This window comes from Rhamphochromis sp. 'chilingali' (genome assembly GCF_963969265.1).
Source record: "Rhamphochromis sp. 'chilingali' genome assembly, chromosome: 10".
Classification (NCBI taxonomy): domain Eukaryota; kingdom Metazoa; phylum Chordata; class Actinopteri; order Cichliformes; family Cichlidae; genus Rhamphochromis; species Rhamphochromis sp. 'chilingali'.
In genome coordinates this window covers 9,501,035-9,645,213 of record NC_137937.1, presented here as the reverse complement: position 1 = coordinate 9,645,213, position 144,179 = coordinate 9,501,035, and the positions used below count along the sequence as shown (strand labels likewise).

The 144,179-nt window shown below is 39.9% G+C and overlaps 2 protein-coding genes and 3 long non-coding RNA genes across 9 annotated transcripts in view; 2 read left to right on the top strand and 3 right to left on the bottom strand.

Moving 5' to 3' along the window:
- The window catches only part of LOC308403568 (dual specificity testis-specific protein kinase 1), a 31,913-nt gene extending 29,221 nt beyond the window's left edge, over window positions 1-2,692 (top strand). For both annotated transcript variants that reach the window (XM_080893113.1, XM_080893114.1), the window contains 2 exons: window positions 397-483; window positions 1,484-2,692. In XM_080893113.1, coding sequence (XP_080749239.1) covers window positions 397-483; window positions 1,484-1,588 — 192 coding nt within the window. In that variant the 3' untranslated portion in view covers window positions 1,589-2,692. The remainder of the gene's footprint in view (window positions 1-396; window positions 484-1,483) is intronic.
- A 4,622-nt stretch (window positions 2,693-7,314) lies between these two features.
- On the top strand, window positions 7,315-10,466 carry LOC308404140. The gene is made up of 2 exons (XR_013973070.1): window positions 7,315-8,182; window positions 9,912-10,466. It is a non-coding gene; the product is annotated as an uncharacterized lncRNA (long non-coding RNA).
- A 3,522-nt stretch (window positions 10,467-13,988) lies between these two features.
- On the bottom strand, window positions 13,989-18,317 carry LOC308404049. 3 transcript variants are annotated; one of them, XR_013973053.1, is made up of 6 exons: window positions 17,965-18,317; window positions 17,771-17,842; window positions 16,826-16,970; window positions 15,569-15,621; window positions 15,011-15,165; window positions 13,989-14,167 (listed from the first exon to the last, which is right to left on the bottom strand). It is a non-coding gene; the product is annotated as an uncharacterized lncRNA (long non-coding RNA). The 3 variants fall into 3 exon arrangements; XR_013973054.1 differs by having other exon boundaries at window positions 14,136-15,165; XR_013973055.1 differs by lacking the exon at window positions 15,569-15,621 and having other exon boundaries at window positions 14,136-15,165.
- Window positions 18,318-37,929: 19,612 nt separating this feature from the next.
- On the bottom strand, window positions 37,930-112,346 carry nsmfb (NMDA receptor synaptonuclear signaling and neuronal migration factor b). The gene is made up of 14 exons (XM_080893543.1): window positions 111,608-112,346; window positions 89,733-89,794; window positions 81,944-82,708; window positions 81,709-81,781; window positions 72,436-72,488; window positions 71,120-71,209; window positions 70,439-70,566; window positions 70,260-70,343; window positions 64,556-64,589; window positions 64,310-64,380; window positions 63,508-63,587; window positions 61,791-61,893; window positions 48,463-48,538; window positions 37,930-44,276 (listed from the first exon to the last, which is right to left on the bottom strand). The coding sequence occupies exons 1-14, from the start codon at window positions 111,676-111,678 to the stop codon at window positions 44,179-44,181; spliced, it is 1,788 nt and encodes a 595-aa protein (XP_080749669.1). The 5' UTR covers window positions 111,679-112,346; the 3' UTR covers window positions 37,930-44,178.
- On the bottom strand, window positions 106,407-109,372 carry LOC308403795. Of its 2 annotated transcripts, XR_013972969.1 has the most exons (5): window positions 108,888-109,372; window positions 108,414-108,471; window positions 108,126-108,291; window positions 107,791-107,886; window positions 106,407-107,439 (listed from the first exon to the last, which is right to left on the bottom strand). It is a non-coding gene; the product is annotated as an uncharacterized lncRNA (long non-coding RNA). The 2 variants fall into 2 exon arrangements; XR_013972970.1 differs by lacking the exon at window positions 108,414-108,471 and having other exon boundaries at window positions 106,408-107,439; window positions 108,888-109,348.
- Window positions 112,347-144,179: the final 31,833 nt, after the last annotated feature.

The window sequence follows — 144,179 nt, the reverse complement described above, 5'->3', positions numbered from 1 at the left end:
GTAGAAGAATGGAATGTCTCCAATTTAAAATGTGGATGGAGTGGATGTGTGGCTATCTGCTCACTGCTAACCATGGAGCTAATGTATTTAAAAAGAGTGTGTTAAATTAAATCGATGCGTTTAAGTTAGCTCAAACATGGTCCATGACGCGTTGACTCGTGGGCTTACCGACTTTATAGATATGTGACTGGAAGTGTGGTTGTGACAGTGACGTCTTTTAAAGCTGATGATTGGCTGAGCAGTGTAGTGCTTGGGGTTTGTGATTAACTCAAGCCAAGCTGTGAAAGATACAAACTGATGTAATTTTAGCACAACTTAGCTGACAGAACATTTTTGTATGCGCAGTGAAATATTTCTTGTTATGACACATGGACTGTTGATGTTGATGTGTTTCAGGACTACGGGCTGGATGTGAAAGCTTTCAGGGAACTGGTGACAGACTGCCCACAGCGCCTCCTGGAGTTGGCAGCCAGCTGTTGTATGGTATGTGGATCAGAGGAGATGGAAGACCTGAAAATGCTTGAAGTAAAAGTCATGATATACATTTATACTTTGAAATATTTCGTATGTTTTTCAAGTCATAAAAGGACGTCTTGCTTAGGGAGACTTTGCTTTATTTTGACTCAAAATAAATTCAAATTGAGGAGCTGATGAAAAATTGTGGATTTTCTCTTCCTGTTGTTTCCCTGTGTGCTATATTTCCATTTATTCCACAAGTTTGGAGCATTTTGCGGCACTTCAGTTTTCTGCTGTTTCTAGTGGGGACTGAGTTTCCAGCAGGTAGAATGTACTTTGGCAGGCTGCGTGATCCTCCACACTTCGGGAGTTCAGCTGCTGCCAGCAAGCTTAGTTCCAGCTATTCTGTCTTATGCTTTTGTCTCAGGAGCCAGGTTGCTGTGCTCTCTATCATTTCGCTGGCAAGCTTGATTTTGTTAGCAGGCTTTTACAACTCTCACTGGTTTGGGAATGAGATTATTCCTGTTGATCAATTTGTTGTCAGTGTGGACAGCCAGGTGCTCATACTCCTCCACCACATCAACTTCCTGCCCCAGCACAGACACCACTCATTCAGCCATCCTCTTTCTTTTGAAGCCGGCGATTCCTCCCTGACCACTCCAAAAAGTCATCCTTTTTGTACTGAGGCTGTGGTGTGTGGTGCTAGAGGCAGCAGAGGGCTGAAACTCGACATGTTAAAGAAACTTTCAGCTCATTTGCTGCCTCCAGGCTGCACCCTGGCTGTCTGTAACCAGTGATTTCTTCAGTCCACTTATTTTGCTCTGCTCGAGTTTGCCCTCCAGTCTCTTCTTTTAGGAAACCTTGTGATCGCTACAACAATCACATCAGCAAAAAGCCTCCAAGTGTCAGACATGACAGTTCTTAATACTAAGCTGTGAATATTAGGGCCTCTGTACTTTCCACCAAGGTTTTCTTATAAGTTGTGAAACTCACCTGTTTTTCTTAATTTCCTCTCTCCCAATCTAAGGTGGAGTCCTTCCGACGGCCAGCATTCACAGAGCTGTTGGATGATTTAGGAGAGGTTGCTGAGACCCTGGAACTTCCTCCCAAATCTGACGTGGATACGAGCTGAGCAGCGGATCAGGGAAGCCCAGCATTAGGACCGCAGACTGTGGGATTACTATTGCTCACTGTCTGGACAGGAAGCAGGACAGATGTGAATTAAAAAAATAAAAATTAAAAAAAAATATGGAAGTTTTTGTGGCATCAACTCTTCTCCTCTGAGGTGCTGCAGACATTCAGATCTAGATGTTTTTTCAGGGCAGTGGATGTTCCCGACTTGCCATGGACACTTTCATTTGACCCAGCAGTGTTCACATGATTATTAGTTCAACTTGTACTGTTATTGGTCTTGACTAAAAGGGCCCTCTCCTCCCACTCGACTCTGGTGTTTGTGATTTGTTTGTAACCGACGGCGCAGACCAAATCAGGCCTGTTGATATATTTTCCTCTTGTCTACTCTGCCTTTGTCGTTCCAGTAGGAAATGAGAAAGCTCTGCTCTCTATTAGGCTTTCAATAGTGACATAACTTCATACACAACGAGGATCAAAAATAGCCGTGGAAACATGATTTTAGGTTTGATTTTGAGAGTTGGTTTCATGTTAACAATTTATAGGCACGCTTACGAGTCAGTATGAGTCTAAGATATTTATTTTCATGAAAAAGTTCTTTTTATCGTATACCGAAAACTTCAAACATATCCCCTTTTTCTAGCAACAAGACTTTTTTTAAGCTTCTGGATTGTCAGGTGATTTTACAAAACAAAAAATTCCTATTTTGTTGTTATTTTGTGCAGTTACTCTGAGCTGAATGTGTGTATGTAAATAGTCAAGCTTTTCTCATTTTATTTTTTAAATCTGGCACCTTTTATGGGGTTTGACAGGGTCCATAATCTTTTCAGTTTAATCTGTTCTGGTTTTGTGTGTGGTCTCAAAAACTTTTAGGCAGCTACACTACCAACTCTTTTGGTTTCTTATCCTTTAAAAAATATATTTTCTGCCTTTTTTTTGATGAAAAATAAAACTTTTATTTCTTGTTTAGCAGTATAGCTTTCTAGATTTGAAAGTATAAATATTCATCTGCTTTCAGAAGTTTCTGATTGATCCTTCCAGTATGGGAAACAAATGGAACCATTTTCATTTGAACTACTTAAATAAACATGGAAAATAAACTTTACTTGTGTCTTGTGGTCCCTCTCATTTGCTCCGCCTCTCCGTGTATGTACATGAAGCAATGCCTTTATTGAAGGGAGATTCTGTCATACTCTATAAGGAAGGATGATGAGGCTGATCTAGCAGAGCTGTTTCACTTTCCTTTAATGAAAAGTGTGAAGAGGTTGGCTGCAGTTCTGATGGGGATGCAGCAGAGGGTGCACATGAGCTAGAACTCAATGAATGGACCTAAAATCAGCTCAGTTTAGAAGAAAAAGCCCACATTTGATTTTAGCCGTCTTAAGTACAGAATTCTAATAAAGCTCAAGGTGCTGTGACATCCCAATTATTGCCTGATTCAGTCCTGGACTGGTATTTGTAGTTGTTTAGTCCTGTGAAAAGCTAAACACGCCCTGTATCGATAGATTGTAGAATAACAAAATTCACAAGAGTTCCCACCCTCTAGAGTTGGAAGTCACCATACTCTGACACCACTGCCAACAACAGTCCTATAACTTACAAAACATTACTCTAGAAGCTGATCTGAGGTCAGTTTGCTGGGACATCCACTCCTGGGATGAATGTGTGTCAACACACAGCTGAATAGTCCAAACCAAACCGTCAAAACAAAACTGCTTTCACAGAGGTGCTCACACTTGCTCACGTTCAATTCATCAAGTGCATTTGATTAGAAGGACCTGGCTGCTACTTACCCACTTAATTTCCATGGAAACAAAGGCTGTTCTTAGTTTCACATAGAGATATATAAGCAATTCTGTGTGACTGTGTGTTTTGCATGTATCCTTGTGCATCTTTGTTTTCCCTGTTGTTGAAGATAGACTTTTTAATACTTTATAGGCAAAGAAAAACAATAGGAAAAAAGAAACAAACTCTTCCTCTAATGCCCTGTGTTGCTATGCATCTGTGATGTGCGGTGTATTCTTGGACTAACTTTCTGATAAATGTCTTCTGATGGCCACTGTCACATGCTGAGAACAGCCTGTAGTTTATTTGTTGAACAGAGGAGCCTGGTACGAGGATAGACTGATAAATGCAACACCGATGAGTCAGCTGGAACAGGAACCAGAGGGGAGCCTTTAATGGGAATATGATGTAAAACAGTATCCGTCTAGCCTTGAAAAGTGGAATGAAGTCACTGTCCAAGTTTCCCCTGGCTGTTGCAAAGCCTCAATGGTTTTCCCCCATTAATGTTCCTTTGCAGATTACACTGTCAGAGTGCAGCAAGTACAGGAGCAGTGAAGTCGAGGCAAAAGGGTTCTAAGTTTGAAGGCCTTAAGATAAGAGATAAGATAAGATAAGATAGAACTTTATTAATCCCTCGGGTGGGTTCCTCTGGGAAATTCGACTTCCAAAAAAAGCACAGCAACGACCGAAGTTACAGTTACAGAATTGTTATATATATACACACACACACACACACACACACACACACACACACACACACACACACACACACACACACACACACACACACACACACACACACATATAAATACAGAGACAAATATAAATAAAATATACAAAGGGGATAAATAGAATAAATAGGAATAAAAAATAAAAATACAAGTGAATTGCACATTTCAAGTATTGAGTCTATTGCACTGTTGACTATTTACAAAAAGTATTGCACAAGGTATTGTACAGTGAGGTGAAGAGGCACTACAGCTTAGTTGTTCCCCCCTCCTTTGTCCTCCTGTTTCCCCTCCCTCTCCCCTCCAGAGAGGAGTTAAACAGTCTGATGGCGTGTGGGACAAAGGAGTTTTTAAGTCTGTTAGTTCTTGTCTTGGGGAGAAGCAACCTGTCACTGAACAGACTCTTCTGATTGTTTATGGCCGTGTGCAGAGGATGCCCAGCATTGTTCATAATGTCCATCAGTTTCTTTAATGTCCTTTTCTCTGCCACTGTCACCAGAGTGTCCAGCTTCATGCCGACCACAGAGCTAGCCCTCCTGATCAGTTTCTCCAGCCTGGATGAGTCCCTCTTTGCTGTGCTGCTCCCCCAGCACACCACAGCATAGAAAAGTACTCCAGCAACCACTGACTGGTAAAACATCCTCAGGAGCTTCCTGCAGATGTTAAAAGACCTCAGCCTCCTGAGGAAGTACAGTCGGCTTTGGGCTTTTTTATACAGGTGCTCTGTGTTGCATGACCAGTCCAGTTTATTGTCCACCCACAGCCCGAGGTACTTGTACTTGTTGACCACCTCCACCTCCTCCCCCTCTATCTGAACCGGCAGTGGACCTTCTCTGGACCTCCCGAAGTCCACAACCAGTTCCTTAGTCTTTGAGGTGTTGAGTTGCAGGTGGTTTGTGTGACTCCATGCGACAAAGTTCCTCACCAGACTTCTGTACTCCTCTTCCTGATCATCCCAGATACACCCCATGATGGCTGTGTCGTCTGCAAACTTCTGAATGTGGCATAATTCAGAGTTGTAGCAGAAGTCAGAGGTGTACAGGGTGAAGAGAAGAGGGGACAGCACAGTTCCCTGTGGTGCTCCTGTGCTGCTGACCACAGTGTCAGACATGATATCCTTCAGCCTGACGTACTGTGGTCTGTCGGTGAGGTAGTCGGAGATCCAAGCCACCAGGCAGGGGTCCACCTCCATCCTGTTCAGTTTTTCCTGAAGCATACAGGGCCGGATGGTATTAAAGGCACTGGAAAAGTCAAGAAACAGGATCCTGACCTTGCCTTTTCCCCCATCCAGGTGTGAGTGGGCTCTGTGTAGGAGGTACAGGATGGCATCCTCCACTCCGACACCCGCCTTGTATGCAAACTGTAGTGGGTCCTGGGCATGTTGTACCTGTGGTCGGAGGAGGTTGAGGAAGAGCCGCTCTAGAGTCTTCATAAGATGTGACGTCAGTGCCACCGGTCGGAAGTCATTCAGCTCATTGGGCCGGTTCTTTTTGGGGACCGGGACGATGCAGGATGTCTTCCAGGGGGCGGGCACTCTCCCCAGTCGCAGACTGAGGTTGAAGACTCGTTGTAGCGGCTCCCCAAGTTCAGCAGCACACGCCTTAAGCATCCTAGGACACACCTTGTCTGGGCCTGCTGCCTTTCTGGGGCGAAGCTTCCTCAGTTGCCTCCTGACCTGATCCACTGTGACACTGGGAGATGTTTGGGAGGAGGGGAGGGGGGGAGATGTCTTGCTGCTGAGAGAGGGATTGGAGGAGGGGGGTGTCATGGTGTCAGGAAGGGGGGGAAGCGAGGGAGGCAGGAGAGTGGGGAGAGGACTCTGTAGTGAAGGTGAGGGTGAGGGTGGGGGGGGGGTTGTGGGCTGGTCAAACCTGTTGAAGAAGTTGTTGAGTTCGTTTGCCTTCTCCACAGTCCCCCCCACTGTGCTTTTCTTGGTGTTGTGGCCTGTGATGGTTTTCACACCATTCCAGACCTCCCTCATATTGTTCCTCTCCAACTTCTGCTCCACCTTCCTCCTGTAGGTGTCCTTTGCTTCCCTCAGGCAGCGTTTCACCTCCCGCTGTGCTGCTTTCATCTCCTCCTTCACTTTGCTCCCGAAAGCCTTCTTCTTCATGTTGAGGACAGCTTTGACTTCCTGTGTTACCCACGGTTTGTTATTAGGATAACACCGTACCGTCTTAGCAGGGGCGACTGTGTCCACACAAAAGTTGAGGTAGTCTGTAAGACAGTGTGTCGCCCCCTCTATGTCCTCACCATGTGGGCTCAGGAGCACATCCCAGTCTGTGGTGTCATAACAGTCCCTCAGAGCATCCTCCTTTTCTGGGGTCCATCTCCGGATGGAGCGCGTTGTGACAGGCTGCCTTTGGACGAGGGGTGTGTATTGTGTATTGCCTTGTAGGCAAACCAGACACAAGTTATAAAACGTGATGAATTACTTATTAGCTGAATATAAATGATTGTCACACAGACCTCACCTGAACCTGAAAAGGCATTCACAAAACAGCAGGGAAAATGTATCCTCTACAAATAATACATGTTTGTGTTGGGACATACCCTGCTCTGGAGGAGGTTATTTTCCAGACTTCAAAATAGGAGTTAACCCTGAAGTTACATGGATAAGATCAAATCCTACTTTGTACCTTAAGGGGTTACAATAAAGGTTATCGTCTAGTCATAATGTGTCCTTAAAAACACGATTTGTTCATGTTGATAATCTAGTGGTTGTGATTATTAACAGTACAGAATATAGATAAAAGTTGGATATAGCGTGTCTGTAAGGCTCCAATTGGTCTCATTGTAAAGCATGGTGCTTTTGAACTCTTGCCATCTTGGTGTTTTGAAACTAGATGTTATGAACGAGCAGATCAGGTGGGGAATTCACATCCACATTCAGCAACACTTGACAGTTCTTTTTTCTGAAACTTGGAATGACCAAAATTTACTAAATTTCAATAGCAGTAGTGAATCTTGCCCTCACTGTTCATTTCTGCCATTTATGACTGACATGCAAAGACATACAGTATGGGTCATTTTATTTCTGCTTTGAAGCTCTCGATTACATAAACCAGAATCTTAACTCATACTCCTCTTTAATTCTTTCCAAGTGAAGATCTAACAAACACGCTGCTTTTATGTTGATTGCTCGAGCACTTTCTACCATCCTGTGAGCTCTTGACCATGTTAATTGTGAGTGTTTGAAGCGAGGCTTTCCAGCATAATCAGTGTTGAAACATAATACAAATAATTCCAATTAATGGACCAAAGCAAAGCTTCCCTTTGAGGTGTTGTGAAAGACACGCTTGTTTTCTCCTGCCTCTCAGGACTGCATAGTCATTCATTGGCTTTATTTTTAGTGCTAAGCTGATATGAACACACCGTGCAAACACATCAAAAGATCATGAAAGATTGAGTGGCTCCTTTCAGGGTTTTAAAAACACGCTCCATCTGCCCTCACCTTCGCTCCCCAACATCAGAATATAAACAAAAGGCTTGATGAGAATGAATTATGTATCACTGATCTGTTTTCTACGGTGGCTGGGAAGTGCAAATCGCAACAAATTAAAAAACCGCAACAAATAAAAAACAAACCACAACAAAATACAAAAAGCCCACAACAAAATACAAAAAGCCCACAACAAATTACAAAAAGCCCACAACAAATTACAAAAAGCCCACAACAAATTAAAAATCCTTGACGGAAAGGGATTGTCTGAAATACCGGAAGTGACACAAGCGTGATGTCACGAGAGGGGGCGTGGTCAGGGTTTCTGGTTGAGGCGCCACATTTCTGGGCCGAACAAAGCGCTAGCGAAAGAGCGAAAGTACACGGATAACACCAGCTATGGTTCGTACTTGCTGTGCGGTCGGTTGTAAAGTTAGATCGCACGACCGGCAAGGGAATAAGGTTGAAAATGGTTTATCTTTTCATTCTTTCCCCACCTGGAAGCAACATGAGGCAGCTCATGTATCGGATGTTACCAAACGAATGCGTCTAGTCTGGATAGCAGCTGTGAGATGAGCTGATATCCAGTTCTCTTCCATCTCCAAATATCTGTTGGTGTGCTCCAGACATTTTCATTCCCGTAAGTTATAGATATGTTCATATCACTCTTTATCCGGTCTTTAAGTCTGACGTCACTAGCATGGGCTCAAACGCTGCTGCAGGTCCATAAATCACAGGATCACTGTGGCATCACTGAGAGTTGAAAAACTGTCTAAAGTCTTTCATCTGTAATAAAATGATCAGCGTTCTGCTCTACCATGTGTAACAATTGAGTTTAACATCCAGGCATCCATGAAAACGAAACGGAATATATGACATTTAACAGAGTTAGAAATTAGCAGGAAGTTAGCTCGCTAGCTTCCATCTAAATGAGGGATTTTGGAAACAAATTCAAACGTACAACTCTGCTATCACTTCCAACATAAATGAAGACAGAAAACTAAACAGCAGTGACGTTTGTAGGGCACTGTGAGTAAAATGCGTTTGATTTCCTCCCGAACATTCAAATTAGTGCAATCATAAATTCATTCATGAGGTGCAAATTAGAGTGAGAACACGTGGAGGCTCTGGCTACGTTCACACTGCACGCGAAAACGCATCAAATCCGACTTTTTTGACCGTATGCGACCCATATCCAATCATGGTATGACGGTGTAAAAACAGCACAAATCCGATATTTTCAAATCCGATCTGGGTCACTTTCGTATGTGGTACTTAATCCGATACATATCTGATGTTTTAGAAAGCAACTGCTGTTTGAATGGTCATGTCGCATTAAATCCGTCTTTTATTTCACTGACACAAAACATATGCCAATTATCAGCGCTGGAGAAGACATTGAGAACACATGAGCGCTTCGTGTGCATCCCGTGCAGATGTTAGTGAAACTGTTGGGAAGATAACGTGAACATTTTATTTGTACTGTATAATCTGCAGATTCTGACATAAATCTGCAACTATCCTTTGAAGCACCGCTCCTCTCTAAAACAACAATAAGGATCATTATTAGGCCATATGTAAATAACAAAATAAAGCAAAATTGGACAACGTAAAGTCTGAAACAAGTCTTTATATTAAGGGCCATCAGTCAAACAATACTGTTTGGTCTAAACAGAGCGCGTTGTGTGTGACGTCTTCTTTTGCGCATGCGGGCCACTTTGAGGGTTCACAAAGGACTGCGTTTGCTGTCACATTTTATTTGTAGTGTGAACAAGCAGACACAAAATCAGATTTAAATTAAAAAAAAAAAATCGGAATTGAGCATTAAGACCTGCAGTGTGAACGTAGCCATAGTGAGTTCAGTGCATTGATGTGACATTGTCCTGAAGGATTTAGTTATTCTCAATGGTTAAAGAAATTGCAATTATTTATTCATATTTATTATAAATAATCCTAATTATATATCTTGCTTCCATGTTTGTGTCCTGTGTCACAAAAAATATTTTTTTTACTATAATACATTGATTAATGACCTGCAGAATCTCCTTATCATATTACGTGTCCATAATTGTCACCTAAAGTCAAACTTTATGCTTTCTCCATCTTGAAAGTGATGACATCCTTGCATTACATACTTTAGGTTCATTTTCTGAAGGCAGGTTTCTGAAAGAGAACAGGCAGATTTGGAATATAACATGCAGCGTTCTATAGATGGATACATAAAAAAATGGAAAATTACATGTATGTGCTAACTTTCTAAATACTTTGTTACATTTATGATAAAATGGATTTGAAAGTAGATAAAACAAATTTATGTCGGCCTTGGCTCATTAGAGTCCTTGTCTTTAAATTAACTTTGTATGTTTCAGGTACTGCACTCTCAAAGACTGAATGAACCAGCATTGGGTCATTGTGAGCATCACAAGGAAGGTTGAAGCCGCCCACTGCACCTGTATGGCCGGAGTCCTGGAGACCTGCATCCATGGCGCTGCTCTTCTGTTTAATGTAGAAGCAACAGTGCAGATCTGTGGCACAAGGACTGTTACAGATGAACCTGCATACTGGGGTTTTCTGGGTAATATGACCAAGATACAGCCAGAGGTTGGCCATAAGATAGACTTCTCCTCTTCAGCTGCCCAAAAACTGCTCTCAATCAAAACATAAACAGACCATCCGTATTGACAGGTAAAAGGAGCCGTCCTCAAAAAAGAAAAATCCCACCTGCTACTGTGGAGGAGTTGTCACTGCTATTGGAATCTTTGCTGGAACACAGTAAAGCTGTGGGTTGTGGGAATGACCCATAATGTTTTATATAAGGGTCTAGATTTATGCCTGAAGTGCACTGCCGTGTAAATAATTTGCATTTACTGAATATGTACTGACTGAGTACCACTGTTCAAAAGTTGAATAAAGAAACAAACTAAGTTTTGCTCTTTTTTTTTTATTAAAACCACCTTACAGAACATCACATCAGTTACAATGTAGAATCCATGTCATAGTTTATAAAGGACAAAATGTTTACACAAAATCATGACAGCATTTACACGATATCACCCACTACTAACGTTACTTTATTTACTATCAATTACTTCAATTTATGTTCTGAAAAATTACCGCTATTTATACAGCACAAGACTAAAGAATATTTAACAGGAGCAAGTTTCATTTTCCCCTGGTTTTACTACCACACTGTTCACCAAAACGGCAGCAAACCTTCACCATCTTATCCAGAAGGGTCACCTCTTCACCCTCACATGGAAGAAGTAATCTGATTGGCATGGTGGTATGTTTGAAGCAGGTCCCTTGAGTAGCGCTAGAACTCAGTCACGATGTTTCATCCATTTCATGGGCTGGTTTGCTGTAATAATGCCAAATAATTAGTAACTCTATAAATAGAAGGTAGTTCTGCAAAATGACTCAGTAGGATGTTTTTTTCTAATTTTCTATGACCTCAGAGTGCATCGAAAATAAAACTAATAGGCTATAAAGATATGAACATATCTATAACTTACCGGAATGAAAATGTCTGGAGCACCAACAGATATTTGGAGATGGAAGAGAACTGGATATCAGCTCATCTCACAGCTGCTATCCAGGCTAGACGCCTTCGTTTGGTAACATCCGATACATGAGCTGCCTCATGTTGCTTCCAGGTGGGGAAAGAATGAAAAGATAAACCATTTTCAACCTTATTCCCTTGCCGGTTGTGCGATCTAACTTTACAACCGACCGCACAGCAAGTACGAACCATAGCTGGTGTTATCCGTGTACTTTCGCTCTTTCGCTAGCGCTTTGTTCGGCCCAGAAATGTGGCGCCTCAACCAAAAACCCTGACCACGCCCCCTCTCGTGACATCACGCTTGTGTCACTTCCGGTATTTCAGACAATCCCTTTCCGTCAAGGATTTTTAATTTGTTGTGGGCTTTTTGTATTTTGTTGTGGGCTTTTTGTAATTTGTTGTGGGCTTTTTGTAATTTGTTGTGGGCTTTTTGTAATTTGTTGTGGGCTTTTTGTATTTTGTTGTGGGCTTTTTGTAATTTGTTGTGGGCTTTTTGTATTTTGTTGTGGGCTTTTTGTAATTTGTTGTGGGCTTTTTGTAATTTGTTGTGGGCTTTTTGTATTTTGTTGTGGGCTTTTTGTAATTTGTTGTGGGCTTTTTGTATTTTGTTGTGGGCTTTTTGTATTTTGTTGTGGGCTTTTTGTAATTTGTTGTGGGCTTTTTGTAATTTGTTGTGGGCTTTTTGTATTTTGTTGTGGGCTTTTTGTAATTTGTTGTGGGCTTTTTGTATTTTGTTGTGGTTTGTTTTTGATTTGTTGCGGTTTTTTAATTTGTTGCGATTTTCACTTCCCAGCCACCGTAGTTTTCTTTGTATGGGTGTGTTTAATTTGAGGAGAATGATTGGCTATGTAAGGTCAGACAGAAGAAGCGTGCTAGACGGTGGGTTTCATAATGTAATCTAACTACTTTTTCATGGCTTATACATACACACACACACACACACACACACACACACACACACACACACACACACACACACACACACACACTTGTTAAATGGACTGGTTCTTATATAGTGCTTTTCTACTCTATCTGAGCACTCAAAGCACTTCATACAACTTATTAATTCACCCAATCACACCAGCACTGTTTCTAAGCTGTTAGTGCCTATCTAACATTCATACATGCATCCACACTTCAATAGATGCATCGGAGAGCAACATGGAGTTAGTATCTTGCCCAATGATGTTTGGCATGCAGACCAGGGGGAAGCCAGGAATCAAACCACCAACTTTCCAATCAGTGGATGACCTGCTCTACTGCCTGAGCTACAGCCACTATACACTATATTTATTTCTAAATAAATATATAGTAACATATTTAACCTCATACAACTAATAAAGTGCCAATGTCCACAGTCCTAGAAGAGAAAGCTGAGCCTTTAATTTGGAAATAAAGCCCATGAGGCTCAATCTGTGACCTGTGAAGAGATGGTGAAGGGTGTGGATGTGCCCTTAAGGTTCTAACTTTCCACTCTGGTTACTAGCTTCAGACAGTGGAAGGTCAATGGAAAACACCCTCCACTGAATGCCACAGACAATAAAAAAGAAAAGCATTTTAAGAGCTTATAGTGGTAAAAATGCCGTCTGTTAGGTTTAAGTGGGAACCTCTGTTGCCAAAAATGAAGCTAACATGTAACAACACTTTAACAGTCACATGAGGCTGTCTTCAAAAGTAAAGCAATCCCCATCATCTTGTTAAGTGATGATGTAACAATCCCATTTCTGGAATCAAACATCTGTTATGTTGGATGAAGCTCTCGCCTTCTTAATGCACTCGTTGGTCTCTCTAGGACATGAGCCCCAGAATCAGTTGTTATTTTAGGCCTCAGCACTATTCAAATATGTATGAATAGTGTATGGACACCAAATATTTTCTGCAAATTAAAGTGTAATGTCATTTGTCCATCTTTTATATATAGTCTATGGTTAGGTGCATAATTTACCTTTTACTTTCCCTTTTATTTGGGATAAGATTGCATGTATAATGTAAATGTGGTTAATTAGTTCGTAATGACCTGATGAGAATTAGCATTAAACTTCTGTTTAATGTCTGCTGCCAAAAGCCATGCACAGTACACAGATGCTGGTGTGCTGTTGGTGTGAACTACCCAGGCTGTCCACAGGGTGGAAGTGTTTGCTAAAGCAACAAATACTGACATTTGTTAAGTGGAAACAGTATTGTTTTAAGGAAACAAACAAACAAAGAAATATGTAGTGTACAGCAATGGGTTTGTTAAGATGACTTCAGTTTCATTTGCTCCACTAGGTTCATAATCACAGCTCAGGGGTCAAGAGTTTCAAGTCTGTCACTTGCACACTGATTGGACCTCACAGCAGTGTCTCTCAGTTATTTCTCCACCATTCTTTAATACATCCAGATTAATTATCACTCCTTGCAAGGTATATTTATATAGTGAGCAAGCCTTTGACTCTGGCTTTAATTAGGATAAAGACATTTTATGATGAAACCTTACCTTTTAAAACAGCAGGTCTCTTTTGTCTAAAGCAGCACATAAAGTTGACTTTGCCCTGAAGAGGAACATGTGGCTGCGCTGTTTTTCCATGAGGATTAAATTGCCCTCTAGTATGAAACAAAATTTTAAAATGAGCCAATTTTCTATCGTTAAGTTAAGAATATGTCTCAGGGCTGACGTGCTAGACAATTCTTTTCTCTAACAGCATTGAAATGTGCTAAAACACTGAAGCAGCTCAACACCTTACTAAGATATTTTTTGCCAGTTTCTCAGAATTCTCTGGAGAAGAAATATGGTTTGGAGATGGGCAAGGAAATATGGGCAAGGGATGAAAAATCAAGTCAATGTGCAAGTGCCAGAAGCTGCATTTCCTCTAACGGCAAAAGCAAATCAATCTCCACAGACTCCCACGTTAAAAAAAGCAATGACATTACCATGCTTATTGGCTGCTGCAAAAACCAGTTTGGTCTCTAAAGCCAATTCCCCCTTTCCTATAAACTGTGCTAATGATACAAAAAAACACTCATTCATTATTAGTTTTATTCAGAAGGTAAAGTGGTTGAGATCTCCTCAGTGTGCCACCGTAAGCTCTGCAAAGAAAAGATGCATTCATGAGTTGAAGTGATTCTCCTGGACTTCTCTTCTCTCTTCACATCTGGCCACTGATAAGGACTTTTTTTTGTACCTCTATCTATGAATTGATTAATGTTTGTATCTGTTGAAGTGTAACAGAACTGGGAATTATTCTCTGGGTATCCCCTTTGGGGTGGCGTCAGGAAGGACACCTGACGTAAAACTCTGCAAAATCAACCTCCTGTGTTAAGAGAGCAGCTGAAAGTAGCTTTAATTATTCTCTGGGTGAAATTTCCACGGTGCTGTTATCTTTTAGGTCTTTACCTCCAGGTTAGTGCTAATACTGCATAAGACTTTTGATGAACAGAAACCTTTGAACATGCCTCCTGGTTCATGCCTTTTCTCTGTGATGAGCCCACACCTGGTGACATAATGAGCTTTTGGACTCGTGGGCGAGACTATAAAGATTAATCTCCCTTCTGTCTCATATGCAAAACACTATAAAGACCCTTAATGTTTCATCTGTGTGCATACGCAGTGTATGAGCCTGTCTGTGAGCATTTGTGTGTAGGTTAGTGCACTAATGCCTGAATGTGTGCTTTCGAATACCTCATTGCATGTCTTTATATACATATTCTATATCTGTGTGTGTATGTGTTACGGTTCATAAGAGTCTGATTGCCATGTAAAGACACTCTTAAGTTTTTTTTATGAGCCTTCTGGCTCTGGGACATTATCAGCTCAGTAATCATTGCAGCTCAGACAGAATGACTTCCAGTTTAATGTTGTGTGTAGAATGGAGGTGATAACGGGAGTCTGGAAGGGGAGGTGATGATGATGAGGAGTGAGGTACTTCTGACCTTCAGCTTTCAGCTTGAAAACCCACACTGCACCGCTTGCTTTGCAGAAGGTTTGCATGCAGCCTGAATAACTTATATGGCTGAATTATACAAGCTCTTGATGCACTGATGATCTCTGAGAAACATTTTTCTGTTGATGAGCTTCTGGGGAGGATCTGTGAAAGGTGAATGATGCAGAAGAAACTGAGTTACTGTAAGAAATTAGGTTAAGACAGGAAATCATAGAATGAGATAACATATAATGCAAGGATGTGGGAAATATTCTGGTTTACACTCTGCTGGTCAGTAATCAGATCTCTCCCATAGTACCATTTACTGTACAATGTTTCATATAACCATGACTGGCCCATTTGCAGTGTTGGGTTAATCAGAATGGGGAAGAAAGGTGAGTTAATTGATTTTGAACATGTCATGGTTGTTCGTGTCAGATAGGCTATTCTGAGCATTTCAGAAACTGCTGATCTGCTGGGATTTTTCCCCAAACAACCATCTCTAAGGTCTGACAAGAAATCAACTAGTGAATGGCAATTTTCTGGGTGAAAATCAAAAATATCTAACCTTTAAGATGGGCTTTAACAGCAGAAGACCACTCTGGGTAACACTCCTGTCAGCTAAAAACAGGGAACTGAAACTTCAATTTGCACAAACTCATGAAAGTTAGACAATAAAGACTAGAAAAATGTTGCCTGGTCTGATGAGTCTCTATTTCTGCTGCAACAGTCAAATGGTAAGGTCAGAATTTGCTGTAAACAACGTGAAGGCAGGGATCCATTGTCAGGGCTAGACGGGCCAGTGTGTTTGTGGAAGCAGCAGTCACATGACAGGTACACTGGACGTGATTAGCAGCAATACTCAAAATGTCTGCAGTGTTTGAACAATGCTCAGCTGGTACAATACTCAAATCATCTCAGACTGGTTTCTTGAACATGGCAATGAGTTTACTGTACTCTACACTCTACTGAAAAAAGAATTTAAAGAGCATAGCAGTTAAAAATAGACTACTATCTAGTACAAGATATAATAACTTTTATACATTAACCTAAGTGCTAAGGCCATGAGAGGTTGTGTGTACAAAACCCGCGGAAGCAATTTTACCCTACAAATTATAGTAATTGACCTGATAATTGATAAAGCAATTCTTTAATGTTTTTTATAAAAAAAAGTCAAGAAAGCCCTTATCTGTCAGAGTACATTAAACAGAGTACAACATTACAAAGCAGTTAGCACCTAACCAGTTATCTAATTAAATGTTAGCAGCTAAAGATATCACGCATTACTGGAAACCAAAAAAGGCCAGCAATGTCACTTAAAAAAAATGTTATGCTACATACTTGCTAACCACTAGCATATAATGTCAATACTGTGTTTGCTCTGCCGAAGTGTCTCTTTAAGATGATTAAAAAAAAAAAAAAAAACAAATACAAAAAACCCTTAAAACACAATCCAGATGTTTATCCATTGGACAAAAGTCAGGAAAGATTCATGTTAGCAAGGCCGCTTGATATATAAATATAAAAATAATTGGTCAGTTCTATTAATCACATAAATATGAGGACTTTCACAGTGATTTACCTGATCTTTACATAAAACTCTTAGTATTACCAGCCCTCTGGACAAAAGGTGGGCTTAGGCTCATTTAACCTACTAGCTATCTTTAGCACTACTTTTGTACCTTAGTGACAAAGCTCAAGGCTAGGCTAGTAAAACAGCTGCTTTACTGCACTATTCACAAATATTTTAGTATAAGCCTCAAAACAAAGTAGCACGTTGGAAAAATAACATTCCTTAACTCACGTATTTGAATAATCTTTTTACCTCTGCATGTGTTTGGCTCTTTCAACATGCTATGGAACACACACAGCCTTTGACTGATGAATAGGTTGGAAATGTCACGCCACAGGCATGGAAAAAACAGGCCAGAGGGATACAGCGCGATTCTGCATGGCATCAGGTCCATTCCCTGTAGATTCACAATGAATGGCCTGAATGAGTCAGTAAGATGGGCCACTGGTGAAACAGCGTGTGAAGGTGTGTTGCAATGTGGGTCAGCTTTTTTGATCAATGACTGGAGGTAAAAAAAAAAAAAAGGGCTGGTGACATGTGTATTAAAATAGAACATCTGGTGACATAAGTCTGTATGGATTTCTCATGTTTTTATGCGGTGAAGTGGTTCGTTTTAAGGTCAAAGTCGAGAATCATGGATTGGTTGTGTAAGTGTGTTTGTGTGCGTGTGTGCTTATGTTTAAATAGGCCAGGAGAGGACTCCCTGGTCCACAGAGAGGAGGCCAGTGAAGGTGACCTAATATCAAAGAATGAAGCACAAATTGATTTTAGAGAATGGATTTCTGGAAGGACATTTGTGTCAGACTGAGGCAGATGGATGAGAAACCAGCCACCTAAAACAGCAGGTGCCAAGTGAAAATGCAAACCAGGCTTTTTAAACCTGGCTGGAATTTTTCTAAAATTTTAAATATGTCCTTTCTAAACCCTTTAGGGGATAGAAAAAACAAAAAATAAAAAACCAAATAACTGGGGCAGCAGGTTGGTGTAGTTATCAGTACCACATGCTTGCAGGCTGAGGGTTGGGGCTTTTCTGTGTAAAGTTTGCATGTTCTGCCTATGACCCCCCCCCCAAAAAAAAAATCTATCCATTGACTCCAAACTGTACATAACTCAGCTGCCAGGCTTTTAACTAAAACCGAATAGAATTGACAACTTCACCGTGTGTGTTAGAATGCATTGTAAGATTTTATTGATTACCTTCAGCGATCTTGCTCCCAGCTACATCTCTTATCTTGTAGTGGAGTACATGCTGGTACATACTTTGAGGTCCTAAAAAAGGGGACAGAGTAGTGCAGTAAGAATGAACTGTAATGCTGCGTCAGAAAAAATCAGAGAAAAAGTTATAGACTTCACACCCGCTGTCAATTTATTCATCAATTAGCCAAATGTACCTATTGTCTGGACTGCTGGAGGAAGCTGGTGTAATCCCAGGCAGGTACAGAGAGAACATGCAAACTCCACTCCAGCCACGGTCTAAACCTTTTTGCAGGGTATCACTACCAACCGCTGCACCACTGTGCCTCCTCTCACACCTCCAAATAGCTTGCACTTTCCATTTTGGGGAAAAAAAATGGCTTCAGCATTTCTCATCTGTGGTGTCCAAAAAGTAAGATTTTTCAATGATCTGACCAGCATACACAGGCAGAGTCATTGATGTGGAGCTCCTTCGCACATCACCCATTCAATGAATGGCTCAGGGGCCTCAGTTTGGGGCTGTGTTATTCATTTGACTTCCTGCAGTTCACTGACCCTTAAAGTGCTGACAGAGCTGGAAGGAAGAGCAAACGTGCCTGGCCGCAAATACGTGCCGTTGATGAATAGCTGGAAGGAGAGATCTATAAAGGGCATGGTATTACGAAGGAGGGGACAGAGGAAATATGGCCAATCCCAGAGGTTGTACAGTACAGATGACACCCCCCTAGTCCCCACTTCCAACACTTCCCCCCACCAAAGAAACATCATTAGTATTCTTGTAAAGCTTTCCATCAGCATCCAGTGCATACAAAAGAAACTGTACATTACTAGTGTTTTCTGTGAGTGGGGTGCAGCTGCTCTCAGAGGATTTAGTGGTATGCCACAGCAGAGGATGGAAGGTAGATCAGGGTTGGCGGAACTGCAGCAGAGCAGTTTGTTATTTGCTGAAAGCCACTCCGAGCTCTGCAAACGGTGATGAAGTGCAAGCAAGAAGGGATTTAAAGTGACTGCAGTAGGAGAAGGGGGAGGGAGTTCTGAGACACAATAGGGTTGAATTTCCCAAGGTGTTAATAAAAAGAAGACTGAGGCCTAACCTCTTTACATCTGCCCGGTCAGAGCAACATGTCTTGGGTTAATACTGGGTTTTGTTTGAAGCCTTGATTATGCTTACTGTGCCCGTGAGTCTTTTGCTATCAGCTATGGTGTCTCCAGCTGCCTGTATTTGTGTCAGCAACAGTGTCAAATCAAAGCTTTGGCTAATTCCAAATATACAAAGTTTCAGAAACTAGAGGATGTTACATTTCATCTAAATGTAGGGCATTTAGAGCCATAATACTTTATATATATTTGGCAGTGACAAACTGCAAAAATCACATGATGTCAACAAGTAACTGTAACCCTTGGTGTGAGGTCTACCCCATCACTGGCTGAACCTAACCCAATGCTTTCATATGTCATATCTCAGCCAAACGCAACTCTGTATCTGGTCCAGTGAATAAGAGGATGAGTTGTGGTCAGTGTTGGGGTTGCTACTTAGGAAAAGTAATGTATTACACAGGTACACGAGGTACAGAACCATTCCCAGATAGAGTGTTTTGCATTAGGGAAAGGTAATGTGGCATGCAAAGTAGGAAAAGAAACCAGCTGTTATGAGTTTCTTAAATGTGAACACTGTGTTTATCCTAGTAAAGGAGAGTAAACTCAACATGTCCATTTTGACTGACAGATCACCACACATGTGGGGTGTTAGGTGGTGTTAAATATGCATTCATTAAGGTAGTAGTATCCATCCTTCATAATGATGTGAGACCCAATGACAAAAGCATGCAACAGTGCTTCACACCGGTGGTGAGAGGTACCAAGACACTCGAGTTCATTTCTCACTTTCAGCACAAAGAGAAAGGCTGTATGCTAGACCTTCTGGAGAACCTCGTTCAAATTCAAGAATGAACAATTTAACCTAGTGTAACAGATCTCAGACATCAGCATATGTCAGCTGAACAGCTAAGTAGGGGAAGAGGGGATAAACTAGTGTCTTTTTAATTTAAAACCAAACCAATAGGCAAAACAACCCTCCCGTTTTTAGTTGTTGTGAGATAATGATGATCGGTGTAATGCTCCCTACACATATTCAGTTTAGAGGGCACTTCTGTGTTATGTTGTTGAGATGCTGGCATGTGACAACACGTTTAATGCTCTAATGTGGAAACAAGGACAACAGAGATGAGGTTATACATCTCACTTTAACTTTAAATTGAAAATCTTTCCTGAAATGTTAAATATAAGCTTTAAATAACTGTTTAATAAATGTATACAGTCTAACTGTAATTAACAGAAAATATGTGGACAAAAGAAAACTGGATTAATTACTGCTACAGCTGTGAGAAAATGTGTCAGGTCAGCCCAAAGGAATGTCAGGAAGAGGATGCAGAAGAAGTTCAGTCTCTTGGCAGCACGTCTATGTGCATTTACAATGCAAAGGCAGAAGGCTGAAAAGGCTGAAAAGGTTAACTCTGTTTCCTAAAAGCTATTTTTAAATGCTGCTCATTCGCATGAATAAATATAAGGACATGCTTCAGCTGAATACCAGGGAAAGTTATTTGATCCATTAGTCATGTAGAGGAAATAACACGCATCAGTGAGAATAGTCAACATGCCTAGCTTTTATTATTTATTTACAGCCCACCCTTAAGGCCAAGCTGTGGCTTACGGTTTTACAGAAACACAACCCCATCTACACAAAAATTTCTTTGCTTATGCTTAATCTCTACATTTCATGAAATTCATCCTGGTAGTTTTTGTGTAATCTTTACAAACTGACAAAAAACTGACTAAATAGTACTGTAAAAAAGCCTTAGCAAAGCATCCACCTTAGTTAAGGAATTAACTTTTCCCTTAAATAATAAACTCAGCTGCACATTAATGTCTTAACTTCAAGACATAAGGTCATTAGTGACTTCTGAGTGTGAGGGTTAGGTTCAAATCCGGCTCTACATGGGAATTCACCAATGTGGTGTCTAAAAATGAAGAACTGTGACTCTGAAACACACGTATGAGACTTGATCTGAAAGATTTTCTAGACTCTTAGACTATGCTACTGTAGTATGTGGAGAAAATGCAACCTGTTCTGGTAGCTGTTATACCTCAGTCACAGGTCTAGAGTTGCTAAGGAAAAATGCATATTCTCCAATCGATCGCAAGTGTCATGTAAGATGCTGTGGATTGGACGCAAAATGCAGGACTCACAGACACAGATGGTTGAACTTAAAGAGGTACTGGGCAAAAAAACACTCAAAAAATAAACTCACAAAAAACAAACCTTAACTAGAAAACTGGGAAACCAGGAGCAAGGAAAACCCACAACACAGAGAACACACACATGCATGGGACGACGCAACAAAAGGAAGAGGAAAACACAGGGCTTAAATACATGAGACATAACAAAGGAAGTACACACAGGCAGGAAACACAGCTGGGACTAATAGACAGAATGACACGGGGGAAATAAAACACACCAGAGTTTGATAAAGTTTTCTTTCAGCTACACTAGCTACAATAGGCAAATATTCAGAAAATAGAACATGATATCTCATCCCAACTGGCCAGATGGCAGATGACACCACCCACCCTGAGCCTATGTCTACTGGAGGTTTCTTCCTGTTAAAGATTTTTTTTTCTTCCCACTGTCGCCAAAGATCTTGGCAACAGTGGGGAGGAACTGTTGGGGTTGTCTGTTTTCTTTGTATTATCACAGGGTCTTTAAATTGCAATGCAAAGTGCCTTAAGACAACTGTTGTTGTGATTTGGCACTATATATATATATAATAACATTAAAATTAAAATAGATGAAAATGAATTAAATTGATATCTTTTAAATGAAATCTAATACATTCATTCTGGCATTTGAGGTTTTCTATTAAAAGCTTTTCCATTAAGATATTTCAAACAGACCAGAGACTAATATAAAATGAGGTGGATATCACATTAACCAAGTGCAACAGGCTGACATTGAATCAGAATACCCTTTGAGGCAGGATCAAAGCAAGATCAATGATCAAACAGAAAATGCATTCACTGTATTATAAACAGACATTTTTTTTTTCTGCTGCTACATGTCATCAAAAAGAGAATCAAGATATGCCAGGTATATGAAAGTTAAGTGCCATTTGATTCTCATGTGGTAGGTGTATTGTTACTTTGCATTAAATGTTCTCTTTTTATACTTTACTTTGAGTGTGGTGAAGAAAAAAGATAAAAATAAATACATTGTTTTTTTCTGGGTAACTTCAACATGGGAAACCAGAGTATCACATATACATCTGCCCTGGAAAACTGACTGGTAAAATGTAACTACGACAGAGTAGACAGGTGATCCTTGAAGAGTAAATGAGTGAAATCCAGTATGCAGCATAACTTATAGCAGGTCAGTCCTTTAGTTCAGTCTCTGGAATTACCCTGCACTTCACACTGTGCAGTAGATTTATAGTTGTGTGGCTGAAAGGTCAAATGCTCTTAATGTAAAATTATAAAATGTGTATCTGAAATATTAATTAGGTCCCTGACCAAGCAAAAGGCCACCTCTTCTGTTGCTGATGAATATGATGCTACAAGAACGCCAACAAGAAGATAAATAAGCAAGTGTCCTTTAAAGTGTTCTCTCTTCTAAGTGGATTTGAATTTATTTGGGCAAGTATTTTATGTGTTTTACATCCTTTCCTGAACTACACCATTAGGAAGCATTCAAAAATTAAATGTTTGAAAATTAAAAACTTTGTTCAAGGAGAGTCAGAAGGATGCAGAAGAATGTGAGTCGAGCTCAAGAGAGGTGTTTAGTTCAGTAAGCAGTTGTGGTCCTCGCTGATATATGTCAATGTGTATACGCATACACAAGACTGGGTTTCACATCTTTATTATTTGCACTATTTGCAAGTTATTCCACATAGAAGTCAGGTGCAATGTTACCTATTGTGAAATGTAATTGGCCTCGCTAGAAGTCTGACTAGCTATCCAAACAGCTAAACATGAACCCAGGAACTCCAGACAATAGATGAGATCTTATGAAGTTTACTGGTTCTTTCATTTTGTGAAACTGTAACAATAAAGCATATGTGGAAATGTACATTACTCATCTGTACTGTTAACAACAACGTGTGCCTTAAACCAATGACCTAACAATGCATTTGAGAAGCTAGCATGACAATTAGCACCGCTAATTAGCATATGAATAGCACATTGAAAGCTTGTTAACTGTGATCCATCATACATAAAGACAACACTTGGAATGTCTCATTGCTTTTTACCATTAAATACTTACTGACAATGCTTTAACAAACACCCAAAGAAAGACATGAATGTGGAGCGGCCATCTTGAAACAGCATAGCAAGAAAACATGAACTTCCTGTCTAACTCGTCTTCTACTGTCACAAAATATCGACTTAAAGGGGCCACAGGGCAACTAAGCAGTAACATAACATGAAATGAAGAAACAGAAACTCATCAGAGAAATAAAGGGAAGCATATATGTTTTAGGTACGTATCAACAGGTATCAACTCTGTGGAGTTACCATGATGATGATGAAAGCTAATAAAATGTATAACTCACCAATTTATTAAAGTGTGAATGGCAAACTTAACCCTGTCCCACTTTCATGATATCCCTGTGTTACTCATTCACTTCAACTCAAAGTTGTTGCAGATCCTCTGCCGGCTCCTGGAGAGAATCACTCCAGACACAGTTAACTGCCTCGTTAACAGAATCGATAGAAATACTATTTTAGCCTTTTATAACAATGAAGTTAGGGGTGAAGCGGCTCTGATTTGCAGGTTTACTGACACAGACAGGTTTAGCCAATTATTTTTCGGTCTCTCTTGTAATTGAAATCACCAAAGTGGATGTCTTATGGAATATTTTTGAATGGAAGTATCTGAAGTTTCCTATTACTCTTACTTAGCAGTAATTAAAAGTCTATACAGTTTATAGATCCAGCTTGCCAATCAATCTAGCTAGTGCCGCCTGGTAACATGTTCTCTCAGGTAGTATGACCTACCTTCTGTTCTAAATATGCTAATTTCTAACCAACATGTTGGTGGCCAATTGGAGATAAAGTATCTGAATTTCAGGAGGCCGTCCACACCTCCAAACACGCCCCTTCCGGTTCTTATCTGTATATGATTCCCCAGTTTTACAAGCTGTTCGCTCGTGCCCCACCCACGCTTGTCTTTTTCAATTTTTTTCACTTCTTTACTTCTCATTAGTACATGGGGATCTGCCAGGCCCAGAAGCTGCTGCCAGTCCCCTCCGAGGCCTTCCCCAAACCACAGCTCAATTCACGTTTAAGCCATGTCAAACCTGAAATGACGACGTGGGCCCAGCTATTTAATTGCTAACTTTGAGGCTTTAAAAATAATGGATGACTTCATAGCTAAATTAAGTTTTTTGTATCTAGACAGTGTTAAGTTAAGCTACCAACGATAAGTTAGCTAAATTAGATAAGGTAGCTTAACACTGTCCTCGACCTTAAACACTCATTGTACTTTCATAGCATTCATGAATCAAATACAAACTGATTACATGAGTTTTAGAACACTTCTAACTAAACAATATGACCTTGATAGATTGCCTTACATTGTTGTCATTACTTCATCTCTAGCCCCACAAAGTCTATAAGACGCATTCACATAGCTCTTTATTATCTTCCTGTATGTGCTTTCTATCATGCACACACACACACACGATTGACTCAGGGACAATCTGGGTTTCAGAGTCATGCTCAAGGACGTTTTCTGGGGGGACTGAACCACTGACCTTGTTGTTATTGGATGACCCACACCATCTCCTGAACTACACAGATTTTTGTTTAGTTAAATGACCTTCTGGGGTCAGATGGTTAATTAGATCAGTGTAATAATAACATGAAAAATGCAAAGGTGTTTCATGAAACAGAAAAGAACTTCAGAGTCAGCCATGCTTCTCTATCAAACAGCTCCTTTCACATACAAATTTCCATCATTTATATAAAAGTTTTGTCTTTCAGGTCCAAAGCAGATACCACAGAAGCAAAAAATAAAAGTCCTGCAATACATTATGTTGCAAATATTGATATTGATGCTCTACAAAATGTGCTTTATATATAAACCTGCAAATTCAACTGTGACAACACAAAGGTGTTCACTAATTTTTGGGGGAGCTTTAATTGTCCTGAAGATGGTGCTCAATTTTTTGTCACACTGACAAACACCACATCAGCTGCAACACCCCAACAACAAAGAACGAGGTCTGACTTTTCATTCTATCCCTCGGTTTCACTGTAATTTCCAGACACAACAGATGAACCCATAACATTGATTTATATGGATAAATGTATGCAAATAAACGGGATTACTTGCCCTGCTTTTTATTTACATACCACAGATCCCTAATGGTTCACCGTTAGAAATGAGAAGCTGTTACAAAGTCATTTTCTGACTTCAACTGCTATCAGAAAGGAGCCATTTCACTGATACATTACTCAGCTGAGTTTACAAGAACAGCATTTCTGTTTAGAAACTCCAAAGCAAACAGTGAATTCAGACAGCGATAATAGTAGTAGTAGTAGTAGTAGTAGTAGAAGAAGAAGAAGAAGCCCAGAAAGGCAGTTGAGCACCGTGTGCTGTGAAAAGTCTGCACCTCCCACTGCTTCTTTCTCAACAGTCACGACTATCTCATAGTCCAAGCCACCTTAGTTAAAGGTCATTCTGTTTGTCAGCCTGAGTGGGAGAAAGAAGGGAAAAAGAGATGGGAAGCAGGGAAACAGCAGGACATATGTGTGGAGTACAAAAAAAAGCCCAAATTGCAAAGACAAACGAACCTTTAGTGCCAACTGATTGATGTAATTTGCTGCAAAAAGTGGAGCTGGTTTAGGCAGTAAAATTCACTCCCATGCCGGGTCAGACAACACAATATTTTAGTCTGTTACAACAGTCACTGTGTCGGATTGTCGATCGTGCCTTTTCATGACTGAGAGATATGATGGACTACATGTCATACACCGATCAATTGCACTCGCCTTCTTTCAACAATGAAGAAAGGAGGTGATGGCCCACAATTTCTGGGAAAAGTAAAAACATTGATGGCAATTGAAGTGGTTTATATGATACTGGCTGTCTTGTCTTACTTCTTTTCACAGGTTTACTGTTACACTGGCACCATTATTGCCATTTTCCTGGTGTTCCTGTTGATCAACCTTACAGAAGTGACATAACAGCAGTGAAAGAACTAAAAAAAATTAAATCCCCCCATGCCCGTCTTTCTGCCACAATTTGTTGAGGTGCTACACTTCATCAAAGCCAGTGTGCTTCATTATCTTATACAATAACTACTGAAAATAATGCCAGTTTTTGGTCCTCAACCCAAATGTTGCTGAAATGTCACGGTTCTGGGTCGGTTCTGTCATGAATCGCTGTGTGGCAGGCAGGAGATGTGGACCCAAAATGCAAGCGCTCAGACTCAAGGTGTTAACTCAAAGTCACAGCTTTATTGGCTGGCAGGAAAAAACCATCTAAACTAAACTGGGAAACAACAACCTAAAACTCACAGCAAGACACAGGGCAATCCACACAGCATGAGAGACGACGCAACACTGACTCAGCGAAACACAGGGTTTAAATACAATGGGAAGTAATGAGGGGAATGAGACACAGAAGGAGAGCACAGCTGGGAGAAATCAGAACTGACGAGACAAGCAAAGCAGGACGCATTCACATAAGACACGGACCATCAAAGTAAAACAGGAATTAGCACAGATGCAAACTAGACTAGGGGAGACAGAGCAAATAAGAAATACAGAGAGCTACTAAATACTCAGAGAACTAAACAGAATACAAGAACACCAAACTAAGACACTACACTAAAGAACAAGCTGGGACAACAAAGAGAACTAAGAACATAATACAGAAAACTCAGAGGCACAAGAAACTCAAAACACTGGGTCACTGACCCAGGACCGTGACAGGTTCGACCCAGCATTTTTGAGTTTATTATGTTTTGGGTTTATTTTTGCATTATGGAGTTCGGGTTCTCTGGTGTTTTGATTATTTACGATAGATTTTATTACTGTGGTTCTGGTTTCAGGGTTTTGTTCACAGGGTTTGTGTTCTCATGTTTTGTGTGGGTTTAGTTCTGTGTCTGGTCTGCGTCCTTGTGTAGTGTTCTTGTTTCCCGTTTTATTGTGAAGGTCTGCGTCTAAAGTGAATGTGTTCAGTTTCACCTCTGTCTTTTCTTGTTGATTACTCCCAGCTGTGTCCCCCACCTGTGTGTGTGTGTGTGTGTGTGTAAGTGTAATCTCCCTGTGTTTCTCTGTGTATTTAAGTCGCGTCCTCTGTCTTTGTAGTTGCTGGTCCGTCTGTGTATTTACTCTGCTTCATCTGTGTGTTTCCCTGCCGCTAACCGTCAACCGTCAACCACCAACCACCAACCACTCGCTCTCATTCATGTTCAGGTTCGTGTTCTGTAGTCAGTTTGTTCCCAGTATAGTTTAGTCTTTGCTCCGTTCGCCATTTGTCGATTTTTATTTTGTGTTTAATAAACCACCCTCACACCTTTACAAGTGCCTGGGTTGGGATCCTCCTTTATTTCTCCACACGGCTCATCTCACTCGCCGTGACATGAACCTGCCTATTCATTGAGCATTCATGGTGAGGCACTCTCCTAAAAACAGGAGCACAGTAAAAGTCTACAATGATGTACGACCTAGAGTAAGTTATTGGCATAAAGTACACCTTAAATGCACGATTTCTAAATGTCCTCATTTATCAATGCCTAGCTATGAACTGAAGTGCCGCAAGTTTAAAGCTATAAAATAAAATAAAAGGCTCTGTAGCTTCACCAACCACCTGTAGCAGCAGCTGAGGTCTTCCAGTTCACAGCAAGGAAACCCTTCATCCTGTCAAAAACGACTCTTGCAGCCAGTTTTCTCCCCCCCCCCCCCCAAAATCAGATGCAATCAGTATTTTACTATAAATAACATCATTAAAATTACTCCACTGAGCACAACATAGTGTATCAGGTTTATAACATTTTACAGATTATCATTTTTTTTAATCAATATGAAGATCTTAAATTTAAATTTCAGAAAATAAGATCTTGAAATCATCTATTAAAATGATCCACTGCTGTCACAATTTAATCCATTTCAAAATTCTATGCAGATTATTGTACCAGTCAAAGTGCTGGACACACAAAGTATGCAACCTTTGCTTTTTTCCATTTGTTTGATTAAGCTTGTAATTGCAAATATCTAATAATCAATGCCAGTTAAAAGTTGTTGACTACCCTCAGACAAAGTATTAGGGTGTTAGCTGCCTCCTCTAATCTGTCCAATACAAAACAAACGTTGTCTAATGTCACTGATGCGGTCAGCAACTTTAACGGCTTCCAGCTTAGTCACACACTGCTGACAGTTGGCACCAATTCTGCAATCAGCATTTGTCACAAGTCAGCCAGTAGGGTTGTGTCGGTCACCAAACTGATCGCACAAGTTTTCAATGGGGTTGCGGTCAGGACTGCAAGCAGGCCAATCCATCATCTCCAATTTGGAGGTAGTCTTTGATAAACAGAATCTGGCTCATTGTTAAACATAACATTCCTCCACATGTTCAGGATCCATTACACCAGTATGCAGTCTGGTCCGGATTGTCTAGGTAGAGAGTCTTGAGGCATGCTTCATCTAGATAAGGAAATCCCAAAAAGCTGATTCTGTTTATCTAGACGTAACGTTTTCAGTTGGAGAAAACCACTAGAAAGGGTAGCGAGCCATCATCAATATCGTCCTGCAAAAATTGACTGCACATGTGTAAAAGACTACAGTTCCTAAGTGCATCTAGTACATCTCCTATTTGGAACTTGGCCTTCAATTTGGAGATGGTTCTAAGCCTCACTCTCAAAAATGCTGCAGCCTGGTTTTGCACAACACTAGTTTGAAGATGGCCTGTGGCATGGATCCTATCTAGATCAGTCAAATGTGGAACACTTGGAGAAAACAACAACTGACTGCTGTAGCAGGGTCCATGCTCACAGGTTCTTCTAATGAGGCACCTGTGAGTGCCTGTTTGTCTCTTCAAAAACCAACTTTAAAAACTCCGGTTCTGATAAGTGAAGCAAATGTTGGGGTACCTTAAAAAGACTTTAAAGGTCAGGAGCAGTCAACTGATCTGGTTCCAAGTCTGTCTTTATAGAAGAAAATGATGGTCCTCTCTGCAGGCAACAGGACGGATAAAGCAGGATGCTTTAAAGTGTTGTTGACGAGCTGTTACCATGGTGAAAGGAAGTCAGTGGAGCATACATTTGCCCTCATTAAAATAGGTATTCTGTATTTATCAATCAAAGTACAGAGGCATTAAACCTTTATTATTTTACCCATTTGCACATATTGTTAACAGGAAGCATTGCTGTGCTGGAGTTAAAAAAAAAAAAAAGGTGCGTTCTGTCCTTATTAGTGTGATGTTGTATCTCAGATCTAGTTTATTTGACTCCAGGGGCATGGAAATCTTTCGTTCTTCTCTACCAGCACTATCAGTACTTTGTAGTGATGGGATTTCCGGCTCTTTTTAGAGATCCGGCTTTTTCGGTTCGGCTCACTAAAAAGAGCCGGCTCTTTCGGCTCCGAAACGGCTCTTCGGGTTGTTCTGTTGCTTTAATAAATTTATTATTAACAACAATATAAAATTATGCACAAAAGGAATTACTAACGTAAAAAAAAAGTGGTTTTATTTATATATGTTTATATATAGACCCAGCAGTCTTAGCTAATTATTAGAGATGGCACGATACCACTTTTTTATGTCTGATACCGATATCATAAATTTGGATATCTGCCGATACCGATATGAATCCGATATAGTGTTTTTTAATCAACAAAACTGTTTTTTTAAATATCTTGCTGCATTTTGTATAAGTTCATACTCAAGTTTAAAACAACAACTACACTAAAGCTATTCTGTTATACCTGTATGTAAAAAAAATATTTCATATTTCAGCAATACTGATCAATCGTTTCATGATTGAAGTAGCAGCAAGAAGAGGCAGTCGCTCCATATATCGCTGGTTAAGCTTAACGCAGGAATGCTTTACAAACATTCAGAGATGGACTTACACACTTGCTTTACTTCTCTCGGGGATAACTTTGTCGGAGATGAAATGCCGGGTTGGTAGCGAAGCTCCAAATGCTATCCAGACCACTGACAGGTCCCGTATGCCACAGCCGCTCTATCACGTGATGCATACTGCTCCGACGTGCTAACGTTCTGAGGTGAGTTACGGCATGTCGCAAGTTTTGTGAGCTGCTTTCGTGATATTTAATGGATCGGATTACATTTTTTATTTTTCTCCGATATCCGATCCAGTAATTTAGGTCTACTCTTTCAAGGAGTAGTAGGTCAGTATCAGACCGATACCGATACGTAATATCGGATCGGTCCATCTCTACTAATTATAGGCCAATCTCCAACCTTCCTTTCATATCAAAAATCCTTGAAAGAGTAGTTGTCAAACAGCTAACAGATCATCTGCAGAGGAATGGTTTATTTGAAGAGTTTCAGTCCGGTTTCAGAGCTCATCACAGCACAGAAACAGCTTTAGTTAAGATTACAAATGATCTTCTTATGGCCTCTGACAGTGGACTCATCTCTATGCTTGTCCTGCTAGACCTTAGTGCAGCATTCGATACTGTTGACCATAATATCCTATTAGAGCGATTAGAACATGCTGTAGGTATTACAGGTACTGCGCAGCAGTGGTTTGTATCATATCTATCTAATAGACTCCAATTTGTGCATTTAAATGGAGAGTCCTCTTCACACACTGAGGTTAATTATGGAGTTCCACAGGGTTCAGTGCTAGGACCAATTCTGTTTACCTTATACATGCTTCCCTTAGGCAGCATCATTAGAAGACATTGTCATGAATCGCTGTGCGGCAGGCAGGAGAAGGACCCAGGATGCAGACTCACAGACACGGGGATAAACTTAAAGAACACAGCTTTAATGCTGGCACGGCAGAATACAGGAAATACAGAACTAACTGGGAAAAAGTAAACTAACATTCGCAGGAAGGCACAGGAAGATCCACACAACATGAGGGACGACGTCACACCGAACAGAGGGAGACGCAGACAGAAATACACAGAGGGTTAACGAGGAAAGTGGGAACACACGGGGAACACAGGTGACACTGATAATCATAACGAGACAGGGCGGGGTGAACTGAACATGACATGTACGGGCGTGAGAGTCACAAAGTAAACAGGAAGTGCACAGAGGTTCAGACAGGAGGAGAGAGAGCACGGGGAAAACACAGACATAACGGGCTGGGGAAACATGAAATAAAACATAAGGAGAGACGAGGGCTCACAGATACACAGAGGGGCACACAGGGGGTAAAAGCCATGAAGGGAAAACACTTAGGGAACAACACAACAGGGCAACTCAGAAAACATGGCCTAAGCAAGGAACAAAATACAAACATACAAGAAAACTAAGAACACTGGGCCAACATGGCCCAGGACCATGACAGACATAGCATACATTTTCACTGCTATGCAGATGACACCCAGTTCTATCTGTCCATGAAGCCAGATAACACACACCAATTAGTTAAACTGCAGGAATGTCTTAAAGACATAAAGATCTGGATGGCCGCTAACTTTCTGCTTCTTAATTCAGATAAAACTGAGGTTATTGTACTCGGCCCTGAAAAGCTTAGAAATATGGTATCTAACCAGATTCTTACTCTGGATGGCATTACCTTGGCCTCCAGTAACGCTGTGAGGAACCTTGGAGTCATTTTTGACCAGGATATGTCCTTCAATGCACATATTAAACAAATATGTAAGACTGCGTTCTTCCATTTGCGCAACGTCTCTAAAGTTAGAAATATTCTGTCTCAGAGTGACGCTGAAAAACTAGTTCATGCATTTATTACTTCCAGGCTGGACTACTGTAATTCATTATTATCAGGATGTCCAAAAAACTCACTGAAAAGCCTTCAGCTAATCCAAAATGCTGCAGCAAGAGTCCTGACAGGGACTAGAAAGAGAGAGCATATTTCTCCTGTTTTGGCTTCCCGTCATTGGCTTCCTGTTAAATCCAGAATTGAATTCAAAATCTTGCTCCTCACATACAAGGTCTTAAATAATCAGGCCCCATCTTATCTTAATGACCTTGTAGTACCATATCACCCTATTAGAGCACTTCGCTCTCGCTCTGCAGGCCTACTTGTTGTTCCTAGAGTATTTAAAAGTACAGGGAGTGCAGAATTATTAGGCAAATGAGTATTTTATCCACATTATCCTCTTCATGCATGTTGTCTTACTCCAAGCTTGTTAGGCTCGAAAGCCTACTACCAATTAAGCATATTAGGTGATGTGCATCTCTGTAATGAGAAGGGGTGTGGTCTAATGACATCAACACCCTATATCAGGTGTGCATAATTATTAGGCAACGTCCTTCCCTTTGGCAAAATGGGTCAAAAGAAGGACTTGACAGGCTCAGAAAAGTCAAAAATAGTGAGATATCTTGCAGAGGGATGCAGCAGTCTCAAAATTGCAAAGCTTCTGAAGCGTGATCATCGAACAATCAAGCGTTTCATTCAAAATAGTCAACAGGGTCGCAAGAAGCGTGTGGAAAAACCAAGGCGCAAAATAACTGCCCATGAACTGAGAAAAGTCAAGCGTGCAGCTGCCAAGATGCCACTTGCCACCAGTTTGGCCATATTTCAGAGCTGCAACATCACTGGAGTGCCCAAAAGCACAAGGTGTGCAATACTCAGAGACATGGCCAAGGTAAGAAAGGCTGAAAGACGACCACCACTGAACAAGGCACACAAGCTGAAACGTCAAGACTGGGCCAAGAAATATCTCAAGACTGATTTTTCTAAGGTTTTATGGACTGATGAAATGAGAGTGAGTCTTCATGGGCCAGATGGATGGGCCCGTGGCTGGATTAAGGGCAGAGAGGGATAAAGGGCAGAGAGCTCCAGTCCGACTCAGACGCCAGCAAGGTGGAGGTGGAGTACTGGTTTGGGCTGGTATCATCAAAGATGAGCTTGTGGGGCCTTTTTGGGTTGAGGATGGAGTCAAGCTCAACTCCCAGTCCTACTGCCAGTTTCTGGAAGACACCTTCTTCAAGCAGTGGTACAGGAAGAAGTCTGCATCCTTCAAGAAAAACATGATTTTCATGCAGGACAATGCTCCATCACACGCGTCCAAGTACTCCACAGCGTGGCTGGCAAGAAAGGGTATAAAAGAAGAAAAACTAATGACATGGCCTCCTTGTTCACCTGATCTGAACCCCGTTGAGAACCTGTGGTCCATCATCAAATGTGAGATTTACAAGGAGGGAAAACAGTACACCTCTCTGAACAGTGTCTGGGAGGCTGTGGTTGCTGCTGCACGCAATGTTGATGGTGAACAGATCAAAACACTGACAGAATCCATGGATGGCAGGCTTTTGAGTGTCCTTGCAAAGAAAGGTGGCTATATTGGTCGCTGATTTGTTTTTGTTTTGTTTTTGAATGTCAGAAATGTATATTTGTGAATGTGGAGATGTTATATTGGTTTCACTAGTAAAAATAAATAATTGAAATGGGTATATATTTGTTTTTTGTTAAGTTGCCTAATAATTATGCACAGTAATAGTCACCTGCACTCACAGATATCCCCCTAAAATAGCTAAAACTAAAAACAAACTAAAAACTACTTCCAAAAACATTCAGCTTTGATATTAATGAGTTTTTTGGGTTCATTGAGAACATGGTTGTTGTTCAATAATAAAATTATTCCTCAAAAATACAACTTGCCTAATAATTCTGCACTCCCTGTAATTGTAGGGACATTTTTAAACTTCTTTTCAGTTTCAGAATTCGTGAACACGTTCTCCCTCCTCAGCCAGTTTAACTGGTAGTGTGAAGCAGTGTCTTTAACAAAGATGTTGGTCTTTTTAAAAACTTGCCCTGACAGTGTGTGTCTTCTTTCTCATCTGGGATTGCTCAAAAGTCAGTCCTTGTACTCTATCAGTTTTGATTATGTGTTTCTTTCTAGCCTTCTCCAGAGCTCCTCTGCTTGTCTCAGACTGGGTTCTGCCAAAACTGACCTCACTGGAAAAACTAAGGAGGTTAAGCACTGCATTGGCCCCTCCAATACCTCTGCCAAGGCAGCTCAATCTCTGAACACTAATTACTTTTACCAGTATCATTTCCTAAATGTTGCCAACATAAACAAAGGCTGTACCATTTTAAGCATAGTTTTAAGACATTTGATGAAAGATTGACATTTAAGTAACATGTTTAGAATCCTCATATATTATTCCCTGTATGTCTATATGCAGTCAGTGCAAACAGTGGCTGTAAGACATAGTTTCAAATAGTTTTACATAACATATGAACTTGAGATCCTTTTTTACATCAATTGACATCATAGGAGAGGTCAGAGGTCAAATGTGATATGATGAAAAATATAATCTTTATATGGTAGCTCCTTAATGTTCTATAGATGCACACACCACACTGAGTATCATGTTATAAGGCTTCTTGTCAATTTTAGTCCAATTAATCATTAAGTTGACCCTAAAGACCTTGGTGGATGTTAGCCAGATTGTAATGGATTGTTAGCATGACCCCACTCTACACCCTGCACAGTTTTATCTGATTTCGATCCAAACAGACTATCGTGTTTATAGACAGAAAGATGACGCACATGCAAACAATACATTACATAATACATTTCAGTAATGACACCACACTGATCATTGCAAATGGGGGAAATACCTCCAGCATCTACAAACATTTGACCACACTCTGTGCAATTAATTTCCACAAATGCAATGTCTTTGATATGCTGCTTAGCAGTAGTGGTGACTCTCAACCCAGAGCCAACGAGAACCCAATCAATAGGAGACTCAGTAAGAAATCTGTCATGGTCCTGGGCCTTGAGAACCAGTTTTTTGTTGAATTCTGTGATTTAGTTTTCATATTTTAGTTTTGTATTTCTAGCTCCTTTAGTCATTCTTTAGTGTTTTGGTTTTCTAGTCTTTAGGTTTTGTTACTGTGCCTCCCTTGTGTTACCTCTAGTCATCCTTGTCTCTAAGTTTGCGTATTTCCTGTTTTCCTGTATTTCCCACTGTTAATGTTTTTAGTTTTGCTCTCCTCCTTGTCTAGTCTTGTCTTATTGGTCTCATCTGTGTTCCCTTCCTGTTTCCTATTGTCCTCATTACCTTTGTGTGTTTATATAATAGTGTGTTTCCCTCTGTTCCTTGTCAGACCGTCTGCTTGTCATCCTCTGTGTTACTTCCCAGGTGTTCACAAATCTCTTCTACATGACTAGAAACTGAATATGTATTATTATTGATTTGCCAAGATTTGGTGTCAACCTGAAACCCAAAGTCTAAACCTTCCCTATTCTTCGAGGAAAAGTAAAACACGCTTGTGAAACTTTTCACCACTTAATAAGATCTCGTAATGCATGACTACATCATCCAGACCGTAAAGGATCTCCTTGAGAAACAACATCACCCTTTTTATAATCAATAAAATCTGCTCTGTGACCACCTTGAAGAGGAGTGAAAGGGAGGGGACTGGCAAGGCAATAAAATACATCAAGACATCAACTCTGCTAATCTAAATGAAGCATGTCACTGGCTCAGCTTTCACTGCTATGAGATCAGTTATTTTCTGAATGTTTCATACACATGAAAACCGAAGTAGCAGTAGACAGTACTGGATTGTATTAAATTAAAGCATTATCTTGTACTGAATAGTAACTTTTTTGCCTCCATCTGGCCAAATCAAAAATGCAGAGCTATGTGCTGTGGTGACCCCTTGTAACAAGGGAACAGCCAAAAGCTGACATGATAGCGTCACAATTTCTGCATATTTGCCAACTGCACATCCATGATACAACTGTCCTGTTCCACTAAATCCCAGAGATGCTCTTTGGCCATTTGAGTACAGTGGACTTATTGTCATGTTCAAGAAACTAGTTTGAGAGGATTTGAGCTTAGTGACAGGCAGCCATCAGAAATCGGATACTCTGCGGTCATAAAGAGAAGGGCATGTTCAGCAATAATACTCATGTAGGCCTTGGTGTTTTAGCAAGTAATTCGTAGTACGAGGCTCAAAGTGTGGGAAGAAAACATTTCCCATACCATTAATCCACCAGTCTAAAGACGGGATGGATCCATGCTTTCATGTTGTTCATGCAAAATTCTGATCCTGCTATCTGAATTTCAAAGCAGAACTGAAGGGCCCCAGTATACCCACCACCAGTGGCTCGTGAACAGCACTGTATGATAGAGTTGATGTCTAATTGATGTCATGTGCACTGTCACTAGTTTCTCTCTCTTGATTTTTATAACCTTGCACATTGTGGGATGAAGACACAATTGTATACAGCTGTAATGCTTTTATAAAGATATGTCAGTACAGATGCTCACAGACTCACAGATTATACAAAGGGAGATGTTGCAACAGTTTGAAAAGAAGAGATATCCTGGAAAAAACACAACACAGCACTGATGTGGAGGTAGTGTCTGAGTGGCAACACCTATTCTTCAAAAAAATACTGCAGCGGAAATTCAGCAGAACATCTCAACCATGTTTACATGCCTAAGATAAGCAGGTGGTGCCATAGACCGACTGATTAGACGTTTGTATTAACGAGCAGTTTAACAGGTCTATAATAAATTGCTTGTGAGTAGAGTATGGTATGGTACACACATACACTTCTGCAATTTGACCCCCCTGAGTGTTGAGCACTAACTCTGGTCTTGTGCTTCTGTAGTCTGGTCCTCTCCACCCTTTCTTCTATTATTCATACATGGTGGTTGCTGTAAGGCTGCCAACATGTGCTGGCTGCAGTGTCCCTGTGTAACTGAGTAGGGTAGTACTGAATTCATGATGTGTGTTCATAATAAAGTAGAATGAAGTGTTTTTGATTGCCCTGCACATTTAACATGTTACCTTAGTCTGCAACACAGCTAGTTATGAGTTCTTGCATGCTATCAATGGCTGTTCCATCTGGAAAATTTGTAGCTGCAGCTTACAATGCATCACTGCAGCCTCTGAACATATGCTACTTCCATCTGTTAACACAATAACTATATTTGATACTCACAGCAGAGCAGCATATGCATATTTGTACTCTAGGATGCTTCTATATTATGAACTTCAAAAATCTCTGGTGTATATAATTTCTGTCTGATTCTGGAGAACTAGGATAACTGTACAGATTTTATTTTTGATTTATGTAATATTTAATTTTACATCAATATCAGTCTTGACAAATGTGATTGGGTATTTTTGCCTTTAAAAGAAAACATTATCATATGCATCATTATTCCAAGTCTTTTTGTATGCACACTAATATTTATCATTGCTAAACTCCGCTTCTGGCTTTTTAACATCTTAAAACAACCAATTTGAATATGGTGAATCTGCTTTGAAAATCACCATGGGAACACAGCCCATAGTAATCCAGACATTTTCCATACCATAAATGGAAAATGACAAGACAAAGTGTGATAAATGTTAAAGTGTTATTGAAGTATTTCGAGTTTATCCTCTGAGAACCAGAATTTGATGGCCATCCATCCTCTAGGTACTTGTAATGCTTCCATTTATGTGAAAAAAAGAACATTTACCCCACAAAATGAACATTTTTATGCTTCAACTCCATAGGTCCCCATTCATTTGGAACGATCTTGTGAGTACCCCCAGTGAAACTGGAGGTCCAGAAAGTGCATGTTCTTGAGTAGTTAGAAGTTCCTTGTTAGTGCATCATTGTGACTGTGCTGCTATATTAGATTTAGCATTTACTTCTGCATTACAGAGCCTTAGCAACACTCTGTAACTGATACATGTTTGCACAATTTTATGCTAAATATGTTAATGTGGCTATTTCACTGCATGAGTGCTCAGAAGAAAATTTCATGCATTCTGCACACAAAGAGAAAGTTTAATAAGATGGGGACTTTTATCCCAAAGTGCACTGTGGCATCACAACCCAACCTGCATTTTTAGCATGAGAGGATCTTTTTACTTATGAAGCGACACGAAATGTAAACCAGGTAAAACTTCCTGGGGGCCAAAATGACACCACTGAATCAATGATAAGACAAAGACACAAGCTGTGTTTAACTATAGTTTACTTGGGGGAGGAAATGCTGTAGAAACAATACTTTTTCTCACAGGTTATTACCAACATTGTGCAATGCAAAAACATTTCCTTGCTATTAGTTCAGATACAACACATTGCCCTTGAAATAAGAAGCATTCTCTAATGTCTATTCTAAGGAAGAAACCCCAAAGCTCAGGAAAGCTACCCAGATAATAGTTTTAACTTATGCTAGTATCAAAATCACTATATGCAGTAATGTTAATTGCTATCATACCATGGATGAAGCTCACTGTAACATTTATAAATCTCACACTCTACTGTGTTGGACTAAAAAATCTATTCCAAAATGTAATGCTCAGTTAAATTATTTAGAAGTTGATCCAAAATGACACAGACATTACATAGACATATTATTTTCAAAACTTCCAGAAATACAATCACAGCCCAACTGGAGATGTCAGGGCAATCAAAGCAGTGTCAATTCATCATCCTCATCACACTCATTCCCAACTGAGCCTTGGAAATCTTCACTGAAACTGGAACAAAGCAGGAGGGAGGGCACAACAATGCTTAATAATAATTTGAGTGATCTTTGCAATTGTCAATATGACACACAGTTTCACGTGGAAAATAACAAGAGAGGAGGCAAAGCTCAAACTCTTGATTTATGTAATTATCCTCTCAAGAAATGGAAATGGCTGCTTCGGTGAACCATCACGAGAAGTCAAACTGCGTGTGGTCATTTCCCCCTGAAATACATCTGCACGTATATGAATACCTGACCTTATTAGAAGAGGCTTAACGTCCCAAACATGAGTCATGTTTTAATGCCAGAGTTTTGTCAAAGCTTCCCAAACCGAAGTTTGCCAAGGCAGTCGCTGCTCAACTCCTTTAAAAAATATGATGTTTCCTGCTTTCTCCACTGCCAATATGTACAGGTGTTTACTTTTTATCTTAAAGCGACACTGGTCAATATTGCTGATCAATAACATTGTTAATGAAATAATGTATGCTTTGTTTCTGAATTGGGAGGATACTGTAGTAACAAACCCAGTAGCCTATAGATACCTGACACTGAAGCTTCTCCCGGTGATTTTAGATATTTGGAAACAAAATTTCTCCCATTAGATAAAGTATTATCTTCAGAAGTATTTCATGTGACCTTGGTTAGGGGTTTCTCCACTTGCTGATCATATTTAAATGAAAGGGACAAACAAAAGTGAAAGGGGACAACTGAGAAAGAAAATTGATTACGCCTTCATTTCATAAAAAATTAAAGGCAATTACTACTCCAATCACAAAGCATAATTATTGACTTTCATTGTGTGATTCTGTGATACTGGAGTTTTCGTAGTCTGTGTATGTAACAATGGCCAGTTCAAGATAACTGTGGTTGATATGTAGTCACTGCGTAAACTTTCATATTTTTAAGCACTAAAAATGCCAGAAATGTCTAACCTGCGATTCTGGCAAGCAGCAGAATAACTCATGTAGTCTAACCTTTTTGACCCAATTTACTTAATGGAAGAGTCACTCTGCTTCTTAAAGCAATTATCCTCAAAGCAAAGGTTATTATTTGAATATTTCTCAAAATGACATAATATACTTTAACTATCATTTTTCAGTACAGTGCAAGTTTTTGGAACAAAGATCTTTAAAAAAAAAAAAAATCTTTGCTCAACTCGTCTTAGTAAGTTCAAACCAATCAGCCTAATTGTTTCATGTAAAAGATTTTTGTAGCAGCATTGTAAAATTCTGTTTGGTGTTTCACTGGTAATATTCAAAGATCTGATCTATTATCTCTGATGTCCCACATAACTGACTTTGCCATGGGAATGTGACTCAAAACCGCTCTAGTCTACAAAGTCTGCGAGTTGTTTTACACTGCTCGGGCTCTTCCTCAATGTTAGCACTGATGCGTTATGTTCCAGCAGGAGAGCTAAGTGTTTTATCTGATCAGAGCCATGGGGAAAATGTTGTGGGCTTGACAGCAGATAATGAATCTCCAGTAAAGTCTCTGTTGTCTTTGTTATCAGAAAACTCATTAGAAATCCATCAAACTTGTGCCAGTTTTTAGTATAAGAGCACGATTAAACACCTCGACTTAAGATGTGGTTACAAGTGTCGAACAGAGGTGTGTAATTACGCTCTGGGCTTTGGCCTTTATTTAAACTCGCAGCAGAGGAGAAAGAAGAGGGTCATATGAGCAGAACTGGGGCTGCGATAACCGCTGCAGAATATAAAGAAGCCGAGCAGCGAGCACACTGCACGCACTGCAGTGTCTGTTTCTGTCCACAGAATTGTAAGACAGTCATTAAAATCCAAAGGTATCTTGTACAGTACCTCCAACAATGCTCTTGTACATACAAATATACAAATTGAAATACCAATACAGAAATATTCTTACACTGATTACTGCTACAGAATACAAACTGGGAAAGTATTTGATCTTTAAACAAATACATATCTTCATGAAGGAAAGTCATGAATGTACAATGATTTTTAAGATCAGAACCACCTTTAAGCAAAGAGATCACTGGGCACAAAGGACAGGCACGACCTCACATGATTAGTCCAAAACGCTCATAAAGCCTGAACAAAGGGAAAAGAAACATTGAAAGTTGTATAATTGCCTGAGAGTTACACTAACTTACACCAACCTCAACTAACTTTGACGTTAATGTAAACAAGGTGAACAGGCAAAACTAGCCAGACTGTACACAACGGCTGTAAAATACTACTACAATTTAAATACTGAACAGCGGCTCCCTGTTTGAAGTAACAGTTGGCGGTTTGATCAGCAAACACAATCAAAGGCTGATTGAATAACAAAGGAGGAGAGGGATGCCATGCAGACATCTGCATAGACTGGCTCACTGTCTCATGACCAAAATCATTTAGACCCAACCTGAGCCTAATAGACTCACTCACATGGAAAGTATAATGAAGTCCTTACACGTAATCCACCAACACCAAACAAAAAAAGAAAACACAAACTGTACAATGAAAATGTACAATATTTTCTACTGAGCATAACATTTATGAAAATTAAAAAGGTAGCAGTAGAGAAAATACCATTAAATATTCCCTAACAAATATGGTTCTCTCTGCATTTGAGGTAATTCGAAGACCCAGATGCCATGTGAGACAGTATGCTGCGTGACTTAATGGTGCAAACCAGGAGCAGCCATGGAACTAGAAAGGTCTTCGTTTTTCCTTTGATTACACCAAATTATCACAATGCTTGTGACAGAGATTGGGTGATACATGCTTCGTGGAATAAAATAGTATGTAGCAGCATTGTATCCCTGCCTGTTTAAGTACAGTGTGTCTCAATTCAAATACTTTTTCATTTAGTGCTTTATGTACACTATATAGCTACTTGTTTAGTAAATGGATTTACCAGATAGGCTTGTTTCAAATCAGAGCTGACCAGTCATGCACTCACCATTAATGGCATTTGCAATATGCAAAACAATTTAACAAAGCTAGTTTCAGTGCCTGAAGAAAAAAAAATCTACCCTTAACAAAAAATAAATAAATAAAAATCTCTTATGGAAGGACTACCAGTTAGCTAGCAGTCTATCTGCTAGCTAACAGTGACCCTTGAGCTTGAGAAATGTTCCACATTTCTAGGTACTCAAGCAGCACTTTGTGGAGCAGTACTTGATATTGAACACAATGTCGAACTCAAATTAATGAGTTTAAATATAGAAGTATGTGATTTAAGACACAGCAAACATAGCAAATGTCATGGTAACAGGTATATGTGGAAGAAGATTGCATTCAATCAAACATGTAAGAGACCTTATCTCTGCAGCTTATACAATACCACTCATAATTATGACCCACTATTCTAAATTTGAGATTTCGGTCCCATGAACACAAAAACTCTCGCAATAACAGTTAAACAAGAGGGACATATTTTAAGCTGTTTGGTAGTTAAATGTAGTACATAAAATAGATTTCAGAGGTCTTTTGTAATTTCTACCTATCAAGACTGCTTCATGAAAACTAATTCCAGGTCAGCTGACGTGGATGGCCCAAGAAGCTGCAACAAAGCTTGGAATTTGTGGAAAAATAAGCAGTGAACTATGTTTACAATGCAGACAGGACACAGTATAAGAGACTAGTAAACATATCATGAACAACACACCTTGTGTTACTTTAAAAATATCACAACTCATCCCAAATCCAAACACTAATTTTCATTCTGCGAGCAAACTGCACAGAAGAAACAAGAAACAAAGCGCTTTTTCTCAGCTTGCGCTGCAGATAAGAAAGAGTGCTTTGGTCTGAGGGTGCAGAAGGGAGGAAAAAGTTATTATATAACAGAGGACATGACCACATCAGCACAAGTTTGAGATGAGACAATGTAAATATCACTCATCCTGTCCATTTTTACTCATATTCAATACTCATATTCAATACCAGTACATGTATTTCTAAACAGCACAGTCCCCCAAAACTTTTATTATTATTGTAAACTAAGTGTGCAATGATCAGCTATATGGCATTATTGTATTTGTTGATCTACACAACACTAAGCCCCTGAGTGGAGCTTAATATTCCTACAGATGATGTCATTTAGCTTGGATGACACATTTTTTTGAAAGAAAGAAAAGGAAAAACAGTACCGCAAAACTTTGTGTCACACAAAGTTTAAATTTAGAATTCAGACATTTGTCATTCCAAGAGGAGCTCAAGAAAAAAAGCAGCCATGTTGCATTGTGGGAAATGTAGGATCTTGCGAATGGAACAAGAAGAATGAAGATGAAGCTATCTCAGCCTCTGCTGCCTCAGCTTGAACCATTTGTCAGTCTGACTGAAACGCCCCAACTGCAAAACACAAAATCACACCTGTGCATCTTTAAAATCTTGCTACAGCAAAACATTTTACAGTGGACTGTAATGCTGGAAATAAGCATGGCAAAGACAGCGTTTGGGACACATTGTTGCTGTTATATGATTAAGATTAAGAGTATGTTGAGATGGAAACAACAAGCTGGTGGTGAGGGGAAACAAAAATAAGTCAAAGGATCGCATCGCCCCTACCACTCCACTGGATGTCCAAGCTAAATAAAGAATGAAAGTTCTCCAAAAATGTGAAAAACTGTTGGAATGAACTAAATATGCACTATATTACACTCACTGTAAAGAGTCTGATGTCAGCCTCCAACTGAAACCTCTTTAGAGGCTAGCTATGCAAGAAGGGTTTGAATGCACATGTGCAATACAAACACTGCAAAAGGCTTTGAGCCCACGAACCAATAGCTCAAGAAAAATCAGCTAGCAGTGGCTCAGTGGGCTAAAACACAATGCTGTAATGTTATGAAAAATATGCATGGATGCATCTGTCTTTTTGGCTACAGCTGACTCAAAAGGCGAGATGAAAATGGAGAAAAGCTCCGCTCATCCCTGATGTTCCACTGAAGATGACTCTGTGTGGAGTATGAAGGCCTTTGATTCTGATCTACAGTATGTTGTACAGGTGAGTACAATTCTTAGTAGAAAACAAAAGAATTTGACCTGAGTTATTACAACAGTCTGTAAGAAACACTATTACATTTATATGAAGGTTTAAAAAAAAGACTGCAGTAAATAGACAACTCTAATTCTTAATAAGACTAATCACATGTCCAGATTATCACATGACAGCATGGCGAGAGATGCTGAAAATGTATTCTCTAATGCTCTAGCAAGCACTTGTTTATTTACATATAAGCTCTAATTCCTTTGTAAATAACTTATAAATCCATACTTATAAGCCTCCTAACAAGAGTAGATAGGTTGGCTAAAGGTGGGACAAGAAAAAAACATCCTCAAATCTCAGACAGAGATTCTCCACTGTCACTCTTGTATCTAATAGTCTCTCTGAACTCAGAAATCTAAGTGTAGTTGGCGTTTCTGACACATTTAGGCTAGGATGATGAGTCACTTGCTTCTCCAACTCACTCTTGTCCCCCTTCTTTCTCTTTTCTAGGGTTAGGCAGAGGCAGAAAGTGAAAATAGGTGCAGGTGAGAAAGCACACCGCCGGCTGAATCTACAGGGCCACACCCCGTCGCTTCAGAAGGGCTTACAAAAACAGACCCAACTGCTGCTGCCTCCACTGCTGCTCCAGCTTCTAGCTGAGCACACAGAGCCGGTCTAGGAACCTCTCTGGAGAGGAGAGGAGCCCCCCCACTTCAACCAAATGCCTTGACGCCATACAAAGGTAGGCTCAGATTCGCAATAACTGGCCGACAAGCCAACAGAACATTGGGTGGTGTCACAAGAGGTCGTCGTAGTCCAGTAGCTTGGAGTGCTGGCGGCTTTTCCACAGGCGAAACAAGCGGAAGTCAAAATACATTTCGATCATCTCTTTGCCTGCAGCCAGAGGAAAACAAAAAGAAGCCTTGGTTAGAAACACACACACACACACACACACACACACACACACACACACACACACACACACACACACACACACACACACACACACACACACACTATACTGGCAAAATCACCCGAACTCATCCAGCATCACCCCTACAATTCAGGTATGTTACATCATCCTTTGCCTGCTACATTATTTGTTACTCTGGGGACCACATAAGTGTTTTTGTGCACACTGCAGGTCATTCACCTCAAATAATGAGCACATCACGAAGAGTGCATTTGTGTTCAGGTGTTTCAGTTTATCTGGCCTGACCTGTGCAGCTGTTGGCATCCATCCAAAGAGAGATTAAGCATGCTTAGAAAATGCAGAGTGTGTAAATAGCAAATTACTCTTAACTCTTAAAAATGTTTTGGAGGCATCATTTGCTGGGTGGTTTTACCTGACTCACATTTATCTTGGCCATACTGGCCTGAATATAAGGCAATCTTTAGGCTTGTGTGACAGTAATTCCATACCATATAACTGAAGATGAGTTACATTGTGTTTGTATATGTAGAAAATATATGGGTTGCGTGCTTTCAGCTTTCAATATTTGGCTCAGTCTCATCTTTATTGGTGTGACTGAAACCATGTTTCTTTGAAGCATACCACCCACCTAAACACTACTGCAGACTGAGTCACCACCCCCACCCTCCACCTTTTGAATGCCAACAAAGGCTTGAGGGGCAGCGCACAATCTAATGTCCCCGTCATCATAATATCTTTGGTCCAGGATCAACAATGCAACTGACCACTCACGTGGCCTGAGCAATTAGGAAGCATTAGGAATGAAATTAGCTAATCCTATTAAAAACTGTCACTAGCAAACATCATGAGCAATCTAAATCTAAATATTTACTATACTGTATAAATGAATGAAGAAAACACCTGAAATGTGTTCCAGAAGAAAGTTTTATATAAACAGGGCATGTGTTTTTTTTTTTTCCCCATATTGCAAACAAATGACTGATCAATTGCAATGTTGATCCTGGACCAACATTATTATGATGATGCAGAAACACCACCAACGGGCATATCAGACACACCCTAGCAGTAGCTAACTTCCCCTCTTCACCCAGAGAGTTGATGAAAAACTATTTAGAACTTTTTTCAAAGGTTCAGGGAGCATGGCAAACTCCCCACATCCCAAACCAATCAGGCATCTATAGAATGTGCCACAACAAGCGTCAACATGCAACCCCCAGGATGCAGAGCATCTGCTACCAAAGTCCCAGTGCCAGATACCACAGAACCCCTACAGAAGTCCTGTATCCATGCTTTGACAGGTCAGAGAAAGACCTACATGAAATTAGTGAAATTTATGATGACTGAATTTGGATGTTAGTTTTTGTAGGTCTAGATATTTAGTAGCAATTCAGGCAACTCTCAACATAAGCACACATCAGCTGATGGCTCATCCAGTCAGAATCCAATCCCAGTCTAAATTTCTTGTTGAGATTAACCTGCACATGGCTGCATTGGATCTTCAACTCACGTTGCAACGGAGTGCCACCGCCAGTTTAACATATATGGAATCTGAGGTAAACTTTCATAATAGGATGAATGTTTTTTCCCAAAATTTGTTCAAAAAGGTGATTTATCTTACGCTCAGATTATCCACACAGTGTTGTGCACATAAAGGTAGATGAAAACATGCCTAATGAATGTGAAAGTATGAACAACGGACACGCCATGTAATTAGCTGAAATCACTGTGATTATGGAAGAAGCAAAATATGGGTCAGAGTTGGGGCCATTGGCTGTGTGTGGTGGTATAATCTGTCACTGTTCCAGTAATATTACAACCAAATGGAGTTGAAGGACTATTTTAATGCTTACGGAAATATCAGTTTCAAGTCCAGCTAGAAAAAATATTAATTATTATTTAGAAAATGTAAAAAAAAAAAAAAAAAAAAAATCAGACCAGAGGGGAAATGAAAAGGTACGAAACACGTTACTGTCATTTCACTGGTACTGTAGTCTTAGATGTTGGAACAGATGTGTTGTGCTGCTACTGTTAGTTCAAACTGAGGTTTAACAACTTTACACAGGATAAGTTGGTGTTTGATGTCAGACTTTGTAAAACTGAAGAGTTTCCACATCACTGAAGAAACATGCTTTTTTGGTCCTGCTTCGTGGTTCTCAGCAGCTGTTGGGAGTGTGTATGTGTGTTTGACTGGCAAAGCTAACAACAGCAGCTCAGGCTGATGTCGTGACTCTCACTGCTGTTGCTGCTGTTATTGTTAGAAAGATGAAGCATTGATGAGGAGGAGGCATTTTTTACATGGTGCAAAATCAAAAATTTTAATGAGCCTTTGATATGTCGATAGTGCACTCAGCATGTTGAATTCTCTTATCTGCACTTGGAGATAAGTCACAGAACTGGATTGGCTGCTTGCAGGTCTGACTATGTGGTTAAATACTTTGATTTTTCTTTCAGTTGAACAGTGCTTTGAAGTTAAAGGGAATGCATTCATATTTCAGCCTTTTAACATCCACCAGGTCACTAGCAAACAGTCTAAGGTTAGGAGTAGCTTTAGGGTTGGGTTTTTATTTAATCACATGCTAAAAGGCAGTTTTTCAGAAACTAGACGTTACCTTTCAGTGAAAGATCGATACATTGCTTTTACATTACAGTCTATCTGTCATAAACCTTATTATATGGGTAATCCAAATAGGTGAAAATTATATAAAAGGGTTGGACACGAACTTAACCCAAACTCTACCCCCAACATTTGATGGCTCATAGAAAGTGAAAGCTGAGTGCAATGAGGTTTTTTATGAGAAACAGTGGGAGATCAATATATTACATAAAATGACTGGTTGGAATAAACAAATAAACGGCATAACAAGGACCAAAGCTGACTATATACTGTCTACTAGTCACAAAAAGTAAAGCTTAAGCAGCTATTGTAAGGAACATGGTGCCGCAGGTTGGTTTTCTTCCTCTCTTCCATTTTTTGAGTCACCAGTTGCCTCTAGTTGCTGTTGACCTCTTGAAAGTAAAATGGATAAGACGTTCTTTTCTCAGAGGATAAAATCGCTCCCCTCATATACAGGGATTTTATATTCATGTTTTTATTTTACGGGGCGATCGTGGTTCAAGACATGGCAGTTCGTCTTGAAATCGGAAGGTTGCCGGTTTGCGCCCTGGCTCTCACAGTCTCGGTTGTTGTGTCCTGGGCAAGACACTTCACCTGTTGCCTACTGGTGGTGGTTAGAGGGCCCGGTGGCGCCAGTGTCCGGCAGCCTCGCCTCTGTCAGTGTGCCCCAGGGCAGCTGTGGCTACAAAGTAGCTTGCCATCACCAGTGTGTGAATGGTTGGATGACTGAATGTAGTGTAAAGCGCTTTGGGGTCCATAGGGACTAAGTAAAGTGCTATGCAAATACAGGCCATTTACCATTTATGGAATTCATATTTTTTCATCAATGACCTAGAAAGCATGAGTGCTTCACTGTGCTCAAGGCAATATATGTGCACTTAGCCAACTATTCAATATGCAGAATGCAATCTACACTGCATACGTTGACCTTAAAATGTGTATAATAAACTCCAACGTGGATGCCAAGTTTCATCTTCTGGCTGTCATCAGGTTCCAGAGATGATCTTTGGCTTGCTGGATTATCTTGTCAATTTTTTTCTTTCGACAGCAAGTGCTTCATGCTTTATCACACTGCTGCATTTTCTATGTATGTGGAGAAAAAGAGACAAAAGTGGTGATGGAGCAGAGTGTGGTGGGTCAGCGGAGGATGGGAAAAAGCACAGCTGGGATAATTATGTTTTAATAGGAAAATAATTAGCGTGGCATCCATAGATGTCAGGGAAATGATTGATGAGGTATCTGTTAAAAGCTCAGAAGAGTTTGCAAGTCTGTGTTTGCTCATATTCCCTAACAAGCTTTCTTTATAGCTAAGCAGCTTCCTGGCATTGACTAATACCCACTATTAACATTCAGAAAGAGTACCACTGAGGATGGTAGCATTAAATCAATACAAACACTGTACATGTGTTTTTTTAGTGTGTGTGCACGTTGTGGTTCTGCATCACAGGTCGAATCAGTGGGTTATCTGCAGCAAAAAGTTATTACCAGAGCTTAAATGAAACCGTTTACAGATGAGCATGTTTTACTCTCACCCTGTGCTGACAGCTCTAGTGGAGACTTAAATTCAACGGAGGTGGGTCTCATCAACCTCTTCAGAGTCTGAATAAGCTGCAGGGAAGAAAGGAGAAAGAGTTAGAGACAGAGAGAACGCTCTGTTCCAAATGCCACCAGCATTGTGAGATGAAAACAAACAAAGCAGTGGTAATGCGGTAGATAGCACTGTGTGCAGAGAGCTGGAGCAGACCCTGCAGCACTTCTGTTCAGCCGGGTTTATGCAAAAAAGGTCAATGTGCCACTTGCAGCACAGTAGCTGTAGTGAAGACAAACCCACTTAAACTCACTGTAGCTGCTTTTGAATGCTGAGCCAGACCTTTTGGTACAAGCCTATCATGTGACTTAACTAAGTCACATGATAGGGTGGGGCAAGGTCTCACAATGGTTTCACCCCAAACCTCTGCTGATAGTGACCCACACACTTTTTCATATACCTTGGCTCATGTGATGTGGTACATGATCAATAGTGGGTCAACAAGCCTGATAAGGGAAAACTCCCAGTAGGACTTAAATACCTGGGACTCGCCATCAATTGGTTTTAAAACTATAGAAGCTTCTTGGATGAGAGGTGAAACGTCCAGATGATTTTTCTTTCAAAGCTCCTAAGATCACCATGACCTGAATGACTGAGAACCTACACAGACAGTTATCAAATTAATTTGTTTATATATTTTTTAATGAAATTATGTATTTTGAATTTTTTTTATTAGTTGCCATTTTCTTCCTTTTGAGTCAATTAACTGAAGTACTGTGCAGCTTAAATAAGCACTACTCAAGTATAATGTGCTTGTTTTCAGTTTTTAATGCATCACCATGATGTGTGTGATAGAAAAAAGCTCATGTGTAAGGTTAATAGGAAAGATCTGTAATCACTAATTCTTCCATTCTGTTCTTCACAACACTCCTGCTTTCCCACAATGTCAAACTCAATACAGTCGTCATTACTTAGGCCCAGTCATTTTCTCGAGTTAGTCTCTATTCCACTTGCTTTACATCTCAGTACTTGTGTCATCCTACCTTCCAGACTCTCATTTATGTGACCCACCTCGTGTCAATCTCAACATCATTCTAACCAGACAGAGATTCTTATCCAAGTCAACATCAGTGGGTCATGCCCTACTTCTTACTATTATTGGACTCAGCTCTTCTGTGTAGTTTCATTGTAGTCTGATGAGCAGCTAGATCAGGGGTGTCAAACTCAAATACACAGTGGGCCAAAATTCAAAACTGGAACAAAGCCACGGGCTAACGTTACTATTTATTTAAATATTTTTATTTCTCCAGATATAAGAATGAATCTTTTCTTATGGACTCAAACACGTTTTGCTGAAAAACTGAATATGGAACAAGCAAAGCTTAATACTAAACAATATATATATTAGCTGTATAATACCAGTAGGCCAGCTCTGATAGTAATTTGGTATGGCTTCGCGGGCCAAATGTAAGTAGGCTGCGGGCCAAATTTGGCCCGCGGGCCAGAGTTTGTCACCTATGCGCTAGATTATAAATGATCTCTCCTTACTGGAGTGGGAATAACCTGTGCCTACTATGAATACAATCAAAGATACTAACCATGCATGTAAATATTGCTGAACTGCAGAGCTCCTTCAGTGACAGACTGCTGCATCCTAGATGCATGAAGGAGTGTTTCCGCAGGTCCTTCCTCCCTGCAGCTGTCAGACTGTACAATCAGAACTGCTCCCAACAAACATAGATGTTTACATCTGCGCTGTAACTGCAATAAGTTAATTAACCGATTCGCACTACAACCTGCTTTGCCTCTTATCTGTAGTTATTTTTATTTAATTTAATAACTGTACAGTACTCTCTGTATATAGTAACCACTGTCCTTAATGTAAATATGTAAGAGAAATTGTGTATGTTTCTGTTCCGTGTCCTGTGTACTGTTTGTTTGTATATGTGTCTTTTTGGCTGCTGTTACAACCAAATTTCCCCTTGTGGGACAATTAAAGGATTATTCTATTCTATTCTATTCTATTCTATTCTATTCTATTCTATTCTATTCTATTCTATTCTAAGTACTATAAAAAAGACAAGGAATCTAAAGACCAAAGTCTCTTTGGTTTTAATCCAAGTATTGTTGCTTCTTTCCACAGTCCAGAGACATGCATGTTTGGTAAACAGGAAATGCTAAACAGTCCATGACTAAATAATTTGCTTGTACGACGCTGTTAAATCTTGCTTATAGTCTCAATTGCTATAAGATCAATAAGTCTATAAAACTGTTATCAAAATACGACTCTATTTGACAGACCAGTTACAAACTACTATCCAAGCTGAGATGAAGTTGTGTTAAACGTTTGTGATGAAAAACTCAAGAACAGTGATAGGTCTGTCTGGTAATAATGCAACACAGTATACTGATTAGAGACCAATGATGATGTTGTAGATGTACAGAAATTCTGAAAGTCTGAGAGCCAAGAGTGTGGAGTACTAATGCAAACAAATAAAGGAGTGAAACCCAGAGCAGAGCAGCCAAATTAGGTGGGCTTCAGGCCAAAGGAGCAGATCTGAGAAATGGTGCAGACTGAATCGTAATTTATGGTTCAGCAAATGTGTCTGTCTGCATACACATTAGCAGTAGAGGACCTATGTGTCTGTCAAATTGGGAAGGAAGGTATCCCGCTCCTGGTGAACAGCAGAGTTCACAGAGAACGTGAGAAAACCTTCAAAAACAAAGCATGAAACATACAGCCAGAAGTTGCAGTGAACACTTTTCATTGTTTTTTACCACTTTGTTTCACTTCAGCTCTTTGTTATTTTTTTCATTCATTTCATTTCATTTCATTTATTTGTTCATTTTCAGGCACAACAAATACCTATATTGAACATAAAATGCACAAAACAAAAAACAAAAATTGCCTGAAAAAGGAGTGGGACGAAGAAAACTTATTAAATCCCACCCCTATACTCACTCATCAACAAAAAAAACAAACTTCCCGCAGCTACGCCCATCATTGCATACAGACCCATCAACAGCCCCGGGCACATACAAGCATCTAAACGGCAGCTCGCAAACAACAATTAGAGCCTTCATAACTGAATACAGAATATATAAATTATAAATTGCATTACCACAGGTAACAGGCAGTAATAACTACAAGTAACAAACACACATACATATACATACATATATATCTACACACACATGTACATATATGTACATACATACGCACACTTTTTTTTTTTTTTTTTTTTTTGGAATCCATACCAGCAATGGTAAGAGGACAGACATTACAGAGCACACTAAAACCCATCATTGAGTATACTGTGACCAGACCAACTGTTTGTAGAGAAATTTATATCTATGAATATTTTTGCATTGTTTCAATTGTAAACTCAGACTGTTCCAGATTTTCACACCACATACAGACACACAAAAACCTTTACGGGTTGTTCGAGTTCTGGGTAATTTGAATTCTCCAAAGCCTCTCACATTATAAACCTTTTCTCGAATTTCAAATCTAGTTTGTAAATTTGCCGGTAAAAGTTTAGTAAAAGCTTTATACAAAATTATGGATGTATTGTAATTAACCAGATCCTGGAATTTAAGTAACTTTGCCTGAAGAAAGAATTTGTGAGTATGATCTAGATAACCAGCCTTGTGAATAATACGCAGTGCTCGTTTCTGTACTGTGACTAATGGATTAGTTGTATTTTTTATATGTATTTCCCCACACTTCCACACAATATGTAAGATATGGAAGAACCAGGGTACAGTACAGAGTACGAAGTGCATCTTTATCAAGGAATTGTTTCACTTTGTTCAAAACTGCGAGGCTGCTGGAAATTTTGGTTTTTATGTGTCTGACGTGGGGTTTCCATGAAATTTTATTATCAATTACGACTCCCAAAAATTTGTTTTCACTCACATTATCAATTGGTACACCTTCAATGATAATTGGTAATTCTATATTATATTTTAAATTACCAAAAAACATTGCTTTAGTTTTATTTATATTTAATGATAATTTATTTATGTCCATCCATTTTTTTATTAATTTTAGCTCCCTGTTTACAGTCATTACAAGATCAGTATAATCATCGCTACTGAAAAATATGTTGGTGTCATCTGCGAACAGTATGAGTTTAAGTACTTGAGAAACATCAAAAATATCATTTATGTATACATTGAAAAGTTTTGGTCCCAACACTGACCCTTGGGGAACACCACATGTAATACCAAGTTTCTCTGAATGGTAATGCCCTATGCTAACATATTGTTCCCGACCCGTTAGGTAACTTTTTAACCAGTTACCAGCTTTCCCTCGAATACCATATCTTTCCAATTTATCCAATAATATTGAGTGATTGATTGTGTCGAAGGCCTTTTTGAGATCAACAAAAATACCAACTGCATATTTATTTTTATCCAGTGTATCAGTAATTTCTTCTACTGCCTCAATTATCGCCATTGAAGTGGTTCTTTGCGTTCTGAAACCATACTGACCAACATTTATTATTTGATGTTTTTCAGGGAATTTTTCTAATCTTGAATTAAAAAGTTTTTCTAGAATTTTTGAGAATTGAGGCAGTAGAGAAATAGGCCTATAATTGGTAAAACTGTGTTTGTCATTACTTTTATATAGTGGTATTACTTTCGCAATTTTCATTTTTTTTGGAAAACAACCAGACTGAAATGATAAATTACAGATATATGTTAAGGGACTAGCAATATTCAGAATAACCTGTTTAACTACAGACATATTTATGTCATGATAATCCATTGAAGACTTACTTTTACATTTTAATGTGATATTTATTACTTCTTGCTCATTTGTAGCTGAGAGGAACAGTGAAAAGGGATTTGATTTTATATTACTGATATTTTCATTTTTATGACACGGGATGTCTGCTGCTAGTTCAGGGCCAACATTTATGAAGAATTTATTGAACCCATCGACAATATTACTCATGTTGTGATTTTCACCATTTGCATCAGTAAAATATTCAGGATATGATGTTCCAGAAGATCCTTGTTTAATTAAGTTGTTTAACACATCCCAAGTTCCTTTTATATTGTTTTTATTTTCATATAATCTTCTTCTATAATAAAGTTGTTTGCTCGTTCTTATAATATCAGTCAATTTATTTCTATATGCTTTATATCTTTGTTCCACTTCTTTTGTTTTTACTTTGATGAACTGTTTATACAGATTGTTTTTCTTTTTGCAAGCATTAATAATTCCTTTTGTGAGCCAAGGACTTTTTATCTTTTTTTTCTTTGTCATGTGTTCGTTTACAGGACAATGTTTATTGTACCACATAGTAAAAATATCTAGGAAATTATCATAAGCCTTGTCCACATCTGACTCTTCATACACCGAATTCCAATCTTGTTGTGCTAAATCGAAATTGAAGGCATGAATTGCTTCTTCATTTATTGTTCGCTTTGCTATCATGATCTTGGTATCTATTTTTTTTAAATCACAGTCACACAAAGTAAAAACTGGTAAGTGGTCAGTTATATCACAGACAAGCAGGCCACTATTAATTTGGAAATCCATGACATTAGTAAAAATGTTGTCAATAATAGTGGCGCTATGTGAAGTTATTCTGCTTGGCTTTGTTATTGTTGGATATAGTGATAAGCTGTACATCGTGTCAGTAAAGTCATCAATGGCTTTTAACCTTGTTGGATTTAGCAAATCAATATTAAAATCACCACAGATAAATAGTAATTTTTGGTTCACCGAAGCAAACGTTTTTTCTATCCATTCATTAAGTGTCAATACTTGAACTGGGTGTCCGATATATGCAACTTATTATAACATTTCTCTTTTTGTCATTCATAATCTCAATAGTCAAACATTCCAAAATTCCATCAATAGCCATAGACATAGTTGTTACAACATTATAGTTTATAGAGTTATGAACATATATAGCAACCCCGCCGCCCGCCTTATTTAATCTATTCATGTATTTTAAATCATATCCATTCAAACAAAAATCTATTCCTTTATCGACATTGAACCAAGTTTCAGTGATGGCTATAACACTAAAGGGGCGAGAAAATTGTTGTAAATTGTCCTTAATGAAATCAAAATTAGAGTACATACTTCTGCTGTTAAAGTGAATTAATGAGAGCTTCCCGTCTAGGTTAATTTCTTTTTCATATTGTTCCTGAGTGAAATAATTACAATTTTTAACAAAAGAAGAGAGAAAGTTACTTTCAGAATCTATTTCTGGATCTATTATATTATGCTCCTTATATTCACAATCTAGATCAATTACTTTCTGTTGAAGAATTGATTTCAACGTGTCCATGTCATTTCCTGGTGTAATTGATACATTGGTGTCAGTTATACTTGTCCAGATCCTCCATGTTCCTCACTATCAGTACTTTTGCCTCTTCTGGTGTCCCGTTTAGCTTAATGAAAATCTTACAGTTTGTTACCCATGTATGTTGTATTTTACCGTTCTTCTTCAGTTGCCTTGCCTTCCTCGCGATATCTGCGTTTTTTCGTGTCAGATGCTCATTAATGAAAACGTCCGTGCCTTTCAGTTTGCGTCCTTGTTTCAGCAGTGCGACCTTGTTCTTCCGATTGACAAATCTCATAATGACGGCCGGCGGTCTGTCACTCCTCCTGGGCAGTGAGTGACATGCTTCTATGTGCTCCAGGTCCATCTCTATCCCCTTGCTTTGGAGGAAGGACGCCACCTGTTGCTCCACCGAGCGGGTCTCCTCGTCGCTGGGCTCCCCGACGTTCCCGGCCACCGCGCGCGCGTATGAGCGCGGCTTGATTTTAATACCGCTGATGACCACGTCGTTCGTACGGGTGTACTGCTCCAGCTCATCCACCCGCCGCTCGAGATCCATGATCCGTCTGTCCTTCTCGGCATTTTGGAGGCGTAGCTGTTTTACCTCCTCCAGAAGCCCCAGAAGCAGCTCCTGCTGCGCCCTGACTGCGGCCACGTCTCCGCACAGCGCTCCGAGGGAGGTTTTAATGTCCTCAACCTCCTCTGGTGTTGGGCCTTTCTTGGGTGGCATACTGAAGCGAGAGCACGAGGCGGCCACCACGAGGGACCCGGAAGCGGAATTTCTGATGATGGCGCCTGGCTAGGCCTGCTGGCTGATGGTGGAGCCTGGCTGTGGCCTGCTGGCTGATGGTGGAGCCTGGCTGTGGCCTGCTGGCTGATGGTGGAGCCTGGCTGTGGCCTGCTGGCTGATGGTGGATCCTGGCTGTGGCCTGCTGGCTGATAGTGGAGCCTGGCTGGGCCTGCTGGCTGATGGTGGATCCTGGCTGTGGCCTGCTGGCTGATGGTGGATCCTGGCTGTGGCCTGCTGGCTGATGGTGGAGCCTGGCTGTGGCCTGCTGGCTGATGGAGGAGCCTGGCTGTGGCCTGCTGGCTGATGGTGGAGCCATCAGCCAGCAGGAGCAAAAACCTTTGCTCTTTTCCCCAGCAAGGCTGAAGAACCAACAACAGCACAAGCACAAGCACAAGTAGCCCACATACTGGTTGAATCACATACTTTGTGCAAGTAGAAAGAATAGAATAAAAAATTTAATAGAAATATCCTTTATCATCCCTCATTTTGGTAAATTCAAATGTTGCAGCAGCGAAGTGACAGATTCATACAAAAGAAATAAGAGGCTGTACAGTACGAAACGGCACTGTTCACTGGTGTTGGTGTGGTGGCTCTGCACCTGCGTAAATCCATTGCCAGCTCCTTGGTTTTCCCTGCATTGATCAGGAAATGGTTCCGCTGGTACCAGTCCACAAAGTCCTGAATCCACTGTCTGCACTCTGAGTCATCCTCACCTGTAATGAGGCCAACTATGGCAGAACTATCAGAGGACTTTTGTAGTGTAGATGGCAGCCTGGATAGTTGATGGAGAAGTCTGCAGTGCAGAGGGTGAACAGTAACAATGCCAGCACAGTTCCCTGCAGGGCCAGCCCTTTGACCTCATATACTGTGGTCAGCCAGTGAGGTAGTCCAGCATCCACTGTGACAGATGGAGGTCCACTCCTGACAGCTCTAGCTTGTCCCTCAGATGTCCAGGCTGAATGATGTTAAAAGCACTGGAGAAATTAAAGAACATTATCTTCACAGTGCTTCCACGCATCTCCAGGTGGGTCAGACCTTGGTGCAGGAGGTAGATGATATGGCATCATCCACTCCAATGGTAGGCTGGTAGGCGAACTACAATGGACCTCACCAGGGGACTTTCGAGGGTCTTCATCAGATGCGAGCTGAGTGCTACCGGCCTATAGCTGCTGAGGTCCTTTGGCTGTGTGGTCCTCATCACTGGTACCACACAGAAGGTTGTCCACAGCTGTGGTACTTTACCCAGATTCAGGCTCATGTTGAACATGTACCATACAGTTGGTCTGCACAGCACCCTGATATTTTGCTGCTCGTTCCCCACCTGTGTTGAAAGGGATAGGATGGTGGTGGGGGAGGTGGGCTATGGGATGGAGTATTCTGAAGCAGAGGGGCTGGGTGATGGCTAAGAGGTGTATAGTCATGGGAAGAAAAGCAGGCACTCGTTGAAGATGGGAGGTTTGCAGCAGAGATGATTGGGTCTGAGGGGTAAGTGTCTGTGGGTGGGTGAATGAGCTGAACCAGTTCTTCAGATCATTCACCCACCCTAAATCTCCTAGAGCCTGGGAGTTTGGTTTGTGATTTGAAATTGTTTTCAGCCTCTTCCAAACTACACTGATGTTGCTCTACTGCAGTTGGTTGTCCACCTTCTCAGCTCCTTCAGCACAAGTCCCAGCTCCTCCTTATTTCCTGACCTAAAGTCTCTCTTCTTCTGCTTAAGGAAAGCGTTGATTTCAGGGTTAATTCAGGGCTTGTTATCGGAAAAACACTGTAACTTCAAGAGGGGCACAGTGTTATGCCCCTGTGTGATTTAGTCTGTTATGCTGTCAATATCCTCTCTGTGATGAGCACAGAGCTCTTCCCACACAGTAGAACTGAAGCAGTACCTCAGAGCTTCAGTCTCCTCAGACTCTTCACTGTGCGCAACACAGCTGATTCTCTGTGTACAAGGCGTTTATACACAGGCTGGAGATGAATCAGGTTGTGATTGCCCCAGAGGAGGGAGAGGTGATGAGCTGATGTTGGCATACAATAAGTCTAGTGTTTTATTGTCTCTGGTTTGGCAGGTTACATATTGGGTGAAGGTGGGCAGAGTGGAGGACAGGGAGAGATGATTAAAATCCCCAGAGATCAGAAAAAGGGCCTGAAGATACTGTGTTTGAAATCCGCTGGTAACAGTTTGGATAACAGGAGAGGACACACACCGTTATAACGGTAACATGTGTAAACTCCCACGGTAGATAATATGCCCTCATGCTAACAGCTAGAAGCTCATTGTCCTTACTTCAGAGGACTTACTTCCTACCTGCTTCCCTTTTACAGTTAAGCACCCAGAATTACACCATCGATCAATTAAAACACAGCCAGACCCCCTCTTCTCTTCCATACCTTACTCCAACCTTTTTTGCGCCACAGACCGGTTTATGCCCGACAATATTTTCACGGACCGGCCTTTAAGGTGTCGCGGATAAATACAACAAAATAAAACTAGTACCGGTACCGGAAAAAAGAAGATTTATTCATAACACACATGAAAAGACCCAGGAAAACTGAGTTAACGATAAAAACGATGACAAAATAACGCTGAAAACCGATAAAAACCCTGAAAACCATACATTTCACACCTGAGCCTCAACTTTCGCGGTCCGGTACCAAAGGACTCACGGACCAACATAGTTGAACAAATTAAAAATTTTAAAAACATACGGTTTGTGACAAAACAGCAGTTACGTAGTATTTCATGGTTCTAAAACTCCTGTTTTTATTGAGTTGGATTAATCCTAACTCTAACCCTATTTTGGAAAACATATAAAACAGACTTCTTTTTTATTTTTTTTTAAATGTAGCTAATGTTTGTTGTGTTTCAGTTGAGTCTATACCTCACTGGGTCAGGCTTGTTTTGGCAACCAGTCATCACCATAAACCCATTTCATATTGATGCTTGGTAAGGTCAGTTTGAACTGAAAAAAAAAATCCCTTTAATACTATGTGGGTCAGGCTTATGTTGTGAAAAAAAAAGCAATTTCATGTACTATTGCTTATGTAGTGGCACCCTGGTTTAGTGGTTAACTCATTTCCCAGTCTCAAATCCCCAATGTGAGACTGGGAGGAGACACAAACCTATCCTATATACTTAGTACTACTCCCAGGCCTGGATTAATGGGATAATTGTGTCATGGAGGCCAAACTCTGTCAAACATGCAGATCGATCCATACTGTGATCGCCCATTAGTAAAAATAATGTCTTCTTTAGCACACTATTGTTTGCTGTCCTATCACTTGCAATGTATGTACTCGCCATAGCTGATTGGCTTTCTTTCTATAATTCTAAGTTAAAGTATGGTGTTGTAAAGTGATGACATAATTTGTCTGACATTGTGTATGGTTTGTAAGCTGTTAAGTAACATGAAAACAGAATTTCAGGTAAAATCTAACTCTTTAAAATCTTCCTAAAGGAGGAGAATTAATACGATCTCTACGGATTGGCTTTGGAAACCCTTAAATAAGATGGCTGATAACAGAATAGTAGAGCTATAAGGACTGATGAGTGGGGTGGAGCATCTTCTCAGCTCAGCTCCGTCAGTCAGTCTATTAATAGTGGCTCTCCAGCTGAGCCTGTAGGAGCACACACAGGCAGCAGCAGGGGGAAAATTGTTAAATGCAGCGAATAAGCCCTTCCTTGCCACCGCACGCCAAGCCCACCCTCTTTGTCTTTGAACTGAATCACCGTGAATGAGAAGCCAAATGTCAGAGGGAGTGTTATAGTACGCTGCTGGATGTTCTAGAAGGTACACATCCAACACACAATTAAACAATGATTCCAATAAATATGTCAGAAGCTGCATTTTGAAGCATTATGCATTACTTTCCAATTAGCGCTAACATGTTGTTGTGATTTCCATAAAATAAATCAAGAGTGGATGGAGATTAATGGCTCGCAGGCTCACAGAACTCCACTCAGGATGGTTTCACTTTATGCTTCAAGACTCTGAGGCTCAAAATGTCGACACTGTTGAAACTTAGAAAACACATCAGATCTCAAAGGGGAAAACATCATGCTGGATAGAAACACCGATATGGACTGGGAAATGTGTTAAATGGGTTGAAAGGATGCCACATCGCTTGATAGAAAATAAAATGGTCAACCTACAGAGAGCTGAACTCAAAGACGCCCCAAAAATCAAAGTGAGAAATTGCTTACATTTCACTGCAGCAACTCAAAATGGTAGTTTGTAGGACCCGCATTTTGTGTCCTGAGGGATCTCCATCCAGATGTGGACAAGAGCATCACTGAGCTCATGGACAATCTAAAGTGCAACCTGGCAGCATCGGATGGACAGAAACAAAATGTTCCATAGGTGTTCTGTTGGATTTATATCAGGTGAGCATGGGGGTCAGTGGAATTAATTCCTTCATCCTCCAGAAATTGCTTGCATACTATTGCCACATGAGGCTGGGCAGTCACGTACCAGGAGGAACCCAGGACCCACTGTACTACAGCAGGGTCTGACAATGGGTCCTACCTGCCATTAGGTATGATCCGATACCTAATAGCAGTTGGTGCTGTTGCCTGCAGAGATCTGTGCATCCCTCTGTGGATATGCCTCTACAGGCCGTCACTGACCTACTACCATATTGGTCATGCTGAATGATGTCATTACTGGCATAACGTTTTCCCGGCTCCTCCTCACTTTCACACGGGCTCCAAGGTGCCAGGCAGTGAGCACAGGACTCACTAAAGGATGTTGGATCCTTAGACCACCCTCATGAAGTGTCAGAGGCATTCACACCAGTGGCATGCTGGAGGTCACTTTGTAGCTCTTGCAGTGCTCAACATTATCCACCTTGCACAAAGATACTTCTCGGTGTTGTTTCTCATTGTTAGAGAATAATACAAGTAGGAATTTAAATTTTAAAAAGCTGTATGGTTTTCAACTTCTTGGCTGTGTGACACAGTTAAATGGAAACAGATTTACAAAAGAAATGTTGAAGTACCATAATCAAGTGGCTCATTTGTCACTCATGATTTTACTGAAGAGTTGAAAAATAGCTGCATGCTATACAAAATATCTCAGGGGAGAGATAGAGAAGCTGTAACCTCCTTCAAATGTCATATGCAATAACATCAGTGTCACAGAGTCACTGCTATAATGCTGCCATTTAGTTTTTAATTAAGTTATGATTAAGCTTAAGTAAAAAGTAAAAAGTCCATTTTGTTTTTGCAATATGTACAAAATATCATCATTCATCAATATGTGTATTGTCTTAATGCACTTGAAATTATTTATAAATTTCACCATAATATGCCACCATAATAAGTTTTATAATTTCTGCAGTTACTTGGTTCCACTCCCATCACAGTTTCACACAGTTTTTGAACACTAGATTTAAGATCATTTAAGGTAAGTGTTCATTTCAGCTCATATTTGTGCAGTGAGGAAACAATTGCCTTTATGAGTTTTTACTACCATGGGGCAAAAGAATACTGCAGTAAGCAAATGCCACAGTAATCGGCATGTGGAGATGGGTTTGCTGAATATTTTAGTGTGTGAGCACGTTTCATGTGCATATGCTCCATGCGATTGTATCTGCATATGGTAAGTGTCTGCCTGTCTCTGTGGGGGATAGGAGGGTTGGGGCAGGTCAATGTTTAGGTACTGATGTGAAAAAAGTGTATCAGTGTAGTGCGTGCAGTGTAATTAAGTAGGTGTCAAAAGATTTTATTTTCCTGTCATTCCAAAGTGCTGTGTATGCTTTCTTTACCCCACCAAGCACGCACTCTCTCTCTCTCACACACACACACACACACACACACACACACACACACACACACACACACACACACACACACACACACACACACACACACACACACACACATTTATGCTGTGTAGTAGAATGAGATCTGGATGAGCAAGCTGGGGGGTGATGGTAAAGTTGGAATTTATTCCTTTGCATCTAAAATTCCTATTTGCTGTTCATGTGCAAAAACTTTCCTGCAGTGACCTCATTAGACATTGTGAGAAGCTGTGAAATCAAGAAGTAAGAAAACAAAAAACATAATTTCTCTGCATGTGCCTATAGACAGTATCTGGCTGGGAGTGCGTGTGCGTGCATATCTGTGGTATCAACTAAGCATGCTGCATATGCATGCAGACAGTTTTGGTCCACTTTTGCACTGAGTAGCGGACTATGGGGCTCTTACTTGTTCTCGAGGATACAAGCAAAGACAGCTACCTTTTCTCCATTAGCACTTCCCAGCACATAGCAGCCCATAATGTGGATGAGGTTGGGCTCTGGGTTCAGCTTGCTCATCAGCCTGCTGAGTCGCCGCCAGAACCTGGTCACACAGGAGAGGTGAGAGGTGAGGACAATCAGCATAGGTAAGGGTTAAGGTTACGATAAAATACTATTTATTGCCAGTGTTTAAACAGATTAGCTTGCAGATTAAGAAGTAACTCTTTTTTTTGCTTTCAATAGCCTGTGTGATTTTTTTCTATTATAATGCAGATTTGATGCTTATGGTCTGTCAATAGTGAGCAACACTGACTAGACCTGTGTTACAAATAAAAACCTGTAATCAGTAAGCTGACCAGCTCTCAGCATAACACAGACTCAAACTAGACTTCCCTTATAAAGACCAAATATTATGGTGCTTTAGGTACCGTATTTTGGTAGTACAATGTTAATGACAATGTCACCAAATTGGGATTCCACCCACTTGGGTGGTTTTAAGGTTAAGCTAAAAGCTTAAAACTACAAGTGCACTCAAGAATGCATGTATTACACCCTATCAGACCCCATACCTTTAAAGACAGTCACCTCCACAGTAGTCAACCGTGGTGCACATTAAGACTACTTAAACTTTCTTTTGCATAATACTATCTAAAACAGATTACTGCAAAGCTGAAGGACCCTGCTAAAACGAAGAAGCAAGAAGTTGAGGTGTCTGCCTATGGTTAAGGTTTTCAAAGTGGGTTTACATGAAAAACAGTCATCATATATTTAAATAACAGTCTTAAATATTTAAAAGTTAGATAACAGATAGCTAAAATACTCAATCTAAGGACAAAACGTTTGTTCCTGTTTCAGTCGTATTTGCCTGCCGTGTTATCTTGTAACTGCAAAAAAAACAAAACAAAACAAAAAAACCCTTCAAAGTCCAATAGAGATCAGGAGCAGAATCTCAGCTCACACATGAAAATATACTGGTGTGTGTGTGAGCAAATTAAAAAGAAAAGTGGGAATGAAAAGTTAATTTGTTTCATTAAACCACTATTAATGCAAACTGCATGTGGCCTGGAATAACTCTAATGCACTTTATATATTTTATTTTTATTGATGTCTGTTCCAATATTTTCTGGTCCCAGGCCTCTTGATGGTTCAATACTCCAAGTAATGATTAAGTTTGTAACAGCAGATGCAAATCAGAGTATTTTCTTTCAAGTTCAAATTTCAAATGCCATTTGAAATGAATATTTTCAGACCACAGCAAGGACCGCAGTCTTGACTATGAGCATCCCTCTTTGCGAATCAGACTGTACTCATCTGAGCTGACACAGATCTTCTGTTGTTTTGTGTCCATTTGAATTTGGCAGTTGCGAATTTAACCACATTATCCTTTGAAGAATTTTCCTCTTGGTTTTGCTGTGGACATTTCCACAGCTGTATTAATTATATTCACAATGAGAGGAGCAGAACCCATTTAAATTAAACCATGTACAAAATGTAAAAAAAATTCTTTATGTTATGTTATGATGAACAATAAACGCTTGACTTATGACCTATAAGTTATAACCTATAACTTTACTCTTTTGCTACGAATGTAAAATTAATATTAATGCACTGGAGTGAATTCTGTCTCTTTTTTCCATTTCTTTTCATAAACTCACTGTTTGTTTCTTCACCCGTACTTTACAAAAAAACATATATCCTTCCCTCAGGTGAGACTTACTGGATCATATCTTCTTCTTTCTCCACCTTGGCAAAGGTTGCCACTTTATTCTTCAGCAGGTATAAATGTCCCGGACCTCCCTGCAGAAAGGTGTCTGTGTTATGATAGACAACGTTGTACCGTACGCTGTAGACTTGAAAACTGATGGGGTTATTCCATCGCATACACAAAACTGTGAAAATGTCTTGAGCAACTCCTCATTTCTTCATACTTATCTTCAAAGCAAACAGGCTTTTTAAATTGTTCTAGAAGACAGGCTCTCCAGGTTTTCTGAAGATTATTCAAAGTTAGCAGCCTTTTTGCAAAAACAAATCTTTTTTTTTTTTTTTTAGATAAATCTTTGAAAAATGTCAAAGATACCACAGGTCAACTGACATAAAATAGTACTGATGCAACAACAATACAAAGACATAAAAACATTGAATATCTCACCATAGTGTTCAATGTCCTTAAAAAAAACAAAGAAAAAAATTGACAAGTGGCAGACTGTGGTGCTATCCCTCAGCTTCCGAGTATTACCTGTATTTGAAAATTTTGTTGGAATTCTGATCCCAAAAAAAAAATCTGAAAAGGCTAAATTATGTGCATTAAAATCCTGTCTGGACAGTACTATATAACCACTATTAATTGATGTGATGAAGAGAATACACACACTAATAATTTCATTCAGGGATATCACTTATCAGTCAGTTTGTAATTAGTGGTTAGAGGACTATTGTGACTTAATAGAATGCTATTTTAAAGGGACATGTGACACAATGATGTCAAAATATTTTCATACTCTGTCTTCGTTTTCACTCACCTGGCAGAAAATGAGCATGTTCCAGATTTTACAGCCTTTCCTGTAGGCAGTCAGCTTCTTCTCGATCTCCTCTGGGTGAGAGAGAAAGAGAGGTGTCACTTTTCCCACTCAGCCGTAGAAAAACAATGAGTCATCTGTGCACTCCAGCAAGATGAAACTTATTCCACCCTCATCCTGTCCACATTTACGCAGAGTAATTTTCACTTGAGGTCTAAAATTAAAAAAGAAAACAAGTATTGCACTCACCCAGAATGTCATCAAATGTGGCATGTTCATGGTCCTTTAAATAAAATGGAGAAAAACAAAATTATTCATTCAAAAACTGAATCTAAAAGGACAACAAGCTTTTTTCTGAGTGCTGACTCTAACAGATTACAACATGATACACTTTAACACCTAATAGAGTCTCTATTCTGTACAGCAGCGCAAAAGTTCCTCAGGTAAGGACCCCACCAAACAGTAAACCTGGAGAATAATAAGTTGTTAATGATAAAAATACCAATCAAATTTACAGTACACAATAATATAAGTTAATGATGATATTTTAGGCTAACTTCTTCTATCTTTTCAAACCACTGAGTGAGATTTGTTTCTGATTAGTTAGCTGTTGCTGTATCTTTGCTAATATCTATCCACCCGGGTCACAGGGGCAAGAGCCCAAGATGAGAAGACCAGGCCTTCCTCTCCCTGGCCACTTCCTTCAGCTTGTCCGAGGGAACACCAAGGCGTTCCCAGGCCAGCTGAGAGATATAATCTCTCCAGTGTGTCCTGGGTCTGCCCCGGGGCCTCCTCCTGGTGGGACATGCCCAGAACACCTCACCCAAGAGGCACCCACCCAAGATCCCCGAACCATCTCAACTGGCTCCTTTTGATGAGGAGGAGTAACGGCTCTACTCTGAGCCCCTACTGGTTGGCCAAACCCCTCACCCTATATCTAAGGGAGAGGCTAGCCACCCTTCGGAGAAAGCGCATTTCCATCACTTGTATCCGTGATCTCATTCTTTCGGTCACCACCCAAATGTTGTGACCATAGATGAGGGTAAGGACGTAGATCGACTAGTAAACCAAGAGCTTCACTTTTATCCTTGCTCTCTCTTCATTACAATGGACCGGCACAAAATACTTAAACTCATCCACTTGGGACAGTAACTCATACCTGACCCAGAGTGGACTCTCACCCTTTTCCGGCTAATGGCCATGGCCTCAGAATTCTCATTCTTGTCGCTTTACATTCAAGATTCTCCAGTCTGAGCTGGAGGCCACCACCTGATGAAGCCAACCAAACCTCATCATCTTTAAAGAGCAGCGTTGACATTTTGAGACCACCTTCCAAGGGACTCCTTCTTCAGAATGAAGGCTTCAAGGTTCAAGGTTCTTTATTTGTCACATGCACATGCATGCTCCCTTCACCTGCAATGTCAGGCAAGTCAGAGTCGAGTCTCAAGTCACTGGTGTAAAAGTCCGAGTAAAGTCACAAGTCTGAAATTTTGAATTTCAAGTCCTTTCGAGTCTTTAAAAAAAAAAAACGAAAAAAAAGAATGTTGCAGTCAGGGCCGGCCCGTGGCATAGGCCGTATAGGCAAATGCTAAGGGCGCCGTCCATCATTGAAAAAAAAAAAAAAAGCTGGTACTATTATTTCTAAATACAAAAAATAATCCCACGTTAATTAAAATGCAAAGTAAAGCTTATTTAATAGAAATATTATTTGTTACAACATTACGCCCCCCCCTCCCCGCACGGTGCGCCCCCTCCCTTCCCGTATCATGGTTCCTTTTGGACGTCACCACATCAAAAAATCAACACAAGGTGTCAAAACGGCCAAAACTGTCAGGTGCCCAGGGAAGAAAAAAGAGAAAAGAAGAGGAGGAGAAATTTCGTTTTTTGGGTGTAATAGTAGATGAAAATTTGACATGGAAATCTCATATTGAGTATATTAGAAAGAAGATGGTCAAAAGCATTTATATTTTGGGAAATTTAAGAGATTTATTAGATCATAAAACAATGCGCATTTTATATTTTTCATTGTTTTTCTCATATTTTAGTTACTGTGTTGAAGTTTGGGGGAATACATATGAGAATACTATAAAACCTCTAAACTTATTACAGAAGAAAGTGATACGAATGATTCATAACATTAAATATAGAGAACATACAAATAAATTATTTATAAAATCAAAATGATTAAAATTAGGAGATTTAGTGAAATTACGGACACTATTAATTATGTTTAAGGCTAAAAATAATATTTTGCCCTTTAAGTTACAAAGAGTATTTTTAATGTGTTCAGGGGGAGAAGATAGCAGAAGGAAATTTTATTTTAAGCATCAGTTAGCTAGGACTACACAAAGATTAATGAGTACAACGGTTAGGGGTATACGACTGTGGAACTCTCTTCATTATAATTTAAAGAATTGTATAAGTTTACATTGTTTTAAAAAGTGTTACATGCTTAAAACGATAACTCAATATGAAGAATGCGAATGAAATTGGAGTTCATTGAAAATGGATCCATTATAATTTTTTGTTTTATTTATTTAATTTTATTTTTCTCCTTGTTACTATGTGGAGTGGTATATTTGTTGTTTGGTTTGGGTTAGGACCGGAGAGAAATGTTAATATTAGTTTGTTCCCTGATTTTTGGTGCCCACTTGTAATATAAGTTGGAATGTAGATAGGGGGCGGGGTTTAATAAGAATATTTTCTTCTTCCTGCTCCTTTTCACACATGGTTGTAGTGCTTTATTGATAGAAAGTGTGGTTGGTTTGTTTGATCTGTTGTACCAAGTGTGAAAAAAATAAATAAATGAAATGAAATTTATTGTATTTCATATATTCATTTTTTATTTTTTGTATTCATTTATTTATTCATATATATTTTTTTATCTTGTTAATTATTCTGATTGTGAATTTGCTTTCTTTAAGTAAAAAAAAAAAGGTCAAAGACAAAGCTATTCGGTTTCTTGTGAGTACATACACTACACTGCCGATGTAGGGGGGCACCACCTAAAATCTTGCCTAGGGCGCCAGATTGGTTAGGGCCGGGCCTGGTTGCAGTTATATGCTAAATGTAAATATTAGACCATGTAATTTTTAAATCTGTGTTTTTCTCAACACATGACAAAATAGTGAACGTAGAAAATATACACAAATTGTGAAATTGCACCTCTTTAAAATGCAGCTCAATTAAACCTAGCTCCAAGAATAATTTTCACCGACAGTTCTGAGATAAGCTGCATGTTATTCTTGGATGCGCTTGTAGGACCGGCTTTAAAATCGCATGACAAAAATATCATACACATTAAAAAAAAACTGCATCACCAACGTAGCCTGGAAAACATTTGCTAGTTAGATGAAGTCAGCTATCTCATCCTAGCATATTTATATGCATATTTATAATCATACGGTTCTTGGAGTGAGTGCATACGCTCGTGAAGTTTAGTAACTTCCGGTCACTGCAACAAGCCCAGGTACAGTTTACCGACGGATGGGTACAGGACCTTGAAATGCACCGTGTAGAACGAAAGACCATCGTACATATCATAAGTTTACCAGTCTCACAAATCGTCTTCATAAATACACATTCGTTAACCGTTTATTAATAGGACCTTTGAGCTCAATGGTAATTAATTAGCAGTGGAAATAATTTCTGGTAGCATCACAGAAATGTAGCAGTGACAATAATATTGTATGCTGTAATCGTACTGGGCAATTAGTGATACAAAACAACTGTTTTATCCTGTGAATAAAAGTATGTTTTTGTCAATGTACCATGGTAATAACAGAAGCGAAACGCAATATTATGTCAGGACAATTCACTATTTATGCACAATAAACAAAGGAGCATAGCGTGACAATTTCTGTTCAGCGCCAGACTTGCTTGTAACCTATATCACCAATTATGTTATGAAAATGACGTATTAACTACAACAGCAGACTGACCTTCGTGTAAATGCTTGAGCAGACTAACCTGTGAGCTGGAGGGTTCTGGGACGTTATTTTTGATCTTTGAATGGCTGCAATCCAGTCGCCTCTTTGTTACTTCGGAAACATGGCTCGAACAATTTCTCTTCAACGACGTAATCTGATAACAACCGATCTCTTTACCCGTCGGCTTCCCGTGGCTGTCACGCGACCGGCTATTGCAGTTAATAATACAACAGCTTCTTGCCATTTTTGTGTTTCTTTTTATCGCTGTATAACTGATTTCAATTGAAAGCCTGCGTGCGCTAGTACCTCTTGCCACGAGTTCCCAGAATCCTTTGCGGTTCTACCCGTGAATGACGTCACATTTTCAATCTCTATATAATATGCATGTTAAATTTTATATTTGGGGTAAAATATCAAGTCTTTTCAAGTAAACCGGTTCAAGTCCAATTCAAGTCCCAGGTCATTGGTGTAAAAGTCCAAGTCAAGTCACAAGTCTTAGAACATTTTTTCAAGTCAAGTCTAAAGTCATAAAATTAATGACTCGAGTCTGACTCGAGTCCAAGTCATGTGACTCGAGTCCACACCTCTGCCATGAACTCATCAGAAAAGGGTTTCCTGAAGTCAAAGAGTAAGGCAGCTGAGGAGCCAATTTCCTAAAGATTTTGATACAACTGGAAATATTTTTGTAAGGTTGACACTGCACTACAAGAGCAATGCATGTCTCACTGTCTTACTTGATTTCTTTTAGTTAACTGTCATGTAGTTTGAGGATAGGCTAAATGCTAACTCATATCAATATTTAACACAGTACCTATCTTAAAATTAAAACTCAACTAATCTCTCTCTAATAGAATTTAACAAACAAACAAATGAAATAAATCTAATGGTTTAGTCAGGAGAATTCATGGTCTTATTTTAGTGTGGTAGCATATGAATATTTGCTAATTAGCTCTAGTTGTTTGGGGCATATGGATAATGTAATAAATAAGTTAATAAACCAGAACAGTGGACAAAATAAAATGACTTGATACTGCTAAAAAAGGAAAAGCCAACATATTGAAATTTACCGAGATAGGAACATAAATTTTCATGGAAAATTCCACAGCAACCTGACCAGCAGTCACCGAGATGTTTCAGCAGAAAACAGAAAACCAAATGGACTCTTTAGTGTTGCTAGAAAGGTCGGGAAACCATGGTTCTATAATGAACTGTCATTTAGAACCAAAAAAAAGAAGACATTTGTATTTTGGCAGTACTTGAAAGAACGCTGCACTTTCCGTCGTATAATTCTCTTTACTGGAAAATGCCAGCTGGTACACAGCAAAGGAGTGCCTTTATATTTTCATCTGAGCAGACAAACAACATGGTGCCACTTAGCAGAACCTCAAAGCCAGGCTGTGATGAGTCTGTATTTTGCTGAGGAGACATGTCACTTCAAGTGGATGATTGACGGTGCTTTTCTACACTCGAACAAAAATGAACTCTGAGCACTTGACTGAACGAATCATTTACTGAGCTTCCATTTGATCTTTGCTTTTAACTTTCAAACTAGAAGCTACTGGAAGTTTTAAAAAAGTCATTAAAGTTTCTAAATTGACTAAAATGTCAGTTTTATCCACAAATGGATTTGTATGAAATTTAATACAGATTTTCAAGGTACCCACAGAATTCTAGTAATGTTGTCACCTGACTTCATCTAATGGTACTAACAGATGTCACTGTTGCATGCAGCGTATTCGAAAAAGATGAGATGGTTTTACTAAACAGACCACTCTCAGCACAGATTGCACAGAGAAGTTAAAACACTTATTTAAAGGCTCCAACCATTTGTATTTCAGCCAAATTTATGTTGGCTGGCTTGCTTTAAAAACCCAACAACCTGCCAGGGACAAGATTAAAAAAAAGTCAATCTTAACACTTATCCATCAGCTCCTGTGGCATCTCATCAAGAAACAACACCAAATAAAAAATCTACCAGTCAATCAAAATCTATATGTAGTGGAAACTCACTAGCAGATACTCACATAAAGGATGGGGATGATGGAGGGGTCGTCCCTACGAATTATGTTGGGAACATATTCAGCCTTTGGGACCTTGGAAGATATCAGCTATGGAGAGAAGAAAAGCATGCAGATAGACTTTGATTGCACATATATTCAAACTTCATTAATCTATATGTTAATTTAATTGCCAGGAACTTCACCATGATTTTGGGAGGGATAAAGTCTTCTCCGTCGCAGGCCACTCTTTCCATTTCCCTCTCCTCCTCCCAGTCGGCATCCTCGTCCAGCCCTTCATCCAGCGTCCCTGAGGAGGTCTGAAGCTCGCCACCTGGTTCACACATGGGAACAAAGGGCGAGATGAAAGGATAATACACAAACAAGATTAGTAGAGCGGGGTGCTCCATTTGAAAACGCTGCACCTGTTATTTTCTTTTCCCAGCACAGAGGGGAGAAATGGAGGAGTTAAAAACAAACGGCACACGACACAAAAGGACACAATAACAGGCTCCTTATCTGCCCAGCCAGATACAGACAGATACAACACAAAACAACAGGCAGATGGACGACAGGCCGCAGGATGAGTAGAGCTGTGCGGATGGATGGTAACAGTTGAGTAGTGGTACGCAGAATAAAGCATACTTTAAAAATGGCAATATAAAATAAAAAGAGACAGCATGTTTGCGTGACAGGGCACCTGTCAATCAGTGTTTGTTCTTGTTTTAATGTGTGTGCAGCCTTATTATGCTTGAGTGCAGTTGTCTGTGTGCTTACCTGTAGGTGTTTATACATACATGTGTAAGAAGCCAAGTTTAAGAAAGGCCTAAGGTATATATTGTATACCGTGTGTTTGCTTGTGAATAACTAAGAGAGCATGGACTCACTGTCTCTGGATTCATGCAGTGACTCAGGCTTGACGGGGGTGGGGTCACTCCACGAGCGGCTGAAGCTCTTGGCTCGACGATCGACGAAGGCTGATGAAGTTGGGGGGAGGCAGAGAATGACTCACACGCACACATATATACAGTCTCCAAAGGATAATCAAACCCAGTAATCAAGAGCTCTGTCTTATTGACCTAGCTTGTGAATCAGTCAATTCCATTGTCCCGGTTGGATATCAGGTCATGTTGCTTCATATTAACAGAACAGTAAGAGTTTACATTGTATTAGCAAATGGTTGATCATTTTTCAGTTTTTCTGTTGTCTTAATGATTCCAAGATAAAAAAGTCATTAAAATTAAAAAAGTTGTTTAAACGAAATTGCAGTAATGCACTTTTAATTTATAGATATCGTTATATACAATTTAATACATATTGATTTCTTTTATCAGTATTTTTAAGTAGTTCAGACTCTCTGCACACCTGATAGGTGTGTAGAAGGTAGAAAAGGGTTAAAAAGAAATATAACCTCCACCACACACTTTCTTACTTAACACCATTTCACTGAATCGTGCTGTTTCAGTGCAACTGACCTTCATCAGATACAAAATGATTATTAACTGTTTTTTAGCATTTATTTCACAGATTTTCTATGAACATACCCAAAACACAAGTATCTTTAAATTATTAAAGCATTACAGCTGTATTTTGTTTTGTTTTGCTTTATGTTTGTATTTTGTAAATATTTAAACCATTTGTAATAAAAATGTATAAAATCTCATCATCAGAGTCTTGAGATTAGCCTGGTGGGAGTTCAAACCAAGGACGCTTTTTTCCCTTAATGTCAAATAACAATGTGAATATATTCAGAGGAAATACTTTACACATTAAAAAAGAAAAAAAAAACATATCAGATATTTCAAAAATAGCACATACTCAGAACTGCACAGCTAAACAAACACCACACGTAAACTAGCTGGGATTCTGTCTTGTTAAACAGAAATTGCCTTTCAGTTCAATATAGTGCACAATCAATATCATACAAATGGTACAAGTCTCACAACAATGAACAAATACAAAGACCGTCTAAACACCGCATAGCGATAAAATTACCATCAACTAGCAGTTTAAGGAATAATGTTTAGTATACTCTAACAAAATATATACACACGTCCACACTACTGATGCTACGTGCATAAAGCATGAAAAACATCAAATGAACATCCACTGTGATGTCATGGTACACACTCGAGAGCATGAATGCATGGTAGTGTTTTGACAATGCACACACATGCCAACAGAAACAAATGCAAAGACTCACTCTGGGCCTTCATCCTGCGACTGCCCACCATCCGAAGGTGCTTGCGAAAATTTCTATCAATTTAGAGAAAAAAAGAAGAAGACGAAGCATATTAAGAATATAAAAAAAATAAGAGAGAAAATGCTTCAAACTTAAAAACATACATAGAGAAGAACAGAGCAGAAGATGATGGGGCATCTTGATTAGGGTCAGGCTACTGATAAATTACCAGTGATCACATCTAAATATCCAGTGGGTGTTTTGTGCATATGGACTGAAATTCATCTAGGGTTAGGAAGTGGGGTGCTTAACATCAAAACATTTCATAGAATTGTCACCTGTTTTAGCCACTCAAATAGAAAATCATTTAAAAAAAATCCCCAACAACAAAAAAGTGGATGTTAATCGGGAATAGAGGACCAGGGTTTTAACAGTATATTTTATAACGTAAAAGGATTGGCTCTTTATATAGGGCCTTTCTACTCTACCCGAGCAGCCAAAGTGCTTTATACAACATGTCTCGTTCACACAAGCACTTTTCCCCTTATTTCAGTGTTTTCTATCCAACATTCACACTCCAATGGATGCATCAGAGATCTACTTGGGGTTCAGTATCTTGCATCCAGGGATCAAACCACCAACCTTCCAATTAGTAGAGACCTGCTCTACCCTCTGAGCTGCAGCCACTCCCCAACTTTCAAGCTACCATTGAAAATTACAAATGTCCAAAAGCTTCATCAGTTCACCATGGTTAATAATCACAATTACATTTGTGTACTACATACTTCACTGACAGTGAGCTGGTGTTTGAGGTGAACCATTCCAGTTCATGGCAGATGTCCGAACTCAAAAGCTCAAAACAGTAAACAAAGTCTGCAGTTTGTTGTTTATTTTTCACAGTTTAGAAAAATCATCACAGTTTTCTTTGGATACATGATAAAATGGTAAAGAAAAGTTATTTTATTAAAATGAAGCAGACTTTTGCAAGTCTGCTTCATTTTAGTACAATATAGATTGTATTGTTTTTGCACGTCTTATCCACTGCAGATATGCAGCTGAGCTTCTTGGGGCTTAGACTCATGTCTATTCTTCTTCGTGCTTATGTGGATTCCCTCTGGTTACTCTGACTTCCTCCTATAGTCCTAACACATGCATGCTAAGTATAGTATAAAGGTATATAAAAGTCTTTTTTATGAAAATAAATAAAAAATTGAGATAAATTCAATGAAAATCAGATGGGATCAAACTGTCCCACTGACATCCTGAAATATGTACAAAAGTTTTCCGGATTCCATGAAATTCTCCCTGCTGCTTTGTTCTCGTGAAAACTGAATGAACCCAGAATCTCTGTTTCTTCCTTCACTTGTTTAGAAACATTACAACATTCTCATAATCACTTGATGTTGACTCCATTTTTGACTCCAACAATGTGACATAGAGGGTTCAAACTGACACCATAAGTGCATCTACTAAAAATCTTGGAGGAGTTCAAATCACAGTCACCTCCACCTCAAGATCAAGCTTAGAGGTCAAGTTTTGTGAAAATCTTATGAATGGCATAACTCAAGAAGGAAGTCACTTAGGATTTTCATATTTATACCAGGTTGAGGGTGAGCATTGGTGGCCACCAGTATTTGTGTGTGTGTGTATATATATATATATATATATATATATATATATATATATATATATATTTTTTTTTTGTAGTGCATTTTGTGAGAATACATTTTTCAATCATGTCTTAATTATTGTGAATCTTTTTAAATTTCTGCAATGTGCACAGTGTTTAAAGGCCTTTATGCTTACAAAACCACAAAGTTATCTTTTGAGAATATGGTTAAGTTTAGGCAACAGCCTAAACTTAACCATATTCTCAAAGGATAACTTTGTGGTTTTGTTTGTGGCATTGGTTTGCTTCTACTTCCTAGAGGTTAAGCCATAGATTCTATTTTGTTTTGTGTGTCTATTTTGTCTTCCTCGCTGTTGGGTAGCTAAGGTTGCCTATCTAGCTTTCTGAAAAAATCACATCAAAAATAGGATGAACGGGTAAATCAGTGTGTGGACTCTTCTGCTCTATGTAGTTGAGGCACATGGTACTGTGATAAGGTTCACGGAAACTGATGAGAATGGGTCGCAACCCTATAGCTAATTATTTATAATAAGCCCCACCTCTATTAAAGGTTGTCTGCCCCATATAGTATCTGTTTTTGGTGGCACTGCACAACACTGGGTGCACCCCGGACAGGTCATCAATCTGATGCAGGGGTAACATAGCAAAAAACTACCAACATAATTTTCTAGTTTCATCATGGCTAAATAGCAAAAAGAAACGTGCAAAAGCAAAATGCAAAGCTCACATCCCTACATGCACCATTTAAAGATATTTGAATCCAGAGCACAGTTGGAGGCAATCCAAAAACACCCCTGACATGTCAGTGTTGATTGCAGGAATGGTGAAGGCAGCGCCTAAAATAGAGAGATGACTCAGAGGAGAGGGGGACCCATCCGTCAGTCAGAGTTGTATTTTCATACTGTGTGACAACTAGCTTTTTAAATCTACCACCTGCACACCAAGATAATAAAGTCAAATTCCTGCCAGTATATGTATGTGTGAATTCATATTTCTGCAAATAAATCGCCCCTAACCTTCGCTTTCCTTCTGTGACCTTACAAAACACTTTGCAAAATTATCCTCATTAAACCATGAATAATTTAATTTTTGAAACTAACTGAGATGTACCTTTCTATTAAAAGCATTGCACTCTATGTGACACAGCTCGGTATGCACGCACGCACACACACACGCACGCACGCACGCACGCGCGCGCGCGCACACACACACACACACACACACACACACACACACACACACACACACACACACACACACACACACACAAGCTCATACAGCATATGGAATGTCTCAGCCTTGGTGGATGTGAGGCCCGTTGCCAAATATTGATCAATTCATTGGCTTTGACTGCCAGCCACAGAGTGCAGAGCTGCAGCAGTATATTGACAGACCCGTTTTTACACTTCAGTGTTCAGTGAGGAACATTTATTAAACCTGCCACCCACAGCCTCCACGATTCACGACACACACACACACACACACACACACACACACACACACACACACACACACACACACACACACACACACACACACACATGTGCGCCGGAGAATGCTTTTACGAGCCATGTGATTGCCCCGTAGGTAGGGATTGGAAGGCACGGTGAGTTCCTCATGCAGAGAGTCAAAATACACAAAGTGAATGTTCACCAGCAAACAGTCAGAGCAGAATATGGTAACAGGAAAAACACTTGAGTGCTGGGTTTACTGTGCGCTGGTTAGACATAGTCTATGGTGAAACATCACCCTATCAAGATTCAGATGGTCTAGATTAGAGTAACAGGAACATTAATACAGAAAGCATGATTAGATGTTCATCATTACTAGGAGATATTTTAATTTTCTTTTTACGTGGCTGACCTCACATCAAGGTCATCTTCTCTTGCAACTCTGAACTTTTTTCAGAGTTTTTTTAGGTCACGCCATAGAAGTCTGATCATGTTCCTTGGTAAATGTGACTGTGCAATAGAGAGTAGTTGTCCTCCAGTTTGTTGAAAAACAAAAGAAAAATGTTCATTTCATCGTGAGGAAGTGAATGGACTTACAAGTTGTGCAATTAGGACAGCTGGTAAATGAAAATTGTGTGGTCATACCAAAAACTTCTCAATGAAGTTCTGCTATCACAGAATGCATGCACCATAGTTCAGGTCATGTCCAGTGAAGTCAATGTGCCATAATAACCATTGTATTAACGATAAATTTAATAACTCTGCATAGCAACAGTTACTCAAAAAACACTTTTTATCCATAACAAGAACAGCAAAGAAACTATACAACAGAAAATGCAAATGCTATTTATGCTCTCCTCATAACAATGATAAGAAAAAATAAACTGGGCCAATAAGACATGCTTGTTATTACAGGGATATACATGTTAATGTGATCCCCCCCTGCTTTGTATTTTGCCAGTTCTCTTATCTGGAGATCATACTTGGCAAATAACACTCTCAAGGAAAAGAGCACATACAGCACTATCTTTCTGTTGAACAAAACCCCCGTCTTAAAAGACGATTTGGTGAATACAAGATCATAAAATTATCTTTTTTTCGCTTGCTTCAAGGCCATATTTCACAGGACTGATTAGTTAGCAACATCCCTCTCGCCGGTAGGCTAAGTGATTTTTAGCCAATTACAAGTTGAACTCGGTGGGTGGGGTTGTTAGCTAAGATGCAATGATTAAGAAATGGCGCAACTGATGTGTCTATGCAAGCTAATTTGTGATATGCACTGGTAATAGATATTTAGTTTTTAATGCACCTTCTCTGTGCATGTTGTGCCATCAGTTAACCCTTCGCGTGCCAGCATGAGTGCCCAGGGTTGCCGGCCCCTGGTCTACAACACTTGAAATATAAATAGAAACGAGGTTGAAAAGACTACGAAAAAAATTATTTTAAAATCGGATAAAAGGCATTTCTGTTCAAGAAGTTGTTTTCTTTGTTGGGTAATAGGGTAACTATAACAGCACCACACAGGACAGGACAGGGCACGGTACCTCTCCATCATGGTGGCTGCCTCCTGCTCTCTTTTCCGTCTCTTTCTCTCAGCAATGCCTCGGAAAGCCCTGCCGGGACGTCAAAGCATTAAGTTGTTTTGTTTGGAAATATAGGTTTTCGTTTTAGCTTCGCCTGACAGCAACCAAGGATTTTTTTGTCTGAACCCAATCTGACCCAAGGGCTAAAAAGCTCTACTATTACTTGCTATATCTGGTGAGCTTAGAAATTAATGCAGCTTTTAAGTTGATGTTTGTTATAAACAAAACTAACTAAAATGCCACACAGTAACAAAAGGAAACTAAAAAGCCCATAGGGTCTAGTTGGGTTCGGGCATAAAGTTTAGTTAGGGTGGTATGGGAAGACACTAAAGGTGTCAAAGGTGAGAGGTTTGAAGTCCAGTAGGGTTAGTGAGAGTTTAGTTAGCTTTGGTGAGTAGTTAAAGTTAGCAGCACAGGGACATCTAATCCACCAAAGGCAGAGGACATTGAGGATAATTGCATGTACACTCACGCACACACACTCACAAACTACAACCACAATGTAGGAAAAGACACTGAGGGAACAAAAGACGACTTTATATTCATTTAAATATGAATGTTAAATTCTTTTTTGTGCAGCTTCAACAGCCATTATGGGATGTATTGGTTTTTTTCTTGGTTGGTGGGGTCGTATTATTTTGTGTAGGTCTCAAAAGGTCAGGCCTAATCAAGACTTTTAGAACTTGTTGCCCTGGCTGTCTTCTGACCAATTTATCTCATCTTTATGAAAAGCCTCTAGGAAAGACTAGCTATTTCCTGATAGCACAGAAACTCATTGTGTTCCCTTACTTGTAGGAGGTTGAAAGAGAACCCAGTTAAACTTCAGAAATGGATTATCAGACCAGTGCTGAGATGTGACATCCTCTGTTTCACATTTTGATGTACTGAGAAATATTTCTGCACCACAATTTTTGCAACACATTATTAACCATTCTGCCAAGTGTGTAACAGTATGCCTACACCGAGGTGCCTTTCCCAGTAGGGACAGTAATGGTTCTGACAGGGCGTCAGACATAATGAGAATCATCTGTGACAGCGTATGTCAAAAACAAAGTCCGGTCCTACGGTCTGGTTTTCACCAACGGACAGACAGACAGGCAGGCAGCTGATGAGCCCTGGGATGACAAAACATGAGGCTGAATTCACTGGAGTCTGATTATTATCCAAAAGCTCTCTGCATTGCTATTGCAGAATTTTTCCCCCTCGTGAATTCACTCACGTTTTGTTCCTTCTCACTGCAAAAACAAACAGGTTGGAAGAGATGTTTCCTTCAGCCTGTCCCTCCTTCCACCATCTGCTATCACAAGTATATTTAAAAGCTGACAGCCTACTTCCTCTATTGTGCGATAAAGCAATCCTTTAAATTTTCTGCCAAATTTATCAAGCAGCCAGCAGAGAGAGAAGAAGAAAAACAGATTTTTCACTGTCTTTGGCAGTAGGCACATGCGGTTTTATAGTTTCAAACAGTGGTTTACATAAGCTTAAGCCTGTGAAGTCTAAGCCATCAAAGGTGAAAACACTAAAAGCAAAAGTGACCTACATATTCTGAGTTAAGGTTTGGGTTATTTGCTGATGATGGTGACTTAGACCTTAGAGAGTTAAATATGAGAAGATAAGTTATAATACTAAAGATCTGAAGATATTAAAGTATTGAAACTTAAGCAGTACTGGGGGCGGCTTTATGTCTGCTGACAGCTAGATTGGTAGTTGCAAATGAGAGTTAGCAAACATTTGAAAAAGTGTATGATCTAGAATTTCATCATGTCTCACATGATGCATGGTCACCTTAAAAGTTTACCAAGAAACTTGGGAAAAATGTTGTTTCCAGAATTTGATCAACCAAGTCCAGTAATCTAAGTTTAATAGGAGTTCCCAGTTTACCTTAATAGATGGAATCATTAGCAACCAAAAAGCCTTAGAGACTCTTGTTTATCTTTCTTTACAGTAAAGCCATACAGTCTACTTTTGACACCAGCAAGAACGGATATCACATGTGTGATCAACCTTATTAAAAAAAAAAGACTAAAATTATCACCTGGTCGTTGATTGGTCACATTGCAGTTTAGATTACTGCTTGTTCAAACACATAATGTATGAAAACGCTCATGTCCCTTTATTAAATTCCTTTAAATTCCTTTAAAGATAAGTGATTCACAGTCACATCCCCTGTATGTAAGTAATGGTGTTAGATACTGACTAGACAACTGTTTTTGCAGAACATAGTGATGTGACCATAGATTGCTGGGGCCAGGAAAATAATTTTCCCAAAGAGAAATGAGAAACTGGGACTGCTACGGATATATTCAGTCCAATTCTGCTCAATAGTAATTTTATTGGAAATGTTATCCCTTTATAAACCACTAATGGTAATAGTAGATGTTACAAGTAGATCCTAATTGTGACCCCTTGGGAAAATCAAATGCCCACACTTAGACTAGCTGGATGTTGCCACCAACCCTTCTTGTTTTTGAATTCCCATTTTTGAAGCCTCAAGCTGGGTCACCGAACTGTTCTCACCTTAACCTCTTTGAAACCACACATTATAATCTGGTTCTTACTCTGAAACCATCATCACAATATTTAAAAGCTGACAGCCTGCTAAAATACAGTTTACACTATCTTTTAGCAGGAGGCAGGTGTAGTTTCATAGAGTAAAAAAAAATAAAATCTTATAAAACAACCAAAGTGTTTTCGTGGAGATATGAATGTGACAGTATAGCTATGGAAGGGACAGGAAGCAAAATGTGCAAAGGACTGCACTGAGACATTACAAGAATGAAACAAAGGTTTCATTGGTGTTGTGAGGGACAAAAGAGGCAGGTGACGTGTGATTTAATCACATGATTTATAAAACACTGTAAAACGCTGTTCACTGCTTATAGCTAGTTAGCTATAGCTAACTTATCTCTGCAAGTTTTCTATAGTATTGTCTCCCCAAAAAAGCCTCCGCTGTGTTTTGTGAGCTATTTTTTTGTGAGCTTATGTTGTGTTTTTCCTTTTTCTTATGTGTTTTATTCAGCTTTTTTCTATTTGCCATTGTTTTCTTAAGTTGCTATGCATTTGACCTTTTAGGGTTGCTGTACGACTCAGACCTCAGAGGGTTAAACAGCATTACTAAGATTTATCTATAGACTTATGCACAAGAAAACAGCTTTGAGTTCATGGTTTTAGTTTTCAGACGTAACTTTGGTAGTCAAGTCACCACTGCTACACTGTCTTTATCAGAAATATATCAAAGGAGTTCATTTCAACAAAGAATTGTTGCTATTTAAATAATGCTTGGCATGACCTACTTTTCAATCCTACCAAACCTTCATTGCCTTTAATCTTACATCCACATATTGACATCCCATCCAGCAGACATCGAGGTTGGGGGAATAAGGACACAGTAGACTGACTAGCACAAAGCCACATGAGGAACAGAGTTCAATGCGAGTTACCTAACTGGCATAGCAAGAAAAAAAGAAAAAGCAACAAGGAAGAACAGTGGGGGCGTTTGAAAGATTTACTCACGATATTCTACAGTCGTGGTTTGGAAGGCCGCCACACAGTGTGGAGAGGAAGAAGAGGAGACAAAAATGAAAGAGAAGTTAGCAATAGGGCCAGCCAAATACTCCACATACCCAAATTTTGGAGTGAGATTTATGTTCCAGTTCTCATTTTCAGGAGAGACAAAATGGAAGAATCCTACCTATAAATAAGTGAGCAGGGACTGGGATTCAAATATGACATGCACATTGAAAGAAGTGAGGAAGAGGAGATGATGACTGATGAAATATGTACATGTATGTACATCTAAAGTGTACCAAAATATCTCACCAGTTGGTTCTCAAGGACTGGCTATAACCAAACACTTAGTTTAATGTGTAGTCAATAATGTGTAGTCAATTAAACTGTGATATATCCATCATTCAGCCTGCCATTTAAATCAAAAGCGAGAGTCAGACCCATATATCAGTTTGACTCTAATACGGACACAGGCAGTCGGAAACAGATGGGGAAAGGAAGGTGAGACATATGGATAGCAAAGAGGGAGTGTGGGAGAGAAGAAGGGAAAAAAAGATCATGGTGGGTGCGCTTTGTCTGTTTGAGAGTCATAATTATAAGGTCAGGGTGATAGGTGATAATTAACCTGTCAGCAAGACTGGAACGGAGTTGTGTGTCTGCGTGTATGTGTGTCTTGGTTAAGGCACGTACACGATCTAGACCAACACATTTCCAGCTTTCTAAATGTGTTGATTTCAAAGACTCTTGGCTGCTCAATTTAGAGGAACAAGTACTATGCACAACACTGGAAACAGGTGCGTTCCATTCAGCTGGTATCATTGTTTACTGGGACACTTGTTGGACCATGTTGTTAAAATTACTAAACTGTGCTTCTACCAGTACAGATCTAAAACATCCAGTTTTTCTATGGGCAACTGCTTATTTCTAAAAAAAATGTCAAAGTGGCTTCCTATATTAATAAAACCAACGAGCATAAAGGTGTGAAAGCTCATTAAGACTTTGTATTAGAATGTTACATTTGTCTCTTGGAAGGAAAAGACTGGGGCCGTATCCTGCCAACATGGCAGCGAGATGCTGTGATGCACAGAGTGGGAGTGAAGGTGGATTTCCATGCCATACTCACGCCTGCATGGTGGTGGTGGCTGTCTGAAAGCTGAACATATTCTCTTTGGGGAACCAGCTGTTAGGATTGTCCTCTGCAAACACAAATAAGAAAAGGAAGGTGTGTGTCAGTGAGCATTACATTCAAACACAGGCCTTACAAATAGCAGTGGAGGTGAATAAAAACATGGCGAGAACGTGTTTAAATTTAGGCTCAGTTTGTTTATTCGTTTAAACCTTCACATTTAGTTTTATACCCCTGTCATCTGTAGATGCTCTGTCCTCGCTGTACATTCTCTCCAGTTTTTTGCGTTGCTTCCCTCCATCTCGGGGTGAGGTATCTAGGTCCAGGGAGCGCTGACTTTGGCATGGAGCCCGAATGCAGGCAACGCAGTCTGGGGTGTAGTCATCCCGCGACCCACCTCTCCTCATTCCCCAATCACGAATGTTGCCAGCGCTACCTGAGCTCTGCAGCGGCTGCGATGATGACGTTGGGCCTCCGTGATGCTGCTGGGCATGATGTTGGTTACTGCGGTGATGGCTGCTACGGTGATGGCTGCCACGGGCAGCTGAGGCGGTTGGTTGGCTGGTGCAGGATAGGCCATGACTGGCAGCAGAAGTGCTCTGTGAGAGAGGCTGCTCCCGGGAGCCCTTCAGCACCTCCAACTCCAGGCTCTCCTCACTGCCACGGCCCCCGAGGGTCATCCCGCCTTCCCTGGTGATTGTGTACACCCTGGCTGGCTTCACAGCAACAGGCCCCTGTGAACCCCTGGCAGCAGGTGGGTCCTCTATGGAAAGACTGCGTTCGGCAGAGAGTCGCCGTTTGGAGGGGCCAAGTGATGCTTGAGCCTGGAGAGTGTTGACTTGAGATTGAGACTGTGGGTTAGCGCTGGGATTAGACTGGCTGGACTGGGCGGGTTTAGCTATGGATAAACAACGGCTCTGTGGTGGCAGATTGTTGTTATGCAAGTGACTGACGTCTGGAGAGTCCTGGCCAGAGAAAGTTTCAGACAGTAGATGATCTGGGGATAAAGAGAAAGGGGATGAAGCAAAATTAACAAGAAAACATAGCAAGTGAGAGATAAATCATGCTGTCTGTTTTCTATATAGCTTTCATAAACGGACATCAGATAAATGCTTTCTATGTAAATAGAGTTAACAGGGAGCTTGCTTGTGTCTCTTTGGGATTTGTAGCTCTGGCAGCAGAGTGGTAAACATTTACTAGCTGCAAAGCTTTTGTGAGCACATGAGGAAAATAGAGAGGTGGCATAGTGATGGAAAAAAAACAAATAGCGAAAAGATGAAAGATTCAGAAATGGATGAGCCGGTACAGTCCAAGAAGCCCAGTTGTCCTGTAGGATCATGAAGGATGAATAGTTCTTCTCACTGTATAAATGGTTGCAATGCTGCAGGCTTGAAAGCAAGTGTAATCTGATGGGACTTGCTAGTTTTTCATTTTGTGTGTCCTGTGGATAAATAAGTATGGGTATAGTGATAATTTTCCGATGCCTTTAATTTAGTTTTATCTCCTTATAACGATGTTCATTTTTTTAACAAATATTTTTAATAATCATTGTCTTTCTATTTTAGACAATGTTTGACCTGTCTAAACAAGACTAGCTCCGGTTTCAAAGTCGTCTCCCTGGATAAATGACACCATTCGCCTCTCAAAGCGTTGCCGCTGTAAGGTTGAGCGTTTATGGAGGAAAACACACAGCAAATTCAAAAGTGTTAAATGTTTTGGTGTTAATAGTCTTCTTGCAAAAGTAGAGTTAATTTTACTCTAAGCAGAGTCACATTCTTTTAATGTAACTCTGAGGTGTAAAATGATAGTAGTTAAAATCGAGTGTTAAAAATGAGTGTTTCTCTGTCAAATCTGGAGGTGTTACAATGGAAACATTAACTCTTGACCTCTTAACTCTGAACTCCTACAGGGGCTATGACACCAACAGAGTAAATTCACAGACTCCGCCCCCAGCACGGCTCCAATCGAAGCTGAAGTGAAGCCGTTTCAGAACATTTTGCTCTACATATTTGAGTTGTTTGCCATGCTTGGTAAGTCATTTTTTCAAAGATTGTTTCAATTATTATGAGCTTTTACTTCTGTGGCTCTTTGGAGTTGAGACAAAGCTGTGTGAAAGGCATTAGCCATGTTGCTCGGTGATAGCATAATATTCTGTTTTAGCTAGCTGAAAGGTATTGTCTGCGGGCAAATGCCACAGCCTTGAAAAAAAGCTTGCATGTGAATTTTCAGTCAAATCTTTGGTCAAATACACCTAAAACAATGTCTAGAATGTGAAATGTTGGTATAATGGTGCTACTTGAAGCCTGAAAACGATCGCCCATAAAAAAAAAAAGAGCAAACAGCAGTAGCAGACGTCCTGACTGGGTTCTACGTTAGCATAGATCCCTCCAGAGTTTTGTGCACACGGTTTAGGTAAAAATTAAAAAGGTTGAGGTTTTACATTTAGTTCAGTATTACCTGCTGCCTGTGTCTTTGTCTTTTGGGAAAATACTTTACACAAGTAATGGCTCAAAGAGGATTCCTTTTTTTTTTTTTTTTAACTGTGCTGCAATTGTTTACTGGATTATTTGTGCCATTAATTAGTGTCAACTAATTTTTATTCAATCTCCGCACAGGATATTCTTGTGAAGATGGAATATGGGGGAGAGCAGAAGTGCGTTGAAGTTCCACAAAGGGATGAATGAAGGACATGCATATTGTATTGAAGAAATAAGTGATGAGAATGCTGTTATTTGCATTTACCATGTCAGACCTTTTGATAAACAAAGTTCTAATGAAAGTGAGAACATGTATACTGTTACATCTTTCAGAAAATGTTTTGAAATTGTGGTGCACAGTTCAGAATAAATGTTTTTAAAAAACCATTGCATCTTTTTAGTAAATGTTTATTTCCAAAAGAAATTTCTAGAAGTTCAGAACAGTAAAATTCCCGCTTTTAAGAATGAATTAGAAGATAACTCTTACGTAGTTAAACTAAAATACTCTTTGAGAGTTAATATATAAACTCTTAACACCAAGTGTTAAATTATCAACTCCAGACAGATTTGGTGTTTAACACTAAATCAGAGTTAACGTACCAACTCTCCAAAAAGAGTTAAATTAACACTCTCTGGTGTGGACCCATATAGACACTTTAATAGTGTTGAAATCAAATCCGACAGTGTTAATTTGGACATGCTGGATTTGCTGTGCACGTTTGCATGTCCATCTCCTTCATTTAAAGGACCTTTTAGTCCCTTTTAACACTTCACTTCGAGATGCGAGGGCTGCGTATTTCTCAGACTTAGTGTCTAAGAGCAGAGGTAACCTTCTATCTATGGTACTATTCAACACCATTAGTGATATTGTTACTCCTGCTCCACCTGCTGTCCCAAATTCATCAAATGAAGATTGTGAAAAATTTCTTTCTTTCTTCGTTGAAAATGTCAGTAACGTGAGGAACAATATCTCTCCTTCTGTGTCTCTCTTATCTGCTCCAACTCAAGCTAGGCCTGTAATTTTAGGAAGATTTTTACCTGTGTCCTTACCAGAGCTGTTCAAGTTAGTTAATTCGATGAAAGCGTCCTCCTGCTCTCTGGATATTTTACCTGGATTTTTATTTAAAAATGTCTTTTTGGTCTATTGGTCCCTGTGTGCTCACAATTATCAATACCTCACTGGTTTCTGGTCAGGTCCCTGTTTATTGTAAGAATGCTGTCATTCACCCACTGTTAAAAAAACCTAAGCTTGATGCTTCTCTTCTTAGTAGCTACAGACCGATTTCAAAATTACCGTTCATTGCTAAGATTTTAGAAAAGCTTATAGCTGTTCTAGAATACAGCATTCTGGATAAATTCCAATCTGGCTTTCGTAGAGCTCACTCTACTGAAACTACACTTCTTAGAGTCTCCAACGACATTTTGATGAGATGTGATGCAGGAGAATGCTCCGTTCTGTTGATGTTGGACCTGACCTCCGCCTTTGATACTGTGGACCATCATATTCTGCTAGATAGGCTGAGACACTGGGCGGGTATATCAGGGGCTGCTTTGGCCTGGTTTGAATCCTATTTGCATGAACGATCCTTTTCTGCGGCTACCTTTAAGTACAGTTCCTCTTCTACTTTTCTTGCCTATGGTGTGCCACAAGGTTCAGTTTTGGGGCCTTTATTGTTCTTGCTGTATTTACTTCCTCTTCAACACTTATTGAGCACTTTTAAGGACATTTCGTATCACTGCTATGCAGATGATATTCAGTTATATATCTCCTTTAAGCCCCATGATGTTTCCAAGCTACAGATTTTGCATAAGTGCATAGACTCCATTAGAGGTTGGATGGCTGTAAACTTTCTTCAACTAAATGAGGAGAAGACTGAAGTCCTTGTTTGTGCTCCTAAACATTTTGTACCTAGTGTTATGGAAAACTTGGGTCCACTTGCTACATTTGCCAAACCGTCTATCAGGAACCTTGGTGTTACTATTGGCTCAGGTCTGACTTTGGATGCCCATGTAAAATCTCTGGTTCGCTCCTGTTTTTATCACTTGAGAAACACTGCTAAGCTGAGTCCCATTGTATCGCGCTCCAAATTAGAAATTGTCATTCATGCATTTGTTTCATCTCGTCTGGATTATTGTAATTTTTTGCTTGTTTATGTAAAGCCTCTTTGGAGCATCTGCAAGTTGTTCAGAACGCTGCTGCAAAGCTTCTGACCAAGTCCTCCAAGTACTCCCATGTCACACCCCTGCTGATTCAGCTGCACTGGCTCCCCGATAAATTCAGAATCCACTTTAAGGTTTTGACCTTGACTTTCAGGGCTCTGCATAGACAAACGCCAACATATATAGTGCAGAATTATTAGGCAAATGAGTATTTTGTCCACATCATCCTCTTCATGCATGTTGTCTTACTCCAAGCTGTATAGGCTCGAAAGCCTACTACCAATTAAGCATATTAGGTGATGTGCATCGCTGTAATGAGAAGGGGTGTGGTCTAATGACATCAACACCCTATATCAGGTGTGCATAATTATTAGGCAACGGCCTTCCCTTTGGCAAAATGGGTCAAAAGAAGGACTTGACAGGCTCAGAAAAGTCAAAAATAGTGAGATATCTTGCAGAGGGATGCAGCAGTCTCAAAATTGCAAAGCTTCTGAAGCGTGATCATCGAACAATCAAGCGTTTCATTCAAAATAGTCAACAGGGTCGCAAGAAGCGTGTGGAAAAACCAAGGCGCAAAATAACTGCCCATGAACTGAGAAAAGTCAAGCGTGCAGCTGCCAAGATGCCACTTGCCACCAGTTTGGCCATATTTCAGAGCTGCAACATCACTGGAGTGCCCAAAAGCACAAGGTGTGCAATACTCAGAGACATGGCCAAGGTAAGAAAGGCTGAAAGACGACCACCACTGAACAAGACACACAAGCTGAAACGTCAAGACTGGGCCAAGAAATATCTCAAGACTGATTTTTCTAAGGTTTTATGGACTGATGAAATGAGAGTGAGTCTTCATGGGCCAGATGGGTGGGCCCGTGGCTGGATTGGTAAAGGGCAGAGAGCTCCAGTCTGACTCAGACGCCAGCAAGGTGGAGGTGGAGTACTGGTTTGGGCTGGTATCATCAAAGATGAGCTTGTGGGGCCTTTTCGGGTTGAGGATGAAGTCAAGCTCAACTCCCAGTCCTACTGCCAGTTCCTGGAAGACACCTTCTTCAAGCAGTGGTACAGGAAGAAGTCTGCATCCTTCAAGAAAAACATGATTTTCATGCAGGACAATGCTCCATCACACGCGTCCAAGTACTCCACAGCATGGCTGGCAAGAAAGGGTATAAAAGAAGAAAAACTAATGACATGGCCTCCTTGTTCACCTGATCGGAACCCCATTGAGAACCTGTGGTCCATCATCAAATGTGAGATTTACAAGGAGGGAAAACAGTACACCTCTCTGAACAGTGTCTGGGAGGCTGTGGTTGCTGCTGCACGCAATGTTGATGGTGAACAGATCAAAACACTGACAGAATCCATGGATGGCAGGCTTTTGAGTGTCCTTGCAAAGAAAGGTGGCTATATTGGTCGCTGATTTGTTTTTGTTTTGTTTTTGAATGTCAGAAATGTATATTTGTGAATGTGGAGATGTTATATTGGTTTCACTGGTAAAAATAAATAATTGAAATGGGTATATATTTGGTTTTTGTTAAGTTGCCTAATAATTATGCACAGTAATAGTCACCTGCACACACAGATATCCCCCTAAAATAGCTAAAACTAAAAACAAACTAAAAACTACTTCCAAAAACATTCAGCTTTGATATTAATGTGTTTTTTTGGTTCATTGAGAACATGGTTGTTGTTCAATAATAAAATTATTCCTCAAAAATACAACTTGCCTAATAATTCTGCACTCCCTGTATAAGTGAACTTTTACATCCATACATTACCAGCAGGTCCCTGAGGTAATGTGACTAGGGCTTGCTGGTTATCCTACACATGAGGCTGAAAACAAAAGGCAACAAAGCTTTTGTAACTGTGGCCCCCAGATTGTGGAACTCTCTCCCTTTGAGCCTGAGATCTGTGGACTCCGTGGTCGCTTTTAAAAAACAGCTAAAGACTCATCTTTTTAAACTTGCTTTTGGTTGATTTTTATTTTTAGGTTTTAGCTTCTGTGAAGCACTTTTTGATTTTTATCTTGAAAGGTGCTTTATAAATAAAATTTTACTGTACTTTACTTACTAAGTTATACTGAAGAAAAACTGAGTGGAAAGCAAACAGATTTGTAAGATTCCCTTTTATAAAGTTGAAATCATACACAGAAAAGCGATATTGCAAAGGTAGGGGAAAGGGAAGTGCTAGTTAGTCACAACAGCTTTTCCAGGATATAATTAAACTGAGCATAGTATTAGACTGAGTAGGTTACTAAGTTAGGCTCAACCACAATCCCAGTAGGTAAGCTGGTCTCAGTGCATCTGATAGCTCGCTTGATACCCTTCCAGACCCTTCCCAATTGGCAAGCACACAATCCTGTTTTAGCCTGCCCACAGATGCTGCGTATCTGCAGGCCACTTTGCACCTAACTTCAGCCCCATCTCAATTGTCATGTTTTCTGCTACTTTATGTATTCCACATATTTGCACTAAAAAGAGCATGCTAACAAATATAAATTACTACTGAAAATATAAATCCTCAATTACATTACCAATTCAGTTTTGTTTTTTCATAATCAGTTTACAAAAATAGTCATCTTACAGTGCTTTACATGTTAAAGTAAAAACCCTACAATATGATAATCCTCTATGAACAGCACTTGCCAACAGCAGGGGGGAAGAACTTGCAGATATATCAGTAATCTGCAACATTAAGATATCCTGCTTAGAATTGTTGAGGTATGGACTTTAGAAGACCTTGGATGGTGTCCTGTAGTATCAGGATTCACAACGGAATCGAGCAGCAGGATAGAGCAATCTGGAGTCAGTTCTCTGTCAAGTTCCTTATGCCATACCATACATGTCCTTCAAGAAGCCACTGCCATCAAGGAACACTGATGCCTTGAACTTGTCCACATGGTCTGCAGCCACTTCTGGTAAGCTTTAACCACTGCATTCTGGGAACCACCCACAATACGTGCTGATTTTCTGAACCAGTCACCCTGCTCTCACAGGTTGGCCCCTGTCAAAATTGTTCAGAGCCTTACACTTGCCCAATTTCCAATTCCAATTTTTCAGCACTTACCAGGTGACAGTATAGTTCGCTGCAGCTGATTTTAGGGTGATCAAATACTTATGGTTTTGGGGATAACCTGTGAAACATTGCTGTTGTGGTGTGACTGCACCCTGAAGCTGAGCGTTTATTACATAAACATCAGCATTTTTAAAATATTTTAATAACTGATTATCCGACATGTCACAGGCCAATATTTCACACAGAAATATTTTAAGGTATTTTTAGGAGTAGGAAATACGTGTGAAGCCGGAGAAACTGATATTTCTGACTAAATACTATATTGCTCTAATACTGATATAGTATTGTTGTAGGACTACTAAGTGTGCCACCTACCTGCTCCGTTGCGGTTCTCTGGATTGGTATTGGACAGGTATTCTCCAAATGCTCTGGCTGCTCTGTAGAGACACAAGTGCAAGACTTCACTCTGAGCTATTTTGCACAACTGTTGCTGTCAAACATAGCAAAGTGACTCACAAACATTTCACAGGATTCTCTCCACCTAAACAGGCTGTCTGAGCTTTTTCTCTCTAAGGCCCTCTTCACTGCAAGTAGGTTACATCACCACAGCACTCTGTGAGAGGAGCTGTTAATGTCCTGAATCCATACTCGCTATCTGCCATCACTCAACACAGTTACAGGCTGATCTTGGCTAAAGTCGGGAAGGGAAAAAGAATGAAAGCTTTCTATTACATATTTTTATAGCTTACTAAAATATTGAAATGGAAATGAACTGACATTTATATGAAGATTTTCCAATTTTAATAACCATTTTAATTGCTTTCATATCCTTTCGGTGGTCAGTGGCTCAATATGTCTTATATATCAATATGATTGATTCATGTAAGTAACTACTTTAGTATTTTTCTCACACATTACGTTCACTTTCTATTTTATTATAATTATGTTACATGAAAATAAGTGAAATATATAAAGATTTAAAGACAAACAAATTCATAAATTTGCTCTAGTTTTCTTTCATGACAAAGCTTATCCATCTCCCCTGCCCTACACAGAGGACGGTGTCGTTGCTTTTGCCATCCAGAAAAACAGGAAATAAATTCAATCATGTGTATGGCATAAAACATCCATATGGCAGGAACATTGAGGAACTGGCACGGTATACAATACATATATAGCTGAGTGTGGGTGGGTCTGCAGAAGAGAAAAAGTCACAGCAGTTCAATCTACTACCTCTGAAATGAGGAACAGTCTTGATTGAGTGCAATTAGCTCACTAACCATATCTATGATTCAAAAGGCCTTCATGCCTTGCTAATTAAAAAAGAAAAGAAAAGAAACTCTTATTCTAGCAAATAATGGGGTCAGTCAACCTTTGTACTGTATAAATTAACTTATCCTTTATTAATCCCCACAGGGAAATTCACTCTCTGTATTTAACACATCCTCAGAATTAGCTGTGGGAAACATGCAGGACCCAGGGACCAATGCCACCTCTACGGTCAAGGACACCTTTATACGGCATGTTTTTTTTAATGATGGGAGAGATCACAAATCCTCAAGGAAATCTGTGCAAGCATAGGGACAACATGTAAACTTCACATTGAAAGGGTCTTGGCCAGTGTTTAACCTCAGGTGTCTTTTGCTGTGCAAACCACTGAGCCACCATCTTGTCAGCATACTTTCTGTATGTAGGGTATATTGTACACAAGGATATGCAGTGCATCATGTCACACATTTTGCCATGCTTACAGCCTTATTCAAAAACAGTTACATTCATTTTTCATTTTAAAATCTACACACAAAACCCCATAATGACGATAAAAAAGTGGGCTGAAATGTGTAATATGAATGCTAATGCATAGAAGCATTCAGTCGTTGCTCAGTACTTTATCGAAGTACTTTGACAGCAATTACAGCCTCAAGCCTTTCTGTATGCTACAAACTAGGCACATCCATTTTCAGGCAGTTTTTCCCATTCTTCTTTGCAGAACCTCTCAAGCTTCATCAACTTGGATGGGGAGGGTCAGTGCACAGCCATTTTCAGATTTCTCCATAGATGTTCAGTTGGCTTCCACTCTGGGTCTGGCTGAAGCGACTCAAGGACATTGACAGAGTTTTCCCGAAACCACTACTTTGTTATCTTGGCTGTGTGTTTAGGGTCGTCGTCCTTTTGGTGCTCTGAAGCAGATTATCATCAAGGATGTCTCCGTACATTGCTTGCATTCAGTTCCAGTTCCCACAGCCAAAAAACGTCTCCACAGTACACCAGCACAATGCTTCACTATATGGTATGTATTAACCTGTTTGGCTTGAAATTCCTTTGTTTGAGGATAAGTCACACAATTATTCATAGTTTAAACTGAAAATACACTAGCGTTAACAACTCTATTGCCAAGAGAAGATTGCTAGTTCCACCTGCAGTAATTTATATACGGTGGTATAACTCTTTACTGAGACTTTCCCACCTTCAGTGTGCAATAATGGAACGTAAAAGGCATGAAGAGCAAAACCCATCACAGAACAGAGCAGGCAACGAAGACAACCCAAAGGACTGATTTAGTCTAACACAGCAGGAAGGAGTGGGTTCATCAAAGTATTTTATGTGATATAATATATTTTTTAAAAAGAATACAGCACCTTTATTTTCAGCTTTGCATATTTTTTCACTATTTGTGCTTTACAAATGTAAAGCAACATCATTTGTCTTTTTAGACATATAACTACTTAAATGATACCAAAAATTTGTGTGGACTGTGAAATTACAGATTATAATGTTATATTTTTGTATTGACATTTTATATCTTTAGAAGACGGGGAAAAAAAGAAAAAGGAAAGAGTCAGGGAGAGGTCTGTATCTTTCCACAATAAAACATCCACAACAACAAATCCTACACTGATTATGTCAGATACAGGGAGGAAGCATTGGGGTAGAGGTGGGTTGCAGAGTGGTTTGCAGATGCTCTGTAATGTGTGATTACACATTAGAGATTTGCCAGCTGGATAGAAGACAATCAACTGAGGCATCAGGTGATGCATGCTTGAACGAAGATGGCTTGATCTGCCAGTATTGGAACTGAGCTAGATTTAATGGCCTACCTGAGCTATTGCTATGGTCAATTTAAAAAGAAGAAGAAGAAAAAGTCTTCACTTCAGCTATATGTTTCAATCATAATATCCTGCAAGCAAGTGAGACTCTTAGTTGGTGCATACACAGTAAGATCAGCAGTTGTTCTATAATGTAAAACACCCACATACAAATACAATATGATAACAATCTTATAAAAGATATAGGCTACCCTCAAACACACCTATAAAGAAGCAACACAGCCTATAATCACTCTCCTCCCACTCACTCCGACCTGGCATTCCTGCCATCTGCAAACACAGATACACACACCAGGTCTCCCATGCTCAGAGTCTCCATGTGGAACAGCAGGCAGAGAAATAAATAGGGTACGCAACACACACACACATGCAACATGCTTTGTACACAGGGATAAAATCTCAGGGGGCTGCAGTGAAATGGAATTGTTGTGTTGCTTTAGCCTACATGCCTAAGTAATTAAATATGAGGCAGCACGTGCAGTGCTCCTCGTGAAAACCCCCTCCTACCCTGGCTGATATAGAGAAGGAGGAGAAGGCAAAGGACGGCACGAGGAAGAAAATGCAATCATCTGTGATCTATCTGCTTGACTGTGTGCACTCCCCCCAATAAAAATGCCATATGCTGTGCTGAGAGAAGGAGGATGTGAAAACACAGCAGCACTTTCTGTCAGCAGTGCACAGAAGTTCATTCAAGCTGAGATTGGTATAAACTATTAGAATTCACTGTCATGATTATACTGATCATGAAAATTGTACTGCAGTGTTTCCCACAGGAATCACAAGCACATTCACGTATTACAAAGTCAAGGTCAAAGGTCAAAGAGAGAAGGAACAGTTTGTTGAAGTCTGGAAATATCATGAAATATCATTTACAGTCAGAGAATATAAATAACTTTTACTTTTAATGGCCTATGTTGGAATATAAACCACTTCACCGAAAAGTTGTGAATCACTGACACATAGTTAGGTGAGAAATTTTGTTAGCTAACTATGTTAGCTATTTAGCAAATTTAAATATAATTTAAAATGATAATAATGGACTGCCATAAGGGGTCATATGATTGTTGGGGTTTTCTCTATATTATTTTACGTTCTCGTAAAATAGAGGCAACTGTTGTTGAAATCTGTCACTCTATAAATAAAACTGAACTCATCTGAACTGAATAATATAGAAGTTAACACCCGCCGGCCAGGCTTCTACCTTTCTACCTTTAAAAACCCGCCTTCTAGCCAAATGGCTGGTAGGCTTTTAGCTAGGCTTTAGCTTCAGCCAAGTGGAAGCTAAATTGGCTAGTCATTCATATGTAAATTAGGTTGTTACCTGGGAATTCTGGAGGGGAGTGGGGGTGTGTGAATGAGGGGGTGGGGGAGCTGCTAAAAGCTGTGAACTTCCTTTTGTGTTCGTCTTGATGCATTCTCAATCATCCAGGGAAATAAATCTCCAAAAGTCACCAACTTGGAGTGTTTCAGTTTGCCATCTTAGGGAGAAATCAACACACATGGGTGTATTTCCTTTGTTGCTGAGATTTATTGATAAAAACAGTACAAAAAACCAACCATTTGTACACATATTTACAAATAATAATAAAAAGTGAGTGAGTACATTTCAACATTTTCAGCAATCACTCACAATCCTGGCACTGCCATGGTATCTGTAGTCTGCATTTACCACATGTGTATCTTTAGCAGTGAACACATCACACAGTGGCATGATTGTTCTTGCATTTGTGTTTGACCTGACACATGGCTTTTTTTCCAGGGCTAGGTGTGGAGGGTTGTGTCCAAAGCAACTGTTCTTTTCTTGCCTTCTTCCCAGCTACATGAGAGTGAGCCAACTCTCTTGCAAGCTCCACCAGGAAGTCCACCCGTCTTTCCTTCGTCCCGGAGCATGCTTGATACAGCACATGTGCATTCAGTGCTGCCATGTCAATCATGTTATAAAACACGGCAACTGGCCAGCGCCGTGTTCCTCTGCGGACAGTGTACTCCCGAACCATCTGGTCCATCACATCCACGCCACACTTTGTTTTGTTGTAAAGGGTGACAGTGTTTGGCTTCCTTTTGGTAGTGTTATCAGTCTGAACCACGCTGTGCATGCTGCTAAGAATATAGACGGTCTTCTTCCGTTTGGCTACAGATACACATGTGGTAAATGCAGACTACAGATACCATGGCAGTGCCAGGATTGTGAGTGATTGCTGAAAATGTTGAAATGTACTCACTCACTTTTTATTATTATTTGTAAATATGTGTACAAATGGTTGGTTTTTTGTACTGTTTTCATCAATAAATCTCAGCAACAAAGGACATACACCCATGTGTGTTGATTTCTCCCTAAGATGGCAAACTGAAACACTCCAAGTTGGTGACTTTTGGAGATTTATTTCCCTGGATGATTGAGAATGCATCAAGACGAACACAAAAGGAAGTTCACAGCTTTTAGCAGCTCCCCCCCCCCCCCCCCGACAAACAAAGAGGCAGTTGGCAGTTAGAAATTAGCAATCATTCACACACCCCTACTCCCCTCCAGAATTCTCAGGTAACAACCTAATTTACATATGAATGACTAGCCAATTTAGCTTCCACTTGGCTGAAGCTAAAGCCTAGCTAAAAGCCATTTGGCTGGAAGGCGGGTTTTAAAGGTAGAAAAGCCAACTGGCTGCTCTCGGGGGCTCTAAAAACCAGCAAGTAGACTCCATAGAGGTTCCAGGAGTAAGAAGTAAAAACCCCATTTATATTTGCTATATGGATTTTGCTATGAGCGATAATATTGGAACTATCCAAACTGAAAAAAACAATGGCATGCACTCTTGCAGAAACCACAAGTCTTTAGGTGTCTGTATCAACAACAACAAAAAAGGTTTTACTCATTGAAAAGAACTACTGCACCAAATGAAACAGCGAGGGATTTGATTGGTCACTCCTACCATGTTAAGGTTTACGCAAACATTCCCGCAAACATCAGATGACTTGGGGAATGCAAGTTTGTGGTGAAGTCTGGGATTTGCAATGCATTCTGGGATAAGTTGTTCCTTCACCATTAAAAAATAGAAGTCAGTTTTTGATTTTCCTTTTTTTTTTTTTTAACCAACTCAAGGCTTACAACACACATGAAAAGATTTTTGAAACATCACTGGACAATGAAAACTAGTGGTTTACAGACAATATCTTATACTATGGCTGCTATTATTTACAGTTACACATTTATTATTAAACTATAATAATCTTTTAATTAACATTTTTATGGAGAGTTTAACTGGTGTCAAAATTTATGTTTTTAGCTGAATTTAAGCCATATCTTTAGAATCTGTCTTTCTGTAGTCGGGTGTTAATAAGGAAGATTCAGACAAAGAAACACACTAATGTATTACATTAGCACACACCCCTCAGGCCAAAGTGATTACCAGAGAAGCTTTATCTTGGCAATAAATATTTTTTATAACTCCAGAGGTCTCTGAAACAACAGTTATAATAATGTGTCAGAGATTTCTAGCTTGTGAATTATACATCATAGTATTAATCCTCTCACTGTGGCTTGAAAAGAGCCAACAAGCTGTAAATGTGTTTATAAAACCAAAATATAAAGTTGGGATGAGGGTGGGAAGTGTAATGAAGAACAGAGGCATAATATGTAAAGAAAGACTATTAAAAAAGGAGTGGGGGTAGGGGACAGCCGGGAGACAGATGATCTGGAAAGGAGTTGATATTAGAATTTGGTCATATTCTAGGCCTCCTTCTTTGTGAAGGAATTGGAGGACTATGCATATGAAAAAAAAGCAAAGCTTACAGATGCCTGGGGAAGTGTTTACATCAAATAGCAGGATGGTGAAATTCACAAACAAGACCATTAATAGTCAAGATAATAGAATAAAGCAAAGATATCTCCCAGCCTTCTTAGTACTGTTATCATTGCTTGTCCTTTTTTCTGCTCTATTCTTTGTGCCCTTTTTTAGTTTTATATCGCTTTTCCTACATCTCCTCTTCTCTTTCGTATTCTTCAGCTACGCGGTCCATTAAATAAATAAAAATGATGATGGTTGGCACACTTTGTTTTCACGTTGCTGTCCTGCTGGGACCTTGTTGAAAAGTCGTAACAGGGAAAAGAATTAGATTTCTGGCAGAATGCCTTAACTCCACAACAGCAAAGTTTTCATCCTCACAGAGGTAAAAATGATTAAATGAGTGTCTGATGCTGTTTTAGGCAGCAGGAGGCTTCACTGGGTTACCTGATGGTGCTCCAACATGTTCAGCAGATGAGAAGGTTATCACAGCCCCACTGATCAAAACTCTTCTTTGGCCTCTTTAACAGTTTTAGTTCAGAAAAGGTAATAATTCAGTTACTCTACCTCAGTGCATCTCATCACAACAGAACAGCAATAGTACACTGCTGTAATACAAGTGAAAAATAATTATGTCTTAGGAAATTTACAGTTCATTTAGTGATGTACTTGAAATGGATGAAAACAAAAGTTGCAAATGTCTTGATGCATGCTCAAGCATCATGGTCAGAAACTTTCCCAATGGAAACGTTGCATCCAGATGAACTGAATCAACTGTTTGGGAAAAGTTGGAACTACTACATATCAATTTCTCAGCTAATATATAGGGATTGCATGTACTCTAGAAAGGATGCTACTCCCATGGTGTGATGGAACAAGCAGTGAAGGAAAGTCAGGCACAAGTTAAAGTCCAAAAAAAGGTTTTTATTTAACCCCCCCAAAAAACTTGGTTAAATTATAAAGAAAAATCTAAATCTTGGGCCCATAAAAGAGGTCGAAGTACCAGAACTCTACTCACAAGCTGACAACAAAAAATACTACTAACTCAAACAAACTGAACTACCTAAATGAGACAAACGGGAAACTTAAATAGTGGCTGATCAGCCCACAAAAGCACAAAAAGGGGTAAAACACACAAACACCTAACTGAAACTACCATAACGAATTCCTGCGGTATGACCCATTTTGCAGGTCTCCATATAGGCTTGCTCCGCCCCTTTCTACATCTTACCTCATCAACCAAGGGACTGGGAACAGCTGCCACTGAGGTAACTCCGAAAACAAGGAAAGATTAAATCATACATACATAACAGTGTAAACTAAAATGTCACATATACGGCATATGGCACATACTCTATAAAATGGGAGTGAATCTTACATGCATGCAAACCCTACTATAGCTCTAACTGGAGATGGGTAGGTAAAAAAAATAGACTGGTTCAGTTTTGATGTAAGAATTTTGACACAGGAAGCAATTAGCAGCAACATTGTAAAATGTCAGTGACATTCAGGAACTATGCAACACTTGCAGTGTGAAATGGGTAGTTTTCCCAAAGTGGTCAATTGAAATACCTACCAATAAGAACAAAAGATACAGTTGATTGACATATGACAGGGTGGTAAATAGATTGAAGGGTTGCCTAGGAAACTAGGCCCTAGAATGTCCTCACATCACCTACAAAGTAATATGAATGAGCGAATTTCTTCATGTATGAATGGGAGTTTAGTTTACTGACTTTATTTTTGTGAGGAAATTCATCTTTTTAAGTTTTATTGTTATTTATTCCATATTGTCCTCTATTAAACAGCAGTTCTTGCTCATAAGGGGTCATATGTTTGTTGAGTTTTTGTTTGTATGTATTGTAGGGTCTACCTTACAATATAAAGCACCTTGAGGCACTGTTGTTGTGATTTGGTACTGTATAATTAAAATTGATTTATGAATTTATTACGGAAATGAATTAAATGATTATTCAAATTGATAGCAGAGAAAAGAACAAAACAAAGTAGTGGTGCAGAGTGTGGGCACTACTCTAAATTTATACAATGCCAATTTGACCTGTGTTCACTGTTACTTCTCTGTGTCCGTGTTTGCCTCATGTCTGTGCAAAGCACACACTATGAAGGCTGGCTGGTAATGGCAGATGACTTCATTAGGAGACATTTGCTCTGCTGCACTCCAAAGGCCAGGAGTCAGGCAATTACCCTATCTCCCAGGAGATTTACAATAGGGCATGAAAAAAAAAAAATTGTAAAGTGTAAAACCTAAAGAGACACAAGGCGGGATGCTACGGTTAACCAGAGCAGTCTCAGGTTCACATGGGGTGAAATTTTTTTCCGTTGCTCCAAGGACTTACTGGGCAGTTATTGGTTTTTCATTAAAGGGGCACCAGGTAAGAGGTTTATTGCCCTTAAGCACTAAATGACCATAATATATTTCTCTGGAGATTGGCCAGGTTATGAGTTTTGTGGCTTTCAAAACTCACTTTCCATCCCATTCTCCCCAGCCTCGTCACCAACTTGATTTTCAAGATGCTCCCAAAACCCCCAAACACAATTCACAAACATTCTAAAACAAACTATGGATAGTTTCACATTCTTGGTGCTGAAGTAAACTGAAGAACCCTGCATCATCTGCTCATAATCCATTTCTGTTTGACCTCTGCTCTGTTTAATTAAAGGTCAATTATAGCTCAGTAACCATTAACAGGAGAGTGTGGAGTGGGGTGGAGTATGGCCCTGATTCACTGATATTCCAATTCCTTCTACCCGATGAAGGTCAGCAAAGGTTACTGAAGACTTAATGACCATTTACAACACAGAGTGTGAGTAGCAATCATCCATGACCTATCCCAGAGTTTTTTTCCCCCTTGAAAACAGGCATGTTATTTTCTGCCACATATATGACACAGTCTGGCAGGACTGTAATTATCAGTCTTAAAAACTTGAATGAAACATACAAGTCTTAAGCATCCCCAAACAAAGAGTATTTAAATATCCCTGACTTTAATGTGCTATAATTGTCTAAATTTAATCTCAATATGAGAACATTTTTTTTATTAATGTTCACTGCTCTGTTTTTAATTATTTCCTAGTTTGGATTCACTATCTAGTCTTGGCAACTGCTGAGTGATAAAGGAACGCAAACACTTAACATTTGGTTACAGCTGAACCCAGTGGCGTGTCTAGAAAATTTTTGTTGGGGGGGCCAGGTAGGGGCACAGATTTGGAGAAGGGTGGCAGATGTAATTGGCAGATAATGTTAAAAACAATTCTACCAACCGTTAACCATAATTCAATAACCCTATAAACCTAATAACTGAATGCGCTTTTAACTCTTATTAGAATGAGATTTTAACCACTACGGTGCAAAGTTTTTAGATACTGCGTTGATAAAGTACAAGAGATATAATCAGTTAGTGTTTATTCAGCAGTCAAGGACATCAATATTTGCATAGTATTTTTACTGACATGCAGTGCACATATGTTTTGGGCAAAAACATTTTTGAATATTAAAATACGAACATTTTTAACATACAACTGGCAAATTAGCCAATGCCAATGCAAAACCAATGCCTATTAAAAAAAGAAGATAATCTTCTCACAAACCGGTGTTTGATTTTGAAACAGGAAAAAAGTGGGGAAACAAATGAAAAGACTAACATTTGACTAAAACCTGAAAGCAAGAAAATACTTTATATGCTGCCTTATGGTAAACTTTGGTAATATTGATAAAGAACAACACTGGCTGATGATGAAATACAGTCAGCTGGCATGGTGACACTGCCAGTATTAACCTGCAGGGCTGGACTGGGACAGAAAATCGGGCATTTTCACTACAGACCGGCCCACCAGGTATTAAAGCCATAAAGCCTTTGAATGAAAACAAATGCTGTTGTGACAGTGATGTACACTGTCTTATGGTATATGTATGATTTCTATACATTTTACGTCAGATAAAAACTTTGTTCGCAAGATTCAGATAATTATTTAATAAAAGCTAAATATTTGAAATGAGAATAAGAAAGAAAAGTATTTCTTTGTGCCCCACCTCTCCCTGTTAATGCCCTACCTGGCCCCCTGGCAACACTTTGCTAGATCCGCCCCTGCACAGCTATCAGCTGTCAGCTGCTTAGAAAAGGATCCTGGTGTTATTTGTCTCTCAGAAACAGTTCATAACTTCCCTTCAACTCATTTATGTCACCTAAAAGGTAAACCTGTTTCTCCATCACCTGTTCAGCTCTGATGATTCAGTAAGGACATCTCCTGGTTTCATCCTCATGTTTCCCTCTCACCACATATCCAAACCGATATCATGACCAGCAGGTTTACAGCTGTGGCTCCAGCAAACATCAGCTGATACTAGAAATTAATATTAAATAAATTCTAACAACAGCTGATCAAGCTTAAACGTGCTACTGTCGTTTAGCGCGACATCCGCTGGTTTCCTGTTTCTGGCGGAAAGTGGGCGATAAATAAACAAGAGAGAAAAGCCGATCAGCTGATCATTGATCAGTTTCATGATTGAAGTAGAAACAGAAGAGAGGGGGGGGGATAAGAGAAGAGGCAGCTGTGCAGCGTAAAGACAGAATAACTCCACCTTTGTGTCTTTTTCCATTCTAGCTAAAGCAAACTGCGTCTCTTCTCAGCTCAATACAAAACACATAATATTTTCTCTGAATGAGGGACCATTCCATTTTTTAAGGAGCCGTTGGCAACTCTACTAACTAACCTTATGAATAATATAAAGTTCACTACCAGTAACATCATAGCAACCGAACAGCTGTATAGAAACTCTGTCACGCTAGCACAACGAAAATAAACTCCACCTAAACTTGGTTTATATCTGACCCAGATAGAATGCAGGTCATAACTTCTTACCTGAAGTTCAGTTCACCTGATACTCGGACCGGCGGCTGCCTCGGGTCTCTCCTCCTCCTGCCTCCCCTTCCCTCATCCACCTGTTGCCTCTGTGGAAGCTCCGCCATAGCCACCACCAAACAACTGAGTTATTTTTACACATCGACCTGCATCTGGCCAATCCACCACCTCTCATTGTTCATGCCGTTACAAAAAAAAAAAAAAAAAAGTCATCAGCCCATCCTGCAAATGTCCGATGGCTAGTCCAGCTATGTTAACTTGTTAATCTTTCGCCGAAAAAGACAGACAGGCTTCACCTGAGCAAAAACAGGACAAAGGTGAATGTATCTCCCACAAAAGCTCAATTGGGTTATACTGAGAGCAGAAAACTAGTTCAAACTTGGCCTTTCCTTAATGCAAAGGCTTACTGTTATGAGACCAACCGGGGGTCTCGTAAGACTTGAGCTCTAATTTCTATGTTTTATGAGCCCCTAGTTAGGTGACTGTCTGACAGGGACAGCTCTGTCATCTTCAAAATAAAAAGGCCCACTGCACTTAAACCAGAGGAAAGTGACTCAATATGCACATAACTTTACTCAGTGAGCATAACATTCATGGCCACAAGGCCTTCAATAACGTTAAGGTGTCCCTGGTTGGCCTAAATCTTCAACCTTTTTGTATCCAACTTTACTGCGTATCATTCTTTATCATTCTTCAACCAACATTTTCTGTCATTTCCTTGTGAAAGACACAATAAAATCAAAAAGTAATAATCATTAAATAAGTATCATGCTCTGAGGCTTGCTGCCACTGAAACCGAAGCTTAAAGAGGGTGACAAAAGGAAGATTACCAGGTAATTCTTCATTAAAAAAAATAAGACTGGAAAAAACCCCAGTGCGATAGCATCATAACATGTTCGAACCAAGAGGTAATCTGTGTGTGTCTGAGCAGTGTTTAGTTTACCAGGATTGAATGAAACACATACTGATACAGCGACCTGGTTTGTGAGTTTCACGAGGTTGATCGTAGGTAACATAAGAACAGCAGTAACACCAGGCATGCTCACAAAATTATGGGATGAGCTTGACCACTGTATAGACGTAGGCTGTGTGTCCAGAGGGCAACACCTTGAGCACTTGTGAACATTGGAAATTTTGTATGTAACTTTATATTCAGCCATGTATTTTAAATTTAGCATTTTATGAAAGTTGGACCTTATTTGACATTGAAGACGAGGTCTGAAGTCCAAATTAATGTGATATTTACAATACCCAGATATGATTCCCTATGTGTCTATATGTTGCCAATACAAACAATGGCAGTAGGAAACAGAGTTTTAAATAGCTCTATGCAGCGTTATTGTCACTTTGACATTCAGATCAATCTATTGACCTTGAAGGAGAGGTCAAATGTAACATGATATAGGGCTGCTCGATTATGGCAAAAATGATAATCACGATTATTTTCACTGAAATTGAGATCACGATTATTTGACGATATTTATTTAACCCTTTAAGACCTACTATAGAACCAAGTCCACCAGAGCTTATATTATTTTTTTACATGCTGTAGTGCCATTTGTGGGAGCATTTCAAGTTGCTATACATCAATACAACTGTTATAGCCCATATTTTAATAATATGTATGCATTAAGTGCATAGTAATTACATAAATTGCAAAAAAGTGCAATAAACTACAAAAAAAATTGAAAATCGCGTTTGTTTTGTTTACATATATTTCTACTTGGAGAAATTTAAGAGGTTTATCCCTCAAAACTTTAAATACAATAAAGTTGCAAAAAATAGTTTCCCACCACAGGAAATTTATTTTGAGTGTCTTCATAGTTTTATTTTGGAGATACAGCAATTTTTATATACTGCAGGAAAAACAAAAAACAATCCTATGATGCAAATTTGCAAAGAAAACAGCATATGCATCATTTCACTGTGGGAAGTGTTACGACCAGCTGATAGGAACGGCGAAGCGTGTTTCTGGAATATTATGTTTTTGTTCCTGCAAGCGCTTTTTATGCAATTTTTGCAAAGCTATATGTGGAAGGAAACCGTGACCGAGGACAAGCTGATGGCATCAGATGTAAGTACAACTCCTCCGGTTTCATATGCAAAACAAATTATTGTGCTAGCTTACACGGTTCAGGTTCTACAGGGATTTAACAATAGTTACGCAAAACGGAGCGTGCTGCTCTGACCGGCTTTAAAGGGTTAACAATGACTTTTAAAAAATAATATAAAATAGTGTGCAACACCACTGAAGTTTTTTTTTAAACTCTCTTTTCAACCAACGGCAGTCACTCTCCAAATAACTTCTGCTTAGCTTTCCGAGCTTCCCTCGGGTCCTCTTAATCAGCGGTCTCCAACCTTTTTTGCGCCACGGACCGGTTTATGCCCGACAATATTTTCACGGACCGGCCTTTAAGGTGTCGCGGATAAATGAGGGAGGGGCTAATAATCGACTCAGTCATTTTTAATGATCGTTGAAAGCCCAGATCGTAATCGTGATTAAAATTCGATTAATTGAGCAGCCCTAACATGATATTTAAAATCTTTATACCTATGTCGACAATACACGCCACAGTCGTAAGAATAGTTATAGGCTTTTTGTCAATTTTCGACCAATAAATCTTCGAGTTGCAGTTTAAGACTGTGGTGGGTGTAAGCCAAATTTGAATGGATTATTAACATGAACCCCCCTCCACACACTACAATATTTTATCAAGATTTATTTAAAGCTTTTAAACCTATCATATTTACAGACAGAAAGAATAACCTCGTTGGTGGAGGTAACAAAACATTACCCAAGCCAGACGAGTAACACTAATCCTAAACAGGGTGCCTGGGACCTAGTGTGCGTTATGATGACGAACAATTTCAAATGAAGCTTTTCAAACAAGACTTCCCAAAGCTGTGAACAGCTTTCAAAATATGTGGACTCTCCTGAAAAGGTGAGTCTGTGTTGCTACATTTACACATCCACTATAACCTGAAACACTCACCTCTCTGCATATGATTTCAAATCTAAAGATGAGCTGTGTAATACACCCAAACACACCACACCAATATTAAGTATTCTAAACAGACTCTATTAACACTGTTGGTTTAAAAACTCTGTTATATTTGACCTTGGAAGTTTCATATATAGTTTTCCTCCAGTGACAGGTTTATGCTTTACAGAGGTGCCCAGATGTTTTATAGCTAACGTCCACACTGGACCGTGGCTAGAGCGAATTTGTGCAGCAATAAGTACAGGGTGGCTGCTGGTCACAGAGTCTTGTGGGAAAGAGCCCATGAAATCACATTTTCACCAAAGTGGAAACTATTAAGGCCTGAAAAGTGTTGTGCTGTGCAATTCCTTTCAGTAGTGACTCAGACATTCTTGAAATATTAAAGACAACATTAGCTTTAAAGCCCTTGTAATCTTTCCTATCAAGTGGCTGATCAAAGCAGACGGGTCGGTTTTGGCGTACTCCTCCACAAAGATTTGTCATAAACAGGGCAGGGAGACAGTTTGGCCTATTACTAAAGTGCTTCAGGCATAGGGTGCATAAAGGACAACTAATTTTCCTCTAACTTTGCTTAAAAAGTGGTCATTAAAACACACAATTAAATGCACAGTAAAAGACAGCAAGCCTAAAGCCTAGAAGACTTTCATTGACTTTTTTAACCTTTCTTTTTCTGCACATCTGTTGAGCATATTAAAAAAGAGCCAGTGCAGAGACACCAGCATTACAATGCAAGAGATAACTAAAATGCATAAGAGGCTGTCCACTCAGAATCAGCCAATTTTCAAATGCATGTCTGTTTTCTCTTTCCTGCATTTCTATGCAAGGAAACTCTTCTTCCCTATTTCTTAATGAGCCCAGTTCTGCCAGGAAGCGGCCACACATGCAGCCAAAACAAGTATGATGCATTCTGGAACATGGCTGCATGTACTGGAAATAATTAGTTCCATGGTTTAATTTCTGGTTAATGACAACATTCAGTGCTGTCATGAATACTGACAACAGGAGGACTGATCCTCATAAACCATAAAACAACGTCCCGCTGAGATCCTCCAAACTGAATATCATCAGGAATATCCCCAAAAATCCGGCAAGGTGTTGTCAGTAAACAGCACACATGCGCTCGTCAACCTGTTTGGCGGTTCTGATTCATTCCAACCAAGAGTGAGCAAACGACAGGACAGGAAAACAAACAAAATGATAAGCCCAGATTTCTCAGGACAGGGAGCTTGCTGACTTCAGATCAGCTGACTTCTGTTGAATCTTCTTCTTTGAAGTGATTCAACGTTAATGACATCACACTTTGATCTGAATGAATGTATATGAATGTAAATGATTGAAAATGTTAGTGTATAATTTATGCTTTAAAACAATTAACAAGTGAGATTAATTTAGTCGATGTGGATTTTCTTTTAACCTTAAGGCCCCACACTTTGAACATGAATCATGGATCTTTGTTCACAGTTTACCTAATTTCAGAATTAGATTTCATCCCTCTTCATTGGATGAAAAGCAGCTCATAAACCACCAAGCTTTTAGCCATCCACTCTATTCTAGTTCCATTTGGTGATTAATAAGAATCACTGTGAAAACAGGCGATGTGAATGTCAGTTTCAGATGACAAAGTTAAAAACTGTTCTATTAATTTATTCTTACCGGGTCCGATCAGTGCGTTCCTACTCAACCTTGCCTGTATTACTCAGAACAGTGAAATAGGAGACAGAGTGACATTACACAGAGACAGATGTTTTAAGGTCAGAGAGAAGAAGAGGGGCCTATTAGACATTCTTCTAGAACAATCCCCTTGCTTTTGCTATTCACAGTCACAGAAAGACAAAGATAAGGAAGTAGAAAAGGTGAAATGGCTTTGCCCTGCTCATTCACTGCACAACAGATAAACTCAGATCATCTGGCAGACTGGAGACATTACTAATCCGGCTCAGTTGGGATTCAGGGGGAAGTGCTATTGTTCTCAGAGTGCCATTAAACTCCCCATCAACTGGAGTGCTGCTCACAACCACACTGTAAACCCGAATAAGTTACCAGAACTCAAAAAAATTGAGGCAATCGATTGCCTCAATTTTTTTGAGTTGATCAACTCAAAAGCCAAATTTTTCCAGAACATAAAAGTCTGGATTACATGGTACTTGTATCTTTTGAGAACGGTCAACTCAAATATTTGCAGTTAATATGACTTAAAGTTTCAAGTTTACAAATTCAAAGAAATAAGTTCACAGAACTTATAAAAAATAAGTACACAACTACAACATTTTTATGTTAACAAAACTCAAATGTTTATTAGTTTGTGTTGTCATTATTTTAAGTACACGTTAGTCAAATATGTTGACTACTTGATACTTAAAAACATGTGACCCAAAACTTAAAATTTTTGAGGCAATTGATTGCCTCAATTACACTGAGTATCGGTAACTTAATATGCAAAAGTCATAAACATCTGCCATTGAACAGTATCTTGCCTGCTCCCTTTTAGCACTATGTTGAAATTAAATACATTTAAAAAAAAAAAATTACATAAATTAAAAATAATTAACAAAAACATTTATAAATTAAAATAAGTAGACCAAAAATTGTTTAGTCAGGAAAACTGTCAGAGTAATGAAAAATAATAATTAATAATATCAAAATGTGCTTTTGGCTCTCTGGCTAATATCTGAATAAGACAACAAGGCAGCAATTTGAGTGAATTACAATGCTATTTGTTTTACATTAACCAGTATCAAACAGTGAAATTTAGGTCATCTTGCGCAGCCCACAATGTTTTGGAAATAGTATTACGAAAAACATTAAAAACATACAAAACATTAGTGTTGCTTTGCATTATGTTAATGAGAACAAAGGCACGTTGTATAGTTTGGACCTATTGGCTGAACACCTGTAGAGTAATCTAATAATGTTTTGAGGCATTATTTAGATGAAAGGAGAGAACTTTGAACTAGCCTTTTATAATGCTTCACCCTGCATCCTTCTTTCAGATGAGTTCCTACATAACCAAGTCATTCTTGAGGGTCTGTAACCTGGGTGACAGTTTACCACTTTCTAGACCAAATAAAATCTTTTGAGTAAATTCTAAAGTGTTGGTCAGGGCTTTGGGGTAGCTGAGGTGAAGTGCATAGATCAGTCCAAACATTACTAGGAAGGCTTCACCAAATCTGGGGAGACTGAACACGGCATCACTTTCAATGACGACAGAGATTTTCACAGGTTGGTAGTGAACTGGACTTGTTGTGTGATGGTCACTGATGACAGTGAAGAGGGCCACTTCAACACCATCAAGCTCCAACTCATCAGATTCGTCCTGAATTAATGAAAAAGAGATACTAATCACAATCTAACCCAAGGAATACAACAGACGACATATAATTTCTCATTTTACCAACTCCCACTGAGATCCAATACCTCTTTTACAAGGGAGACCTGAGTCTCACTGTAAGAGGTGAAAAACAGAAGATCCATGTTCTGCACACATAAATCAGCTAATTCACCAGAGAATCAAGTGGTGTGAGATAGACTGAAACTAAGCTAAAGGAAATACACAGGAGTAGACTAAACAAAGGTAAGTCCAAACAGTGCATCAAAATACATGTTTGTACTTTGATGCACTGTTTATATACACAGTAGTATCTGTTAGATACTTAAGGACACTCACAGTGCAGGTTCTGAAAAATCCAGAGACATCCTCATGCAGATAGACAGGAAGGGCAGGGAGAACGGTAGTGCACTTGGTGTGGATATCATGGATTTCCTATTTCCAGATAAAAACAGAATTTTATATACACTGGTGAGTTTACTGAACAACAACAAAAACAACAGTCAAATCAGAACATATGTCCACAAATAACCTGTTCACATCTTTAATACAGTCAGACAAATAGCAAACACAAAGTGGAGTAATAGCAAAATTCAAAAAGCTCATTTAAATCATTGAACCTGTCCAATGTTCCACTGGTTCAACCTATGAAATGTGTAACAATCTATTATTACCTGTTCATTGTGAATTCTTAGAATTTCAACCAGGGCATCTGCTGTCTTCCCAGTTTTTGATGCCCTGGCTGAATAAGGTCATCAGTCGAGGAAGATGGCGGTCAAGTTCAGCGTAGAATGTATTGGGCAGGTTCTGATTTGTAATCCGCTGAAACTCTGCATACAACTACAGCAGAAGGACAATACAGTTCAATTTGAAGAATCTCGCACATCTTTATAAAGCAGCAAAAAGCTGCCACATGAGTAAGAATTACAATTTTCATTTTAAACAGAGCTGATCCATATTACCTCAGACTCCATTTTTAGAGCAGGCCAGAGGTCCAAGAGCTCCTTCACAACCCTAACCCTGCACATATAGTTTAAAATATAGCGTTTCTAACAAGAAAACTGCTTGAAAGCACTCTCACTGCAGACAGGCATCTCCGTTGTGTAACTGCAGGGACAACGGGCTTGTTTGGACCCAACTATTCTGAGTCATGAGAGGGGGTTTAAAAATTTAGAGAGATTAAAATACTTTGTTTCATACTAGGCGACCGGGCGCCACCTCTAGAGCAAGTAGTATCTAACTTTTTAAACAGCCTGCGACCCTCATTACAACAACTTAATGCTAGCTCTGCAAGCGGCAAAGTTTCCTTCGGGGAGAGCAGCAAAGCACATAAAAAACACGGACCGACATTTCTGCTATTCTTTTCGACACGCACCCAAAATACAACTAAATATTCGTATTTTAACAATAAACTAATATCAACATTGAAAACTTACTGTAAGTCCAGTGATGCTAGTTGCTGCCGTTAGGTCCAACTTTCTCCAGTCGTCCGTGTTGCCTCTTTGGTGCTGTTCCCGCCCATATACCTTTACTTCTTCTGTGTTTCGTATTAATGCTCATTAGCGCCGCCTTCCGCTTCGGAGGGTGAATCAGAGATTAACTCGGAATAAAAATTGATTCCTGCAGCTGCTCAACACTTACGGAAAAAATTAAAAATATATATGTAGGACACAGTGATAAAACAATGAATATTAAAATAAATACATTTTGTCTTCCACTAATGCATTTAAGACAATTTGATTTTACTTATTTGGTGAAACACTTTGAGATTTTATTGTATTTTAGCATGTGCTACATAAATTAAGTTTATTATTAAATCCTACCTACTTGAAACAACAAAAATAACAGGACTTTACCATTCTTATATGTCCTAACTTAACTGTGTTACGTTGTGCTTAAGTTATTATTTTAAGTGATGCTTACTTAATATAGAAATAGTTAAATTCAATCAAATATTATTAGTTTCATTTACTCAAAAAGAAGAACATGTTATACGAACTTGACATATTTAAGTTAACAGAACTTTTTAAAGACTTTGAGTATACACTACTTAATCTGTTTAATTACTTTGAACATTCGGGTTTACAGTGCACTGACAGAGAGGAGGTATATCGTATACTGTTCAAGCCTTGGCTGTGGTCTGCATACACGGTCTTGAGCTACCGGCTGCGATCAGCATGATTTATGAAGAGTTAAAGCGTGAGGTGTGAAAAAGTGAGTGAGGCAGCAAGGAAGGAAGGAGGAAGGAGATAAACATACAAATAGAAAAAAGGAAGACGAGGACAAACAGAATTGGACAATGTGTGCAAAAGTGAGCATGGAGGTGACTTTAGAAGTGGATGGAAAGAAAACAGTTTGCCTTTGCTTCAGTTCAACCATGCGATCACTTAAAGAAGAAAAGCACATACACACATAGGTCACTGAGAGACGAAGTGCTTGATTCGACCGTGGTGTCTGAAATTAATCAGTGGGTGACACCAACAAAATCTCCTACCATAAGGCCTGGTCATCCTGTGTCCTTCGGACTGAGAACGCACTGATCTGACACCCATGACGTGACCTTAATGTTATGACTCAAAGCTAAAAGTCATCAGAATTACTCACAAGCTGAGTGAAATGAACCAAGCGGGTCCTTAAGAAAAAAAGTGCTCACTCCATCTACCACAACATAAGCAAAATCCTGAAGTAATACTTACACGTACATTTCAATAGTATTCTCATTTGTACAAAAATTATACATGAAAAAATGACAAAAGGTGAATTTGTTTCACCCTAAAGAGGGTCAAACTGTAACTCTAACATGGTGCTCTAAGTCACAGGTGCTAATCCTCCCAATAACCCTACAGTCTATATAATGAGTAGATTTTGATGTGTATTGATTATAATAATTATTTTATTTTATTTTTATTTTTTTGTTATCTGTTTGCCAAGACTTTGAAATAATATAATAAAACCACAAATGACATATTCCAATCACAGGGTTACAGTTATGGTTAGGGAGTTTTGCTGACGATGACTTAGATCTCAGAGGGCCTGGCCAATCTAAACCCAAATGCTTGGTATATGCACCTAAGCCTACCCACCTTTGATCTGAGGTCAGCATTTTTTAATAGACCCATTTGGGGTTTGATTTCTGTGCTTTTTCTTGTGTGCAACACACAGTTTAGGGGCCCCTGAGTAACTTGCTGCAACTGTTGACCCTTAAACCATTTTAAGTTGGTGAACTGAAATGTGGTGAGTCACAGAGAGATTTCCACTTTCCAAACCTCCATTAATAGGTCCCCAGTAAGCTAGTAGATGTTAAGGGGATAAATAAAGCTTTTCACATGTCACAGCTATACTGTGTGTGTGTATCGTATAATGCCAGTGTGTTAATGACCTGTGTTAGAGTCAGAATTAGAGGATATATCAGAGTACACCCTGGACAGGTCATCAATCTGTCAACGGGCTTCAGGACAATTAAAATAACACAAATGTCCTTAAATTAAAGTTTGGCTTACATCAGACAGCAAACGTAAAAGCATAAAAATAAACATATATAATAATAATGATAAAAAAAACCCTGAAAAAAACAACAACCCTGATTTGATTCTTTGGATTCACTACTTCTGCTAATCATAAGGTTGCACGCATGAATCAAAAAGCAAAGAACCTTATGCAAGGCAGTAGAAATACAAGTACACTAACCAATACAAACAAGAAGAGATTGATTCATTCTGTCACACTTACTTAAAAGAGACATAAAAAGTAAATATATATATATATATCATTAATAACAATAATAATAATAATAATAATAATAATAATAATAATAATAATAATAAGAAGAAGAAGAAGAAGAAGAAGAAGAAGAAGAAAAGCAAAATTAAAGCAGCTAAATTAAAAGCTCTAAAACAGCCCTGAGAGAGTGGAGGAGCTGTTTTTACACCATGAAATATATCCTAATTTATGTGTATCCATTAATATATTATAAATATATAAAATTACAGTAATTATTCTCATGTGAACGTTATCCCTTTAAACTAGTTTAGGGAAATGTGCAGTCATCTGCAAACTATCACTTCTACGGCTGCCAGAGTCTTCTCCTCTGTGCTCCGTCGGCTTCAGAGCGCTCAGACCTCCGCTTCACATCCCCTGCTCCCCCGGGCGCACTCACCTAACTTTTGCGGCCACGGAAGAAATCGCATCACTCCTCAGATTCTTCCTTTTGGACACCGCAGTTCCCATGCTGAAGTGGAAACAACCCAGGGGAGAAAACGCAGACCATTCCACAGATTGGTCGGCGAAGGATGCAGACAGGAGAGGAAAAAACCGCGAGGAAACGGCAAAATGAGAAGCATCAGTGCGCACGGCCCACGAGCTCAATCATCTCATGTTCATCTCGGTGTTTAGAAAGAGAAAGCTGAGTGTTCCAGAGGAGCCGCGGACTCTGTGTAAAGCGCAGGAGCGCAACTGGAAGATGCGGGGAATATGGACCACCGCGCTATGCTCTGCTCTCCTCATCCAACTAACGTGTCCACAAAGGAAGCCAGACCATAAAAGGAAGAGCAGCCCTCGTGGCTGCCGCACAGCGCGGACAGGTGCGGGGTGGGCAGCAGCGAGAGGAGGAGAACACGCTGCTTCATTACACGGGTGTATGTGAGATGAAAAGAGGTGTGGACACTCGAGCCCACAAGTAATCACGCCGCTTATTATCTGCAAACGACGCGTGTGGCATTCAGAGACTGTGGGGACAGACGGGCGCAAACAGTAATATCACATTTTAAACCTGCTGAGATACTTCTTGTGTTTTACTTTGTTTCCAACATCGTGAGTGGGGCTTTTTAAAATTCTCTGTCTGAGGTGACATATCAGTGAGATGTGGCAAAGCTTTTACATAAAACGACTCAAATTTGGTAACATTTGGGTTGGTGTGACAGCATACTGCGCAGTTATAATGTTTTATATGTGTGCTGTACTTTGATCCCATTTCCCATACACGTTTCTGCTATTAGGAATTATTGTTCACTCTGATAGTTCTCTTAACAAGCAAAAGCATCTGAGAATGGAGACTGCATTAGTACATAATGTGGGATGTGGCCCAGTCTGAACTCTAGCAGTTCCAAGTGTCTGTGGTTTAGTGGGTCACTTGTTAGTACTGATCCTCAAAAGAGGGTTAGCAATCTGTCACTCCCAAAACTCTGCTTTTATTTGGTGTTTGTTTAGAGGTCTGCAAACATCAAGTGAGTGTGAGTCACTCAACTAGAACATACAGAATGTACAAGAAACTTTGCTAATGCAAGGATGGTAATGTCCTATTTTTCATTAGCAAAGCCTTTAACCTCCTAAGACCCGAACTCTTCCACGGCATGCATTTTAAATTTATCTTTGATATTTGGGCATATTGGGACCCAGTGAATGTAAAAACAAAGAATAACCAGATTTTTTTTTTACCTGATTTTTGTTTCTAAGAAAAATGAGGGCCACATATGAGGATATTCATTTGAAATTTTGATAGAACAGTAGCAGTATAATGTCCTCGTAAGTGGATATCAGACCCCTGTTGAGCACAATTGAGTATTTTGGTCTAAATAACCCAAAATGTGATGTCCACATATGTGGCTGCCAGGTCCTAGGAGGTTAAGTCAAGTCACTTCAATTATCAGCTAGTTCAGTTGGAAAAAAAATGTACTTGTTGTCACAGGTTTGAATGCTCTTGCAGCAGATAAAGATGGCACAAATCTGTTACTCTTCTCACAAATAATAATGTTTAATTTTGCTCTGAGTCCTGTGACATGTTCAGGATGTACCCCAAATTTCAGGTGGGATAGACTTCAGCTCCTCAGTGACCCTGAATTGGAATAGCAGTTGAGAAAATGTTCCAGCTGATGAAAGGATAGTACCGTTATCTAGGTCCTTATGTATTTGGACAATGACACAATTTTTGCAATTTAGCTTTCATGCACTATTTTAAGTCCATGATTTAAGTGCAGATGTTCAATTTTAATTAAAGTGGCTTTACAGCCATTTTCCTGCAATTTCAGAGGTACAAAAACAATTGGACAAACTAACATAATTTAAAACATAAGCATTGTTTTTAATCCTTGGATGAAGATTGTTTGCTGGCAGTGGCTGCAAACCCATGTAACATCAGCATGTGCTACATTTCTTACTTTCGCATTATCTGTTAGGTCGTTATTGCAGCAGCAGTTACTTGCTGCTTGTTTGTGGTGCTTACTGAAGGAAAAACTGAAGGCAGAAATTGAAAAGCACAATCTGTTGGGTGGAGATAATGTGACTGAATTGGCCATTGAAGGATATCCCATCTCTTTGCCTTCACAAACCCATTGGTTGCTTTTGTAGTGTACTTTGGCTCATTATTTCTTTAACTGTGAATTTCTGTCCACATAGTTTTGGAGCATTTGGCTGAATCTAAGCAGAGTATAGCCCTGTGCACTTCAGTTCACCCTGACATATCTATTAACAGTCACACACTTGTGACCGCATTCGACATACCAATGCAATAACATTACCTCCACCATGTTTGTTTCAGATGCATGTTTTTCTCTTCCCATCATTCTGTTTTTTGTTTCTTTGTTGTTGTTTTTCTGTTTGTTGATCTGAATTGATCTTTGGTGTAAAAAAAAAAATCAATAGTACAAAGAATCATAGTAACCGAAATTTAGGCCTAATGAAGAAAAGGTTATGGGATCACCAAGTCATTGGAATTTAAATTATAATGGTTGATGAAACTTTCCTGCTAATTAATCAGAGATAGAGATGATCAGAGTGATTAGTCATTAGAGCCACAAATGTATCAGTTCAATTATTGTAATCTGATAAACAGTTGCCTTTTGCCCCTTGTTTTCTTTTTATCTGCTTTCTTGCTTGTTCCTTGTAAATGAACATATGCAAATACACAAAAGCATGAAGCAAAAATGCAATGTGCATTGCTATAAAATTCAATATGAAATGAGGTTTCTCTGCGACTCGAAAATACATAGAAAGTTCTCTCAATATATCTCCTCTGGCCTTTGCTGGCAGCACTGAGTGCCCTACTTTTGAGGAACAGGCCAGTCTACATGCAATTAAGAAATATGAATGTTTTAAATTAACATGGTTTGTGTTAAATCTGCACTCTGTAATAAGGGCTATCCACAACAGTGCTTTATTGTGGCATTTTGTATTATAAAATGACTCAACTAATTTTACTTTCCTGTCATTCACATGATGGCTAAGCTACTTTGGGACATTGCAATAGCTGAAGATTTAACCAACTGGATGGTACCTCCAAGCAAATAATCAAAAGCTGCTGATGGTGATTAGATTAGGTTAACAGTAGACAACAGCAGAACAGAAAAACAGAAGAAAATCAATTTCCACTACCACTATTGTATCTATTGACCTGGGAGTCTTGCAGAATATGTTTTGCTTACCGGGAAAACAAAATCAATACAATGTCAATATTCAACCATTGTGGAAGAAGCCAATTCATCTCCCTATTGTGTTTATGAAAGCATGTAAGATATGTAACATAATGCTCATGACCTTTCAGATTTCTGTCCACTTGGAGTGTGGATGCTCTGGGGCTCAAGGCTAACACTTGGGATTATCACCCTGAGTGCTTGGGCAGGGATTTGTAAGCCCCTGATTCTAATATAAGGAAAAAAAATCAGAATGTCACTGCTAATGAAATGTGTGGGCACAACAGACTAGTGTTTTGTTTTTATTTTTTCCCTGCATGGACATTTCTTAATTCAACACACAGAGCTGGGTAATTGGAACTTCAATATAGCACTGGCAACATTATTTTTTGATGCATCCAAAAAATTAACACAACATGATCTTTATGCTAAATGGCCTAGAGGGGTAGTAGTGAGTGTTATCTTAAAGCATGAAACCTGCATGGGTTTTCACTGAGGATTATTGTGTCACTGTTAATGATGACTTCTTTTTTTTTTTGAGTTAAAAGTAGTTTTAGTTAGAATGATTATTTTCTTTGTTTCCCCAGTGGTGCTTTGTCCAGGGCGTTCCCTTCCTTTTGCATCACTTGGGGTATGTTGAACCTATATTCTTTCCAATGGCCAACAGGGGGCAAATCCTCTGGTTTAATAGGAACCACTATTGTATAAAACAATCCATTCGTTAAGCGGTGACGTATGAACCCTGCTTCCGGGTCCAAACTACTATTTATTTATTAAAGCTGTTGTGTTTTTAACATGTTTTATTGTTTTGTATCTTGTTCTATTTCATCTGAACAAGCTCCTGAAAACAGTTACTGATCACTGTCGGCCTCTCTGTGTTTTTATTATCACTATTCATTTTAAAGCTCGATTTTTAAAACCTTATGCTATTACTACAGCCCAGCCCATGCAGCAGAATATTAATGACTAACCTTGTATTGTGGATGGATTATCTCAGTTGTTCCCCTCAGTTGTTGAAAAGTAACTATTGCGTTACTTTAAAAAAAATTTTAACCCTCTGGAGTCCAGGGTATAATTGGCCATTTTTACCTACTTTTTGATTTGACCTCTACATTTCACCTTTAAAAACTATTTACTTTGCCTTGTTTGGTATCATTCTTTTTAGCACAACCTCACGTGTCTGAATTTACAGTTATGTTTTCATTTTGACATACTGTATTAACACAATTGATCTAAAATCAGACAAAACACATAAAGTCAGAGTAGAAAAAGTTATTTTTTTTTTTGTAACAACCACAGACATGTTTATTGAATCATATTTCATACATTAAATGCAAACATAAATTGTCAATTTTTTAATCATATGCACAACTTGCATTAAACACAACACAAGACTTCTGGAAAAATGTCTTTTGGACCACCTCGGTTATGCAGAAGTTTGTAAAATAGTGATGAAAACAATAATCTATGTTTTCATGTTCATGAAAGTCACTGTCATGAACATGAAGTCATGATTAAATGAAGTTGATTTAAATGAAGTCATCGTAGGCATCGTAACAGATAAGTTTCCTCTTGCTAACCACCTTGGCCAATATGTGTGATACAGAAAACATGGATGAAAAAGTTGTTAAAAACTCCTTTAGTACATAAGCAAGGAAAATGTTGATGTTAATGGAGAGGGGAAAGCAGCTATACCCATGTCTGGCCTAAAAAAAAGGGAAGTTGACTAGGTACAGGCTCTCAACACTATCAGATTGCACACAATTAATTTTAATAGATATGTTGTCCTCACAGGACATATAATGAATTTAGTAAATACTTTATATTCAAGTAAATTTATATTCAAGTAAATGAGCTCAACCTTAAACATACAGTCAGGGGAAAAAAATGATTTGAACTGAAGCTGACTTTATAAGTTCCCCCACTAACAAAGAAATGATCAGTCTATAATTTTAGTGGTAGGTTTATCCGAACAGTGAGAGACAGAACAACAACCAAAAAATACAGAAAAATGCATTTCAAAAAAGTTATAAATTAATTCGCATTTTCATGAATGAAATAAGTATTTGATCCCCAGCAAGACTTCTGGCTCCCAGGTGTATTTTATACAGGTGTCAAGCTGACATTGGGAGCCTTCTCAATTCGTTACCTGTATAAAAGCTGTCCATCATTCATCATTCCAGATTCCAAACTCTGCACTATAGCTATGACTAAAGAGCTTTCCAAGGATGACAGGAACAAGATTGTGGACCTAGGCAAGGCTGGAATGGGTTGTAAGACCATTACCAAGCAGCTGGGTGATAAGGTGACAACAGTAGGTGCGATTATTCGCAAATGGAAAAACCATAAAATAACTGCCAAACTCCACCCAAGATCTCACCTCGTGGAGTTTCAATCATAACGAAAATGGTGTAGAACCAGCCCAGAACTACTTGGGAGGAACGTGTCAGTGACCTCAAACCAGCTGGGACCATAGTTACCAAGAAAACAGTTGGTAACACACTATGGCGTGAAGGACTGAAATCCTTCATTGCCTGTGATGTCCCCTCCTCAAGAAAGCGCATACACAGGCCTGTTTGAAGTTTGCCACTGAACATCTCAATGATGCTGCCTATAACTCCAAGAACACCATTCCCACCGTCAACCATGGGGAAGGAAACATTATGCTTTGGTGGTGTTTTTCTGCCAAGGGGACAGGACAACTGCACTGCATCAAAGAGAGGATGGATGGGGCCATGTACCGTCAGAACCTCCTTCCCTCAGATAGTGCACTCTAGCAATTATCCAAAACACACGGCCAAGGCAACAAATGATTGGCTCAAGAAGGAGCATGTTAAGGTCTTGGAGTGGCCTAGTCAGTCTCCAGACCTTAGAAAATCTGTGGAGGGAGCTGAAGGTTCGAACATCAGCCATGACACATTAGGGATTGGAGAGGATCTGCAAAGACAGATGGAACAAAATCTCCCCTGAGATATGTGCAAAACTTGTGGCCAACTACAAGACATGTGCAAGACCAAGTAGGTTTTGCAAAGGTATCAAGTATTTATTTCATTCATGAAGTGGAAATGAATTTTAACTTTTTTGAAATGCATTTTTCTGAATTTTTTTGGTTAATGTTCTGTCTCTCACTGTTCAAATAAACCTACCACTGAAATTATTGACTGATCATTTATTTGTTATTGTCTCTGCTTGCCTTTTTTGTTAAAATCATAGCACGCCACTGCCAACACTGACAATTGTAAAAAGACTTGGTGGGTTACCAGACGATACAGCAGCAGAAGGAGTGGCAGAAAGTAAGTCTTGAAGGGATGATGAGCTAGAACTATGAAGGCCCTGTTATACAGTGTCCACTGCATCGTACAACAAAATGGACATCAAATTGACAATATACATGCTGTCGCAAGCTGCTGTGTCTGCTGGTCATGCACCTTTTGATTTTTGTAACCTGGTGCATTGTGCTGCTGCCACCACAGCCAGATGATGTATCAGTATAATGATATATCAGTCCAGAAGCTCAGAGATTCAAAGATTGTACAGGGGGAGATGTTACAACAGTTTGAATACATCAGACTTGAACAAAGTGTAATTAAAAACCTCTTTGCTTTTAGTTTTAATTCTTCTCCTCCAATACCTGCGCTGATGTGGAGGTTTTGTCTGTGTGACGACCGTTCAGTGGAATACTGCAGTGGGAGCTGGTGCCTCAATGGCGAGCATTGATAGATATGGCTGTGTGATGATGTCAAGTGCAAAGCCACCTATGGGGTGGTTATAATGGGACCCTTACACATGAGCATAAGGCAGTTCTGGCAGTAGTACAAAACTAGACTTGTGAGTCAGGTCAAAGCAAATAAAGCAGCCTACTCACACAAGAAGGATAAAGTGATCTAAGGTATACGAGCATCTCCTGTCTTCTTCATTTCTTTTCCTCCTTTAGGGCACTTTTAACTCCTGTCAGTGAAAAGTGCTATAAAGAATCAATACTACTCGCTTGCTACTTAATCAGGAAGTGAATGTGAGTCTGCATCGTTGTTTCCAACTGTCTCAGGTTCTTCCTGTCCAGATTAAAATACAATTCTGAAACTAAGTGGCAGGTCAAATAATGTGAGGCCACAATTGTGGATGGGTTGGGAAAGCTTTGAGTGACCTAATTTGTGAACGCAGATAATGACCAATAATGGCCAACACACTCAGTCAGGAGCAGCACAAATTAGTGGGTCACAAACAGCAGATGTGATGAGGGTGCAAGTCATTTATTAGCAAAACAGGCACAGCTTGTTACGTGCAATCTGAAAATACAGGACAAGTGCAAACATTCCACATGCACCTCGCTCCAAAAACAACAATCTCACAACCTGTGTGAGACAACACAATGGACAGCAATATGTTCTGCAACATATGTAATGTCTTGGGAGAGTAACCTGGACAGCTCAGCTGGAATCAGGGTTCATGTAAAGAATAGTTTGCTTTGCTACAAAGTATTCCTCTGTATTAAAGTGTAATCTGTGTGTAAAAGCTGATGTGACAGATGTGTAGGACAACATAGTGCTATGTAATTGATGTAATACCTGAAAGTAAAAAACACAAAAAACAGTTGGCTAATTAATATTGCAGGGCTAAGTGTGCATACTGCTGACAAACCGTGAAACATATTTTTGCCTTGACAGGAGTGTTTATTGCTCCATGAGTTATTGCATGCATTGAGTGTCGAGAGCTGCAGACATCAAAGTGGTCTCATCTTCTTTGCACATTTAAGCTTAATAGTAGCTTAATAGGTCTTGATGCATGCTATATCATCCAGGTAAGGAAATCCCAAAAAAGTTGATTCTGTTCATCTGGATGTAGCGTTTTCAGTACTCATACGAGTGACTTCTTCAGACTGACTGCAGGTTTCCCCAATGGCACCTTTGCACAATTACTGAAACTAGCAGCACTGACAGATAATGGGCTGTGAGGTCAGTTTCTTGATCTAGTTAAATGGATGGCATAACACAGAAGAGCTAACTTGTCAGGCCAGCAGTCTTTTTACACCTACACTGGACACTCTGTTGATGATGAGGATGTAGACGTCCTGGACAGGGTGGAACGCTGGTTTGAGCAGAGAGTCAAGAAAGCCATTTATGTGAAAAGGGAAAGACCATCTCTGAATCAGTTCATTGTCAGTGATGCTAGTTTCAGTTATTATGCAAATGTACTGTGTCAGTCTTAGCAGTCAGCTAAGACTGAAGAAGTCACTTGTATGAGTGACAAAACATTTCTCCCACTGAACACGTTACGTCCACATGAACAGTATCAGCTTTTTTGCTTAATGAACCTTTTTCTCAAGCTGAAATGTTACAACAGCTATTTAGAATGTTTGCCAAAATCACAGGCTTTTATTTTTGGATCTTTTTAAAAAATGAGTAACTTTTGCAAATTTTTGGCCTTTATTAAGGGGTTAAATATGCACAAATGCTTAATGCGCTAATACAACAAAATAACACAATAGCACAACAAAACCTGACACTTACTGGTTAGCAAAGCTTACATGCATAGATCCAGTGGTATCTTGGTGTGATTGCTACAAATTTCTCTACTCACACACACACACACACACACACACACACACACACACACACACACACACACACACACACACACACACACACACACAAGCACTTATTTCTTTGGTGCCTAAAGTCACGATCTATAAATTTCTACAAATTTAAAGTGTTTTAAAGTGGAAACTTAGGTAGTCCAGTGCTGGAAACGTCTTGTTTGCAAGTCAAGGGTTTGGATTACCTTGAGAGCAGCTGTGAATATAAATGGCATGATTTGTTTGAGTAAAGTGCTGTCATCTGTCAGACGGATCACCCAAACTCCCAGCCCTACAAAGTGTAGTGACAGATAATACTGACTGATGAGTATCCAAAACGAGCAGTGTGACCAGACTTCAAGTAGCCTGGATGCACAGTGTTAGGAGTGCTGTTTGGTTTGGCTTGAAGACTAAATACATCACTGAATTATCCATGCTTTTTGTCATCTTAATAAGCTCAATGGAGAGCATCAGAAAGAGGAAATAGCAAGCTCAAATTTCATAAAGCACTGTCATATCACCTTGGATGTGTGCGTGTGAGGGAACAGAACCTTCGGTCCCCTCATCCTTTACTGCACCCTTTTCTCGTCCCTCGTTATCCCGCCTTCCTCTCTCTTCTTTGCTTTTCTCACTTTCATGTCCTCCTGCAGTACGTGAAGCTGATATGGCAGTGGTGAGCAGAGCGCTTTAACAAATCGACTGTATGAATTTTTAATCAACCACTGATTTTTATGCTGATGTTTGCCTCACATACCCATCTACAAAACCGAGGCAACAGTCACACAAGGTTACTGGAGGTTTCTGTCTGTGAATCTGAAATACTAGAGTTTGCAGAAGCTGCACTGCATGAAGCACACCTTTAGACCATTAGGAACCACCAATGCACTCAAAGCTAGCAGGAAACCTGCAGTTGTTTAAAACCTTTTAACACAAGTAGATACTGTTTTTTGTCTGGTGTGATGATAAGGAGAGGCAATTATGATTAACTGTGGAGTACACTTTCCAGGTTGAAAAGCAGCACGACATGTCTGATCAGCTGCACTGATGTTTTCTGTATCACCGACGTGCAAGTCGAGTAATAAGGGAAGGGCAGCAGACTGACAGGCACAGGGGAGGGGAAAAAACACATAACCAGAAGCATTCTGTTACCTGAGGGTGAACCTCACTGAAGGTCTGCTCAGTTTCAGCTGGCAGATCCTCATCTGAAATTTTACAAGTGACTGGGAGAAGTTTTATGGAGGTCTTGGGACATTAAACACTGCAATCTTACCTGGGAGCCTAAGTTGATGGGGAAATCGACAGCCTGAAGCCAGGTTTGATCACTGTCTTCATATGACCTCTGAGTACCACATGTGGGCGATAAATCTGCATAAAATTTCACACTAAAACAAATTCAGTCCACCGAGAGAATTCAGAGAGTCAGTGCCGCAGTGAATAAGAAATGAATCATCGTGTTTAATAGATCTATACTTTTAGCTCAATATTGTCTGTGTGGAAATTACTTATGATCTGCTGCTTCATTTAAAAGCAATTAGACTGTTTGTCCTGCATCAGTTATCCACTCCAGGCAATCTACTAATTAGAAATAATTAGAAAGCAATTATTTTTGATTTCCAATTCATATCAACAAACAGCTGTATAGGAAACATTTAAGAATTAAAAATGAATGATTAAGTATAGGTACAAAGTGCACATTATTCATAGAAAGTAGGGGACATGATGAAATGCAAATATTAGGCTGTAAGGTTTTATGATCAGGCCCATGTTAAACAATAGCATCACCAGGCTATTGTGATGGCACAGGGGTTAAGGTCATAGCAGTGTTCACTTCAATCTCACAGGATTAAGGGGGATATATTCTAATATTTGATAGCACAGTCTTGTAGAGCAATTAAATTGGATGAGCCAGTGGCAGACCCTTCTGCATATCCAGTTGGTTATTTCATGCAATGCATGCTATTAAAACAGCTGTAACCACCGACTTTTGCTGCATATCTGCAAACACTTTGCAGCGGGCACATGGGTGGATGTGGCTCAGGAGGTAGAGCAGGTAATCTGCTAATTGGAAGGCTGCTCCAGTCTGCATTTCAAAGTATCCTTGGGCCACATACTGAATCCTAAGTTATTAGAAATACATTCACCCAATGTTTGTGTGTGTGTGAATGGGTGACTGAGACATGGTGTTAAAACACTTTGAGTTCAAGTTGTGCCCGTTCACTAAATTAGTGTCATATCTGTTGTCATTGCTTTGTGCTTCGCGTCACATATGAAAGATCAGGGAGGTCTTAGAATAGAGCTGTGCCACCAAATATAAATGACTGCTTTTTCCTTTTTCAGACCTCTTTTTCAGACCTCAGTGCCACTGTATTCCAGTAGGCATACACTCACAGACTTTAACTGAGCTAAGACTGAGGTGAAGTCTCATGCAATGATCCCGCGTCGGTGGGAGCTCCATCAGTCTCCTAAATAGCTCCCCCGACGAGCCTGATCAGCAGCAGGTTTGTGTGGGGCTTCAGGCATGGCCAATCCTCTAGCAGGACCACGCCCATCAGGCCTGCAGGTGCTTGGCATCCACACACACATATATATACACATATACCTACACACGCCTACACATACAACAAGTGGAAAACCGGAACAGAAGCATAGACTTACAAATACATATCACAATAACAAGTCCATAACTGCTCAGGGATCCTGGGTCGCTCAGACTGGTTGAAGTAGCAGCAGGAGAGGGAGAGAGAGAGAGGCAGTCGCCCCATATATCGGTTGTTAAGCTTAACGCTGGAATGCTTTACAAACATTCAGAGATGAACTTACACACTTGCTTTACTTCTCTCTGGGATAACTTTGTCGGAGATGAAATGCCGGGTTGTTAACGAGGCTCAAAATGTCACTGGAGAGTGGCATTAGTCGAACATCCCTTCAGCGGATATTAGCTACTCACAAATGGCACCCTTACAAACTCCAGCTACTGCAGCATCTCAGCGAGGATGATGCAGATTGGCGCACAGAATTTGCAGAATGGGCAAAACAAAAATTGGAACAGGAACCTCAGTTCACGCAGAAGATTTTGTTCAGTGATGAGGCAAACTTTTATGTGAATGGTGAAGTTAACAAACAAAACCACCGCTATTGGTCTCACACTAACCCACATTGGATGGATCCCTTCAAGACTGTTGGAACAACAAAAGTCATGGTTTGGTGTGGTATATGGGGTACAACGATAGTGTGTCTATTCTTCATCAATGGAAACCTCAAGGCCACTGGATATTTGAAATTGCTACATGATGATGTGTTTCCCTCTTTATGCACTGAAGCTGGCACGTTCCCTGAGTTTTTCCAGCAACATGGTGCACCACCACATTATGGGTGCCAGGTCTGAGCATTCCTAGATGAACAGTTTCCTGGAAAGTGGATTGATCGTTGTGGGCCAGTTGAATGGCCCCCAAGGTCTCCCGATCTGACCCCATTAGACTTTTATCTTTGGGGTCATCTGAAGGCAATTGTCTATGGTGTGAAGATACCAGATGTGCAGCACCTGAAACTACGGATACTGGATGCCTGTGCTGGCATTTCTCCTGCGGTGTTGCTGTCAGTGTATGAAGAGTGGGAGAAGAGGGTTGCACTGACAATCCAACACAATGGGCAGCACATTGAGCACATTTTATAAGTGGTCTGAAACTTGTAAATAACTCATGAAAGAATAAAGTTACGTTGAAACCAAGCACACCATTGTTTTTCTTGTGACATTACCAATAAGTTTGATGTGTCACATGACCCTCTTCCTATTGAAAAAACAAAAGTTGTATCCAAGATGGCCGACTTCTAAATGGCCACCATGGTCACCACCCATCTTGAGGAGTTTGCCCCCTCACATATACTAATGTGTCACAAACAGGACTTTAATATCACCAACCATTCCCATGTTATTACGGTGTATCCATATAAATGGCCCACCCTGTACAATAAGTTAGAATGAGTAACTGTTGTCTCAATGTTACTCTGTTTGCTGCTTTGCAGTCACCACCCTGTCAGCCTGGGCCTGGTAATATTATCTCTGTGGTCATTCATACTAAATGAGCATACAGCAAGCCCTGACACAGCAGAAGAACCCTCAGATGTGGCGTGCTTTTTAAGTGTGTGTGAAGTTTAAGCTATTATCGGTGATAACCTCAACCTTACCCTAACCTTAATATTATGTTTTAGAAGCTACTCTTCAAGTCTGGGGGTTGGCACTCCTATTATCACTGGAACCATTTTGGACTTTATACTCCAAATTATTCTTGAATGAATATGGTCATAGACTTCCTAGTCTTGCTTACTTTTTGAATCTAAATTCCTGTATTTTTGGTTACCAAAGCTTTATAGAGGCCATCTGTGAGCATCTCTCCCAGTGCAATGTGGGGCACATTAAAGATGCTTTTATATTCAAGCTGCTTACAAATGCTCAAGGATATGCAGTCAATTCAATCTCCATGAGTCAACTACTTGGTGAAGATTATGAGCACCTATTTAAATATATTCCAACTGCTTCTTTTCCCGTCCTCTCACTTCTCTATCTCTTTAAACAATTAAACCAAGATCCTGTAATTGACTGGAGACGTGGACTTACCCGATGCTCCCACTTCTCCAATAGTTTGCTGCCATTTCTCAGCCACTGTAAGCTATAGGACTGGAGGAAAGGATGAAATATAGGCAGGAGGAATGAGAACAATTGTGGGGGAGCCATTCATGAACGTGAAAGCACAGCACATGCTCAGACTGAAACAGAGATGGATGATGCTACTCAACCAGTGAGCTCTGATCATATTTAGTGTAGTTTGGATAATTGTATATCCCTGTAGTGGACCCAAATGTCAGTGAGGTATAAATGTCAAAAGTCTCTTCCCCTTTTTCCTGTTGTCATTCCTTGTCTGTTACCAGCACTGTAATGCCACTGTCATGCCACCAAACCAGCTCTTCTCTCTCCCTCCCCTCTCATGCCTTAAGTAAACTGCAGAGGTTTTACAATGTCCACATCATTGCCCTGGCAAGACTTACAAGTATATAAGTAATGTAATCACATTTTCTTCATTCAAACACATATTTGCATTCATCTTTGCAATGAGCTGCAAAGACAACCGGAGACACCAATACACCCAAAGCATCACATTTCTCTACTACACTTGAAAGCTCATCAAGAATCACCTAACCTCGAAATATATCTTTTTTTTTTTTACCAGTCTTCCTCTGTCCCATGTCTGCCTGATGTAGGGCAAATTCAGTGTCACTCTGCTGTCACATAAAGCAGAAACAGATGAAGTGTTTCAGGGTTTCTTTTCACAATCTGACAATGAGGTGGACTCATGTTCCGATGACTATTTTGAGAGATACTGGTGTGAAACATTATGTGGAACTACATGATGTAGTGCTTTTTTTCTAGCCAGTCATGCTGTGGCTCATATTTGATGGTGTGGGGAATAAAAATGAGTGTCTTGCATTTGCCACTTCACACAGTTATAATTTTTTCTAGCACAGTGCGGGATCAGCTGCCTGTTGCTAGGTTGACCTGATTCTTGGTAATGATTTGGCTGTAGGGAAAGTGTTTCTTACCATTCCAGAAGCACTGATGTGAGTGTTCATGCTGAGCTTGCGCTTGATGTTTCTTCAGTTTTTCTGGCATGCATCGTTAGGTGTGCCCAGGCTCATAAGCTTGGTGATTTGGTGGACATTTCGAGACACATTCTTGAACGGGTCTAATGTTCTACAGAAATAAAAAGTAATTTTGTGTTATTTCAATACCAAGTGATAATTTGTGTTTGTGCTATAGCTAGAGAACAGCTCAGCATTCTGATGACATTTTCATTGCCTACTTCAGACACATACACACACATGGGCACATAAACATGTAATGCATCCTGTGTCTTCACTATTGAACATATCTGATATGTCATCATATCAGAGCTTCCTATTAAGCACATGGTGCCGATCACTGAGAGAGTCAGGGGGTGCTAGGAGGTTTCTACCAGGCTTCGAAATCCATGCTACATAAATATTGTGTAGAATCCAAAGAGTGGGCTGTCATTGATGTAGTCTGCCATTCGTGAAACCACATAGGACTCACTTGGTTTTAGTCCAGCTGAACTGGTTTTCAGGCTGACTGTATGTAAACCACTGTAGTTGTGGCAGGAGAAGTGGCTTGCTGATCAGACCACACTTAGCATATTACAAGCTATGTGAGTTCCCTTAGGAAGAAGTTGCACACTGCTTGTGAGCTAGTAGCCATTTTCAGCCAGTAGACCGTGTTCTAGTTCTGTTACCTGTGTTTGTTTCCAGTCTCCAGTGTTCCTTATAAGATGAGTGCCAACTCAGTGACACAGATTACGTGAATAAGACACCCGATAGGAAGAAAAAGTCCCATCAACATGTTTAAGAAAAATGTTGACCGTGGGAAAAGTCCCATCAGTGCTCAGCAGCACTGGTCCTTCCTTGGAGAAGGAGTGCAGCAGTCACATAATGTATGTACAGAACCTGTGGTTTGCCTATAGGCAAGGATACAACAGCCAGTTCTTGCTGTGCAACAGTCAGCTTTTAACTGTTGTTTTATAAAGTTTTGAGTCTCTTGCTGTTCTCAGGCAATGCTCAATCACTTTAACCTCATTATTACAATGTAACTGCCAAGGCATTGAAAAAGATGGGTGAAGAGCACAAAATCTAGATCTAAATTCAGCGCTCAGAATTACTGCATTTATGTGGATGTTAACCAGAGGGAGTGAAGACCTTATACTGTCACTGGTACTTACACAGAATTTAGGACTGTGAAGAATTTTATAGTAAAAACCTATATTTTTACACTATATGGGGTGCATATAGTTTTAATCATTAATCTTATAATAATACAAACAAATCATGAACATTTGCAGACTAAAAGATACCCAGGATTGCGTAAAGATAGATTTAACCAAAATTTTACCACCATCAAGCTTATGTGATTGGGTTAATTTGTTTGTTTGTTACTCAAAATACAAATTCATATCAATGTTATTGTTATTAATTTTTGAGATAAGGATGAGATAATCTTTTCTCAATTCCTTGAGAATGTCTGTATCCAATTTCTATGCCATCCTCATGCCACCCAAAGAAAACTTCTCTCGATCTGCGCCTAGACCTTAACAAAAATGTTTTTGGTACTAAAGATTCTAAAAGCACGTCCAACTAAACCAATGTAATGAAATGTAATCCATTCAGTAATGAGCATCTCAGTCTATATTCAGTTCAGTTCAATTTTATTCATACAGCATTAAGACACTTTATATAGTAAAGGCGACCCTACAATGACACTTACAGAGAAAAACCCAACAGTCATATGACCCCCTATGTGCAAGCACTTTGGTGACAGTGGGAAAGAAAAATTCGCTTTTAACAGGAAGAAACCTCCAGCAGAACCAGGCTCAGGGAGGGGCGGGGCCATCTGCTGCGAACAGTTGGGGTGAGAGAAGGAAGACAGGATAAAGACATGCTGTGGAAGAGTGACAGAGGTAATAAGAAGGAAGATTCAGTGAAGAGAGGTCTATTGTAACACATGTTGAGTGAGAAAGGTGACTGAAAAGGAAATACTCAATGCATCATGGGAATCCCCCAGCAAAAACTAAAGACATGATTATTGATTTTAGGAAGTCCTCTTATAGCTCATCACCTGCTATCATTAGAACTGCCAATATTGGGATAGTTCAGAGTTATACATATCTAGGTGTGGTACTTGACCATAAACTGTGTTTTGAATCTCATGCTGATGCCACTACTAAAAAAGTTCAACAAAGACTGTTCTTTTTAAGGAAAATTAGATCTTTTAATGTCTCATCTGAGATGTTGTCTTTGTTTTATAGAAGTTTCATCGAATTTGTGATGTCTTTTTGTATAGCTGCCTGGTTTGGTAACCTGACGGTGAAGAATAACAATTGGTTGGGACTTCTGGTAAAAACTGCTAGCAAAAATTTCAGGGCGCTCGCAAGATGGTCTTTTGGCCATCTACATTAGAAATGTGCTTAGAAAGGCTCGTTCTATTATTAATTGTTTGAACCATCCACTTCACAGTGAGTTTGAGTTGTTGCCTTCAGGCCGCCGTTTTAGAGTACCTGTGAGGAAGACTAAAAGACTTCAGGTCTCTTTTATCCCTACTGCATCTTGTCTCCTTAATGGCAAAGAACTGTCCTTGGACTTTCTATCACTATTATTGTCATTATTATTTTATAGAATTGTTCTGTTTATTTTTATCCTGCTGCTAAACTAATTTCCCCTTGTGGGACAATAATGAATTGAGATAGATAGACAGACAGACAGACAGACCATGGTATAAAGATATAAATACATTCCAACATAGATTCATAAATTTGATGTCAAAGCTAGCTAATAAGAAGACTGCATGGTGTAAAACACTGATGCCAGATTAAAGTGCATTACAAATCTGCTTTATAAATGTTTTATGAGGCAGGGAATGCACTTAGCAGATTTGTAAAATTACAGGGTTGCAGACAAAGAAACAGCAAAGGTTCACAGTGTCCACGTCGTATTTTCTAACCTCATTTCATATTTTCAAATGTTTTGTGTAGTAGGTCACATGCAGGTCAACATATCATTGTGGAAGAAATGCTGTTTTAAATCAGGCTTTTGCAGTATGGTGGTAAAATAATTCAAAGATTTGTGCAATTTTCCTGAAAACCTTTTTTTGGTGTTATTAGTCCAAGTTATATGTATAGGAACACACTCTTGTGACACGTGACTAAATTACAAATTAATATTCAAGGACAGTCTTCCCAAACACCTGAGTTATGAATATAAATGGTATTGCTGACCAGTGTTAAAATGCAGCTGAAAAAGTGCACCTGACAATATTGGATACCGAATTAGCAGAGCAGCTTCTTATCAAATCAAATCAAATCAAATCAAATCAAATCAAATCAAATCAAATCAAATCAAATCACTTTTTATTGTCACATCACATGTGCAGGCACACTGGCACAGCACATGCGAGTGAAATTCTTGTGTGCGAGCCCCACAAGCAACAGAGATGTGCAAACACAACAACACAAACGAGCAAAATACAAGAATGGCCAACCTGAAACTAATAAATATATGTACAATATATAATAGTGTATGCATTTCTGGATGTGTATACTAAATATTTTCCTACGTGTGTGTGTGTGTGTGTGTGTGTGTGTGTATACACATTTTTACAAATTAAATAGTAAAAAAATAAAATAAAATAATAATAATAATAATAATAATAAAATATATAAAATATACAGAGTTGAATATGTGCAAAACAAGTGGCATTTATATACAGTGTGGAGTGCATCATTACCGGCCTTTAGTCTTACGGTAATGTTATTTGCCAAGAGATCTATTTGCCCTTCATTGATTTAAAAGGGAAATTCTAACCTTGGAAGTTCTGTATTAATGCATTTATATATCACTAGTCTAGCGATGCTGAGAGCATGCCAAGAATGGCGTAGAGGTTAAGAGTTGCAATTTATGCTTTGGATGGCATATCCTTGAACCTACATTCTCCATATTTCTCAGTTCCAGATCCAGCCTGTATAAAGTTATTCACCTTAGCTGTCTATTATCTGTGATTTAAATAGTCTGATTAATAAACTGATTAATATTTAACACCCACCTGCGGATAATGTGTTATATAATATTAAATCAATTATTAGAACTTGTTCTTTCAAGATCATTGGGCATATTGAACATATTCTTTTTTGGCAGTAGTTAAAGTTTCTCACTCTCTCTGTCTTTGTGAAGAGTCACATACTTCTAACTAGTTTTGTGATCAATTTATTGCCACCACTTTTCAAGTACACAAGAAGATCAGAAAGTAAAAAGCTTTTTGCCTAAAAGCAGCTGGACTGCAAGTCCATGAAGGTTTATAGCAACCAGATGGTGAAGCAGATAATACAGTCAGCAACAACCACTCACCCCTGAGATTGTGTAGCTCCCCCTTCTTCCACCAAAACAACTCTGACAAGTTGGAGCATAGACCTGGGACCTTAAGGGGCATCCTGCAGAGTCTGGAACGGGGACTTTAGGTTCTGTGGTTGAGGCTTTTGTGCCTTCATTGGAGCGTTTTCACTGGAAAGTCTCAAAGATCCTGGATCAGATTGGGATCTGGGGAGTGTTGTCGCATTGTTGTTAACAGATAATAACAGAATCCAAAATGCTCCAAAAGCACACACAGCGAAGATGTCCAGTTTAATGACTAAATTAGTGGATGAGGCTTCTCAGGCACCAGTAGGCTCTAGCTTTCTGTGTTGGGACACCTGTCACTCAATATGAACACACCCCTAATTCAGCTGGATGATAGAAAACATGCAGAATTGTCATAAAGGTCAAAACTATCCGTATAAGTCAAACCTGTTTGTTGAACCAGGCTGTAAATATAGTTTTAAAGTTGGCGTTTTAGAGCCTGTTGAGGAACTGCAGTTTTTGGCAATTCTGGCTTAAGTTTTCAGCTGCAGAGTTTGCCCCTTGGACTTTACTTCTTGAGCTAATTTAGTGTATCAATCTAAGTGACATAAATGAGACAAAGGATTAAGCCCAGAGTGAGATTCAATTCAATTCAATTCAGTTCGGTTCAGTTTTTATTTATATAGAACCAAATCACAACAACTGTCACCACAAGGCGTAAAACCCCTACAGTTGTACTGATGGTTCAATAGATGGACAGAACAGAGCACACCAGCATACATTAAAATCTTTATGTTCTGATTTAGTGAGTATGTGTATGACAGACACATGAATAAACAGCTGTTTGCAGTCATTAATCACACAGCCTCGAGCTCTTTCACGCTGAGGCCTTTCTATAAAATTTAGCAATAGTATTGAACTTGTGAGTCGAGGTGTTGCTGCAGTAACAATTCAGAACTTTCTACACCTGATGTGAAAACTGGGTCTCTTTGGTGACGCCAGTCATGAGGATTATGATCAGTGTGCTTTTTTTAGATGTCTGACGACTCGATGACTCACACCAAGTGGGCCCACCACCCCCATCCCCAAACGTCTCAACTAAGCATGCAAGCATCACTGAACCAAAATAGACATACACAGTTCTCTGCAGCTGCTATTTATAGCAGTGATTTTAAAAAGATGTTCTCACTCTTTTCTTCTTCACAGCATTAGCATTAGCAAACCCAGAAACAACAACAAGTGGTCTACCTGTGCATGTAAAGACTGTTTTTTGTTTTTTTTTGCAAATGGGGGTGGGGGGGTGGGGGTGTAATTTACCATATTGCACTTCTTTTAGTCAATGAAAATATTTGTGCAATATGATTCAGACTATCAAAGGAAACAAGCTACACTGCAGAATGAAATAAAAAAAAAAAGACAGATCAAGCATATACAAATGGAGACTATGCCTGCCTCATATCTTCATATTGTTTTTTTTTTATATATTTTACAAAAGCACCATATACAGATGTGTACTTGTACATGGAAACAAAATTTAAACTAACTTGTTTTTTGGGTCACACAACATACTGGAACTAGTCTGTGAGAACCCAAAGAGGCCGAACATATTGATGGCATATTTCCAAAAGAAAACCTCTGGTCCTAGAAACATTTCTTTGGTTAACCCAGGTGTTACTGGTATACTGGCCTACATTTTCAACTGTTTGGAGTGGCAGATTGACAGGAGCCGAGAGGACCAGCATTGTGACAGAAACTGTGAGGCTGGCAATGTGACAGGGAGGCAGGTGAATGGAACAGGAAAAGGGGAGAACAACACAGTGACAGGCACAGGTGAAGCCACCTTAGACACCAGAACAGGGGAGGTCAGCTCTGACACAGGAATAGGTGAGGCTGGGCATTGAAACACAGGATGTCATCTGTGGCTTAGGATAGAGATTTAGAAGACAGTGGAGCCTGTATTTCTTTCTTCATTGTTTTACCTGCAAGTGTTTAGCACCTTATCTGTTTACTTGAGTCCAGTAGAGTACACTAGGCTAGTTATGAATACAATGCAGATATAGCCAAGTCTTTTGTTTATTCTGTTTGTATATTGCGTTCCACGGGCATCTGTTAGTGGTATAATAATAAAGTGGAAGGGATTGGGGATGATGGCAAGTCAGCCGTGAAGTGGTAGGGGATGTAAAATAACACAGAGGGGTCAGTAGGTGCTGAGGGGCTATGTGTGCAGTGGTCGCCAAGTGTCTGCAGTCAGTCGCTACAGACCTGCAAACATCATGTTGCCTTCAGATTGGCTAAAGAACAGTCTATGAACAGTCTATCCTCATCCGCTTTATCCGAGGCCGGGTCGCGGGGGCAGCAGCCTAAGCAAAGAGGCCCAGACCTCTCTCTCCCCAGCCACCTCCTCCAGCTTATCCGGGGGAACACCAAGACGTTCCCAGGCCAGCCGAGAGATATAATCTCTCCAGCGTGTCCTGGGTCTGCCCCGGGGCCTCCTCCCGGTGGGACATGCCTGGAACACCTCACCTAGGAGGCGCCCAGGGGGCATCCTTGTCAGATGCCCGAACCACCTCAGCTGGCTCCTTTCGATGTGGAGCAGCAGCGGCTCTACTCTGAGCCCCTCCCGGATGGCCGAACTTCTCACCCTATCTCTAAGGGAGAGGCCAGCCACCCTTCGGAGGAAGCTCATTTCTGCCGCTTGTATCCACGATCTCGTTCTTTCGGTCACTACCCACAGCTCGTGGCCATAGGTGAGGGTAGGGACATAGATCGACCGGTAAATTGAGAGCTTCGCTTTTACACTCAGCTCCCTCTTCACCACGATGGACCGGTGCAGCATCTGCATTACTGCAGCTGCAGCCCTAATCCGTCTGTCGATCTCTGGCTCCCTTCTCCTGTGTGCCGGGTGGCCCTGGCGGACTGACCCCCGGCTGCCAAGATTGGCAATAGGGACATCTTGTGAGGCTCGACACCTAAATCCCATTGAACTATAAGAAGACAATTTCATTTCCTTCTGTAGACCATTCCAGGAAACAGGTGCAGAGTATTAAATAATTTTATTTTTTGACAATTCTGTTTTCAGGACAAATCATTCAACATTATGAGAGTGAAGGCTATACTGGTGGTAGCTTTTATGCATATAAACACACAGATAAGAGGGAACCAGCCCAAGGAGAGATTTATAGATAAATACCAACCAATGGGAAAGTCTGCAGATATTTGGGGATGGCCATTTAGCAGCAGCATACAGAAAGCAGTGATGTACTCAACAGATTTTTGGAAAAAATGTAAATTGTTTTTAACATGTGTCAGTTAGAATGATTGTTGTTTTATTCCTTGATTGGCAAAACATATTAGAATAAAAGGACAAATTGCAATTACCTGGGGGTAGAGTTAGGGTTAAGGTTCATCATGGTTATGACTTAGACCAGGGGTGCCCAATCCCGGTCCTCGAGAGCTACCGTCCTGCAGCTTTTAGATGCATCCCTACTCCAACACAGCTGAATCAAATGAATGGCTTGTTATCAGGCCTTTGCCAAACACGATGGCATGCTGAAGAGGTAATCAAACCATTTGATTCAGCTGTGTTGGAGTAGGGATGCATCTAAAAGCTGCAGGACGGTAGCTCTCGAGGACCGGGATTGGGCACCCCTGACTTAGACTCCAAAGTGTTAAGATCCTTCTTGTAGACATTTTTTGAAATAGTTTGTACGTAGCATACACTAGTTAAAGTCCTGCCTACCCATGCAAACTTCAGCTCATCCCTGGCCTGCAATTATTGTCTAATTCAGAGTAACCAATTTATGCTGTCTCTCACCTTTGCTGTTGATGAAACTCATGTGTTTTGGGTTTCTTGTGAACCCCAAAATACACGCTGACTCAAAAAATGTTTTTTAAATAATAAATCCAGTTCAGTTCTGGCTGTCAGAGGATACAATCCCAAATTGTTTAAGTGATAACATTTGGGTCAACTTCAAACAGAATGCCTATCTTCCAGCCATTCTTACTTACTGTTCACATTAATTATACATAGTCGAAGGCTTATTCATGTGGAAACAACTTTATCTCTCTTATCATTTCCCCTGGATATGAAATATGAGCACTGTTCCAAATATTGTCAGATTTTTAAAAAGCCTTATTATTTCCTCTGATTGAGCTACACAACAAAAGTCATCACACAAGAGCATGGGACACAAAACCGAGCAAAGGAAAGTTGGTGCTATTTACTTGTTTTCCCTCCAGCTGTCAGTCAAGTGATAAGTTGGCTAAACTGTCCCTGGGTCTAGAGATTGAGTTCCCTATTACTATGCAAATCCTGCCAAATTACCATCCATTTCCAACAGGACTGTCCAGCTGGAACCTGTACAAAGAACAGAACTTAATATTCCACTGCTGATTCGCAGTATATTATCTTTGCTTTTTTTAGGTCATTGTTAGAGTTTTAGCTTCATGTAGGGTAACAATTCTCTATCACAATTATGAAATTGACAGTACTGGATCTGGTTTTAAGTGGATTTCCATAACAAAACCTAGCAGTAAATTATCAACATATAAACATTTTCTCACTTCTAATCTTTTGCAATCATTAATTGCAAATTAATTGCAGTGCCACTTTACAGTAATTGGTTACAACCTTATAAACTACATTTTTAATAGCCTCAGCTAAATAGATTTAGGCCATTAGCGTGCAGCTCTTTAGCATGTAAACAAAGCATTAATCAAGATAACCATAAATATATAACCTTTGCATCGAGGAATATGGTAGGTTCATAAGTGACAGTAATACCTTAATTTCCAAGCTATCACACAGTTTCTTCACAGTTCATTATTGTAATGAACAAATTGTCATTCCCATCAGCTTTAGCTGTACTTCATGTTTAATGACTATTAGTAAACATTAGAATGATATCATGCAAAGCTTAGTGTGTGAATAAGGTCAACATCATTACAAGTTAGTACTGAACCTGTTAGTTAAGTTTTAAATTTTTAATGATACTATCAAAAATCTGAACTTTAAACCAAAAATATGATCAAGTAAACAAATTCAATCAAGCAATCAGTTTTAGGTGTATCAAAAATTATAGAAATTGTTATTATGTGTTATGAAATTGGAATTAATTTAATGAATCCAGGGCTAATTTGATAAATGGTTAAATGCTGAGATTGAATGCATTGTCATGCAAAAACATGTAAATGTTTCTTTCTTTTTTCTGTCTTTCTTTACTGGTAACATTAGGTAGTCATCTGCAGTGTCTACATTGAGCATAAAAAAACAAAATCAATGAAAATTCAATTTATCATTCAGCATTAATAACATCCTAAAATAGATAAATATAGAATAAGCTAGTGCATTCTTAACCAGTACAAGAAACAACCTCTTACTACACAGTTGGTGTATTTCTTTAGAAAAAACAATGCTTTTAAAATGCTCTATGAACATCTTGTTTTAAATATTGAAAAAAATATTAGCCTATTCCATGCTATACAACTCGTATTGTGAGCTAGTGCTCAAACATGCTAATATTATTACAAAAGGGGATATAGAAGAGGTAAACATTTAGGTGTTATGTCAATTGAAGTCAGTACTAGTCTATTAATCAGTTTAATCTGTCAAACTGAGTGGATTGCACTTTATTTCTCTGTCCTGGTCAGTGTATATGTTAACAAAGTGTGTGCTCAGGAACCTTATTTAGTTCATGTGGTTAAGACCATGTTATTAACTCTCACCACTGGCTACACACCTCCATAAAGAAAAAGAACCATGTGAGTCCATAGAGGCATCACCACAGTGTTTAATCTTGTTCAGCAGGATTTAATTGCAGGCCATAGAGAAAAGAAGACCTGCAGCAGGTGCATGTGTATAATTATTCTGGCTCAACTAGTGTGCAATCTCAAAAAGGAAAGGTTGGAAAAATTGTCTGTCTCTCTCTCTCCATATAAGATAAGATAAGAGATAAGATAAGATAAGATAAAACTTTATTAATCCCTCGGGTGGGTTCCTCTGGGAAATTCGGGTTCCAAAAGCATATGAGTATATTTCTTTAGGGAAGGGGGACTTGTTCTTAAAATGTAACCCATTCTGCACATTTGCATACCTTCATATCTTTATTCTTAGCTTTGCATAAAGCAGTGCAAAATAATCCTTACTCACCTTATACTGGGCCTTACTGCTGATGCTAAACTCATCTCTTTGAAAATAGTTGTTTGAACTTCTTGAGCACTGTGAGAATATGGACCAGGACCTAAACAGTCCTTTTCTACTGTAACTGAGTACTCAAATCTCTTTCACACGCACATTCAAAACCTTGAGCACTTTTTATTAAGCATTCACATGCACACACACAGTGATGTCCACATTGTGGTAACTCAGGGGGTCAGTATCTTGCCAAGTATCTTCGACGTGCAAAGAGCTCGGAATCAAACCACAGGCCTGGTTGAGGCTCCCTCTACTTCAATGGATGGATGCTGTGGCTCTGAGACTAAATGTTTCAGACACCAAAAGCATTATAATTAAAAGAGTTGGCAACCTGGCATAACCATAGGGATGCAGTTGTTTGTGGTGAAAACTATTCTTGTGCCCATATTTCTCTGCTATGTAAGTACTACAGTTTACAGATATTTGCTAATACACTGACATGCAGGTAATTGGTAAATGTGCACCTTACCAGTGCACCAGACCAGAAAAAAAAGCAAGCAAACAGATTTTGAACATTAAAAACAGGCTGTTCAGAACAGGGAGAACGCAGCTTTCTCGAGAGCTACTCCTCCATACATGAAAGATTAATGTCGCTGGTTGCAGTTCATAGCTAAAGAGCTAAAATGAATGTGTTTGTTGTTGCCACCAAGTACAAACTATGCTGTAAAGAAAGTAGACAAACAGAGAGGAAAAAATAGAATTCCTCTTATTCAATTAAGGCAGGAGCTGACGCGGGTGGAAAATGAGCAGGTCACTTGGCACATTGAGTCTCCAGCAGAGAAACGTGCCTTGTCTCCACATGTCTGATGTCTTTGGGGAGCAGTTGGCAGAGTAGCAACATGCGCAGTACATAGCCATGTGCTGAAGCCGGAGGGATTCGCAACTTCAGCTGTGCGATGACCTACTTACCTGAGTGACCTGCTTTGTTTTACGTTGTAGATGACATATGATGGCACAGAAGCCCAGAGAAACCTGGAGGAGGAAGAAGAGTGTGATGATAGAGGTGAAACCACCATTTGCCAACAGAATGATGCAGGCCACTAGCCCAGATAGAATATCATTCATTTCCCAAGGGGAGGTGGCGTGTGTTGGGTGGATAGCTGCAGTGCTACATATCTGGCTTTCTTGTGTCATCCTGTAGTTAAAAGGGTGTTAGGCTCAAAGAGTTGGCAGTTCGTCTTGTAACCAGAAGGTTGCCAGTTCGAGCCCCGGCTCGGACAGTCTCGGTTGTTGTGTCCTTGGGCAAGATACTTCACCTACCGCCTACTGATGTTGGCCAGAGGGGCTGATGGTGTGATATGGCAGCCTCGCTTCTGTCAGTCTGCCCCAGGGCAGCTGTGGCTGAAACTGTAGCTGCCTCCACCAGTGTGTGAATGTGAGAGTGAATGAATAGTGGAATTGTACAGCGCTTTGAGGGTCCCGAAAAGTGCTATACAAATGCAATCCATTATTATTATTATTATTATTATTATTATTAACACTGAATGTGCTGGATAGCTGCTTGCAGTTTATGTGTGAAACTGCATGTGACTGTGCATGCACTGAAACTGCACTCTTTATTGCTGTTTTACTAAAACTTGTTTTGCTCTCTGAGGCTAGAGTAACAACTGTGTGCAGGTAATTTTCTTTATATATTTTTCCTCTATTTTAATAGTGGTAAGCCTTGCAGTTTGGGTAGTGGATGCTTTAATTAACAGGTTTGTCAGCACACCTGTCAATTAAAGCTATAGCTGGTAGTCGTCTCCTTGGCTTTACTTCACTAATTAGAGTCACTGAGCTAGACCGCTTGACAGGATTTGTGCTGTTGGTGCATGTTAGAGCATTTTTTATGGTATTATCTGACAAATAATATGGCCACACACTGTTCAAGAAGTTAGAGCGTCAGTTTTGGCTTTACCCTGCACCTCTATGGTTTATAGATTCAGCTTAGAAAACCTAGCAGCTTAGCTCCAACCAACAAGCTGAGAGACAAAAAGATAATGTCAAAACTTTAAAATCTCAGGACCAAGGGTTTATATGTTATCAGGTTTTGGATTAAACTGTTTATTTCTGAATGCAAAGCTCTAACTGTAACTTTAATTAAGCCTACTGGCTATACTATTTTAGACACCTTATCTCAAATTACCTAAAGGGTAGACATAACAAGTCACCATTTCATTTACTATAATTATTATTCTATATTCAGGGATTTTTTAAATATATATATATATATATATATATATATATATATATATATATATATATATATATATATATATATATATATATATATATATATATATATATATTAGGGGTGCAACGATACACAAAATTCACGGTTCGGTTCGGTTCGATACTTTGGTGTCACGGTTCGATATTTTTTCGATACAAAAAAATGTTCATGCATTTTTTATTTGTCATTTATTAAAATTATAAATATATATTTTAACTCAAAAGTACAGTTTTTGAATTTAACCCTAACCCTTGTGCGTGTTTTTTATTTTGACAGCGAATGCGCACCTGCGGACCACTTATGTGCAGCCCTGGTTATTTAGCTCATCATATTGCAGCCACAGAAATTCTTTTGTCCATGAAACCATAAAGCTGCACTTTCTTTTTGCCTCATAGTCTGATTTGTCATAACTTCTCCGTTTTGTGGTAAGCTTTTCTTTGGCTGTCACTTCTTCACCCTGACCTGTCTTATTTGGCTCAGCAGAACTGAAATGCTTTTACACACTCACTCACATAAGCTCAGCGATTCTCTGCACGATCAACCTCTCACATGTTTAAGCTTGCTGCGGGAGATTTCACTTGTCATGTTTGCATAGTAAGCTAACGATTAATAAGACGATGTCAGAGGAATTGGTGCACAAATTATCATCACTCACAGATCAGTGCTGTCGCTCTCTATACACAGTTCGCACGATTGCAAAGTGAAAGCAAAAAAACAAGCGCAAATTCAAACGCGACTTCAATATGTCACATATTGACAGTGGCTCACCGATGCCAATGACATAATTACCCAGCTACATTTCCGAAAGAATGCAAAAGCATTGACATATATTTTTCCTACAATAGCCCGACGGGCAGGGAAGAGATAGATTTTGGTAGCCCGACTGAAAAAATCGCTAGCTCCGGGACGTCGGGCTAGCGATATTGCAAGCCCTGTATCTGATTGAGGAATCACTCATCTTTGGAAAAGAGAGTTTATTACAGAGAAATGTCTCTTTCCAAAATAAAAGCTATACTATCCGCTTCTTCTGGGCTATATTCTCAGCAGCATAAGGAGAATCATGTGCTAACAGCTGTCTAAATGACTCGGCTAAAGTTAGTAGCATGCTTGCTTTTTTTTGTCTGCTTCCACTTGTCTTTGCACTACGATGATGTCGGCGTAAATGTGCAGTCATATTCGTTGTGTTCCCGCTAGTGCTTTCAGGTTAATCTCGTTGAAATTACCTTAACGCCACAACACGGCAAATCTCCGTTAACGAGCTACCGCCGATCACTCCGTGCATGGGGCTAGACGGCCAACACGTTAACGAGCTAACTGCGCTAACACACTAGTTCACACCAATGTAATTGAGCATTGCATGGCACATTCAACATACTGTTTTACTTTAGTCCATGACTCGCTTACCTTCAGGGTCATACGTCACATGAAAACCAAAATAATTCCAAACGCCAGATCTGAATGACGTTCAATTTGCCTGTTGCAAGGAGAGCTTAACTTCTGTCTCGCTAGCTTGCCCTGCGCTCTTCCCTCTGACTATGCTGTCTGTGTTGAGCGCTCAGTGGATCTGCGCTCGACAGTGCAGCCTAGGCGGAGTAGTCGAACACAGATTCACTGAGCGCTCAACACAGACAGCATCGTCAGAAGGAAAATTGATAAAATAAATTACAAATGTTGTATTGTTCGATACATATGCGTACCGAACCGAAAGCACTGTATCGAACGGTTCAATATCGATACGAATATCGTTGCACCCCTAATATATATATATATATATATATATATATATATATATATATATATATATATATAAAAAACACCCAGCACGCCCCTGCGGGCGGTTTATCCTTCAAGCTCGGGTCCTCTACCAGAGGCCTGGGAGCTTGAGGGTCCTGCGCAGTATCTTAGCTGTTCCCAGGACTGCGCTCTTCTGGACAGAGATCTCCGATGTTGTTCCCGGGATCTGCTGGAGCCACTCGCCTAGCTTGGGAGTCACCGCACCTAGTGCTCCGATTACCACGGGGACCACCGTTACCTTCACCCTCCACATCCTCTCGAGCTCTTCTCTGAGCCCTTGGTATTTCTCCAGCTTCTCGTGTTCCTTCTTCCTGATATTGCTGTCATTCGGAACCGCTACATCGATCACTACGGCCATCTTCTTCTGTTTGTCTACCACCACTATGTCCGGTTGGTTAGCCACCACCATTTTGTCCGTCTGTATCTGGAAGTCCCACAGGATCTTAGCTCGGTCATTCTCCACCACCCTTGGGGGCATCTCCCATTTTGACCTCGGGACTTCCAGGTTATACTCGGCACAGATGTTCCTGTACACTATGCCGGCCACTTGGTTATGGCGTTCCATGTATGCCTTGCCTGCTAGCATCTTGCACCCTGCTGTTATGTGCTGGATTGTCTCTGGGGCATCTTTACACAGCCTGCACCTGGGGTCTTGCCTGGTGTGATAGACCAGCCACTGGTAGGATTTCTGGATATCAGCCACCTCCTCTATCTGCCGGTGGTACATACCGTGCAGGGGCCTGTCCTTCCATGATGGTTCCTCGTCTCCCTCCTCTTTCTTGGGTTTCTGCTGCCTGAGGTATTCACTGAGCACTCGGTCAGTTGGGGCCATCTTCCCAATGTATTCTTGGATGTTCGTTGTCTCATCCTGGACTGTGGTGCTGACACTCACCAGTCCCCGGCCCCCTTCCTTCCGCTTAGCGTACAGCCTCAGGGTGCTGGATTTGGGGTGAAACCCTCCATGCATGGTAAGGAGCTTTCTTGTCTTTATGTCAGTGGCTTCTATCTCCTCCTTTGGCCAGCCTATTACCCCAGCAGGGTACCTGATCACGGGCAGGGCGTACGTGTTGATGGCCCGGATCTTGTTCTTACCATTCAGCTGACTCCTCAGGACTTGCCTGACCCTCTGCAGGTACTTGGTGGTTGCAGCTTTTCTAGCGGCCTCTTCATGGTTCCCATTCGCCTGCGGGATCCCCAGGTACTTGTAACTGTCCTCTATGTCTGCAATGTTGCCTTCTGGTAGTTCAATCCCCTCAGTTCTGACTACCTTCCCTCTCTTTGTTACCATCCGACTACACTTCTCCAGTCCGAACGACATTCCAATGTCATTGCTGTATAGCCTGGTAGTGTGGATCAGTGAATCGATGTCTCGTTCACTCTTGGCATACAGCTTGATGTCATCCATGTACAGGAGGTGGCTGACAACTGCTCCGTTCCGTAGTCGGTATCCGTAGCCAGTCTTGTTAATGATCTCACTGAGGGGGTTCAGGCCTATGCAGAACAGCAGTGGGGACAGAGCATCTCCTTGGTAGATCCCGCACTTGATGGTGACTTGTGCTATGGGCTTGGAGTTGGCCTCTAGTGTTGTACGCCACATCCCCATTGAGTTCCTGATGAAGGCTCTTAGGGTCCCATTGATCTTGTACAATTCTAGGCATTCCAGTATCCAGCTGTGGGGCATTGAGTCATAGGCCTTCTTGTAATCAATCCAGGCAGTGCACAGGTTGGTCAGTCTGGTCTTGCAGTCTCGGCTGATTGTTCTGTCTACCAGTAGCTGGTGTTTTGCGCCTCTGGTATTCTTGCCAATTCCTTTCTGTGTCCCGCTCATGTATTGACCCATGTGCCTGTTCATCTTAGCCGATATGATGCCTGACAGGAGCTTCCATGTAGTACTGAGGCAGGTTATTGGTCGGTAGTTGGAGGGGACCGGTCCCTTCTTGGGGTCCTTGGGGATCAGGACCGTCCGGCCTTCAGTTAGCCATTCCGGGTGTCTCTCGTTAACTAGCAGCTGGTTCATTTGTGCTGCCAGACGCTCGTGGAGTGCAGTCAGCTTCTTCAGCCAGTAGGCGTGAACCATGTCGGGCCCTGGTGCTGTCCAACTCTTCATACTGGAGACCCTTTCTTGGATATCTGCCACTGTGATGGTTACTGGACCCTGTTCAGGGAGGTCGCTGTGGTCTGCCCTCAGATCCTCTAGCCACTGAGCATTGCCGTTATGGGTTGCATCCTTCTCCCATATGCTCTTCCAGTATTGCTCCGTCTCCAGCCTTGGTGGTGCTGTTCTCTTATTGTTCCCTTGCCACTGAGAGTACACCTTTGCTGGTTCTGTGGAGAACAGCTGGTTTATTCTCCTGCCTTCTATCTCTCTGGTGTACCTCCTCAAGCGGCTGGCCAAGGCTGTGAGTCTTTGCTTGGCAGTTTCCAAGGCCTCAGGTATGGACAGCTTGCTGTATTTCTTAGGCACCTTATTTGTCGCACCTTTCTGCAACTCCGTTAGTTGGCTAACCTCCCTCCGTGCTACTTTGATCTTGCCCTCTAGCCTCCTTCTCCATGGAGGGTACTGCCCCTTGTCGCTGTTCAACTTGTAGCCAAGCATCTCACTGATCACTGTTGCCGTATTGTAGATGAGCTTGTTAGTGTCGGTAATCGTGGTTGTAGGTATTGCCCGTAGTGCTGCATTAACATCATCTAGCAGACCTTCTGAGGGTACTTCACGTAATCTTGGTAACCGGCTACGGGGGATCCAGGTTTCAAGCTTGGCCATGATCCTATTTTTCAGGTCAGTTCCTCTCGCACTCAACTGATGATATCTCCCCCCTGACCTGGCGTCCTGACTCCTCCTTGCCGTAGCATTTGTGTTGTACCTCGTCAATCTCTAGCTGTGAGAGCAGTCCCTTCTTTCGAATGTTGGAACACTGAGCTACTAGTTGTTTCGCCGTCATTGTGGATGTTGGGTATCGAAGAATCCATAGGTCCCTCATCCTATTCATGTAGCCCCTTCCGCCAGGGTTACTTGCGTAGTAGCATTCCAACAATGCCCTGTTTTCGTCTCTTGCCCACCGATGCCTTCTTGTTCCAGTAGCCCACTTTTCGTCAGGGTGCCCTGGTTCCTCAACACCTGACGCGGACCTTGTTGATCCGGGCGACGTCCGAGCCGGCATGCCTTCATATTTATCTGTCTCGCTCATGTCTGCGGTAGGCTTGCTTAGCATAGGGGGTCTAGCCTTAGGACCCTTACTGGATACAGACGCCCCAGGCAGGAATCGAACTTGCGATCCTCTGTTCCAAAGGCGTGATATATATATATATATATATATATATATATATATATATATATATATATATATATATATATATATATATATATAGTTTTTTGTTTTTTAAATCTCATTGCTCTCTGTGTCATCTCTCTCACTGTCTCATAGAATGATAGATAAATATGGTATATCTTTTAATGGCAATGAACATTTTAAATACAGAGAACACGCCAGAGGGGAACAGCAAGAGGTATAAAGGATTTTTTGTCTGTCCGTATAAACTGCTCTGCTGCCTATCAAGTAAGTGAAGCATAGGATAGTCACAATTATCCATGAAGGGTAACAGTTT

Excerpts from the sequence above, each read along its gene's own strand:
- nsmfb (XM_080893543.1), bottom strand. The coding sequence starts at position 111,678 with ATGGGAACTGCGGTGTCCAAAAGGAAGAATCTGAGGAGTGATGCGATT. Across the intron at positions 71,210-72,435 it reads TCGCAGGATGAAGGCCCAGA|CCTTCGTCGATCGTCGAGCC; the intron begins GTGAGTCTTTGC and ends CAACTTCATCAG. Across the intron at positions 64,590-70,259 it reads CCATCATCCCCATCCTTTAT|GACCATGAACATGCCACATT; the intron begins GTGAGTATCTGC and ends TTTTATTTAAAG.